This window comes from Notolepis coatsorum (genome assembly GCF_963971535.1).
Source record: "Notolepis coatsorum genome assembly, chromosome: 1".
Taxonomy (NCBI): Eukaryota; Metazoa; Chordata; class Actinopteri; order Aulopiformes; family Paralepididae; genus Notolepis; species Notolepis coatsorum.
In genome coordinates, this window is record NC_140165.1 from 10,728,140 (window position 1) to 10,858,131 (window position 129,992).

At 42.8% G+C, this 129,992-nt stretch overlaps 1 protein-coding gene across 1 annotated transcript; it reads left to right on the top strand.

Annotated features, from left to right (window-relative positions):
• Window positions 1-35,457: 35,457 nt before the first annotated feature.
• LOC311226394 (uncharacterized protein) lies at window positions 35,458-108,388 on the top strand (the record flags this gene model as incomplete). Its single annotated transcript, XM_084311824.1, has 9 exons — window positions 35,458-35,633; window positions 48,190-48,267; window positions 48,374-48,481; window positions 49,650-49,760; window positions 51,766-51,905; window positions 74,871-75,015; window positions 83,684-83,776; window positions 103,649-103,730; window positions 108,265-108,388. Exons 2-9 carry the CDS (start codon window positions 48,237-48,239, stop codon window positions 108,386-108,388), a joined length of 834 nt encoding a protein of 277 aa, XP_084167950.1. The 5' UTR covers window positions 35,458-35,633; window positions 48,190-48,236.
• Window positions 108,389-129,992: the final 21,604 nt, after the last annotated feature.

The window sequence follows — 129,992 nt, forward strand, 5'->3', positions numbered from 1 at the left end:
GGAGTATAAGGCTTCAGTCTATACTCTACGCAAGGCTGTCAAACTTGCTAAGAGGACATATGCTGACAAACTGGAGACACAAATGGCACAAAACGACACAAGAGGATTATGGCAGGGACTGAAGACAATAACTGACTATAAAGTCAGCGCCCCCTCAATGGGGAGCGACGACGCCTCCCTCGCGGACAAGCTCAACATCTTCTACGCTCGGTTTGGTGTAGACAGTGGCGCTGCCGGCTCTCCGGCTAGTGACGTCACTGGCGCGCCGGCTGTTGTGGAGGGGGGGGGCGGCAACCGCGGGGGGGCGGGGACGCTCTCTCGTTGTCGGAACACAGTGTGAGAAGAGCATTTATGCAGGTGAACACCAGGAAGGCTGCTGGCCCAGATGGCATAACAGGACGCATACTCAAGTCCTGTGCCAACCAGCTGGCCCCAGTGTTCACCGCCATATTTAATCAATCCCTGGCGGAGTCAGTGGTCCCTGCCTGCTTCAAGATGTCTACCATCATCCCTGTACCGAAGAAACCCTCCCCAACATGTCCAAATGACTACAGACCGGTGGCACTCACCTCTGTGGTCATGAAATGTTTCGAGAGGCTGGTCAAGGACCACATTTGTGCCTCCCTCCCCAGTGATATGGACCCTATGCAATTTGCATACAGGACAAACGGGTCCACCGACGACGCGGTCTCCCAGGTACTGCACAGCACCCTCTCGCACCTTGACCGTCAGAAGGGGGGCTATGTGAGACTGTTGTTCATTGACTACAGCTCAGCGTTCAACACCATAGTCCCCACCAGACTGGTGGACAAGCTGATCGAGCTAGGTCTGAGCTCCGCCCTGAGCGCCTGGGTACTGGACTTTCTGAGCGAAAGACCCCAGGCGGTCAGGGTGGGGGGTCAGACCTCCAACACCATCACCCTGAGCATCGGGTCCCCCCAGGGCTGTGTTCTGAGCCCCCTGCTGTACTCACTCTACACACACGACTGTGTGGCCAAGTTCAGCTCCAACTCCATAGTGAAGTTCGCAGACGACACATGGTGGTGGGGCTGATCTCGGACAACGACGAGAAGGCCTACCGGGAGGAGGTTGAGGTACTGGAACAGGACAACAGCCTGCTCCTGAACATTGGTAAAACCAAGGAGCTGATCGTGGATTATAGGAGAGGACAGCAGGAGACGCACACCACTGATGATTAACGGGGCTACCGTGGACAGGGTGAGCAGCTTTAAGTACCTGGGGGTCCACATCTCAGAGGACTTGACATGGTCAACACACATAGACACAGTAGTAAAGAAGGCGAAACAGCGCCTCTACCACCTGAGACAGTTAAGGAAGTTCAGAGTATCGGGGAAGATACTCCAGTCCTTCTACTCAGGAGCTGTAGAGAGCATCCTGACCGGAAACATCACTGCCTGGTATGGAAACAGCACGGCACAAGACAAGAAGGCCCTACAGAGAGTGGTGCGCTCAGCCGAGCGTACCACGGGTATTGCACTACCCCCCCTGCAGGTTCTATACAACAAGAGGTGCAAATCCAGAGCCTGCAGGATAATGAAAGACCCTCACCACCCCAATAACAGCCTGTTTCAGCTGCTGAGGTCAGGCAGACGCCTGCGAACCCCAGCTACTAGGACAGAGCGGCTTAGGCTCAGCTTCTTCCCCCAGGCCATCAGAGCCATGAACAATGAACATTGAGTGCTCAGAACATTGAACTATCCACACACAAGCACACATGAACACACACACGACACGCACACTGTGCACGCTCACACACGAGCAGCCACTTAACACTTTAACATGAGCGGGCACACACTCATGTCGCACACACGCACACTTATGGCCAAAGGAAAGGACACTTTAAATTAGAATAACGGGAACAGTGTATTGCACTACCAAAGCTAACTAGCATGTCCCATATGCTCTGTAAATAACTATGTACAGATACAGAGATGTCACTCCATGTTACCTGTTACCTGTTTACTGCACAATGTTGTTTTTTCATTTTGATTCTATTATATGTACCACTGTATTGCACATCGTTGCGGGCAAGAAGACCACCCGCATTTCATTGTATACCTGTATGCTGTGACAATTAAAACTCTTGACTTGACTTGACTTGACTATGATCGCCGGGGACGAGTTAAGACGTCATTCCTAGCCATGCTCATTCTGCCGAAGACGCCGTAACTCGTCTTTGATGTCAATATTTCAAAAATCTGTCATCGAAATCATATTTCCTTTCCGGAGCCCTGAGACACACTGCAAAGCTCCACTCAACTCTCTAGCGGTTCAAGAGCGCCATCTGGTGGCCGATCGGCAGATCGCCAACCGGAAATGAGCCTTTGAACCGGAAGTGCTCATCCATCTGTGGTCCGGGCACTCGCTATCGTTAGAGAGACTCCGTCTTGATACAGTGAACATCGATCGGTGCAAATAACTCGAAAAAACAACATGATTTGGACGTATATACTATTATACAACCTGGAAATGGATCGGGCATTTCTCCATCCCATAATAGAAAAAATTCTGGTCCACGCTCATCTGCCAGCGGCGCGAGGAAGCCACGGTAAGATTCAGCGTTATATTCTAACGTGTTCCATATAAACTGCTATGATGAACATATGACCCACTCTGGATGAATCATCTAACTCTGCCCACGGAATTATAAGCGATCCCCCGCCCATCCGGTCATCATCAGATGATACGCAGTAACTTCTAGAACCACGTCCAGTTGAAATTTTTTATCTCGCGCCGATTGCTATCAAACTGTATTTCATCATCAATATAATGCATTTGGAGCTATAAATCAAGTTCTGGAGAAAGCTGCAGAAAACGATAAAAACATACTTATACTTTAGACCATATTTTAGTATGAATATGTGAATGAAAAAGTTTAACGTTGCTACACCCTGAACAATACATATAGGACATTGAATGGGCCATAATAATGGCAATTTAGCAATAGAATTTAAAAAGTTATAGCCCTGCAAAGAAGGGGAACTTCTCCCTAGACAAATAGAGCTGGCGAGGGATGGTAAATTATGAATTTAACCCATGGCGATTAAAGTGTTAAGGTGAGTGTTTGTTTAAAGTGAGTGTGTACATGTGGATGTGTGTGCAGTGAGTGTAGATGATGGGTTGTTACATAGTGTCATTGAGCATCCTGATGGCCTGGGGATAGAAGCTCCTTCTGAGTCTCTCTACTGGCCATGAGACTCCGGTAGCACTTGCCTGACTGCAGCAGTTCAAAGAGGCAGTTGTTTGGGTGACTAGAGTCTTTGGTTATTCTCTTAGCCTTGGCCCTGCAACCCTGGAGAGTGGGAAGCCCACCTCCAATTGTGCGCTCCGCTGAACGTGCCACTCTCTGTAGTCTGCTGCGGTCTTGTGCGGTGCTATTCCCAAACCAGGAGGTGATGTTACCAGTTAGGATGCTCTCTATTGTGCATGAGTAGAAGTTCTTTAAGATCTTCTGACTTCCTCGATAGACGCCTACTATTTATATGAATGATATTGTCTCTGATATTGTCAGGATTGTCTATGCGGATGACACTATCGTCTACTGTGTTGTTGAATTTACAACTAATTTAATACTTTGCAGGATGCACAATCTTAAACTGGTACTCAAACCAAACAAAGTTCATGCTCTTCTCTAAAGGTACTGTCTGTGATAATTTGCTTATACTGTATATACTGTGAATGGGTCTATTATTGAGAACTCTTATCAACCGACGGTGATCGGGAATGACGGCATCGTCACTCTGTCAATCAAATTTCCGTCGCGCCTCCAGTTCTCGTCCAATCGACACCATTCCAACAGCTTTTTTCAAGCCAAGAACTGTACCTTTAATGTGGTAGTCTCGGATTTCAGGCAAACTTGACAATTGTGTTGCTGTTCCGCTGTGCCACACAGTCATGTGTGTACAGCGAGTAGAGGAGGGGGCTCAGAACACAGCCCTGGGGGGCCCCTGTGTTGAGAGTGATGGATGAGGAGGTGCAGTTGCCTGCTCTCACCACCTGGGGTCTTCCTGTCAGGAAGTCCAAGACCCACTGGCAGAGGTCATATTTCAAGCCCAGGTCCCTGAGCTTGGAGGGGACTATGGTATTGAATGCTGAGCTGTAGTTGATAAATAGCATTACCCTGCTGCTGTGTGCAGCACATGGGCTATGACGTCCTCCGTGGTGTGATATGCAAATAGCAGGGGGTCCAATGTGTTGGGGAGGGAGGAACAGATGTAGCCCTTCACTAGCTTCTCACATAGCTGTAGCTATGTAGCGGCATGGTGGTGTAGTGGTTAACACTGTCGCCTCACAGCAAGAAGGTCCAGGGTTCGATTCCCGCTTGGGGACCAGGTTTCCGCGATGCCAGTTACCCAGGTGGGGTATCTCCCGGGCCTTTCTGTGTGGAGTTTGCATGTTCTCCCCGTGCTCGCAAGGGTTCCCCCCCGATAAGAGAAACCCAATGGAAAAACATGCAAAAACAACAGATCGCTAACTCTGTCGCGTCCATGACGAAGACGGGCAGGCGCACTTGGATGGTCCCCGGGCGTGGCTCATGTCATCAAGATCCATTCTGGAGGAAAACTGAGAACCTTTTCCTTCTCCTCTGATGTTACCGGAAAAGGAAGCTTTATGACAACTTGGTAATAGATCTGACCAACTGTAGTCGATACAGATCAATCAAATGTAGCTAGTATCACCCTGATGGCGATATTGGGTATATGATCTGTGCATCCCTATACGGGCCTATTCGTTACTTTCCTGGCAAGAGTGTAGTGTTTGTTACTTTCAAAAGTAATGGTTACAACAAATTACATTTAACATACATTCTTCTTTCTAGACTCCCTTGCCTTACAACAGTTTATCTGTGAAGAGGAGGTTCCCCCTGAGCAGCAGGAGAGGAGCTCCAGTCTGGATGGCCAGCTCCTCTCTTCAGACTGTTTGGGAAATGAGACTGATGACAGTGATGTTGACAGTTCTGAAACTGACACCAATGGCGGCGATGAATGGAAGGAGAGTGGAGGACCAGGTTTGATGACTCTGAAACCAAAGAAGACCCAGAAAGTACAAAGTTTGTCTAACGGCAGTCCTGGGTTCAGAAAGAAGGGAGATCTGAAGATACACATAAATAAGCATATTGGAGAGAAACCATTTAGTTGTTCAGTTTGTGGAAAGGGGTTCATTATGAAACACATTCTGAAGACACACATGATAACTCATACAGGAGACAAACCATTTCTTTGTTCAGTTTGTGGAAAGGGGTTCAGTATGAAAAAAATTCTGAAGAGCCACATGATGACTCATACAGGAGACAAACCATTTCTTTGTTCAGTTTGTGGGAATGGGTTCTGTCAGATGGGAGAACTGAAGGTACATCTGAGAACTCATACAGGAGAGAAACCATTTAGTTGTTCAGTTTGTGGGAGAGGGTTCATTAGGAAGGGAGGTCTGAAGAGACACATGATGACTCATACAGAAGACAAACCATTTCTTTGTTCAGTTTGTGGAAAGGGGTTCAGTAGGAAGGCAGATCTGAAGAGCCACATGATAACTCATACAGGAGACAAACCATTTCTTTGTTCAGTTTGTGGGAATGGGTTCAGTAGGATGGGAGAACTGAAGATACATCTGAGAACTCATACAGGAGAGAAACCATTTAGTTGTTCAGTTTGTGGGAGAGGGTTCATTAGGACGGGAGATCTGAAGAAACACATGATGACTCATAAAGCAGACAAACCATTTAGTTGTTCATTTTGTGGGAAAGGGTTCAGTCAGAAAGAAAGTGTGAAGACACACATGAGAACTCATACAGGAGACAACCCATTTCTTTGTTCAGTTTGTGGGAAAGGGTTCATTAAATCGGATCATCTGAAGAGTCACATGATGACTCATACAGAAGAGAAACCATTTAGTTGTTCAGTTTGTGGGAAAGGGTTCAGTAGGAGGGGAGATCTGAAGAGACACATGAGAATTCATACAGGAGAGAAACCATTTAGTTGTTCAGTTTGTGGGAATGGGTTCTGTCAGATGGGAGAACTGAAGGTACATCTGAGAACTCATACAGGAGAGAAACCATTTAGTTGTTCGGTTTGTGGGAAAGGGTTCAGTGGGACGGGACATCTGAAGACACACATGAGAACTCATACAGGAGAGAAACCATTTAGTTGTTCAGTTTGTGGGAAAGGGTTCAGTGGGACGGGACATCTGAAGACACACATGAGAACTCATACAGGAGAGAAACCATTTAGTTGTTCAGTTTGTGGGAAAGGGTTCAGTCAGACGGGAGAACTGAAGGTACATCTGAGAACTCATACAGGAGAGAAACCATTTAGTTGTTCAGTTTGTGGGAAAGGGTTCATTATGATGGGACATCTGAAGAGCCACATGATAACTCATACAGGAGAGAAACCATTTAGTTGTTCGGTTTGTGGGAAAGTGTTCAGGAGGACGGGAGAACTGAAGTTACATCTGAGAACTCATACAGGAGAGAAACCATTTAGTTGTTCAATTTGTGGGAAAGGGTTCAGTCGGACAGGAAGTGTGAAGACACACATGATAACTCATACTGGGGAAAAGAACATTTAGTTCAGTTTAAGATGGGAGTCGACTGGAAAAGAAGAGAGAACAGGTCCCAAAACAGTTTGCACTTCACATAATAGTAACCCCATGTACCTATCCTAAGCAGTATACTAAACACTTTTAGTGCCATGGACGTGTTTTGTCGTTAGTTCATGCCGACTGTATTTTTTTTATTAGCAATTTGAATTCATATTTCAATCAATCGAGCCTCACGCTAGTGCTGCAGAACAGCGTGGAATACATATTTACAGTACCCGGCGCTGAATCAATAAACGCGATCGATATTTGGAATGGCGATCAGGAATTGGAATAATCTTTTTGGAGAACATCTGATCTGAGGTAAGCAATTTATTTTACCAGTCTTGGGGTAATCGGATCTATTTTCACATAGATATTGGCGTGTGCCCTGTGTGTGTGCGATCAGGAAATAAGAGAATATATTTTTTCGCTTCTCTAGCGTGCATAAGTACACATATACTATCGATAATCTAGCGTTTATTTGAAAACGATTCATAAATAGGCAGAAAAATCTGTGGTTCCTGGTTCTTAAACCAGGAGTCCTTCCGGTAGTTCCAGAGGGTCCCCAGAAAAATGGGGCCAATAGTCCAATGAGAGAATACAGTATATACTGATTATTCATTCATTAATTTTATTTTGTTTTGTACATGGGGGTACAGTTAATCTTTGCACAATATCACCAACATCTTTATTTTTTTAACATGATACACCCATGGCCAAAGAGCAGGATGAAGAAAACGTATGTTTCCTGCTCCCTTCCAAACTTCATATTTATTTTAACATAATGGTCAGCTCAACTGCACCTTACAGCTTCATACCATATAATATAATAATAATCATTACCATAACTATGATAACAATAATCATAGGTTTCACTTACTACTGTTATCTCAGCTATATAAGCTAATATCTGGACTAAATCACATCCAACAACAAAGATCTTCTCAGATGGAGGGTCCCTAAGAGAAAGTCTAATCAAATGACTTACTTTAATCGAGTGGTAGGTACAGGTTGAAAAAAATAACTCATCTCTGAACTAGGCAAAATCTGCACCTGGCTCGCTGATAACAAACTATCATTACACCTGGGTAAAACAGAGTCCATCCAAACTCAGCAAGACCGACGGCTTCTCAGTTACAGTGGGTGACAATATTGTCACAAGGAAAGATGAAATTACATACCTAGGTTCCATCCTAGAGGCAAATCTTTCCTTTGACAAAATGGCATCCAATGTAATAAAAGAAGTCAACCAACGAACTAGATTCTTGTACCGGATCTCCTCTCTGGTAAACAAGAATACCCTGAAGACTCTGGCAGGAGCACTCATTCAAGGGTACTATGCTTGCACCTCATGGTACCAAAGCACCTCAAAGGCGCTAAAAACAAAATGACAAACATCACAAAACAAACTGGTCAGACTACTGCTTGACCTTACTCCTAGAACCCACCTCACCCCTCTCCACTTTGACAACCTAGGATGGTTTAGAGTAGACGACAGAGTACAGCAACTTGCAATGATCCTGGTCTACAAGATACACTACACGACTAAGGTACCCATGTACATGTTGAAATACTTCCCAAAGGTTAGTGAATACCACGACCACAACACCAGAGGGAGCTCCACAAATCATGTTAAACCCAGATTCGGCTCAAACAAGGGACTAAACACGTTTCGCAATTATGCCACATTCAATCAATCAATCAAATTTATTTGTATAGCACGTTTAAACATGACGCTTGTCAACCAAAGTGCTTCACATAGCTAAGCTAAGTACAAAGAAAAGTATAAAATAAACAGAAAAATTAAATAAAATTAACGGATAGACGAAGGAAAAACAGAACATGTCAACAAGTACAGCAAGAGTCAAAGTGAGTCAGGGAAGGCCAGGCGATATAGGTGGGTTTTGATTTAAAAGACTCGATGGAGGGGGCAGATTTAATGGACATGGGGATGCTGTTCCAGAGGTCAGGGGCTGCGACCGCAAAAGCACGTCCCCCCCTAGACTTGAAGTTAGACCTACGAGTGGTTAGGAGACCCTTATCAGCCGATCTGAGGGCCCTGGCGTTGGTATAGGGGGTGAGGAGGTCTGCTAGGTAAGCAGGGGCTTTACCATTTAGGGCTTTATAAATCAATAAGAGGACCTTGAAGTCTATTCTAAAGCGCACCGGGAGCCAGTGGAGGGAGGCAAGTACAGGGGTGATGTGAGCTCTCTTCCGGGTACCTGTGAGCAGTCTAGCGGCAGCGTTTTGGGGGAGTTGTAGACGGGCTATGGTGGATTTATTTAGCCCCAGGTACAGGGAGTTACAGTAGTCTAAGTGTTCTGAAGGATCAGATTAAACCGAATATATATATTTATTTATATATATATATTTAATTGTATTTGTATATCCCCTGATATCCCTTGTATATTCCTTGTACAATATGCATTGAATATCCCTTCTAGTCTACTGAACATCCCATAATAGTCTCCATTCTACCATTGGACGAGACCTTGGTGCCAGGTCGCCATACCCCTCAGACCAGGTTCAATCGTACCGCTCAACATGTATGGACAAGTCCTAGTTCCGCGTAGGAATATGTCTACCGCACCACTAATGGTACTATTTGTTCATAGTGCGTATATATACTGCGCTATTAAAGTAGAGCTTTCTTTTAGTCCAGTTCCTTACCCTCCAACAGAGTGACAGACGCAAAAGCCTCCCCGCGAACCACGTGTGGGCAGTAAGGCCAATTCGGCCCAGTATCGGCATTGAGACATCGTGTATATTAATATTTGAATAGTCATATTTGGCACTATATCGTCGAGTTGGACGTATTCTATTAAGCTAATAATAGTCTATTCATATGTAGTGCCTCGTGCGGTAAGAGTTCTATAGTAATCAGCACCCCCATCGTTTCGGGCATCAGCTGGACGCTTATCCAGGGTGGTTGACCCCACGTGAAGCTGCACCCGAGGAGTTCCAGGCCAAAGAGCGAGTGGACCTGTATATTGGATTATTCTACCGACGACGGCTAGCCTTCCCCGGCTTGGATTATGCTTTGAGTACTTTGATTATTCTATGGATAAAGGCCAACATTGCGGTGTGTTGGAAATACCCCCCCCCGGAGAGGACGACAGGTGAGAAGACGCTCTACACGACGAGGTCGCCTCACGTCTCTCCATCGTGGACCGGAGGACGCCGGCCACAGAGAGTCCAACTGCTTTCATCTGTGGATCGAGGATCGCTGGGCACCGGGTCGCACGACTGTGGGCTCTCCCAGGATACCCTCGGCCAGACGGGATACAGCCAGACTCTACCCCCCCCCCTCCAGCTGTCCTACAAGCAGTCGGAACCTCCCCCTAGTGTATCCAGCTATATAATCATTCAAGTATCATTGCTATTGTTCCCTAAATATTCCAGGTTGTATATTTGCTTCCTGCGCAATCAGAGATTGGACATTCGATATTGATCTACCTACGAATACTCATTTTCCATAAAAGTGCATACTATTTCAAATCATAAATGTAATTAAGTGATCGTTGTACATACCCTTTGCTATGTATTATTATTAAACGCAGACTTTCGACTTGGTACATTTGTGTTGGATCCGTTTCATCAGGTGGGAGTGTTTATCATAATTATTTATACCTAGTACTGGGTGGCCAGAGTCTAAAGTACAAGAGGTAGTGGTAGTAAGTATCATATCTAACAATACAGTCAGGGAATTGTACCCCTCAGTTACACTAAGCGTGAGGATATGAAGGCGTGAATTACTCTTTCCAGGTCTGAGGGGGAGAGAATGGCCTTGATCTTGGCTATGGACCGGAGCTGGAAAAAGCACCCCTTCACCACCGAGTTTACCTGCCTATTGAAGGAAAACTCGGGGTCAAAGAGCACGCCCAGGTTTTTAACAAAGGGCTTGACTAGGGGAGACAGGTTACCCAGGCTGCTGGCAATGACACTGGTTTGGTTCGGAGGGCCGAAAAGGAGGATTTCACATTTTGACTGATTGAGCTGTAGAAAATTGTGTGCCATCCAGCATTTGATGTCGTCTAGGCAGGAACGAAGACTGTCAAGATTGTTTATATTGTTGGGTTTCATGGGGAGATAGACCTGAGTGTCGTCAGCATAAAAATGGAAAGAGATGTTGTGTTTTTTAATTATCAGACCAAGGGGCAGCATGTATAGGGAGAATAGGATAGGGCCAAGGATGGAGCCTTGTGGAACCCTGCAAGAGAGAGAGGCAGAGGGGGAGGAGCAGTTTCCGATGTTAACGGAGAAGCTTCTATCACAATGTGGAACGCCCTACCCACAGGAAAAGGAATGTGAATCACTACCCACTTTCAAGACCACTCTCAAAGAGCACCTACGGGAGACTGCAATTCGAAACTGGCCCCTGTAAATGTCCTAACCCAACCCCCTCCAATGTACAGTAAATGTCCTAACCCAATAATACACGAGACCCTCTTCTTGGGACCAAGTAAGGTTTTGTTGATAATCCAATGTACAGTTACCCCCCCGCCTACCCAACCAACCCCACCCACCCAACCGCCTCCAATGTACAGTTTCCCCACATACTCAACCCCCCTCCACCCCACCTACCCAACCTCCTCCAATGTACAGTTTCTTCGTCAAATGTATATACTCTCTTTTTTAAACTCTTTTTGTATCACAAACAGTACTGTATGTCATGTATGTCATATATGATGAATTGAAAATGGGGACCCTGATGTAAACAAGACGAAAGTCTTTCTCTGGTCTGCATCCCCTTAACAATTGTGTGTATTGAGCTGTACTGTATTGTACCCATTCTGCAATCTGTTAATAACATTTTCAATCAATCAATAGATCTGGTAGGTGGTTGGGTTGATACAATGTAGCCTACTGTTTTGTATAATGTGGAAATGTACAATAAAAATACCTTGATCAAAAACAAATAGTTGGCTACCTAACTAGCCACTTTTTGTTGTTTCTAAAATGTCTTTTCAATTTTGGCCTAAGCAATTGAATGTACTACAGTAGGCTGTGGGGAAATGTATTAAACACTTTTCACACTCTCATTCACGCAGTGGCGGACTCAGGCTGTTTGAAGGGCAGGGGCACCTAGCAATTGGTTGGCCAATTTAAATATTTAAGACACATTTTTGGTCAAATTAGTATTCTTGACCATGTTGGCACCGGATTCTCAGTGATAATCCAAATAATGGCTCTGCGAGCTAGTACATAGCTATCCGTGAGGATTTACAAATCCATACCTTTATCATTATCTCCTCCCTGACTGTTGTTGCTTTGGACCCAATCTTTCAAGGAGAAGCTGCCTCTCACAGCATTTTTCAGCTGCTTTTTAATGTTCTTCAGTTTTCTTTCTCTCCTTGGCATTCTGTAATCATAGTATATAGGCCAATGCTGATCCCCCTTTTACGTTTACTACCACTCTTAAGTTAGCTTTAAAAACCAATTCACACTGAACTTTAAAGTCCTATGGGTATATTTTGTGCTAATTATCCCTTAGAGAAGAATTTTTAGACTTCTGCCTTATTTCCAAATCGAGAACACGGGTTAGCATAGAATCAACTAAGCAAGGTAACTGTTTAGTTAGCTAGCTCCTTAGCTAGGCATCTACACTACTAGCCTAGGCTAAAACATGTGATACTGCTATCAATAAAAGCACTTGCAGTGTACATACATTAGTATTTAGTAGGGCTGACCCCTATTATTCGATTAGTCAACTAATCGGTCGAAAGGAGCCGTAGTCGACCAGCCAACCTCTTAGTCGGAAAAAAAATTATAATCTATTAAAAAAAAAAAAAAAATTATCATTCTTTCCAAAAGAAAAGAGGCCTAGAAGCGTGGCTAACGCTAATGGCACGCATACCAGCAGCTAACTGCTTACGAAAACAGGCACAGAGGCACTGAAAGAGGATTTCACCCATCTAATGAACACACTAGACTAGACAAATATCAAGATGTATCCATCAGTGGACCAATTGTATGCTTTTGCAGAGGACAAGAAGCATTCAGTCGACTCCTTCAGACATTAAGCACCCCCACAGCCCAAATGGAATGATACAAAAAAAATTAAATTAAATTAAAAGATTTAAAATATATATATATATATATATTTTTTTGTCTACCAATAGTTGACTGACGACGAAAGTGTACCTAACTATCTTTGTAACTACCTTCGTAAGAACAAACTTACGAAAGATCTCCGGAAAAGGTGTTCGTAAATGGCCATAAGTGTTCTCAGCTGTGCTTCCCTGAATGAAGAACCCCATTCATTCTTAAACTAAAAGTGCATTCTCGTACACCTGTAGTTGCATACAGATATCTCACCAGCTCCTTATAGGGAATGCAAGGACTGTGTGCAAACTGATTCAACAGGTAGTGCAAACGGAATTCGCGACTGATCAAAATTTGATTAGATAAAAATGTATTTAAGAATTACATCACGCGCAGGAGTGGTTTGTGACCAATAAACCATGCCTAGGGGTGGTCGTTAGGCCCGAGGCGCAGCCGAGGGTCGTTAGACCCCCCTAGGCATGGTTTATTGGTCACAAATCACGACTACAAGTGGTGTAAAGCTTTTATACAACTGCCAGATTCATCCAACCTTATTTCTATACAATAAACACACATTAATCGAAGATTTATTGAAAAAACCATCCGCCAGAAAAAGTAGTTCCCACAACTACAAAAAAGACAAGTTGCCTCCATGTGGAAGCAGCTTGAAGTGCATCCAACCAAACTAACACATCCAACTGTGTATTATTGGAATGATTGAGAGAAGTTGCCTCATGTGGAAGCAGCTTGAAGTGCATCCAACCAACTAACACATCCAACTGTGTATTATTGGAATGATTGATTGAAAATTTTATTACCAGATGCAGAATGGGTACAATACAGTACGGCTCAATACACACAATTGTTAAGGGAATGCAGACCTACTTTCCATAGAACTTCATTCTTAGATGCTTCTATATAAAGTAGGTAAAACAAATTAAAACGTTTTCTTTGCCCTATAGGAAAAAAACGTTTTCTTCGCCCTATTTTTTTATTTATTTCTTTTAGCCTAAACTTAACCAGTTGGAAACCAGGGGTACAGTAATAAAATTAGCAATCAACCAATCAATCAATTCAATAGACCATGCTCACTTAAAACAGCGCTGCTTCTCTCTCAGTCTGACTCCCCCGCTGTTGCAGACAGGAGTGTGTGTGTGTGTGTGTGTGTGTCACAGTGTGTGTGTGTGGGTGCGTGTGTGTGTGTGTGTGTATGTGTGTGTGTGTGTTTGTGGGTACGCCAGCGTCAGACAGTGTGAGAGTGAACGCTGGAGTCAGTGGGAAGGAAGTAGAAATTTAAATCAATCAATCCGCGATTTTTCTTTTGTTCTAGATTGACTCAAGACCCATCAATTACATCATCCAACATTGTTTAAAGGACTAACACATTCCCCTTGACAGAATCGCTTCATATTTAGTCGTCATGGTGCTATCAACATATCCATTTGTTGTCCGCGATCTTGTTTTCTCCCGGAGTGAGCCGGGGAGTGATATGTGATTCGGTTGTGGGCGGGTCCTGAGCCCAGGACCGTGGATTGTTGCCAATAAAGACGTGTAAATAGCCAATCAGAATCGAGAAATTTGCATGCCGTTGTATAATGTCATTATACAGCACAAGTACATTACAACAAAAATAAGTTTGGCATCTAACCAGAGTACATTTACATTTTGTCATTTAGCTTCATTTTTCTGTTTTGATTGGCTAGATGTATCTCCATGCCTGACTATAGAATATTTTTACATGGTTTTCTACGACAGATTTGACGTTAAAAACTGAATTATCGGAACAAGTACCATTCCTCTTTCAGTGCCACTCACGAGATTTCTCGTGTTTTTTTATAGGTGGTTGCTAGCCACTCACGAGATTTCTCGGATTTTTTTTTTTTTTTGCGATCTGAAAAATTATTGCATCACCCGAGCCTACCCGAGTATAGCCGAGGGGCGCCGACGATCACTGTGGAAAAAAGCGCCCCCTGTCTCCCAGATGACATAAGTGATTTTGGAATGGACTCAATGAAAATGAATGGGGAAAAAAATCCGGTACTCCACATTTTCCAGTTCACTGATCCAGCCGGGGTTACCAGAGTTCATTCTGGAGCCTCAGATCCCCGCGGATCATAGAGATCTACTGTGTCGCGTTGGATCCATACACGTATCGATTTTTTCGAATGGTGATCAGGAATTGGAATATACCAGTTGGATACCATCTGATGTCAGGTAAGGACTCTATGTTATCAGTGGTAGGATAATCGGAGTAAGTTTGATGAAGTTATAAGCTGTTTTGTGAAATGTCTTCTTTCGGTTTCACTGTAAAACTCCGTGAGGTAATCAACGGAGCGATTATCAGTGCGCGGCCGTAATGTGCGTGCACGTATAATATTGATCATCTAGCGTTTATTTGAAAACGATTCATAAAAAGCGACGAATATCAACGTTGTGGAATATTCCACTAAAAGACGATTTTCATAGAATGCTCCAGAATGAGCTGTTTTTTATATCAAAACGGGGGCTTTTCTAACTGCTCTGAAATGGAAACGACGCGATAAAAAAACAATCTGTCTTCACAGCACTGACTGGAAAATAGTCTTTGATAATGCGATGGGCAGATTAGACACATAGCCATAATTTAAAACATAGATTAGGCGATATTAACGTTAACATTGGCGCCGATGGTGGCATTCAAGCGGTAAAACGGAAAACCAGGCGTGGCACTGAAAGAGTTAAAAACTGAATTATCGGAACAAGTACCATTCCTGCCATCTAAAATAGCTACTGCTATACATGCAGTGACCTCAAACTTATCTCTAGTAAACCGCTCTTTGGGGAGTTGCATGTGTGTGGTTTCCTCAAAATATAAGTTTGTACAGTTTTATTTTATATCTCGTGCGTTTAGTGCTATATAGATCAACGGTGTGCTTCTGATCAAAACTCAATGTCAAAAGAAAGCTAAAGCTTTAATGTTTCATTAATCAAGCATCGCATGGAGAAATTGTGTACAACATACAATAATTTACAGGAAATGTATTGCTGGTTCTTCAAGTGTCCTTGTGGTTACCCAGAATGCTGTGCTAGAGGGTAGACGCACGCTCCCTGTGCTCCCGATGCCAATCTTATTATACTAACTTAAATGCTTGTCTAAATAGTTGACTAATGTCACTGTTAGACTGAAACCGCCCTGCCTGCTTGGACATTTCGTTTATTGTCGGATTTAATATAAATGTCATTTATTAAATGAGTAAAGGTCTACGAAGCCAAGGCCCTCCCGACACGCTTGCAGATATCCAGCCAAGACGACGGATACGTCACACGCCGCCAATAGTCATGACAGACTCAGCGGCATTAAATCTAGGTGATTTAATGAAGGCAATCAAAGACGGGACTGATGTCTCAAACAGAATTGCCTACCAAGTGGATAAAATTCAATCTGCCTTGACAGCCATGGATGGTAAGCTGACAGGTTTGACAACAAGAGTCGAGACAATTGAACAGCGGGTCAGTGACGTCGAGGACCACACCCAACAAGCTGACAGCCGACTTCAGAAACTCGAAAAAGAAGTCTTATATCTGACGGAGAAAAACACTGACCTGGAAAACCGCAGTAGAATGTTTAACCTCAAAATCCACGGTCTTCCCGAGGGGAGAGAAGGTCCCGATCCAATCGCCTTTTTTGAGACTTTCTTTTCGAATCTGTTCGGCTCCGACGCTCCGCTCCCGAGGCGCATCGAACTACAAGCAGCGCACCGGGCCCCAAACACGCGTCCAGCCGCAGGCCGTCCACCTCGCAATGTTTGGGTTCGCTTTCTTCGTCTCCAAGAGAAAAACAAGATCCAACAGCTGGCCAGAGAGAAGCGTTCCCTCACATTTGAAAACGCGAAAATCCAAATATTCCAAGACATTCCAGCGTCTATTCAAAAAAAGAGGAAAGAGATGTTTCTTGAGGCCAAAATCGCCCTACAAGACAATAACATTGTCTACAGAATGCGCTGGCCCTCGTCGTTACAGATCGACTTCAAAGGGAAACAAACAATGTGTCACTCAAAGGAGGACGCTGATGTATTTCTCAAAGAGAACAATCTCCTTCCAAAAGCGAATAAAAGCGTACCAGCAACTGTTGAAGACTAGGCCAGTCTTGCAGCGGACAAACGACGGATCAGCTAAGTGACTGTTCTATGAACTTGAACTGTTTCTTCTCCATTTAATTTTTTTTTCTCACCTATACTATAGGCTATGCCTACTACTAATATTGGAGGAGAAACTATCACTAAATAACTGTCAACAGCCAACTTGGTTGCGTTTGCCGTTTGATCAATATGCACATGCAGTGCAGCTGAATGGTTTCGTTCTATTTGTCAACACTGTCCTAATATAGGTTAATTAGCGGGCTTTGTTTTATTATTATTATTATTATTATTATTATTATTATTATTATTATTATTATTATCATTATCACTTGTTCTCTTTTTTTTTAAACTATTTGCATTACTATTGCAGCTTGTTATTATGCGTTTTCGCGTGACAATTAAATAAAGTATGCAAATTCTGAGATTCAAGTATAATAATAGTCTCAAAACGAGTATTGTAAAAACTGCAGTTTGTCACACTAATCTTTTTAGTTTCAAGGCTCATTTCATGCACATAGCCTGACGCCGTAATCTGAGGCCCGATGACCAGGCCTGACTGGGCCGCGCACACTGTCTAATATTGGTTTAGCAAAGATATTTGGCTTAGGTATTTAAAAACACTGTCACGAGCCCAGACTGTTGTTTTTGACTTTGTCTCACAGACCAAAACTCATTAAATGAACTAGTAGGGTTTAAATTCTGCACGTCAATCTGCCGAACATATGACTAAAACACACAGAAAGATACTCATACCCTGAAGACTCTGGCAGGAGCACTCATTCAAGGGTACTATGACTATGCGTGCACCTCATGGTACCAAAGCACCTCAAAGGCGCTTAAAACAAAATTACAAACATCACAAAACAAACTGGTCAGACTACTACTTGACCTGAACCCCAGAGCCCACCTCACCCCTGCCCACTTTGACAACCTAGGATGGCTTAGAGTAGACGACAGAGTACAGCAACTTGCAATGGGCCTGGTCTACAAGATACACTATACGACCGGGGTGCCCATGTACATGTCAAAATACTTCCCAAAGGTCAGTGAATACCACAACCACTACACCAGAGGAAGCTCAACAAATCATGTTAAACCCAGATTCGGCTCAAACAAGGGACTAAACACGTTTCGCAATTATGCCACAACAATGTGGAACGCCCTACCCAAAGCTGTAAAGGAATGTGAATCCCTGCCCACATTCAAAACCGCTCTTAAAGAGCACCTACGGGAGGCTGCAATTCGAAACTGGCCACCGTAAATGCCCAAAACCCCCACCACCTCCTAATAGACAGTCTCCTCCCCACCGCATGTATATATTCCCTCCCCGCCGTATGTATATTTCCCTCCCACCCACCCACCCCCTCCTAATGTACAGTCCCCTCCCCATCATATGTATATACTCTGTCAGGATCTAGGGGTAACAGTACTGTATATTTGAATACCGCTTATGTCACAAATGTATCAGTACTAAATACCTATATGTCCCTATGCCATAAATGTCATGTATGTTGTGTATGTCATAAATGTCTATATGAATTGAAAATGGGGGACCCTGATGGAAACAAGACAAACGTCTTTCTCAGGTCTGCATCCCCTTAACAATTGTATGTATTGAGCCGTACTGTATTGTACCCATTCTGCAATCTGTTAAATAAAGTTTTCATTCATTCATTCATTCATTCATTCATTCATTCATTCACTCTTTCTTGGATCTTGCGTTTGCATGCTTTTGTGGGTGTGTGCATTCATGCATACTTATTATTTCACCTAAAGCCTATGTGTGTGTGTGAGCACACATGCATATCTACTTCCTATTATTTAATCTAAAGCCTATTCGAGCATATACTGTGGACATGTACTTTATAGGCTACATGTGGCCATCATGTTATTGGCTCCAAGTACAGTATGCATGTTTTTTTTCTTGACAATTAGGGTGGTGTTAGGCTTGCAAATGCATGCACATGGCTGCATGAATGTGTGTGAGTGCACATGCATTCGTGCAGTGTGTGTGTGTGTGTGTGTGTGTGTGTGTGTGAATGCACAGTTTAAGCATGCACTTATTATTATTTCACCCATAAGCCCATTTACAACTTTGCAGCATGTATAGGAATGCATTTAATTTATTTAGCTTAAAGCCCCACTGCATTTGTAAGTGCAACATGAATACAGCATTTATTCTTTCATCTAAAGTATTTTTTTCTTTTCTTTCTGTATATATTTTTTTGCGTATATGCTTGGGCTGCAGGTGTAAGCATGCACTTATTATTACTTCACCCAAAAGCCCATTTACAGCGTATGTATGTGCAGCATGTAGGAATGCATTTAATTTATTTAGCTTCATTTTCATTTTCAAATCTTAATTCATAAACGTTTGTTACATGCAGATATATAGTGCTGCGGCAACCATACATTTATGACATACAGGAGAATACATACATTTGAGGGGGAGGAAACTGTACATTGGCAGGTACCCTCTGCTCTGAGTTTTAAGAGCGAACTTTAAGAAACAATAGACTAATAGTCAATGTTGCGCCCTCCCCAGTTTGCAGGATGTGCTGCCCATTTGTTATCATTCTGCTATCATGCAGTTGTAGGTGTGTGTGTGTATGTGCATATATGTTTATATATCTCTATCTTAACATTAACATTACTATTGATCCTGTTCTAGGACTCTTTGTTTAAACTTAATTAAACCACTACGGTTTAACAATAATGATAATAATTATTATTATTGATATTATTATTATTATTATTATTATTATTATTATTATTATTATTTTTTTTTCCTCTCTACCTTTTAGAGGCATTTAATTATACTTTTTTTTGTTACTGTTGTGGGAGCGTGGCGTGTAGCCACTGAGAAGGAAGTCTGCTTTTTACCTGGCTGTTTGCGTTTTAGTTTGCAGACGACCAGGTGGGATGCAGCTTAATCTCCGGATAGGAGAAGTTATAGTAGTGGGGGGGAGGGGGGAGGGAATGGGGGATTGTGTTTTTCTTTTCAGTCACTCTGTTTTATTTTTGTTTTCACGCTCACGCTCGGTACTCAATGGAACCTTAACAAGTGAATATGTATCTATTATAGTTTTCTACTCCAAACGAATTACATTCAATCAGACTGCATCCCTTTTTGAATATCCTGATCTGGAATACAGGGGGTCTCAATATACCACATAAACGCACAAGTGTACTAACGTGGCTAAAGAGGAAGCAAGTGGATCTGGCTTTGCTGAGTGAAACTCATCTTTTATTGGCGGATAATGCAAAATTGGCAAATACATTTTATCATAACATAAGTTCTTCTTCTTTTGGCACCAAGACCCGAGGGGTAGCCATAGTGGCGAAGAAAAATTTGAATATTAAACTGTTAGATGTGTGGTCTGATGCAAATGGTCGAATCACTATTGCTAAAATAGAATGCTCTAACCGGAAAATTGCGCTGATTTCTGCATACGCCCCTAATTTGTATGACGCTAACTTTTATGCTGTACTAACTTCAGCTATGTTGAAACTACCTGATTACTCTTTAATAGTAGGAGCTGATTTTAATGCAGTTTGGGATCCATTGATCGATAGATCCAATCACGCGGAAAACTCTGATCAGAAGCAAGCTACCACAGCCCTACAGGCCTGGTCTAAGGACACGGGTAATTGATATGTGGCGTTCGCTCAACCCATCTGCGAGGGATTACTCCTTCTCGTCGAGACATAAGACCTCTTCCAGAATTGATTATGTTTTTTCTTCCCCACATCTCTTTGATAGCTTTGATGTTGACTTAGTGCCCATAGCACTCTCAGACCACAAAGGTATCCTCCTCAAAGGTTCACTCAGTAAAATAACATCCCGTGCCCCTAGATGGCGTTTTAACTCAACACTTCTGAAAAACGGAGAGTTTAACTTGCAATTTAAAGAGAAGCTCACTGAATTCCTACAGTTTAATGTTGGCTCTGTACAGGACCCCAGAATCCTATGGAATTCGGTTAAGGGATTTATCAGAAGTAACACTACTCTCTTTGCATCTAATCTCCGCAAGGGACGTCTCTCCAAGCTAGAGGAACTGGAAAAGCTTCAAGCCATGTTGATCTCTTCCTTGCAGCACAACTACTCTAATCGACTGGAGCTTCAAATTAAGGTAGTGAAAAAAGAGATTAACTCTATTTTAAGACAACAATCTGAATTTCAGATGCACAGAACAAAGCACTACTACTTTCACGCCTCCAGGCCTAGTCACCTATTAGCTATGAAGATACGTGCCAGTGAGCAATTTGCGGATATCCCTTCCATTAAGAACCAACAGGGGGAGGTAACCACCAACCCAAAAAAGATTAATGATACATTTCGCTGTTTTTATTCCAATCTGTACAAGTCAGAGGTGGTCTTTGATCATACCAAGCTGGAGGATTTTCTTGATCAAATCAATCTACCACAGATCTCAGAAGATAGTGCTAGGTTGTTAGCTGCACCTATCACGCTGGTTGAACTTAGAGAGGCGATTGCGGATATGCAACGGGGCAAGGCTCCCGGATGGGACGGCATTCCACCGGAACTCTATCTTACATTCTGGGATGTACTCGGCCCCTTATTACTCTCAATGATCTTACACTCAATCAAAGAGGGCAATTTTTCTAGAGATGTCAATATGGCGCTTATATCTGTTTTACTCAAGAAGGATAAGGACCCCACCGAATGTGGCAGCTACAGGCCCCTAAGTCTCCTCGGAGCCGATCTTAAGCTATATGCCAAGGTTCTAGCCACCAGACTTCAAAAGCACATGACATCTCTAGTTCACCCTGATCAGATTGGCTTCATAAGAGGCCGCCTGGTTACTGACAACATCAGACGGTTACTGCACGTGATTAATGCCAGCAAGGATATTGCAGCCCCTACAGCGGTCATATCCTTGGACGCAATGAAGGCATTTGACAGATTGGAGTGGTCTTACTTATGGGCAGTTCTCAGAAGGATGGGGTTGGGTGAGGGTTTCATTCATATGATCAAAGTTCTATACACTGAGCCTTCGGCCATGATCTTAACGGGAAAGTTCTGTTCGCCACTCTTCTCTGTCTCGCGTTCTTCTAGACAGGGTTGTCCTCTTAGTCCCGGACTCTTCGCTTTATCCCTCGAACCCCTAGCTCAATACATAAGACAATCCCAAATGATGTCTCCTATTTCAATTCAGGGCACACATCATCATATTAGCTTATACGCAGATGATGTACTCCTGTTTATGCAAAATCCCTCCGTCTCTCTACCTCATCTGCTCGGCGTGATAGATGAATTCGGCAACCTGTCCGGCTTTAAGATCAACTGGCCAAAATCTGCTTTTCTTCCACTTAATGAGCCTGCGAAGGCTACCATCTTACCGGAAAACATGCTTATGGTGGAGCACTTTAAATGTCTCGGGATTGAAATATTCCCCACTATTGGCCAGACGGTAAGGTATAATTACTCCAGCTTGGGTGACAGGATTACGAATGACTTTAACAGATGGTCCAAATTAAAAAATTCATTACAGGCCTGTGCGTCAATAATTAAAATGAATATTTTACCCAGAATTAACTTTATCAGCTCCATGCTCCCTGTAACTGAGGGGTACAATTCCCTGACTGTATTGATAAGTATGGTATTATTAAACCACTACCGCTTGTACTTTAACTTCTGGCCATCCAGTACATGATATAGATATGATGAACACTTTCCCACCTGATGAAACGAAGTCCACACAAATGTATAAATCGAATATTTTATATAGCAAAGGGTATATACAACGTTCACTTAATGACATTTATGATTTGAAATGCACTTGTAAGGCAAATGAGTATTCGTAGGTAAATCAACATTGAATGTCCAATCTCTGGTTACGCAGGGAGCAAGTATACAACCTGGTTCTTTAGGGAACTATAGCGATGGTACTTAAATGATTATAGCTGGATACACTAAAGGGGGGGGGGGTCCCGCTGGTTGTAAGACAGTAGGGGGGGGGGGTTAGAAGAGCCGCTGGCGGTATCCCATCTGGCCGACGATTTCTTGGGAGAATTCAGAGTGCTGAACACGGTGCCCACAGAACCTCGGTCCACAGATGAATACAGCTGGACCCTCTGGTGGACGGTAGCTGCCGGTCCACAACGAAGAGACGTGAGGCGACCTCACTCGGGGTAGAGCGCCGTCTCACCTGGACTCCTCTCCGGGGGGTAGTTCCAACACTCAGCAGTGTTGGCCGTTATCCATGGAATAATCAAAGCACCCAAAGCATGTAGATAATCCAAGCCGTGGAAGGCTCGCCGTCGTCCGGGTAAAGTAATCCAATGTACAGGTCCACTCGTCCTGGCCCGGAGCTCCTCGGATGCAAGCACCACACGTGGTCTGCCCAGCCTGGTTAAGACTCCAGATAACGTCAGGAACGATGGGGGTACTGCTCACTTTATAACTCTAACCGAACGATGCACCATACATAATAGACTATTATTAACTTAATAGAAATACGTCCCACTCGACGGTATAGTGCCAAACTATGACAATTCAACTATTAATCCACACGATGTCTCAATGCCTATTCTGAGGCCAAGTAGGCCTTACTGCACCACACGTGCGTCGTGGGTGAGGCTTCGCGTCTGTTACTAGGTTGGAGGGTAAAGGACTAATGGACTAAAAGAAGTTCTACTTTACTTGCGCCATATATATATGCGCTGTGAACAAATAGTACCATTCGTATTTCGCCAGACGTATTCCTACGCGGAACCGGGCTTGCCACGACATGTTTGTCGGCACGATTGAACTTGAACCAAGGGGCATGGCTGCTGGCGCCAGGTTCTCGTCCAATGGTAGAATGAAACTATTATGGGCTGTTAGTAGACTAAAGGGATATTCAGTGCATATTGTACAAGGAATATACAGGGGATATCAAACGATATACAAATACTATTAAATATATATCCATAAATAAATATATATATTCGGTTTAATCTGATCCTTCACAACACTCCCGTTACCTCCTCCTGTTGGTTACTGGCAGAAATTGCACTCTGCCTCGTATAAATTCGTTTGGAACAATAAACGCCCGCGCTTGAAGAGATCAACTGCCCAAAGGAGTAAACTCGATGGGGGCTTAGCATTTCCAGACTTTAAATATTATTTTCAGGCTTTCTCTCTGAGACCTTTGATCACTTGGTTTGATGCTCAAGCAGCTGTATCTTGGCGACCATTGGAGGAGAAGTTGGTGTCCCCATATAGACTTCAGGATATTGTGTATACCAACATATCAATTAAACAATGTAAATTAAGATTTGGCCCTTTAATCACACATGTGATCCAAACTTGGCGTGACACTCAGAAAGTGGGTACAAACCGCCATCAATGGCACACGCATTCCCCTCTATTTAATAACAATCTTCTCCGTATTGAACAACAACCTATTAGGTACCCTAGATGGGAAAAGAAAGGTATCCACACATTGGGGGATATCTTTGATAACTCTGGCCTCCGATCTTTCCAGGATATATCCAACGGATATGATCTCCCCGGAACCTCCTTTTTCTTTTATTTACAAATAAGAGCAGCTCTGAAGGCTCATGGCGTGCCATGGGATGCTCCACTAGTGCATCACCGCTTTCACAAGTTATTTTATGACAAGGAGACATCGAGAGGCTTTGTCTCTGACTTTTATCGCCATTTACTCATGACCTCGTATAAAGAGCTCCCCCTGGATACGATTTGGAGAAAGGATGTTCCGGAGTTTGATGTAGATTTTGATTGGGATGCAGTCTGGGAAAATGTTCGGTTATCCTCACACAACCCAGATCACCAACAGATTCATCTAAATTGTATTCACAGGACTTATTTAACCCCTAGAGACGATTGAATTCAATGGGTCTCAGACCTGACTCTCTATGTACCTTGTGTCCAAATGGCGCCACAGGTACATTTATGCATATGTACTGGGAATGCCCTCCTGTTGTGATTTTTTGGGAAAATGTTACATATCAGCTCTCAGACATTTTCTCCCTAACCATACCTGTATCTCCTTCTGTATTATTACTGAATGATCTCTCTAAATTACCGACCTCTATACAGGTGAAAAAACTCATTTTGGCCGGCCTCACAGCCGCAAAAAAATTGATTGCCTCACGTTGGTTTCATCCAGATAGACTCTGTCCAAAGGTATGGTTTCTCACCTACCTTGACGTGATCTATTTGGAGATATCCACGGCACGTGTTATAGGGGTTAGGGAATCTGATATCGTAATTTGGTTGGCTACAGTGGCAAAGTTGAGGGAACGCATATAAGTTTGGAAATGTTTGTTTTGATTTTTGTTTTTTTTTGCCGAGTGATGTATTGTGATGTATTATGAGTGTGACTCGTGTTGAGGTCCTGGGGTGAGCGGGGGGAGGGGAGGGGGGAGAGAGAACGAGCGAGTGTCCATGTTAGGATGATCACTGTACAGTTGTATCAGTTGTTGTCTTGTCATGTGGTGTTGAGTTACTGTCTTGGGAAGTCTTTTTATGTATTGTTGTTGTTGTTGTATTGTGATATGTTTTGTTTCATGTTGGAAAGAAGAAAAGAAAAGAAAAATATTTGATAAAAAAAAAGGAAATGTATTGCTCATGAACAAGCATATAAAAAGACATTGTTTGAATTAGTGATTATAAAAAGACACATTTTGACAAAAGTCAAGGATTACAATTATGAGTCCATCATTTCTGCAGTGTCCTGTTTGTTGTGAGTCAGTCTGTGTGGTGCTGCCCTCTGTCTCTGAGCTGAAAGACTGCGGTTTTTGATTGATTGAAAACTTTATTAACAGATTGCAGAATGGGTACAGTACAGCTCAATACACACAATTGTTAAGGGGATGCAGACCAGAGAAAGACTTTCGTCTTGTTTACATCAGGGTCCCCCATTTTCAATTCATCAGGACATATATGACATACATGACATACAGATAGTCAGTACTGCTACATCTATACATTTATGACATACCAGATTTGCAAATACAGTACTGTTTGTGATACAGAAGGGAGTATATACATTTGACGTAGAAACTACATTGGAGGAGGTTGTGTGGGGGGGGGGGGGGGGGGGGGTACATTGGGATATTGACAAACATACTGGGTAATTTACATTGGAGGTGGTTGGGGGGGGGGGGGGGGGGGACACCAAGCAAAACTGTACATTGAGGGGGGGGGGAGGAGACACTGTACAAACAAGCAAAATTGTACATTGGACTATTGACAAAACCATACTAGGTAAATGACTGTACATTGGAGGGGGTTGGGTTAGGATATTTACAGGGGCCAGTTTTGAATTGCAGTCTCCCGTAGGTGTTGGTGGTGGTGGTGTCTTTTCCAGCCTCAATCTGATGCCGGGGAGCAGGTAACAGCCTCAGGATCCACTGGGTAGGAGCTTTTCCCATCCTCCTGCTTCTTCTCTGACTCCCAGCTTCCAGCCCACCTTCTCTGGGGAGAAGTCTTTAGTGTCCAGGTTCAGGGAAAAGCTCCAGTTTGTATGAGACTGGCTGGATGGCCACAGAGGCTGGGACATGCTCTATCTGCAGAACTCCACTGAGTGTGTCTGACTCTTAACCACCAAAACGTGCAGACTACAACGTATGACGTATATCATGCCACTTAGGGTACCTTGTGTATACTGTTTACTTTTACTCTTACTCAGAATATATTCAGATAAAAATTCTTAATTTCTTATATTTATTGTAACGTATAATATGACCGAAAGGGCATACAGACCTTCATCTACAGTTTTCTCGTATTTTTATATTCAGTTATTTCTATTGTTTACACTGTTTATTTGTTCTCATTTTATTGCCAATATTTATGTCTTTCTACCATTACCCTGCCCATACCTTCCCTCCCCCATGCTGCTATGACACCTGAATTTCCACAAGGGGATCAATAAAGGAATATCTTATCCTAGTTTGTGGAACTGCTGCATGTTTCTCTGCAGTCGATCCCGCTGGCAGAGAAGAGGTGGGACCTCTGGCCAGAGACTGCAACATTACAATTACATTTAGTCATTTAGCTGACGCTTTTATCCAAAGTGACTTACAAGTTGTGTACAGCAAGTCAGCAGGAAGGGTACAACTCGGGCAGCTAAGTAACATTGTTCATCAACTTGGGTGCTACAGTCTTGGGTGCATAGTAGTAGTATAGACAGATTAGCATAGTAGGTAGTAATATAGGCAATGTGGATGACTTCATAGCAAAGTGCATGATAGTAAGACAGTACGAAGTAATACAAAAATATATATATTTCAGATATTGATTGAAGAAGTGTGTCGGCGGTGGAAAACTGGCCGGGTTTTGTCAGTCCTGACTGGTGGGATGTTTGTTCAATTATTGTGGAGTGAGGACTGACAATAGCCTGCTTCTCTTTGATGACCCCCCCTGGAACTCGGGTGGGAGTGGGTCTGAGGCGGCCAGAAAATGTAGAGTGTAGGGGTCTTGGGGGTGTGTAATTAGAGATCATTGACCAGAGGTAGGAGGGAGCTGTTCCCTTCCTGCATGGTATGCCAGGTCAAGGACCTTGAAATGTATTTGCGGCAATGGGAAGCCAGTGCAGCTCTCTAAGAAATGGGGTAACATGGGCTGACTTTGGTAGGTTGGAGATCAGGTGGGCTGCTGCGTTCTATATGAGTTGAAGTGGCTTGGTGGCAGTATTCTGTAGACTACTCCTTCTCCTTCTGACGTTGCTCAGGAGGAATCCGCAGGTTCTGGTTGTTGCAGTGATGTGAGCAGAGAAGTTCAGCCGGTCGTCAAGGACGACGCCCAGGTTCTTGGTGGTCGGGGACGAAGCCACGGCTACATTCTCCACTGTGATGGAAACACTGCAACACTATATTATAAACATTTATCTATATCTGTATGAATATATCTGTATACCAGAAACACTGCAACACAGTATATACTATCTAGGGGTTTTAAAGTGGAGGGAGATTAATGCATATACAGACCTAAATGTTGATTGTACTGGCAGTAGAAAAGAGAAAAGCATGATTTGTTTGTATACAAGAATAACATTTTTACCTTCCATTCCTTTTAGAATGTACACTCACATGGGTGTAAAACCAAGTGTCTTTTCACCTTGTTAGCCAGGTTCCCTGGTCATTTTGTGCAACTATTTAACAATATCTGCCAAAAAAGATGACACAATTTCTGTAATCTTATATCAAAAGCCAATCACTTTTTCCCCTCTCTGCCTTGGTCCATTACTCTTCTCGCTATATATGCTGCCCCTCGGGGACATCATTCGAGACCACAATGTATGCTTCCATAGTTATGCTGATAATACACAACTATGTATCTCCGCAGAACCAAATAACACTACAGCCATACAGTCCATTACAAACTGTCTTTTAGCAATAAATAAGTGGATGAACAATAACTTCCTAAAATTAAACGAAAGCAAGACCGAAATCCTATTGATCGGCCCAAAAGCGAAAAGGGAAGTGCTGTGTGATTTGGGAGTCTGTCATCCTATGTAAAGGCTGAGGTTACAAGCCTAGGTGTCATCTTGGACTCAGACCTGACCTTTAAGTCTCATTAATAAGGCCATGAAAACGTCATTCTTTCACCTAAGAAACATAGCGAAAGTAAGACCATTCGTAAATAAAAAGGATGCCGAGACACTGATTCATGCTTTTATCTCAAACCGGCTTGACTATTGTAATGCACTGTTCACTGGTCTTCCCAAAGCAACCATTGGAAAGCTTCAGCTTATCCAAAACTCTGCAGCTCGATTACTAATTCGTACAAAGAGAAGAGAACATATCACTCCAGTCCTAGCCACACTGCACTGGCTGCCAATAACTCATAGAATTGATTTTAAGGTCCGTTTCCTGACATATAAAGCTCTTAATGAGCAAGGCCCAAAATACATAGCAAATTCCCTAGTCAGTTATCTGACCTCAAGAACGCTACGGTCATCCACTACAGGTTTATTAGACACACCCAGAAACCAAAAGAGGATCGGAAGTATGGCATTTGCCAACTATGCCCCAAAACTATGGAACACACTACCAACACACATCAGGAACGCCAGCTCCATACAATTTTTTTTTTTTTATTTATTTTTTTTAATATCCACTTTTTCTCCCATTTTTCTATTTTTCTCCCATTCCCAATTTCGTATCATCCAATTCAACCCTCCCCTGTCTCGAACGCTGTTTCATGCCTCCCACAAGCCGGCTGCAATGTGGACTAAGTCATACATTGCACGAGTCCTCTCCGATACTCGAGGTAACAGCAGTCGCATCTTTTCACCTGCGCGGCGCGATCTTTCAGCGTCAGGGGTCTGGGCTTTGGATGGGCCCCGCCCCCATCGCTTCCTGATTCTACTGCGCAGGCGCACCAACCGACCTGTAGGAGTCACTGTCCACAACGCCCGATCCCCACCCATCAGTTTCCCTCCCCTAATACTGCCAATGTGTATTAGTGCGGACGACCAGCTAAACTGAAAGCAATGTGGAGCGCTGGGTTCGAACAGGCGAACCCAGCGTCTCCAGTATTCGTGGTGAGCGCCTTGCCTACTGCACCACGTAGCCGCCCTCTCCATACACATTTTTAAAGGAAAATTAAAAACGCACCTATACAGTCTAGCTTACAAATAGTGTACTATGCTTTAGGGAAAGCGAGTATCTTATTGAAATGTTTTTATTATTATGTTTTTAATTTTAATTTAATTTTATGTATTGATCTTTTACTGAAATGTTATTTTACTGTGCTTTGCCTATTGCCATACTTTTATTACTGTTGTCTTATTAATGTGATGCTTTATATATGCGTATGTTTGTGTACAGCACTTTGAGCTGCATGACATGTATGAAAGGTGCTTTATAAATAAATACTTACTTACTTACTTACTCTAAAACAAAATATTGTCAGTTCTTACATAGGCTTGTACTACTTGCACATTCCAACCAATAATATGGCAACATGAAGTCACTTTTACTTACCATGGTGGTGTGTTGGTCTTGTCTCTCATCATGCAATACATTCCTGGCAATGTCACTCAAGTAATGTTTTGGGAAATTAGCTTACAGTCTTCTCCAGAGAGAGACAAGAAGATAGATTCCAGTTTCCTCTCTGTGCGTTCAGTAGAAAGCTATCTTGCTGCACGTTAGCCTAGCTTAGCACAATTAATGGAAGCGGACAGTGCCGGTTAGCCTAGGCACTGTCCAACTAAAACCTCTCCCGAAAGCATTGTCTGCTACCATTAATTGAGGATCTTTCATTAATTAATTGAGTTTTCTATTATCATTTGTGCATGACAGAGTGGTAGAAACCCTCTGGTCAATAGGAAGGAGGTTAATATGAAACACAGTTACCCATTTAGCTTCCATACAGCATATTTGCAGCTTACAAGCAGAATACATACAATTGCAGCACAAAACTGCACAAGCTATACATGATTTCTGATGCTGTAAAATGTTTATTTGCATGTACTTGCATTGTATAGGGCCAGAGACAGCTGCTGTCTGGTGAACGTCTTCATCTAAAACTCTACAACAGACATAAATTAAGCTTTGGACCCCTATTTGATTAGATTTAGTCTCAGGGACCCACCAAATACTTTGTTGTTGGATGTGACTTAGTCCAGAATTCTGTAGCTGAGATAACAGTAGTAAGTGAAACCTATGATCAGGATAATCAGTATATACTGTATTCTCTCATTGGGCTATTGGCTAAATTTTTCTGGGGATCCCCTGGAACCCCCGCAATGACCCATATGGGTCCCCAGACCCCTAGTTGAGAACCACTGGCGTAATACACAAAAGCCACTTTTTTCTTTTTTTTTTTATAATTTTTTCCTCCGATTTTCTCCCATCCCAATGTTAGTCGTTATGCCAAGTCCCAATCCCCTTCCTGGTCGCTGCGCACCTACCCCCCACAGTCGGTCTGGGAGAGTGGAGGCTATCGCGTGCTTCCTCCGACACATGTCTAGCCAATCAACCGCTTCTTTTCACCTGGCAGAGCGGACTCTCACTGAGAGGGTGTAACGTGTGGAAGGATCACACTACCCCCCTTAGATCCTATCCGCGCTGAGCAGGCGCCCCGACCGAACTGTAGGAGTCGCTGTTTACAACGACCCGGACCCACCCCGCCAGCTTTCCCACCCTCTAATACTGCCAATTGTATTAGTGTGAACGGCCAGCCAAGCTGGTGACAACACCGGGAGCTGGATTCGAACAGGCGTATCCAGCGTCTCCGGCGTTGGTGACGAACACAATCTCCGCTACGCCACCTGACCGCCCACAAAAGCCATTTTTGTGATATTAGCGAAGAGTCTGATTCTAGAGATAGCTACCAGCAATAGTGTGGAGTGACATAAAACAAAGTACATGGGGGTTCCTATTAAGTATACTGCTTAGTATAATTGTTTATATTGCAAAATGTGTTTTGGGATGGGTTCTCTTTCTTCAAGTATTTTATTTAACCTTTATTTAGCCAGATAAAACATTAACAGGTTTTTTATTTACAATGTTGATCTGGTCCAAGAGGCCCCAACAGGAGTACAAATATATATATTGTAACAAAAGCTAGCAGACGGGTAGGTGGAAGGTGCAATATGGTTGTACAAGTAATCAAACAGTCAAATAGCTTTAGCTCCCCACTGGGAAATGGCCAGGCGCATTTATTTAAGTAAAACAGAAAATGAAGCAAACAACAAAATCATACCGGCTCCCACTGGAGCACCTAACTGCCTTCACTGTAGTCCAGTCCCTAACTAGGCCGGGCCGCTGTCCGGCTTACCGGGGGTCAACTCACGGTTGTCTGTTTCTCCCAACAGCTCTCTCACTCTCCATTCCAAGACATGAGGCTCTGAGAGGTACGCTGATTGCTGATTGAGAGACAGCTGTGTGTGTGGGTCAGCATGTGTGAAGCTGTCAGTCCTCTTCTCTCCACTGGGAGGAGCCAACAGACAGGAACATAGCAGCCATCAATCACCATTCCCCTCAGTTAACTATAATAAACTTGATCCAAACAATCTGATGGCCCTTCCTAAACTCTGGGCCCTGGGTTGTCAGTTCCACTTCTACTCCCCTGGTTATAATCCACATACTATGGAGGGTAGCGCAGCGGACTAAGCGTCTGCCTATCACCGCAGAGACACTGGTATCGAATCCGGCTGTCAGCGGTACCTCCGGCTTGGTCGGTCGTAATACTGACACAATTGGCAGTGTCAGCGGGTGGGAAGCCGGTGGGTTGTATCCTGGTCGTTGTAAACAGCGACTCCTACAGGTCGGTCAGGGCGCCTGCACAGTGAGGGAGGGAACTGGGGAAGGTAGTGTGAGCCTCCCACGCGTTACACTTCCCCAGTGAGAGTCCTCGCTGTCAGGTGAAAAGAGGCTGCTGGCTGTCTCCACATGTATCGGAGGACGCATGTGATAGACTTCAGGGCTCCCTAGACCGGCAAGTGGGGGGGCAAATGCGCGCAACGACCAGGAAGGGGAGGGGGGAATTGGCATAACGACTAAATTGGGATGGGAGAAAATACAGAAAAAAACAGGATGAGAAAAAGTAGATCAAAAGAAAAATGCAATCACCACCAATGAATAGATGTTGGGTTTCATACCAAAACCTTTAGGCTATTCATTTTTTAGGTGAAAAATACTTTCTCCACACCAAAACATAATGTGCAGAGTTTCCCAAATGTTTCTTAGGGTCACAGTAGTCCTTCCTCATCTCCTCATCGTTAGTCCACTGCTGCCCCTCCTCCAGCTCCTGCAGGGCAACAAGCTACGATGAAGCAGCTGTCTGAGACAACCCACATCAACATACATCAGGGGTGTATGGAGTTTGGAGGTTAAAACTGTGGTTCTCAAACTCTTTTGGGTCAACGCCCCCCCCCATCTGACATCCATGTTCCATAACCCCCCTATCTGACGTCCATGTTCCATAACCCCCCCCCTATCTGACGTCCATGTTCCATAACACCCCCCCCCCCTATCTGACGTCCATGTTCCATAACACCCCCCTATCTGACGTCCATGTTCCATAACACCCCCCTATCTGACGTCCATGTTCCATAACACCCCCCCATCTGACGTCCATGTTCCATAACACCCCCCCTATCTGATGTCCATGTTCCATAACACCCCCCTATCTGACGACCATGTTCCATAACACCCCCCTATCTGACGTCCATGTTCCATAACACCCCCCTATCTGACGTCCATGTTCCATAACACCCCCCTATCTGACGTCCATGTTCACAGAATGTAGAGCTATTATTTTAAAATGTAGACCACTTATTTTAACTTATTTACCTTTAAGAGTAGTGGGTGGTGGGAGAGTTGTGTTGCTGTGAGGACCTCTTGTGTCTGCTGCTCTCTGCTGGTGGAGAGGTCACTGAGACCTACCCTCCTCCATGCCGTGACCTCTTGTGAGGGACAGCTCCTCCCTACTGCTGCATCGAACGTGTTCATAACCCTGAGGGGAACAACAGCAACACATAATGGACCTGGTTCATAACCCTGAGGGGAACAACAGCAACACATAATGGACCTGGTTCATAACCCTGAGGGGAACAACACCAACACACAATTCACCTGGTACATTACAATAAGATATCACACACATTTAGAGATATACACACCTGCCACAAAACCTCAATTAGCAGCCCAGGCTTTTATTTGCTTCAATCATTAAACACAACCGGCTTATATTTGGGACAGGCGTCTATATGGAACCGGCCTTTGCACGGAATGTTTATGGTTCTCTTTCTTCCAGGATGGCTGCCTGTAACATAGCAACCTTTATTTTGTGCATGAGACAAGGGGCTTTACTATGTGCAAAACAATGGTTGTTATGTGTTGATTTATGAGAAATATAAACAAAAACAATTCGAAGTCCTGCATTCCATATTGGATCTTGAAAATGATTCACAGTAGAAAAGCAATATTGTGGCAGAGAGGGGGATGAGAAGGAAGCTGGCTGCTATTCTGGAGAATCCCTCCCACCATGAGCTAGTCAAGATAAGAAGCACGTTCAGTCACAGACTCATACCCCCCTGACACTCAACTAACCGCCTCGGCCAGTCCTTCATACCAGCGGCCATCAGGCTCCACAACAGTGGGCAGGGACCGCTGCCAGACATCCAACTACTAGGAACCTCCATCACTGAGTGTGTCTGACTCCCAACTAAAAGGACAATATATAACGTATGATGTATATCACGGCATACTTACCTTACGCATACCGCACCTTGTGTATATACTGTATACTTCATCAGAGTATATATTTAAGCATTTTGCATTTTTAGATTATATGTTAGATTAGATTTATATCATTGGATTATATATATTGTAACTATATTTATTTATTGTAAGGCAAATATAACTGAGAGGGCGTACATACCCTCATCTTGCACCTTGTTGCCCATATGCGCATGTCCAGAGTAAATTATATTGTTATATTGCTTACACTGCCTTTTTTATTCTATTTTTATTTCTCCGCTGTACTATATTTCTATGACCTAGGCTGTACCATGTCTTCCACTACCTGTACCTCCCCTCCCCCATGCTGCTATGATGCCTGAATTTCCCCAAGGGGATCAATAAAGGAATATCTTATCTTATGCTTTTCCAGTGTTTTACCTACTCTACCACTGCACAGAAATTATGCATTTTATTTTGAAAGCTGTTACCAATGGTTACTGGCAGCCGTTCTGTAAGAAAGAGAACTACTACTATTCCTTTCACCCAAAACTCTTGCTCAGCAAAGATGCAAGATATTATCAAATTGTATATTTAAACCAGTATAAATAGTACCTGTATAGAAATGTGGCTATCAAAATCTCAATTACCATGTAGCAGCTCACTTTGTAGTGGAAAAACACCCCATTTCCTCTTAGATATCATATATTATAGGTACGGTGCAGCTCAATAAATTAGAATACCGTGGAAAAGTTATTTTATTTCAGTAATTCAATTCAAAAAGCAAAACTCTCATAGATTATATATTCATTAAACACAAAGTTAAATATTTCAAGCCTTTATTTGTTTTAATTTGGATGATTATGGCTTACAGCTCATGAAAGCCCAACATTCTGTATATCAAAATTACATAAAACCAATAATTTTTTTTTTAAATATTTATATAGAAATGTCGGCCTTCTGAAAGGTATGTTGGATGAATTAATGAAAACTTTATTTAACAGATTGCAGAATGGGTACAATACAGTACGGCTCAATACACACAATTGTTAAGGGGATGCAGACCAGAGAAAGACGTTTGTCTTGTTTACATCAGGGTCCCCCATTTTCAATTCATAGTGACATTTATGACATACACAACATACATGACATCATGATATAGGGACATACATGACATACAGGTATATAGTACTGTTACATTTGTGACATATACGATATGCAAATATACAGTACTGTTACCCAGAGATCCTAACAGAAAATATATACATATGATGGGGAGGAGACTGTAGTGTACATTAAGAGGGGGTGGGTGGGTGGGAGAAAATATATACACGGTGGGGAGGAGACTGTCATTATATACATTTACGGCTGCCAGTTTCAATCAATCACTTACTGCACTTCGAGCGCCATCTGCTGGCAACATTAGAGTTGGTCAGTCTTGAGGAAGTCCCGCCCCAGCGGAAGTACGTCACGGCCCGCGCTCTTTGTGTAGCTTCACCCCGCTGCAGCTGCTAATGTGCTATAATGCTAACCTCTAATACTGAACATATTAGAATGTAGAGATCGTGTAAAGAACGGACTAACTGCAGCTGCTGAACATATGTGAAGTATTTGAATGGACTAAGGAGCAGTATGAACTAGAGTAGAGTTTGGTCACCACCTTGAATGTTCTGATGTCTGAACGTGAGATGAAGAAACACAAAGCAGGTTTGTTAAATCACCAGAAGGCCTTTTGGACATTATTCTTACACCACTTATCAACAGGGATATGCTTTGACTTTGAGGTGACGTTATTTCACAGTTGTCTACCATTCAATGATCTATCCAACAGCTAGAGCAGCGCTGCGTCCTTGTGGAATTTGAACAGTGAATAAGAACAACAATAAGATGCCCGGTATGGTTCTGTAAACTATGATGAGTCGCTCGCAGTCAACCAGCTGCTTTCTAGACTCATGTTAGAGCTACTTGGGTAACGTTCCAGACCAGAGCCCAGTTATTATAACACTGGTCCACGATGGTAAGTCTAACATTATTGCACTGTGTGTGTAAAGTGACAACAACAAAGGCCGTCGGTCATCATATAAGATATGACAAATTTACGAGGTTAATTGAAAATGTCCGTTTCAGTTTAGAAAGTGATCTGTGATGATGAGTATATCAGAGTGTAGTGTGGGTTTAGATCATGGACCTTATTCAGGTAAACATCTGGAACAACCGCAACCACCTCCCTTTCTCACTTAACATCAAACCACTGTGTAACTCCTTCCAAGCACTGCAGATACAAGTGGTTTCCTTTCAACGGGTTTATTAAAGGCTTGGTCCTCCAATCCACCTCCAATCCACCGTGAAAACTTAAACAGAAACATAAGTCGCGTCAGCAACTTGCAATGGGCCTGGTCTACAAGATACACTACGCAACCAAGGTACCCATGTACATGTCAAAATACTTCCCAAAGGTCAGTGAATACCACGATCACAACACCAGAGGCAGAGGGAGCTCCACAAATCATGTAAAACCCAGATTCGGCTCAAACAAGGGACTAAACACGTTTCGCAATTATGCCACATCAATGTGGAACGCCCTGCCTAAAGCTGTAAAGGAATGTGAATCACTACCCACCTTCAAAAACACTCTCAAAAAACACCTACGTGAGACTGCAATTCGAAACTGGCCCCTACAAATGTCCTAACCTAGTCGTACAGTAAATGACCAAGTAAGGCTTTGTCAATATTCCAATGTACAGTGTAAAATGTGTGTGTGTCCCCTTCCCAACCCCCCCCCCCCCCCCCCCCACACCTCCAATGTACAGCCCTCACCCAACCCACCCCACCCAACCAACCTCCTCCAATGTACAGTTTCTATGCCAAATGTATATACACTCCTTTTCTGGACACTTTTGTATCACAAACAGTACTGTATTTGCAAATCTGATATGTCATAAATGTATAGATGTAGCAGTACTGTCTATCTGTATGTCATGTATGTCATATATGTTATGATGAATTGAAAATGGGGGACCCTGATGTAAACAAGACGAAAGTCTTTCTCTGGTCTGCATCCCCTTAACAATTGTATGTATTGAGCTGTACTGTACTGTACCCATTCTGCAATCTGTTAATAAACTTTTCAATCAATCAATCAATCAATCAATCAATCAATCAATCAAAGGTCAACACAAACAATAATATACACGTTATGAAAACAACGTCAGCAAAGCAAAATACAAACAAACATTAAATACCTCGTTGGCTGCATGCTACATAAAAAGGGGCCTTATTCTTCTGTTCTTGGTAACAGTCTTGAATAGTGGTACACATAGTGGTACACTCTTAGAATTAGGAGAGCCTGTACAACTCGTCTCCGACCATCCCTGCCGCTTGCTCGCAGGTGTCTTAATCAGTCCCAAAGGTAAAAACGCGACAGCAGCCTAACGGGACACCATATATGACCAGACGTCAAAATGAATATATTATAAATTGTAGCAAATTAAATAATAAAGAAAATAAGAAATGAAACATAAATACATTCTCAAATATTACACTTACAAACTGAAATAACATATAAATGATGAAACCATATAATGGCCACAGTTACACGGTAGTTTCTAGGTCAGTGCTCGCCCTAATTTACAGCCTGGAATTAACCAGGTTATGGATATTTAAGGAATTCATAATAATAGTTCCACAAGATTCTTTGTATTTGTAAATGTCACATGGACATTATTTTGATTATTGGTATATACAGTGGTGGAAGAAGTACACAGTTCCTTTACTTAAGTACAAGTAGGAATACCCAGATACAAGCCAGCTGGCGTGTAATTCATATCGATACTCTTATTTTGAAAATCCTGTGCGGGTCTCATTGCCGCGCCAAGCGCAGTTCCAGTCATAATATCTGGGCTCCGGCAGCTAGAAACTTTCCTTTCATATGATACTCTTATTTTGAAAAACCCTTAGCAACTCCGCGAGTCATATGATATCCGCCCACTCAGTGTTGTTTCTTGAAAACAGAGCAGCGTTGTAAACGGAGCAGCGTTAACACAGCAGTGCGCCTACAGACGCGAAATAAGTCTGTGATGTTTTTTTTCTTCTCACAACGAGTCCAATGCTTTGCACCGTTGCCATTCCTTTATGCCCACATCGCCCGAAATTAACGTTTATGTACCAATCACTACAACGTTAACGTCAGCTAACAAGCTAATCCTGATGATCAGACGAGGCAGAGCCACAGTGAACAGCACTGAGGAAAGGGAAATGGGGGGGGGGGGGAACTCTCCCCTTCCCTGTGTGTGTGCGTGCGTTTGGAAAGACGACGGAGTCACTAGTCAGTACTCAGGACAGGAGTATATTATAGTAAACTGAGGATTACTGAGGATGGACAGATAATGTTTACATTTACATTTACAAATATAAAAATGTTTGAGAGGAGTGGAAGTTTGAAGACAGACTACAATATGATGCGGGTGGTGAGTTGAAACACAGTGTGTGTGTGTGTCCCGACCCCACTTCTATGTTTCAATAAATTATTTGCATTTAAAACTATTAACGCTTACTCATTCCTTCAGTCCACTCAAAATTATGCTAATATTCCTTATGTTGTTTATGATATTAATTGAAAATAGCATATGAGAGTATTATATGTAATAATACCACATGGCGATATACTAAAAAGCTATTTATAATTATAAAAATCTGCCTGGCTGGTACTTTTAAAAATCTACCAGCCAAATGGCTGGTAAGTCAAAAAGTTAAGTTTGTTCCCTGTATGACATACATGACATAGACAGTCAGTAACTGCTACATCTATACATTTATGACATACCAGATCTACAAATACAGTACTGTTTGTTATACAAAAATTGTCTAAAAAAGAGAGTATTCTTTTGAAGGGCAAGAAACGGTACATTGGAGGTGGTTAGGTGGGGTGGGGGGGGGGAACTGTACATTGGAGGGGGTTGGGTTTGGACATTTACAGGGGCTAGTTTTGAATTGCAGTCTCCCGTGTGCTCTTTGAGAGTGGTTTTGAAAGTGGTAGTGATTCACATTCCTTTACAGCTGTGGGTAGGGCATTCAACATTGATGTGGCATAATTGCGAAATGTGTTTAGTCCCTTGTTTGAGCCGAATCTGGGTTTGGCATGATTTGTGGAGCTCCCTCTGGTGTTGTGGTCGTGGTATTCACTGACCTTTGGGAAGTATTTTGACATGTACATGGGTACCTTAATGGTGTAGTGCAGGGGTAGGCAACCCTAGGCACGCGTGCCTGCATAGGCACTTCATAGGCATTTTCATAGGCACAGGGGGCAGCATTTTGCTTTGAAATATTATAGTGAAATATTTTGCACTGTTGTCGCATTTATCTTGTTGAAATCCTCCCACAGGTTCTTTTTACTACCACATATTTAATTGAGACCCTTTATTTGTTTATTATTTCAATTTAGCTGGAAATACATTGCTACATCATTCAGTAACATTTGCAGAGCCTTATAACAAAAACATTATTACGGTCACCATTGTGACCAGTGGGATTAATCAACACATTTTATTATTTATTTTTCTATTTCATTGAACATTGCACATGTTAAAAGCCATTTTTTGTTACTCAAAATGTGAGTATTACCAAGTCAACTTGTGTTTTTAAAACAATGACAATAAACATAGTTTTATTAGGTTGAAATAATGTGGTTGTGTACAACTGAAAACCTTAATGCACAGTAACTGAACTCAATATTTTTAAGTTCTGGTAACTTATTATTATTATTTTTTTACAGTGTAGTCTTGCGATCAATCAAAACGTATTTACACGATATACCTCACATTCACATCCTCGTGTTCTTTTTTTTATATGTCTGTTTATTGTTTTTTTTCCAGTGCAACCAACATTTACAAATTATATGTACTTGAAAATGTTCTATTTGAAACACAAAAACAGAATACAATACAGTTTCAGAGAGAGATTATAGTGTCGGTAATAAGAAATATATAAAAGAAAAAGATATATATATATAATAATAATCATAATAAAGTAAAAAATTAAGTAAATAATAATAATTAAAAAATAAAAAGTAAATTAGTTATTTTTTAAATAAGGCGATACCTTTGAAAAAGTGAGTACAGCAATTCAACCAACTCTGGTGTTGATTTGGTGCATCAAAGGAGAAAGTTTGAAGGGGAGGGATGGGTGAGTAGTGTACCAAGGGTATTGTGTGAGTGAGTATCAGTCTGGGACTATGGGAAGGTGGGTCCTCTCAACATAGGAAAAGAAGGGAGCCCACATAGAAAAGAACTTGTCTGTAGATCCTCGGAGTGTGTGTCGGATTTTTTCTAGTTTAATACAGTTAAGAATAGATTTAATCCAAAAGGCATGGGAAGGGGGTGAGGAGGATTTCCACTGAAGTAGGATTAACCGTCTCGCTAACAAAGTAACAAAGGCCAAGACCTCTTTGTTAGTATTTGTCAGTTGTAATAAGGGTGAGGAAACGCCAAATAGTGCAGTCAAAGGATCTGGTTCCACCTGAGTACTGCATATTTCGGAGAGTGTATTGAATATGTTTTTCCAAAGGTCCACTAGGGATGGACAGCTCCAAAACATGTGCACATGGTTTGCTGGGGACCGATTACATCGTGGACAGTCTCATTGGAGTCCAGTGAGCTCTGTGGATGATTTTGCATTGGATGAGACCATGTCGAGCACAGATGGAAGAGGTGTGGACCTTTTTGAGTGCTTTTTCCCACATGTCGTCAGATATCGCATCCGCCAATTCCTCCTCCCATGAGGACTTAATAATATTTAAGGAGGTGGACTGTAATGAGCATAGCTGCCTATAAATTCTCGACAGGGAGCCCTTTAGAGTGGGAAGAGGGGTAAAAAAAAATGTCAAGTTGTGTTTCACCAGGAAGGATGGGGAACTGGGTATCTAAGCTGCGGACATAGCTCCGGATCTGTAAAAACCTAAAAAAATTACTTCTGGGGAGACCGTACTTAACCGATAATTGTTCAAACGTAGCAAAGGTATTGTCGATATAGAGATCTTTAAATGTTCTAATACCGAGACTAGTCCAGGTTGAGAAAGCGCCATCAATCGTAGATGGGGGGAAGGCCGGGTTTGAGGCCACCGGGGCAGCAAAAGATGTTGCGTGAAAGCCAAAGTGGCGTCTAGATTGGTTCCAAATTTTCATTGTTGATTTGACACATACATTTTTTGTAAAGGGGATATAAGGGCCTAAACTAGTGGCGTGGGCGAGAGAGGTCAGTGATGCCGGTACGGACGAGGCTGCCTCCATCTCCAGCCAAACTGGAGGAGAGGACATCCCACTACACTGTAGCCAAAACTGAACGGTCCTAAAGTTGGCAGCCCAGTAGTAGAACCTAAGATCCGGTAGTCCGAGGCCTCCATCTTATTTGGGCCTCTGTAAGAGCTGCTTTCTTATCCTGGGAGGCTTCTTGTCCCATATATAAGACAAAATCAGGACATCAATTTTCTTAAAAAATGCATTGGGGAGAAAAATAGGTAGGCATTGAAATAGATACAAAAATCTTGGGAGGGTGTTCATTTTAACAGAGTTAATTCTTGCAGCTAGAGAGAGATGTAGTATAGACCAGCGTTCAAAATCATCCTTAGTACGAGTTAGGAGGGGGGCAAAGTTGGCCTGAAAGAGTTTGTTGAATTTGTCTGTAACATGTACCCCAAGATAAGTGAAGCCATCATGGGCAATCCTAAATGGCAGATTGTGTAGAGGAGACTTTTTTGCGGCTATATTAAGTGGCATCAGTTCGCTCTTGTTAAGGTTCAGTTTATAGCCTGACAGGCTACCAAAGGATTCGATATTGATAAGGGCAGCGGGGACAGAAACAGAAAGATCAGATGTATACAATAATAAATCGTCCGCATCAGGGAGCGAAATTAACTTTTTGACTCACCGGCCAGTGGCGGGTAGATGGGAAGAATCTACCCGCCAAGCATATTTCTTACCCGCCAACTTTTTTTTGATAAAACATTTTTTTATTATTATTTTATATAATTTTTTTTTAATAAAATATATATATTATATAATCATACTTGTGATTGTGTTATCTGCGAGACATCGCCACCTCGCTGTCTGCAAACAGCTCCACTGTCTGTGTGTATACTCGAGTGGCCTCCAGCTCCAGCAAGGATTCTCCGGGGGTGCAGCTGGACCCTAAACGCTACATTCAGCATGCAAAAGAATTCTCCGGCGCTGCACCTGGACCCTAGTCAGCAGCCCTCATGCGATGTAAACCAGGGACTCGAATACGCATGTTGTTGTTGTAGCCACATTGATGCCAGGAGCTTTCTGTAGCTACTGCTGGATGGCGTTGGGACAACGCCTCAGTGAACTATTTAGTTTACTGCGACATTTCGTATTGACTAGTTACCTAGCCAACAGAGGTATTATGCACTGGATTATTGCTGATGGATTTGTTGATGTCGGGAGCTATCCGTAGCTAGCCGGCTGGATAACGTTACACAATGCCTCAAAGTCATGTATTAAACTAAGTGAATAGTTGACTGGGTCATTTTGTAACGGTAGCTAACGTTATCTCACGAAGGTCCCACACTGACTAGACTAACGTCACGGTGAGGCAATAGCCTCTGTTTACATGCAACAGGTGAGGAGGGGGTAGCAGCAGCAGCAGCAGTGCGCGGTGCGCGCTTCATGTCGGCTGAGACAGCGAGTGAGAACTCCGCTAAAGAATTGGATCATGATTTTCGATTTTCACATGACTATTTGATTGAGCGCCACACGGCGCTCAGACGTCTCAGTGGGAGGCGCCAAACGTAAAAACTGAGCGCAAATGGCGGGTGGCGCTCTCTAGTTTCGGTCCCTGGTCCGCATACAACGATACCTTATGTTCATGGCCGTATCTAACTATACCTTTGATGAGAGGGTTAAGGCGGAGTGCTATTGCAAGAGGTTCTATGGCAAGGGCAAATAATAAAGGACTTAAAGGGCAACCTTGACGTGTTGAGCGCTGTAGGGGAAACCAACTGGATTGTGTGTCATTAGTCCTGACTGAGACTTGAGGGGATGCATACAAAAGTCGTATCCAAGTAGTGAATTTAGAGCCAAAGCTGAATTTATTTAGGGTGTAGAAAAGGTATTTCCATTCCACCCTGTCGAATGCCTTCTCTGCGTCTAGGGATATGACAGCCTCAGTCAGAAGTATTGGTCATAGAGGGGTTATGTATGATGTTAACTAAACGTCTGAGATTAAAGAATGAGTGTCTATTTTTTATAAATCCTGTTTGATCAGGTGAGATAATTGACGGAAGGACTGATTCTAAACGTATTGCTAGGAGCTTGGCTAAGATTTTATAGTCTACATTTAGTAGGCTGATTGGACGATATGAAGCACATTCCAGAGGGTCTTTGTTTTTTTTAAGTATTAGAGAGATCGTGGCTAAGGTAAGAGTCTGTGGGAGAGTGCCATTTACGAATGCTTCATTGTACATTTCATTTAGGATAGGGGCTATCTTAGGAAGAAACTTCTTGTAGAACTCGGCTGAGTAGCCGTCCGGTCCTGGACTTTTCCCGGATTGAAGAGATTTTACGGCCATAGATAGTTCTTCAGTAGTAAGTGGCTGTTCTAATTTTCCTACCAGGTCTTGGCTAATTAAAGGAATATCGAGGGTGTGGAAGAAGTCATCTAATTCTGAGATATCTGGTTCGTTTTCAGATGTATATAAAGATTGGTAGAAACGCTTAAATTCGTTATTCATCTCTTTGGGGTCTAAGGATATCCCAGACGATGTGCGGACTTTAGGAATCTGGTGTGAAGATGAGACCTGTCGCAGCTTGTGAGCTAGTAATTTATTGGCTTTATCTCCTTGTTCGTAATAAGTGCTTCTAGATTTGATAAGCAGTTCAGTAACCTGATCTGTCAGTAGTGTATCATGTTCTGCTTGCAAAGCTAGACGCTCCTTATAAGCATCTGGAGATGGTGATACAGCATATATATTGTCTAATTGAGCGATACTGCGCTTCAGTACAGATAGTCTGGTATTTTTCTGTTTCCTCTCATATGCAGCATATGAAATTATTTCGCCTCTGAGATAGGCTTTCAAAGTTTCCCAGAGAGTCGATGCAGAGATGTTTGGGGTTCTATTTGTACTTAAGAAAAAATCTATTTGGTTTGACACAAAATTTACAAAGTCATCTTTACTGAGCAGGTGGGTGTTCAGGCGCCAGGGTGGTCGTAGATTGGTGTCAGCCTGAAAGACTACTACTAGGGTAACAGGGGCATGATCAGAGATAATTATTGGATTATACAAGCATGAAGATACGGAATGAAGTCTGTCGTCTACAAGGAAGTAGTCTATACGTGTAAAAGTGTGGTGGACTGGTGAGAAGAAGGAGTATACTTTACCAGATGGGTTAGATAATCTCCAAGGGTCAGAAACCGCATAATCAGACATAAAGGTCCCGACTACCCTAGCTGAGGTTGTCAAAGTGGTAGGTTTAGTGGCCCCCTGGCCTTACTCTGAAATGAGGAGTGAAACACTTGACCCACCCATCTGCTTCTAAGACTGGAATGTTGTGAGGTTTTAAGATGAGTCTCCTGCAGAAAAATAATGTGAGCCTTTAATTGGTGAAGGTGGTGGAGAACCTTACTACGTTTAACTGGGTTATTAATGTCTCTGCAATTCCAAGTAATAAGATTAAGACAATTTCCTCCTATCGAGCTGGCTATACCTGGCTGGGTCATGTCTTGGGAAAGAGAAGATGTGTAAAGAACAGGGTACCATGTAGACCAGAGATTTTGGTTGACCTTGAATGTGTAAAATCAAAGAACAAAAACGAGTTATACAGTACAGAAAACACAAAAACTAGAACCAAGAACACATAATACAGTACAGAAAACACAAACATACAAAACAAGAACAAATAATACAGTACAAAACACACAAAGAACACAGAAAACACCCCTTCCCTTGCCGAAGCATCTGTGAGATGCAAGCAAAACCCTAAATACCAAAATAGCCTAGAGAAAAACGTGGTAACTAACCTTTACTCTATGCTACCTGAGATGTGTGACCATTGGTACAAGATAAATCAAACATGAACATCAAACATAAATCAGGTGTTGACAACTAAACATTGGCACTACAATGCAAGTGGCTTATGTCCACAGAGAATAATAAACTACTAATGATACACTTTTTAGAGAGCTGTATTCTTACTAGGGCTGGGCAATAATCTGAAAAAAATAAAAATAAAAAAAGAATAACATCCTGGTGTTCTCCTGGTGTTCTCCATTAGGCCTGTAGGTGGAGCTATGACAGCACACGTACAGATGTGTCCAAAAATAAATGGGCAAATGTGAGTGAAATGGTCGCACTGTATGCAGCTGTTTGTCTGCATTGCATTCCCCCCCCAACTCAGATTTAGGGTTGATACAACCATCATAATAATATTGTTAATAATAACAATAACAATAATGATGTAGTAATGTAAAAATTATCATTAAAAATACCTAAAAAATGTTACGATGCATGGAATATTGTTGAGGCACACTAGTTACAACTATATTTCAAACAGGCACTCCATGTCAAAAAGGTTGCTGACCCACTGTAGTGTATCTTGTAGACCAGGGCCCTATTCCCCGTACCTGGCTAACTGAGTTAGCCGGATAATTTTCAGCATAGCTTGACTTAAGCCAGACATTTCCGTTCCCTGATGTCGGATTGTCTAAATCGCCATGGTAACAGATCAGAAAGTTTGAACCTGCTCCGGAGCAGGGTTAAGTTCAGTTAGCTGGATAACCTGCGTTATTTTTTTTCCTAGCCGCATTTCTCAGAGACGCTCTCTGATTGGCCGACGCCTGTTTCTACACTGGTTAGGCTTAGGCACTCTTTCGAAGTAGGTTAAGGTTAGAGTTTGTCTTAGAGCGTGACGGCAAGTTATTTCGACGGTTAAGCTTAGGCACTCTTTCGAAGTTGGTTAGAGTTTGTCTTAGAGCATGGCGATAGAACGCCAGGTAGTTTGCAGGCTGTTCGACGCGGAAATGGGCAAAGACACAGCTCGTCACGCGATTGGGCAAACATGTCAGTGGCCAATCAGAGAGCGTCTCCGAGAAATGCGGCTAGGAAAAAAAATTACGCGGATAACCTGCATGGCCACACCCTCGCAAAGAAATCCCAGCTCGCTTCCTGAAATATTTCTCACAGTCTAGATACCATTCTGAATTATGTTTTTGTGCTTCGTTTGAAATGTAAAATAATAGGTCTACCTAAAATGCTGATAATAAATCATATTCAGCCTATGAATTTACTTTGTCCTATATAATGCATGTCATATTTATACGGCGCTCGAGACACACAGTTATTTTAATAACGGCTAAACGGATCATTGCAAATGTGAATCCCGCAGGGATATTTTTTATGAATGAAACCTATCGGGCGTTTGGCTCTGATTAGTTTAATATTCTTCGCTGTGTATTTGCTTATTAAACGGAGCGCCCGGATTGTGTTTCATTCAAGCATATGAAGCGTCTATGCGCGGATTGTGGATATGAATTATGAGGAATCTGAATCTGTGGAGTGTTTAATTGTATCACTGTCACTGTGACAGTGTCACACGTTATTGTGATATTGTAACTGGGATTAAAATGTATGAGGAGATGCGCTGTTTGATGGATTTGATGACGTGACGTGACTTGATAAATTGAATGAGCCTTTGACGTTTTTGATGAATGAATTTGAGAAAATGCATTTATCTTTTCAAGCACTGTTATCTGATGATGAACATGAGGTGTCACTGGTATAAACCAAAGGGTAATCAATTCAATGAATGTATGGATTAGGTCCGAAACAGATTAAAACCTGATTAATAGTGAAACTGTAGCCTCCCTCCAAGCCTCTCTTTGGGTTTATATAGTACATAATACCTAAGCACATACAGTACAGATATCCTCATAATATAATTTGTATCAATTAGATATACTATTTGGGCTTGTTTTTATCCTTATTCTGAAAGAGTTGAACTAATTATTTTCGCTAGCAAGATCTCATTTGATTATTCATTCCATTAAGCCTACTGCCAGCAGGCACATTTAAAGAAATATAATCTGATTGATTGGGGTAATGAGGGATTTAAAATTAGCCTATAGATTATGCATTTAACTTGTCGGCGAGGCTATTGAGCCGTACTGTATTGTACCCATTCTGCAATCTGTTAATAAAGTTTTAAATCAATCAATCAATCAATCAATGCCGTTAGAAAATCAGGATTTCTGCGATCGACACCTGCTGTCTTTTCAGCTGAGGCGGCCGCGCGCACTTATCCTGAGTATCAAGTCTGGTTCGAATTAACGAGACTGAATCAGCGTTCGAGGAACAGGGAAATCCTGGATTCAATCGGGTTAATTGAATCTGGATAATGGGACTTTTGATCGACTTAGTTGAACCAGGTACGGGGAATAGGGCCCAGGCCCATTGCAAGTTGCTGTACTCTGTCGTCTACTCTAAGCCATCCTAGGTTGTCAAAGTGGGCAGGGGTGAGGTGGGTTCTAGGAGTAAGGTCAAGCAGTAGTCTGACCAGTTTGTTTTGGGATGTTTGTAATTTTGTTTTTAGCACTTTTGAGGTGCTTTGGTACCATGAAGTGCAAGCATAGTCGTAGTACCCTTGAATGAGTGCTCCTGCCAGTCTTCAGGGTATTCTTGTTTAGGCCTAACAAAATTAATAGTTGGTTTCCGGTTGCCGACCGACCCTGCGGATTTAGGTGCGACCCAATATATTTTATGAGTTTAAATTTTTTATTTTATTTTTTTTATAGAATAAAGTTTCATAGAAATCTTAGTCAAACATTTAGCATTATGGATATTAAACATGCTGGCAGAGTACATGCATCCATGTTGTTGTGAACATTTTAATTAAATAAAGAAATTCCCTATCCATAGTCGCTGTGGGAAAGAATAAAAAAAAAAAAAAATTCCCTACCTACCCATGGCCAAACTGACAACCAACAGGAAACCAACAATATATTTTACTTTGCCTTACCAGAGAGGAGATCCGGTACAAGAATCTAGTTCTTTGGTTGACTTTTTTTATTACATTGGATGCCATTTTGTCACAGGAAAGATTTGCCTCTAGGATGGAACCCAGGTATGTAATTTCATCTTTCCTTGTGACAATATTGTCACCCACTGTAACTGAGAAGCCGTCGGTCTTGCTGAGTTTGTTATTGTTACTTGGATCTACACTACAGGGCTCTCTGTGACCATCTGCATTTATCCTTGTAGCAAAATTCCAGTTCCAGTAGAAGACGTCCAAGAGCACACCTACTAGAATGAAGGAGGAATCAGACCAGCAGGACCTCTGTAAGTCAGAACAAGACTTCCTACTGAAGATACTTTAGTTTACTCTCCAGACCCAGAAGTAAATAAAGACTAGTAGTATGTTGAGTTGTGTGTCCCTCTGTCCCAGATCCACCCAGAGACCTACTGATTGTTAAAAAAGAAGATCAGGACACGCTAGAGCCACCCAAGGATACTTCCTTTGAGATGGAGGAGCTCACAGACCACCAGGATATCAGTATGTTGTTTCTTTCTCTTATCTGGATTTAGTCTTCTCCTTCCTCTGCTCCAGCATGTTTGTATGTCTCAGTATTTGTCGCTGTAGGTGCCTAAATGCCTAGTCTGGTAATTAAGAGTAATTTCAGTTAATAGCAGTTAATAGAAAAGCATTTTGGCCTTGTATTTCATAGGATAAATAGATGGATATTATTATTACAGAAGTAATATCTAAGACAATCCATGTCTATCAGTAAGAATGTTTTCTTTGTTGTTAGTTTGTTTCTTACAGGATATTTGGCTGATAGGCTGAGGGACTTTTAGTTTGACAGGATAACGGTGAGGTCATTGATTGCTGTCAGCTGCGGCAAGGTCACAGCTTTTGGTTTAGAAAGAAAACAACGCATATTTTACCGGTGGTCAGGCCAAGTGATGAGAGAGTGGAGCCAGACAGTTTTTAGACCTCTCTCTGGATAAACTTTGTTAATCTCGCTGCTCTATATATAATTAGGAAACAAGAACGTGTAAACCCGAGTTGGACATTAAATAGTTGATACTACTTCGTGGTCGGTGCTTTTCTTGTGCGTGGATATGGAACGGGAGGATTCAAAGACTGAGAGCGTCTGAAGCTTACGGCATCAACAAGTTTCGGATACTATAGTCGCCATTGCTTTCTCTCCTCTCATTCTTTAATTTGATCAAACTCTTGTTCACATTCAGCCTAACTCTTTGGAGCACTTTATTCTGGTATCTCTTTTATAAATGGAACACCTTTTGTCCTGGTTCCCCTGCTGGATTGAATAGCAACCAGGAGAACTAAGTTGATAGAAGGGATCCCAACTGTGATGTATTATTAAGCCTTAGCTAAAGGGGTCAGTGGTCTTGTTTAACTTAAATAAATGTAATGGAGGAAAAGGAAGTATGTTTGATTTTAAATAAAGTTCAGTATATAAATATAATAATTTGTCAAATAATACTGGAGTATTTCCTTAGTTGCTGTCTCCCTCTGCCCCAGATCTACCTCCAACTTTCTATCAATCATGAAAGAAGAGGCTCAGGACTCAATTACATCCTGTTTTAGATTTTGTATAAAGATTAAAAATAAATCTGTAATTACAGAAGAAATCAGAGAGTGGGCAAATACTTTTTCATGCCACTGTAAATACCTTTTCTGTCTCCCTCTGTTCCAGATCCACCCAGTGACCTACTGATGATTAAAATAGAGGAGGTTCAGGACACGCTAGACCCACCCACGGATATGTCCACTGGGCTGAAGGAGGAGCCCACAGACCAGGAGACCAGTATGTTACTTTTCTTTTCCTTGTCTTTCTTTTCTCTTGTTGTCCATCCTCTGTTGCAGCATCGTTGTATGTCTCTGTGTCCACAGCTTTCCCTCCTCTTTCTTTCTATGAAGCCTCAATCTATTTGTTTTACCATAACAAAGTGTGGTATTTTCAAATGCTCATTCTTGTTCTATGGAGAGGACTTTGAAAATCAAATTACTCAAAGTACGCAGTAAAAGTAGTTCATATTATTTGTGCAAGTTGTCTAAGAAGTACTACGTACAAACATGGCAGTTTCATAAACTACTTATGGAAGAAATGCTTTTTATCCCACATCAAAGTTAGTCGAAAATGCTCATTCTTGTTCTATGGAGAGGACTTTGAAAATCAAATGACTCAAAGTACACAGTAAAAGTAGTTCATATTATTTGTGCAAGTAGTCTTAAGAAGTATTAAGTACAAACATGGCAGTGTCATAAAATACTTATGGAAGAAATGTTTTTTATCCAACATCAAATGCTCCTTCTCTGGAGGGAATTTTGCCATTCTCAAAAAGTACACAGTAAAAGTAGTTCATAGTATTTGTGCAACAAGTTTATGAAGCAATAAGTCCTAACATTATTCTCATAAATTACCCTGTTCCTCAATCGCAAATAATAGAAATGAACCACATGCCATCCTTTACTTTGAAATCCTCACCCGAAGTGTTCCTCTGTGGGATTTCCTGTAGCTTTAGTGGTCGAATATATAATACTGCACACACGAAACGTCCTATTGATTCGATGTTCAATAATACTGCACACACGAAACGTCCTATTGATTCGATGTTCAATAATACGGCACATACGAAACGTCCTATTGATTCGATGTTCAATAATACTGCACACATGAAACGTCATTGATGCGATGTTCATTCAGTTCATTACCGGGAATAATTAAAGTATTTATGTAAGATCAACTTGTGAGACTGTATTCTAAAGTCACTTCGGTAATTACAACAGCTTCCCAGGGTTGTTTTATTGCATTACCGTAAAACTGTAACTAATCGCGCACTTGAAATTACAGGGGCGGCTGGTTTGACCACGCAAAAGTGAAAGACGGCTGGCTTGACCGCAGTGTGGGGCAGAGTAGTAGACGAGGAGTGAAGATAAGAGACCTGTGTGTTGGAGCTACAGAGCTAACGAGATAAATATACTCACAACAAATGCAGAGGACTCGCGTAGTTATACTTGTGGAATAACACGACCACCAGTACACCCTCCTCTATATTATGGCCAGTCCTGTCTCACACTACCAGACATCTTACACTACCCTTCAGTGTAATGCAGCGCACGTTGGGCTAATGCTTGGTACGGTATAATTAGGTATTTAGCTAACATTAGTTGTAATATTAGATGGCTGGCTAACATCAATGTTTTGTAGCCAGGGGAGCAGCAAGCTAATGCCAAAAGCGGATGTTTTCTGACTGACTCTGCTTACATTTCAGGGTCACGTTAGATCAGGTCAGGAGGATACTAAAATGACGTAAAATTAGACAAATACACTGCCAACAAAGCAAAGATGAAGATGCTTATTAGTCAATACAGGGCTCCAGACTAACTTTTTACATATTAGTCAATAAAATACTGAAAACAAAACATGCAGACAGACAAGCAGCTCTAATGAGGCAGCGCTAGAAAGCAGTAGTTTGTTTACAAAGATGTGAGCATACAAATGTATTCTAGGAATCCCTAGAAAGGGAACAGGAGAGACAGCAAACTGAAATGACCAGAATGTAGAAACATATCAGGAAAGTAAAGATGAAAATGCCCCCCCCCCCCCACCTACAGAATCAAAACAAATATGTGGAAAAGACGAGCAAAAGACAGAAAGAGAGCAGAGAAACTTTGAAAACTTTGTTTACAGACTTTATGAAATTACATTACTACATTTGTAGTGTACAATTGCTATAACCATACAGCCTAACCTAAATGAACATTTTCATCTGCTTTAAATTATGATTTAGTCTGTATGGACTTTACAGAGCTGTGTCCACTGAAGATGTCCCAGGGAAAGAATGACCTCAGTGACGACCCCAACGAACATGTCAGAGCTGTTTCACCGGCTGCAGACAAGAAAGATGACCACATAGCCGGTCCTAGCCAACACCATATGCTCCCTGAGGTAGTATTATGCTTCAGTTGACATTCAGTTAGGGTTGGGCTATATGAACAAAATCTCATATCATTATCACCAGATATTTCTTAGGTTTGACTAGTGGATGAACAAAATATCACATCACCATATCTTTCTTAGGTTTGACTAGTAGAGGTACAAAATCTCATATCACCATATCTTTCTTAGGTTTGACTAGTAAAGGAACAAAATCTCACATCACCATATCTTACTTAGGCTTGACTAGTGGATGCAGGACTTCTTGGCCATTTTGGCGACAGAGCTGCATCTGACTTGATCATTAATTCGTTATCCACACAAAAAAGGATCATGGTAGTTTGAACTTTGATGGTATTTTCAGTTTTACTATGTTACTGGTCATGGTAAAAGTCATGTATCGCCCTGGTACCACTTTTGTACTTAATGCTACCATGGCATGGTGGCATCCAATTTGGATCATGATACAGATGGTAATACATGGTATTTCCACCATTCTTTGGTCACTATACCATGATCACTTTTTATAAAGGTTGGAAAGGGCTTCGAAACACTTTCGATTCAGGGGTGAAGAAGTTGCAACATGGTTGCATTTTTCATTTGGTTCGGTTAGCTTTTACACTTTGTCAACCAAACCTTCTAAACAAAGCCATGTGATCATGCAGGGCAGCCTTTTATTGGACATAATCCCATACCTGCCAACTTTATGCTGTGAAAAAGGGGATTCAAACTTCAAACTGACAGGATGAGCAGGAATGATCAAACATAATGTATGAAGGGGATACAATGGTTCATCAATATAATCTGGCAACATTAGAGTTTTCTGATCTTTTCCTGCCTTTGGTCCTTGTTTGGTCCACACCAGGGCCCTCATTTATCAATGGTGCGTACGCACAGATATGTCCGTAACCCGTGCGTACGATCATTTCTAAGCAAAGTGTGGGACTTATCAATTTGAACGTGTGCTTGACTTTGTGCGTATATCTACGCACAGCTCAGAGCATGCGTACCTGGCGCCCAGCGGTAGAATATGAAGACTACAACGCGGAAATAAGCTTCCGTGCATTAGTTTCAACACTGGCGTGTTCTGTATGACCCGTAATTCATTATAGTTAATTGTAAAATAGCGACGGTAGTGTAACATGTCAGTGAGATTCATTGTTCTTGTACTCTCGTATTATTGTTATAGTATAGGCTATTGTCAAGAAGGAAGTACATTATTTTCAATTGTGGCTTTAATTCGTATGGCCGAGAAGCAGTCTCATTAATCAGCTTCATTAATCCCGACCCATCTCAGCCACAGCATAACTGAGACCGGCTATGGAAACTAATCATAAATAGACTACTGTAAATAAAATAGCATATAACATTATAAAGGATAGGCTATAGCAGGGGTTCCGTTTCTTCCCCCGAGCCCCACGATTCCTTGGAGACATATAGGAATATGATTATAGGCTATACATGGGTCCGTCAGCGAGGAGATTTGGCCATTTGAGTATAGGCTATTATGGCCAAACGAGGGCATAAGCCTATAAATATTATTAAATGTTTTCATAAGCGTAAAGATACAAGGACAACAGTTATATTAACGATCAAGTTAGTTTACTGTATGCATGCTTCGCGGGGCTCCGTGTGACATGTCTGTGCCATGCTGCGTTATGCGCAAATTACTGTTGCATAATGTAGGCTAATGCTATGCATATATAATTTATATAGGCTATACCTAATACCGACATAAAAATAGATTGTATGCCTCTACAAATCATATTAAACCATGCAGGTAGAAAATTGACGGAAAATCCGTAGCGATTTGGAATCAAATTGACGGAGAACTTTAATCCCTGGGTAATCGAACTTTAAAAGAACGAAACGAAAAAGGGCATTCATATTCCAGCATGGTTATTATTAATGACACCAACGCCAAACAGTGGTTCATGGTTTTTATTAGTGTTTGCGCTGCCCAGGCAGCAATGGTCTTTAAGTTAATAGATATCATATCCGACATCACCGTAGCGTGTACACGTCTGTCAGCCTGTCGCGTATTTCCCCCACGCGTTCGCTCGGTTTAGTCCACTTTTCCACATTTCATGGGGGTGTTTCATTACCGTATATGGTTAATTATCGGCGGTTCTATATGCAAATACTTAAAATCGTGCACAAGCGCGTAGGGCTGGGCGATATGGCCAAAAACGTTATCGCGATAAAATAATATAATTTTCATATCGCTCGATATTGATCATTATCGTCGATATACATGAAATAATCATTTCTGTCATGTTTAATTAACCTCTTATGCCCGGCACCGGCGGGCTATTAATAGATGGACTCACTTTTTTTGCTGCGGTAGAACGAAGACGTCACTACGAGACGAGTTGGAGAGCCGTCGCGTGTCGAGCCAACCCTTTGAGAAGCTTTGTGGTCCCGGCTTGAATTCTCCATGAATGTGTCCATATAAATCCATTTAGTTAGATCCAACTGTACTGTCTGAATGAATGTTTCTTGTGATTATGGGTGATTTCCGACCGCCAAAACAACTGAATGTCTCGTCTCGAGTTGATGTCGTCATCAGTCCGCGCACCTTCTTCTAACGCAGTAACCGCCCGGGCCCAGTGCATAGATTATTATATTCGACCAGGGGGCAACCTACCGCCACTGGATCATATGCATTATAAGAATGGAACTAACACAGTTAGCCAGAGCAAGCGGTGTATCCCACGACAATGTACTAACTATCACCCTAAAATACTCCGTTCCGCCCCAATACATTGCAACGACGTCCACCGCATACCCCACACTACTCTAACCGTTACCCTCAGAATTCACGCCACACACCCACTCCGCACGTAAACTATAAAATAGCGGCGTCCAAGCTAATGATCCTAGCCAGCCTTGTTTCCAATGTACTAACTATCACCATAAAATACTCCGTTCCGCCCCATTACATTGCAACGACGTCCACCGCATACCCCACACTACTCTAACCGTGGCCTCAGAATTCACGCCACACACCCACTCCGCACGTAAACTATAAAATAGCGGCGTGCAAGCTAATGATCCTAGCCAGCCTTGTTTACTACCCAGAGGTGCACCGCGGGTCTCCTTCGCTGTCGGCCATCTCCTTCACTGATTGGTTGTTAGTGTGTGTGCTCATATCCAAGCTTGGAAAATCGATATATCGAAACTTTGCGACCACGTTTCATGTTTATTTTCGAGGAAATAATTTATCGCGATAGTTATCATTTTATCGCCCAGCCCTACTGCTAACGCTATAAACTACTGCTAACGCTAATCACTGGGGACGCTCACTCAGAGGCATAGTGAGGGAAGGAGGGGCTGAGAATCTCTGTCTCTCTCCGTCTATCTGTGTGTGTGTGTCTCGCTCTCTCTCCCTCTTCCTCTCTACATCTCTCCTGAACCTATTTAATTCAAAAGGAAGATATTGATGGAGAGTAGCTATAGTATATGTAACGGTTGTGACAACGTCACCTCAAACTTCGATGCCCAGAGTGGGAGTTGAACCCTGGTCTCCCACGCCGCAGGCAGCAACACAGACCGCTATACCAAGAGGTGAATCCACTTCTAAGTACTGGGTCTATGCGTCTTTTGAGGATGTGAGAGTGAGTTTAACCCATAGCACCGCTACTCACCCCAGCCCTTCTTGACTGCGCTTCACGATACCATCCGTTACATATATAGCTCAGTAGCTGTAACAGAATAATTGTATTAATTACTATTGATTAACTATTATTCAATAGCGTTTAAATTATAATGAATTAAATAATTGTATAAATAATTTTCCATGTTCTGTCATCTAATAATATATTCCATTACCTTTCCTATCTGTATCAAATCAAAATGTTGGTATTGTGACAACAGTACAACATACAAAAGCAGCTTGACAACCGATATCCTTTGCGTCTAGTAGGCATGGGCCAATGTGTGATTTTGGTGGTATGTGCTATTGCACAGATGTTGACCCTTAGTATGCACACGCACAGTATAATATGCATGTAATAAATAGTTTGTTAATAAACTCTGTTACTTGAAAAATGTTCACTGTGCTCCTAAATTTCTTTGTGTGCTCCTAATTTTTTTTTAATTTAGGAGCACATGTGCTCCCTGGGAAAAAGGTTAGCGTAGAGCCCTGTATATAGTAATAATAATAACACATGGCCATATACTAAAAAGCTATTTCAAATTTTTGGCTGGTAAAAATCTCCTTGGCTGGTCGTTTTTTTATCTACCAGCCACCTTGGCTGGTAAACCAAAAAGTTAATTTTGTTCCCTGTTTCTACGCATTGTTGATAAATGAGGGCCCAGAATTCTAATGAGCTTTCACACCACCCAAAACCAACCGGATTAGGAAACGAACCAGGGTTAAATTAAGAGTTTAGGTGTGAAAGTGACCTTAGAGGAGTTCAGGAATTTTGGGTAGACTCTTTGCTAATTTTGACATTATTATGGGTATTGAGCTTTCCAATACCAGTTACAATGTGATATGCAGTGATGGGAATAACGGCGTTACTTTTTTCACTAACGATTAATCTAACAGATTACTCTTCCAATCTTAACGCCGCTACTGCCAAAAATGCGGTGTGTTACTTTAATTGAAGCTGTTTTTTTTTCATCAGACCTGACCAACTAGATCTCTGAGCCGAGAGGCAAATACTTTTTTTTAACTGTTCTTCATTGGTTAGTGGGCAGTGCACGAGACAAGCGCATAAATGCTGACGATTGCCTGAGGTTTAGTAAAATATTATACAACGAGAGACGGGTATGGCGAGCTCAAATAATCAAAAATGTAATGCAACAGAGGAATAGTCCGCCTATACTTTTACACTATAGTAATATAAAATCACGGGAGACTTGATGGGTGATCATCAACTAAACAGGTTTTCCTTTATTTCTCTCGTCCACTCCAAAAACACAACAACTGATTTCTCACAGGCGCGCAGACAAGCCACTTCTGACGGGCGCGCGCCCCCACTCTTCCCCAAGACAAAAACCCAGAGAGGGCTCCCCACTCCACCTAATAATATCCGCCTCAATATTAATATTGAACACATTAAATAGCTTACATACCTCCCCCCCTCTAAAAAGAAACGTCCTTGTTTCATGACACAGATAACGGCATAAACACAACAACCCAATATTTCAAATACCTCAATGACAACCCAACCAAAACGTGGTGAGATTATGGAAACACCTGAAAACAAACAAATCCTAACATACATGGCATTTGATTGGAGGCTAGTCTCACTTTGTCCCACAGCAACATTAACACTTTCGGGGCCATTTGGATCCGTCTAAAATCACTCTAAACGGCCAGCATTTCTAAACAGACTTGCATAGTCTGTGGGGCTGTTTGTAGAGCTAAATCTATACTTTATAGCAGGGGTCAGCAACCTTTTTGACATGGAGTGCCTGTTTGAAATATAGTTGTAACTAGTGTGCCTCAACAATATTCCATGCATCGTAAATGTTTTTTCCTCATAATCAGGTATTTTTAATGATAATTTTTACATTATTACATCATTATTGTTATTGTTATTATTAACAATATTATTATGATGGTTGTATCAACCCTAAATCTGAGTTGGGGGGGGGGAATGCAATGCAGACAAACAGCTGCATACAGTGCGACCATTTCACTCACATTTGCCCATTCATTTTTGGACACATCACACACCATCGGTGTGTGTACTGTACGTGTGCTGTCATAGCTCCACCTACAGGCCTAATGGAGAACACCAGGATGTGAATGGAGGGTGAATGTGAGGTATATCGTGTAAATACGTTTTGATTGATCGCAAGACTACACTGTAAAAAAAAATAATAATAATAAGTTACCAGAACAAAAAAATATTGAGTTCAGTTACTGTGCATTAAGGTTTTCAGTTTTCAATCTATAATAAGTTAACAGAAAAATAAGTACACAACCACATTATTTCAACCTAATAAAACTATGTTTATTGTCATTGTTTTAAGAACACAAGTTGACTTGGTAATACTCACACATTTTGAGTAAAGAAAATGGCTTTTAACATGTGCAATGTTCAATGAAATAGAAAAATAAATAATACAAATTGTTGATTAATCCCACTGGTCACAATGGTGACTGTAATACTGTTTTTGTTATAAGGCTCTGCAAATGTTACTGAATGATGTAGCAATGTATTTCCAGCTAAATTGAAATAATAAACAAATAAAGGGTCTCAATTATATATATGGTAGTAAAAAGAACCTTTTGTGCCTATGAAAATGCCCCTGCGTGCCTATGCAGGCACGCGTGCCTAGGGTTGCCTACCCCTGCTTTATAGTATTGCTATCTGTCCATTCTCATTGTCAATTGACACCATAAACCGTCCCTTTAAAATGGCTTAAAGAAATAATTTTTTCATCAATATATATTATAAGGGATTTCGGCTGGGATATTTCCTGGAAGGCGAGATACAGGCCGCTAAGCTATATATCTATCTATCTAAGTCGTCCTCGGACGGGCCCTCCATCGGTGCTTCCAGTCATCCCGATCCTCCATGCATCTGGCTAGCTCGCCGGTGCATTCTGTTCCCGCATCTCTCCTGAGTACGTCCACATAGGTTACTGTGGGACGTCCTCGTGATCGATGCCCGTGTGTTGGCTCCCACAGCACAAGTTTGCTGGTTGGCAGCTCATGGTGTCTCTGGCAGTGACCTGCCAGCCTCATTCTCCTAACTGCCACTTTATCGCTCACCTTTAGCACCCCCCCATACAAGTTTGCATTAGTGACATGCTCATCCCTGTTGATGTTGAGCACCACACGCATCATTCTGGTGTAGCACCCATCCAAGGACTTCTGCAGGGTGGGCTTCAAGGTCCAGCATTCACTGCCATACAAAAGGACAGACTCAACTGTTGCATGAAAGTAGTTGAGCTTGATTTGACGGGGGAGGTTGGATTTCCACACACTGGTCATGCCGTTCAGAGCCCTCCACGCAAGCGCCTTCCTCACTTTAAGGTCTTGCTCGGACGAGTTGACCCACGAGCCCAGGTATTTGAAATCACCGACTTCCTTTAGAGCAGAGCCTCCTGTTGTCCTACTAACGTTAAATCCAATGGCATTTCGGATATACAGAAGCTACAGTTAAAACTCAAACTGCATATGATCGGTATTCATGGTCCACCATGAATGCATGAAAGGGAGGGGGGGGAACGTCGTTTCTGATTATTGATTACCAATAACCGCGCTAGCCTCAGTAGCCACATTCGTTGATCGGGTGGATTGCTATCATAACAAGCCCTGATCAGCATGTAATTTACTTGAAAAATATCTTACCGTGGGCCGGTTGGATCCCCCAAAGCATTTCCCAGTTATCGATTGCCATCTGGTAGATCGATATGTCCATTGGCTGATGATATATTCCTTTACTGCACACTGAAATCCGTGTCCCAAAACGTATTCCAATCTACTAGGCTGCACATCCAGAATCCAGCTAACTGGAAACTACATTGAAAGTAAAAAAAAAAATAGTGCACCGTTCTGACACAGGGCACACTGCATTATCGAGACAGCGCCCCTAAGAGGATCTGGCCGGTAATGCACTTTTCAGAATTCGAAGAGGAGGGTAGATCTGCAGTGCAACTCGGTGACATCGAATAAAAGCCAAAACAACCTTGCCACGGACATGTCAACCGTTGGATTCGAAACACGGATTTATCCGTGGTCGGGCGGGATTGTGTTAAAATAGTTTAGATTTGTGTACATTGTTTATGTTAATAATGTATTGTATTAAGTGTCCATTTCATTATAATATTCAGATTTATCATAAATAATTGAACATGCACATGTATTTTATGTTCTGTTAAAGAGGGGTGGAGGTGGGGTCACATTTGAGCATTTAAAAATGTATTTGAAAGTAACGCAATAGTTACTTTCTGAAGTAACTAGTTACTTTTATAATTTGTAACTGAGTAACTAATTTAGTTACTTTTTGGAAGAAGTAACTAGTAACTAACTAATTACTTTTTTAAAGTTACTTGCCCAACACTGGTGATATGACATCTTTTTGATATCTGTGTAACGGTTGTGACATCGTCACCTCAAACTTCGATACCCGAGGGAGTTTCGAACCCGGGTCTCCCATGGCAACAGCACAGTCGAATGCACTGCTTTGCAATGTGTCCATCTGTCTTATGAGGATGAGAGTGAGTTTAACCCATAACACCGCTACTCACCCAGCCCTTCGTGACTGCACTTTGTAGTACCATCCGTTACATCTGTATCAAAATAGATCCTAAATCATTTTCCAAATGTATGAATATCTGGTTGATTTCAAATAAGTGGTTAGCTGGCAAACCAGTTATCTGTGCACACACCCCTTTATTACAATCCAAACAAAGTGTATACTCTTCAATACATTGGTTGAGCATAAGTGAATATGTTATGAACAAATTCTAAGTTTTACCCAGTGAACGATTGTCTTCCAGATGTATTGATTAGGGATGGGTTAGAACAGTGGTGCCCAAGGCGGTTAGGTGGCCGAGCGGAGATTGCGTTCGTCACCAGCCCCGGAGCTGAGCTGGATTTGCCTGTTCGAATCCAGCTCACAGCTCCGGGGTTGTCACCAGCTTGGCTGGCCGTCTGCACTGATACAATTGGCTGTATCAGAGGGTGGGAGAAGCTGGCGGGGTGGGTCCGGGTCGTTGTAAACAGCGACTCCTACAGTTCGGTCGGGGCGCCTGCTAAGCGCGGATTGGACGTGAGGGGGATAGTGTGGTCCTCCCACACGCTACGCCCTCTCAATGAGAATCCGCGCTGCCAGGTGAAAAGAAGCGGTGATTGGCTGGACGTGTGTCGGAGGAAGCACGTGGTAGCCTCCACTCTCCCAGATGATCTGACTGTGGGGGGTAAGTGCGCAGCGACCAGGAAGGGACTGGGAATTGGCATACGACTAACATTGGGATGGGAGAAAATCGGAGGAAAAATGGAGGGGGAAAAAGACCAAAAAAAAAAAAGAACAGTGGTGCCCAACCAGTCGATCGCGATCGACAGGTAGATCGCGGGCTGATTTCAAGTAGATCTCGATTAATAAAATTAGATTATTAAAAAGAAAATTGCCAAATCAACTCTGCCTCTCATTGTTAACTACAACAAGCAATGCTGTTTGTTATTTAAGATGAGGTCGGACTCGGCACTGACAGATTTGTGTTCATTATGCTGCTTTTATAAAGCCTCAAATGACAATATTGTCAAATGACAATACAATATACAATTTTGGCTGGTAGCTCTCGGCTAGGTGGTAAATTAAAAAGTAGATCTTGGTTCAAAAAAGGTTGGGGACCCCTGGGTTAGAATATTAGAATTTTCGAATAGTCGTGCCAGTCTCCACATTTGATTTTCATGTTCGAGTTGAAGAAATATTTTTTATATAATAAAAAAATATATATATTTTTTTTTTAAGTGAAGCAAACCATTCTTATTTAATTCATTTTTATATTTAGAGGCAGCCTAATTTTCATAGCCTAATTGATCTAAAAGATGCACATGCTACTGTTTCTGTTTGTTTATTAACACATTGACTGCCGTTCACGTAGAGCTACGTTTCTGTTTCGTTATTTCTTTTATTCGCTATTGCCATTCATAATCCATCGAGGCACCTTGTGCATGCTGTCCTGAATGTGTCTGAGATTGCAGACGGCCAATACCGCCACCTAACTCATTGTGGCCGCTATTGCACTCCATTTGAAACGATGTGGTTTGTTTTCTCTGCCGAGCTGTGGCGTGGGGCAGAGAAAACACTCCGGCAAGACAAGTGGTCACCACGGTTGCCTCGACTAGGGTCCCCGCCCGCCCGTTCATGTGCAATGCTGGATAACGTCGGACAAACGATCGCAATGAATATTTGGAATGGCAATCAGATAATTGGATTATTCTTTTTGCAGTACATCAGAGACAAGGTAAGGACTATATTACCAATCTTGGGTTGATCCGATATATTTTTTTTCCGCGATCGAAGCATGTGTGTGTGTTGTGTCCCGTTGATAGTAATCACAGCACGGAGGTGCGCTCCGCTCCAACCCCCCTTTCATGCGTGCATGATGAAAGATAATACCGATAATCTAGCGTTGATTTCAGATTGATTGTTTATCCAAGCGAGGAATGGCAACGTGTTTAGTGAATTCCAATAAAACGCTGTTTTCGCGTCTTTTCCTGGGATTACTCAGAATCACTCAAACTATACTCATATTCACCACGGTATAAAACGGAATTGTATGGATGAAAAAATTATCTGTTTTTTGCATGTTGACTGGAAGAAACTCGACAATCGACAACGTTATTAGATCCATAGCTATAATATTTAATATAGTTTTTAGCACTGAAAACACGGCATTCTCCCCATGAACATAGCACTGGCACTGATGGCCCACAGTGCCCCCTGCTGACTGGCACTTGATGTGTTAAAGGGGAACTATTTTGCTATTTCTTTCACTATTTGGGAAATTTTACACAATTCCTGTGAGTCTATGGAACACATCAGCTTTATTTCTACTGGGCAGTCCAGTAGGGAGAGACAGAGGAGGAATGGGAGACAGAGTGGGGGGAAGACATTCGGCAAATAACGATGGGTTCGGGAGTCGAACCCGACAGTCACCCACCCGCACTGGTGCAGAATACATTTACATTTAGTCATTTAGCTGACGCTTTTATCCAAAGCGACTTAGGATAAAAAGGGCACAACTCTATCAGCTGAGTAACAATGTACATCAAAGTGTTGAGTGCTACAGTGTAGGTTAGTTTATTAGGACAAGTGCATGACAGTAAGGTTAGTTAGGGTTAGATATATTTTTCTTTTTTTTCTTTTTTATTTCAGATAATGGCTGGAAGAAGTGCGTCTTTAGTCGGCGGCGAAAGATTGGACGGGTTTCGGCTGTCCTAACTGGGGTGGGTAGTTCATTCCACCATTGTGGGGCAAGGACTGAGAAAAGGCAGGTTCTCCTTGATGACCCTCCCGGAGCTCGGATAGGAGTGTGTCTGAGACGGCCAGAAGATTCAGAGCGTAGGGGTCTTGAGGGTGTGTAGTTAAAGACCATTGACCGGAGGTAGGCGTTCAGTGGGGGATGATCTTGTCGCCTATGAACTGGACGAATGCACAAAAATTAGAATCTGAGAGACAGTGTTGATACAACCCCACATTGCTAGAAAACAATGCTAAACACTGGAAAAGGCAATTTATAAGATGGTTCCCCTTTAACACTTTGAGTGCCAGCGACGAGATTTCTCGTTAGTTCATGCCAACCGTTGAGTGCCAGCGACGAGAGATCTTGTTTTTTTTTTATTATCGATTTCCAATCTAGCCTCACGTTACCAGTGGGGATCTGTCTGAACTCGAACAGGGAAAATACTGCCCCCTATTGTCTTTCCGGATGGTACTGCACCCCTTTGGATTGGATTGAATGAAACGCATGGAGAAAAAAAAAGTCCTGCTTCCACATTTTACTTGTCAGACAAGTAACCGGAGACGATCCAAGTAATCGCCCACCACCAGAACAGCGGAGAATGTGTGTTTCCAGTACCCAGCGTTGGATCAATAAACACGACCGATATTTGGAATGGCGATCAGGAATTGGAATAATCTTTTTGGAGAACATCTGATCTGAGGTAAGGAATCTATTTTACCAGTCTTGGGATAATCAGAGCTATTTTCACCTATATATCACTGTGTGCCGTATGTGTGTGTGTGTGTGATCAGGAAATAAGATAATAGATTTTTCAGGCCGCTTCTATAGCGTGCATAAGTACACATATACTATCGATAATCTAGCGTTTATTTGAAAACGATTCATAAATAGGCCGAAAAATTTCAGTGTTTTGTGTATTCCAGTGTATTCCAGTAAAGGGCGTTTATCACAGAATCTTTATTTTCTTCTGGAACTTTAAAAAAACAAGCGTTTTTCAAAATGGTATAAAACGGAAATGAACAGATAAAAAAAAAAAAAAAAAAATCCGTTTCGACTGTTGACTGCAAACAAGTCATTGATAAGCGACGGCCATATTAGACACATAGCCATAATTTAAGATATAGTTTATGCGTTTGCAAATATGAGAGCTCTGTCATTGAAGTGCGTGGTGGCACGCAACAGGGTTCCGTGGCACCGGAGGCGTGGCACTGACAGTGTTAAAACCGGTTGATAGGCCAATGCAATGCTGTTATTATAGGCTGTGATGGTGAATGGTGTCATTTTGATTTATTGTCAGTCAGCTGAGGTGATCAACGTTCTGAACTACAGATTCTGAAGTGCCTATTTATGTGCAATACCCTTTGATTTTAATGATCCATTCTATTAAAAAGAATAACAGGAGCGGTTAGGTGGCGTAGCGGTGATTGCGTTCGTCACCAACCCCGGAGCTGTGAGCTGGATTCGCCTGTTCGAATCCAGATCACAGCTCCGGGGTTGTCACCAGCTTGGCTGGCCGTTCACACCAATACAATTGGCTGTATTAGAGGGTGGGAGAAGCTGGCGGGGTGGGTCCGGGTCGTTGTAAACAGCGACTCCTACAGTTCGGTCGGGGCGCCTGCTAAGCGCGGATAGGACCTGAGTGGGATAGTGTGATCCTTCCACACGCTACGCCCTCTCGGGGAGGATCCGCGCTGCCAGGTGAAAAGAAGCGGTTGATTGGCTGGACGTGTGTCGGAGGAAGCACGTGGTAGCCTCCACTCTCCCAGATGATCTGACTGTGGGGGGTAAGTGCGCAGCGACCAGGAAGGGATTGGGAATTGGCATACGACTAACATTGGGATGGGAGAAAATCGGAGGAAAATGGAGGGGGAAAAAGATCATAAAAAAAAAAAGAAAGAATAACAGAATCTTCGAATATTCGGTCTTAACTCTTTAATTGCCAATGATGAGTGTACTCGTTATAGCCCGCCAATCGTTTGACGCCAACAACGAGTATACTCGTTATTATGATCGTTATTTCTTTTATTCGATATTTCCATTCATAAACATGCAGGCAGCTGTGTGTTATCACTGGGGATGGGTCTGAGATTGCAAAAGTCCATTGCGGCCGCTATTGCACTCCATTTTAAACTGTGGCTTGGTGTCTGGGCCGATCTGCGGCCAGTGGGCGTGGTCTAACTACTCGGGCAGGGCAAGCGCTTATATCGCATGCATCGACGAGGGTCGGGCCCCCCGGGTTCATGTTCATTGCTGGATTATGTTGGAAACACGATCGCAATCAGTACTTGGAATGGCGATCAGATAATTGGAATATTCTTTTCGGGACAGATCCTGGACAAGGTAAGGGCTAAATGGTATCAATATTGTGTTGATCCAAAAATTCCTTCATGCGATCGGGAGCACGTGTGTGTGTGTGGCGTGTTCCGTTGGTAGCGATCAAAGCACTGAATGAGTTAAGAACAGTAGACTATTCGAAAATGATTTGTCAGTCATGCACATCCCTAGTATTGATAGTATAGTATTAGCCATGCCAGGCTAAAATAGGGTAACAGGATTGGGTGGGATTTCCCCAATGCTCAAATCTAACGCCAAGAGAGCATGTGATTTGATTAAACTCCAAGCAGCATAATACCCTATTTGGCATGTGGGGAAACTTGGCATGGCCAAACACTTGTCTGACTTGTGAGTTAAAGGGATAGTTTGGATTTTTGGACAGTAAGTGGTATGAAATACTTGCTAGTACTAGTAGTATAGTTGATGCGATGCCATTAGCTTAACTCAGAGTACCGTGGTCATAGTTCTGGCCTGGTTCTGAATGAACCGGGAAGCTTCAGACAGGCAGCAAATGAGGTCATGAGACAAAAACGTTATTCCACACAATAACCTGCAGGCAAAAGTTTTAATCATCCACAGCAGAAAACATGTCCTCTGCTTCAGAGTGACATGCAATGTTCCCTAAAAAATTTTTTCAGTCTGAGCAAACACTCAAACCTCCTGAGTAGACATCAGCAACTAGTACTGAGCAACATACGTCACCTGCCGATTAACCGGTTAGTTGAAATCTATACATTTAGCTGATACACAGAAATAATACAAAAAGGCATATTATATTCCTTAATCAAATATTTATTTGACCATTGATTGATGATACAGAGCAAAGTCCTTACTTTGGCTGGGTTGGCGGCGGCGGTGTGAGTCATGTCACTAACTTTTGTCTTTAAGTGAATTAGCATGCGGGTGACCATATTGTGACTTTTTTTTAAAAAGAGGACACTTTTAATGATACTCGAAGTTTACTCAAAGATGTCTTATCATTTTTATATATTTAAAGTATGCCTCTTATTATTGTTTATATTATTTTATATAACAAAATAATATCTCAATAACCAATGTGGAATCCACAGCCTTGGTTGACACGTGCATGCGCTTCTCCGTGAGAAAACAGCGGAGATGAATTTGTTTGGTTTATAGAAAAGGGTATTTATTGTCATTTACTTGAAGCTTTGTTTAGCATGGATGGGTTCTTACCAGACGACGTGGAGGTGTGCTGGCTTATTCCCGTTGCATGATGTCCTGTTTCCAATTTCTAAAGTTCCAAATCCATAGCGTTTGCGATGGTCGAAAACCGTCTGGGCTGCGTGCCTTGCATTCCAGTGTCATGTTTTACTAGCGCACCAGTTCCATTGATAAAGTGAGTTCACACACTCAGGTGCTGTAATCACCGGTTCAAAATGGGCTGGACCAGATACGCCTCCACGTTGTCGAAGCAACACGCATCCAAATCATAACAAATAAAAGATGTTACCATCAAGTTAATTTCCAATAATTTTCCAAACAATATTGCTTCATATATTTAACTGAATAAATAATGACTGAATCTGGCTCCAACAACCAAAGTTACTCAACATGCTGTATTATGCCTAAAGTAATCTATCTGACAAATCTCAAGAAAATAACTAAATCAACCTATGACAAAATAATATATATTTTCAAGTCTTACTGGACAAAATAAATAACAAGAAAAATATGAAGTAATGTTCTAAATAATACCTCTTCTGTATTAGAAAATCCAGCTTTAAAAAATATATCTTTGTATCTTTTCAATGTAATGTAACGTATATAACAGTAACCTCAGTTCAGTTCAGTTATTTATTCTTTCAGGCTTTGGATACATAATAACGGTCATTCCATAAATCACCAACGTTTTACCAGCTGCTATTGCACCATTGTCCAATTGTCCGAAAAGGGCTAGGGAGAAGCACTAGGCTTGTCGGGCCCTACCCCTGAAGACTTATGTTTCATTTTTTTATTTTTATTTACATACATACATAGTACACACATATAGTACACATTACAGTACACACATATAGTACACATTACAGTATAGTATACCTGCAGTATATAATAGTATATAGTACATAATAGTGTATACAGCACATATAATGAGATATAGTACATGATATATACAATATAATATAGTACCATAATATAATAGTATATACTGCAAATATAGTTCGATATAATATACAAATGTATTATAATTTGATTATATAATGTAATATGATATAATGTACAACCTCACAAAGATACTAATTTAAAAGTGCACTATGCAGTTTCGGATTTGTTTACATTGGCATAACTTGCAATTAGTGTACAAAACAAATTTATTACACACATAATCCTTAGAATGATTGTATCATGATCATAACACAACATGATGCCATCATAACACAACATGATGACATCATGGACTTCCGGTTCCGGGTCGAGTATGTAGGTCGCACTCTGTAAAGCTGCTTCTCCCTCTTTTTATACCCCCAATTCGGTTAAACCTGTACGTATATATCACCTTAGGTTTCCAACTAACTATATTGACTGAAAGAACCACAATGGCACCGAAGAAAGCAAGCGAGCCAAAGAGAGATGACTCTTCAACCGATACGGATTACATTACTTAGCTAATCGAAGAGCTAACGCAATCCCAGATCAAGCTCACGCAATCCCATCTTAAGCTTGAACGCACCATAACGATAATAGAGAGCACCATAACGGAAGGTTTACGCTCCCTAACCAACCAGGTTACCTCTAGCAAAGAATCTATCGAATCCAAAATCGATAAGCTTTGGGAAACGGTTGGTGTACAGACCGATCGTCTAGACTAAATGGAAACCGGCTTGAGTACTTGCACTGCTAGATGCGTGGATATAGAAGGAATCAACGATAAGCTAATGGCTAATATAGCCGACTTCGAATACCGACTCCGCCGACCTAACATTCGCATAATAGGACTGGATGAATCCGTGAGTTGTGACCAACCCAATATCTTGTTTGCAAAAGTACTGGTTGAAATTCTGGGACCGGAGATCCTCACTACGACACCCGAAGTGGATCAGTGTTACAGAATTGGTGCTAAAGCTGTAAATAACTCCAAGCCTAGAGTGGTTATTGCTAGCTTACGTCAAATTGGAATAAAAGAAAGAATTGTTCGAGAGGCACGGAAGAGAAGTGGTAAACTGGCATACGGAGGGCACACAGTCTACTTCAATGAAGATTACTGCCCTGAAGTTGTGGAGCAGCGTTCCCGTTACAAGACAGTCATGCCCTTACTCTACAATCAAGGTTTCAGACCGTCCCTCCAGTACCCTGCGAAGCTGATCATCGTCACCAAAGACGGATTGAGGAGGCTGCATGTTTCCTCACCTGAGGAAGCTAAAACCTACTTGAAGAGCCAAGAGGACACCACGTCATAGGCTACAGTATATTGTTTTCGTGCAGTTAGCACTTCGTTATGGCTTAAACGCCAAACGGCGTCATATAAATTTGTATAACTTTGTTTATAAATAGGTTAACTGTGACGCTGGATATCGTCTAGATACTTTATTTGAATGTTTCGATACATCTGATATAAGGGGGGTTTGGTCGGTTTTATTTTCATATCCATTGAACGTCCACTAAGGCTGGGTAGATTAACGTTAGCTCTGTTTAAATGATCTATGATTTTTATGCAAGTCATCGTGTTGAGCCGTGACTTGGCTTAATACCTCCGGAGGTTCATGAAGTTTTTTTCTCTTCTTCCTTTTCTTTTTTTATCTATTATTTTGATGTTTTCTTCGTGTGTGTACATGTTTGTATTGGACTTCGAGATCCATTGACGTTTCGGGCACGTTCTGCCGGCCACTCACTCGACATATAGTGATTTCCACCGCCGGCTTCGTCATTTGCTGTTGCTGTTGTTGACATATTGGAGGCTTCTGCCAGACATAATGGAACAGTACAGAAGATGCTAGAATGTCAGACGAGCTGTTGCACAGCGCCCTCTCCTGATACGATGGACTATGTGCACTTTTACTAAATGAAATGGAATATTCTGTAACTTTTACATGCGTTCTGTTGACCACACACACGGCATAGGTCACCATCGGAGGAAACGACAGCCTTCACAGCGGAATATCGCCCTCCCCTGGCCTGGTGGACGTACTGCATACACGTATTTAACCCCTCCTTCTTTTCTTTTGCAATAATTCCAATACCTTTTCTTTCTATTTCTTCTGCGTGTTTAACCTTAGCCAAGTTCTTATAAGGTTTAAGTGAATGTACTCTACTTTCTGAGGGATCTTTTATTTTTTCATCTCCTTTTTATTTTTAACGGGAGAGTGGCTAGCAGCCACTGAGAGAATAATCTACTAATGGTAGATTTGATAGTTTTAGACCCTATGGCCATTTGCATAGGGGAGTTATGGGTGATTTGCTCGATATGGGGATACTGGTTAAGTATTTTAAAGGGTGGGAGGGGGGTGGGAATAGGGGATTATATGTCTTTATTTTATATGTTTGTTGTTATGCTCAGGCTCGGATCTCAACAGGACCTTAACAGTTGGATATATATCTATTATGAAATGCTACTCCAGACAAATTACACACAGGAATACTGCAACCTGTTTAGACTATGGCTAATTTAAATATCTTGATTTGGAATACAGGGGGTCTTAATATACATAATAAATGCAAAAGCGTGTTTACATGGATGAAAAGACAACCGGTTGATGTGGCTCTTTTAAGTGAAACGCATCTTTTATTGGCTGACAATGTAAAGCTGGCGGATAAAGTATATCAAAACATAAGCTACTCCTCCTTTGGCACTAAATCCTGTGGTGTAGCTATAGTAGTGAAACAGAAGTTGAATATTAAATTGTTGGACGTATGGTCTGATGCAGATGGTCGAGTAACTATTGCCAAGATAGATTACTCGAACAGGAAAATTGCTTTGGTAGCGGCTTATGCCCCTAATGTTTATGACGCTAAATTCTACGACTCACTCACTAGAGCGATGTTAGATCTCCCTGAGTATTCATTTATAATTGGTGCAGATTTTAATGCCATCTGGGATCCCTCGATTGATAAATCTAGTCTCACCACATCCTATGACCAGAGACAGGCCTCTAAGGCACTACAGGCCTGGTCCAAGGGCTCAATCCAACGGCGCGAGAGTATTCCTTTTTCTCAGCAAGACACAGGACATTTTCTAGAATAGATTATGTTTTTGCATCCCCTAGACTATTTGATAGCTTTGACATTGAATTGGGGCCCATTGCACTGTCAGACCACAATTATTTACTCCTAAAGGGCTCATTCAGTAGAATGACATCCCGAGCCCCAAGATGGCGCTTTAACTCGACACTGTTGAAAAACAATGAATTCAACTTGCAATTCAAAAATAAACTGTACCTCTCATGTTGGGATGTAATTGGACCCCTATTACTTGATATGATTCTACACTCAGTCAAAGAGGGGAACTTCTCCAGGGATGTCAATATGGCACTCATATCTGTCCTACAATGCGGTAGTTATAGACCCTTAAGCCTCCTCGGAACCGATCTCAAGCTGTACGCTAAGGTACTAGCCATCCGACTCCAAAAGCATATCTTTAGTTCACCCTGATCAGACAGGCTTCATAAGAGGCCGCCTGATCACGGATAATATTAGACGGTTACTACATGTGATAGATTCCAGCAAGGATGCCGCGCCTCCTACAGCTGTATTATCCTTGGATGCGATGAAGGCCTTTGACAGGTTGGAATGGTCTTATTTATGGGCAGTACTTAGAAGGATGGGGTTAGGAGATGGGTTCATTAATATGATCAAAGTACTATATACAGATCCATCGGCCATGATTTTAACAGGTAAATTCTGCTCCCCACACTTCCCTCGTCCAGACAGGGTTGTCCTTAGTCCCGGACTATTTGCTCTATCCCTAGAACCTTTAGCACAGTATATAAGACAATCCCAGTCCATAGCGCCGATCTCAATTAAGGGCACACAGCATCACATTAGCTTATATGCAGACGATGTAATATTGTTCATGCAAAACCCTACCACCTCCCTACCTCATCTTCTCAAAGTAATATATGATTTATGGCAATCTATCAGGATTTAAGATAAACTGGCCAAAATCGGCCTTCCTTCCACTTAATGTGACTGCGAAGGCTACCACCCTCCCAGCAAATATACCCATGGTAGAACACTTTAGATGTCTTGGAGTTGAAATATTCCCCACTATAAGCCAAACGGTGAAGTATAATTATTCCGGATTGCTAGATAGGATCACAAATGACTTCGGCAGATGGTCAAAATAAAAAAACTCATTACAGGCCAGAGCGTCGATAGTTAAGATGCATGTTTTACCCAGAGTTAACTTCTTCAGCTCGATGTTGCCGTTACCCCCCCTGTTGGTTACTGGCAAAAATTACACTCCTCTGCATATACATTTATTTGGAACAACAAACGACCACGAATAAAAAGATCCACTGCACAGAGAAATAAAGCCGACGGGGGTTTAGCCTTTCCAGACTTCAACTATTACTTTAAGGCGTTCTCTTTAAGACCACTGATCACCTGGTTTGATTCTCAAGCATCGGTATCCTGGAGGCCTGTTCCTTAATGATAAGCAAGCAGTGCAAGAATGCGGAAGCATTCTACCGTAGTGGCGTGCGGTAATGCGCCTTTCATTTTCCGCCGCCCAGCGCCCAGGTGCGTGCACCGGCGGCGGCGTGCTCGCTCAGGTGCGTGCGTGCGCCGGCGTGCTCGCGCATGCGCATGAGATCCCGCCTTGGTTCGACACGAGCGGAGCTCAATATATATAAGTCACCGCCCCTTATTCAGTATCGAGAAATAGCTCAATTGGCAACACTGCATGGCTGTGGATCCTACAGCTCGTTTGCTGGCGAGTTCGAATCCCATAAAATATATTTTTTTTAACGTGATTTTTTTTTTAACGTGTATTCTTTCGCCGGTTAAGGTTAGGCATGGTTAAGGTTAAGGTTAAGGTTAGGCATTGTTTCGGAGTTGGTTAAGGTTAGAACGGTTACGTTTAGGCGCTGTTAAGGAGCTGGTTAAGGTTAGAGTTTGTCAAAGAGAATGGCAATATTCTTTCTATGGTTAAGGTTAGGCAAGGTTAAGGTTAGGCATTGTTTCGGAGTTGGTTAAGGTTAGAACGGTTAAGTTTAGGCGCTGTTAAGGAGCTGGTTAAGGTTAGAGTTTGTCAAAGAGAATGGCAATAGACAGCCTATTTCCGCGCGACAGCTCCCAAAGCGGGCCTGAAAAGAAAGGCGCTTTACCGTAGTGGCGTGCGGTGACGAATGCTTCCGCATTTTTGCACTGCTTGCTTATCATTAAGGTAGACGCATCCTGGAGACCATTAGAGGAGAACATAGTGGCACCACATAGACTGCAGGATATAGTGTATACCAACTTATCAATTAAGCAATGCAACTTGAGATATGGCCCTCTTATTGCACATGTGATCCGGATATGGCGTGACGCACAGAAAATATTTACTAACCACCATAAATGGCACAGTCATTCTCCCCTATTTAATAACAATTTACTCCTTATTGCACAACAACCTATCAGATTTCCTAGATGGGAAAAGAAAGGCATACACACATTGGGGGATATCTTCGATGACTATGGTTTCTGCAGTTATCAAGATATATTTAACAAATTTAACCTCACCAGTTCCACTCATTTTTTCTATCTACAATTAAGAGCAGCTTTGAGAACTCACGGAGTCCCATTAAATATTCCACTTGAGCACCACAGATTTCACAAATTCTTTTATGACAAGAAGACATCGAGAGGCTTCGTCTCTGACTTTTATCGCCACTTACTTACGTCCTCATATGAGGTCCTTCCCCTAGACTCGGTTTGGAGGAAGGATATCCCAAACTTGGAAGTAGATTTTGATTGGGATGCAGTCTGGGAAAACGTTCGGCTATCATCACGCAACCCAGCCCAGTCACCAACAGATTAATCTCAATTTTGTTCATAGGACTTACCTGACTCCTAGACGTTTGCACCTAATGGGTCTCAGACAAGACTCTCGATGCTCCTTGTGTTCAAACGGTGCTCTTGGTACATATATGCATATGTATTGCGAATGCCCTCCTGTTAAGATTTTCTGGGGAAAAGTAACCACTCAATTATCAGAATTTTTATCTCTGACCATACCTACACTGCCTTCTGTATCGTTGTTGAATGATTTTTCTCAGTTATCGACCTCTGTACATGTAAAGAGACTAATTTTGGCCGGTCTTACGGCTGCCAAAAAGTTGATAGCGTCACGCTGGATTAAACCGGATAAAATGTGCCGGAAGGTATGTGTTCTTACCTATCTCGATGTGATTTATCTAGAGATATCCACTGCACAAATGTTTGGTGTTAATGAAGCCAGCATAGCAGTCTGCGTAGCTGTGGTGGAGAAGATAAAGGGAAGCATATAAACTTGTAATTTTCTGATGTTAAATGAAATAGTGGATGTATAGTCCCAAGTGGGGGTCCTGAGGGGGGGTGGGGGGGAGGGAAGGGGAAGGAAAGAGCGGGGAAGAGCGAGCAAGAGCACATGGCACAAGAGTATTTATTATTTTATGTCTTTTAATCTACATTTATTTTGATTTAATTACTGGATTGTCATTATTGTTATTATTATTTCTGTCATTGTCCTGTGATTTATCATTGATTATTACTGTTACTGTATTGTTTGTCTAGTTCATGTTAAAAAAGGAAAAATAAAAAATAAAAATTCAAAAAGAAATGTGATTGTATCATAAGCATCTTATCAAACCAAAACATAATTTTGAGGCATCAAAATAGTTTTAAATTATTTTCTTTCTCTCTCTGTATAGCTGCATACTTCAATCAATTCGGTTAACTTTGCCATCAAACTCTCGCCTCGCACAGCTTTATTTGTAATGTTTTTCTGTGTCCATGTGAGCTTTGAGATCGCCAGCACCTTTATTAGACACAGAAACATATGGTCAAGCTTTGCACGCGTTGCACTCCGCTTCCAATTAGTCTCAACCGGGACTGTAAATTGGGAATTTTCTCTGCAGTTAATCTGTAATGTACATTTTCCCTTTGGCATTGTGAGCAGAATCTTCGTCATCTGTTGTGTGTGTGAGCGCAGTAGCGACGCCCACAAAGCACTGAAAGCGGGCTTCTCTGGGTAACGTCACACGCAACAGGGTACCGTAGTATTCGGTGCAACGCGCCAGTCAATTGAACTACATGGATTTTTTACACAAACGTTTCTGTGCGCGACAGATTTCAGATGTGCGTGGGAGCGTTTTGCCATGTGTGTGCACGGGTGCACGTTAGAGGGAACATTGGTGACATGATGTGTTGGAACTAGTCTCAGTGTGACGTAGTCACTATATGCTGGGTCTTGAAGAATAGAAAATGAGGCACACGGTTTTCTGCTGTGGGTGATTAAAACTTCTGCCAGGTCAACTCCGACCACGAGACTCTGTGTGTAAACTGAGGGCACTGCATCAACTATACTACTATAGTATTTCATACCACTTGATGTCCAAAACTCTGAACTATCGCTTTAAGGTGACACTCTCATCAAGTACCAGTGACAAGACATGTCTAACATCAAAAAACAATACTCAGCCAAATATGTCAATCTACAATGACTGGGGAGAGTGAACGTTGTACATTGCAAGACTCTTATTGTCGCTGTTTTTTATCTGGTATTTTTAGGCCACAGCCCCATTGATATCCAGTACAGTGGAGGAGATGGCGTCTTGCAGTCACGTCTCTCAGTTGGGAGTAAAGGAGCTGTTTGTCTACTTGGTGGACTGCATTAAAACACCAGGACTTAAAGGAACTGTGAATGAAGGAGGAGGTAAGGCTCTAAAGCGTAAATCCATCTTCAGCGTTCATACAGATGCTTGAAATAAATGTTTTTCCATGATTTTCATTACCATAGTTTTCAAGATGACATAATACTGTGATGCATCTGAAGAAAATCTCCATATTCCAATAAATCTAACTTTATTTAAACCTCTCATGAAATGCACAAATAAATCTATAAGATCACCAAAAGAAATGGCCCATCAGTCATTTCCAGCCATTTCAATTTCCAGCCATTTCCAATTCCCCATTACTACTAAATGGACCTGTGTCTCATTAAAACATAAGAAAAAAAATATATGTTACAAAAAATCTATGTCCCATGATGCTTCAATGAAAAGAGAAATTCAGGATATATATACAGTAATGTAAACTACTATGCTAAATCCTGATTAACACAATGGAGGCCAAACCTGAGATAAGTCGGGTTAACTCGCCAGCGGTTGGGCGCCAGACCCGAGATTTCTCTGGTTTTGGTCGTTATTTCTTTTATTCGATATTTCCATTCATAATCCATCAAGGGAGCCTGTGTTATCATTGGGAATTAGTCTGAGACCTTGCGGCCGGTATTGCACATCCTTTGAAACTCTCTGTCTTGGGCTGTGCGTCTATCTAAAGTGTCTGGGCGGAGTTTTCCTTGTCGGGCAGGACAAGCGTTTATAACGCATGGATTGAGGAGAATCAAGCACTCCTGGTTCATGTTCTTTGGTGGATTATGTTGGCAACACGATCGACATCAATACTTGGGAATGGCGATCAGATAATTGGAATATTCTTTTTGGAGTTCATCCTAGTCAAGGTAAGGGCTATATGGTATCAATCTTGCGTTGATCCAAGAATTCCTTTCCCTCTGGCGCTGAATGAGTTAAAAGAATAAAGAACACACCAAATAGGCTGTTTTATATAATTTTTTTTTAATGTACATACTTTATAAAACATATACCCATCCTTTTTTTTATCCACTTTTTCTCCCATTTTCTATTTTTCTCCCATCCCAATTTTCATATCATCCAATTCAACCCTCCCCTGTCTTTGAACGTTGTTTCTTGCCTCCCACAAGCCGGCTGCAATGTGGACTAAGTGATACATAGCACGAGTCCCCTCCGATACTCGAGGTAACAGCCGTCGCATCTTTTCACCTGCGCGGCTCGATCTTTCAGCGTCGGGGGTCTGGGCTTTGGAGGGGCCCCGCCCGCGTCGCTTCTTGATTCTACTGCGCAGGCGCACCAACCGACCTGTAGGAGTCGCTGTCCACAACGCCCAATCCCCACCCTTCAGTTTCCCTCCCCGTAATACGGCCAATGTGTATTACTGTGGACTACCAGCTAAACTGAAAGCAATGTGGAGAGCGGGGCTCAACATATACCCATCCTTAAATATTTTTTTTATAATTCAACCTTTATTTAAAAATGTATTCTCATTGAGGTCAAGAGCGCCCTGGCCAAGACTGGCAACAGCACAATTAACAGGGTTGCAGATATTTCATTTCAACCTTTATTTAAAAATTTACCTCATTTACAGAAACTACGATTGTACAAATGTAAACGGTACATTAGGGCTGGGCGATATGGAAAAAAATCATATCGCGATAACGATATGATAATTTTATTTTATTTCTCGATATCGATAATTATCGAATTGTTATAAGTAAAAAAAAAAATCTTTTTTAACAACAGATGTATGTTTATTTTGCAGCAATTCTTTGTCATTGCCGCCATCTTTAGTGTTACATCCCCTCACACTCCAGTTCTCAGGCTGCAGCTGGTTTAAAAGCTAAAGTAAACCGGCTTCTCTGCTGGCTGTGGTTCCAGAGGAGTTGAACAGTTCTGGCTCTGCTAGTTTATTTTCGATCTTTTGGCGCTTTTTTGGTGGACAAACCACCGCACATGTGCACTGTGACTCGTGACTGGAGTCTAGTTCTGCTAGCACACATAGCCTACTGTGTACAGACGGTTTCAAAATGTATTTTAAATTAGAAAGCAAACAAAATAAATGGACAAGAGAAAAAGAAATCTGAATTTGGTCAGTATTGTCATTTGGACAAGCAAAGCCATTACTTTAAGTTGCAGGCAAGAAAGACAAGTCTGTCCACTGTCTCTGGTTTTAAAACTGCCCTGTTGCAGGTGAAAAAAAAATCGATTTTTTTTTATTTCGATTTTCGATATCGATTATTAAAATATATCGCAATATTTATCGTTATATCGCCCAGCCCTACGGTACATAATAGAAAGCAATAAAAGCATAGGGGTGGGACGATGCATCGATCCAGATCGATACATCGATGTAATTATCAACAAACCAATAGGATCGATGCAACGTAAAAAGATCGGTTCATATCGATACTTATTTTGAAAATCCCGTGGCGAGCATATCTGCCCAACAACAGTGTGTGTAGACGTTACAGCCAGATTATAAGGCTCTAGTTCAGGGGTGGCCAACCCGCGGCTCGCGAGCCGCATGCGGCTCTTTGCCCGTCAATGTGCGGCTCTTCCATCCATACATTTTTTTTTTTACTTTTTTTTTTTTTTTTTTTTTTACTTTTTTTTTTTTTTATGTCACTCATTCCATAAGGACGTAGAATAAACATTTACAATTTTTTTTTAAATGGTCCATTTGCATGTTCTTGGTATCTGAATCTAGGGACATATATGGATCAGTGTCAGAAATAGTGTGTCTGTTACTAGGCTTGAGTAAATTGTAATGAACCAAAGGAGAATATCAATTCTATTTAAAAAAAAAATTATCTTTGACTGTAAATAACACCATGCTAAAATTGACCAGACCTGAAAAATCTAAGCAAATGAATAAAGGGAAGATGATTAAACAGAAGGTTTTGTAGATACAGTACTGAATTCTGCCATCTTTTTTATAATGTAAATTTCTCCACCATTCTTCATCATATTGCAACACCGTTTTTTGCAAGACGTTCACAGAAAGGTAGAGAAACTAACTGCGTTCTGTTTTAGGGCAATAACGTTCAGGTTTGTGGGAGATAATCCCAAAAAATAAGAGAAATTAAAAAGTAAATCCAGAAGTCAGATGATTGACAGGGGCTGGTGTGAGCTGGGTAGGGTAGTTTTTCGAAATTTGAAAGCCCTGAGTCTCTTCCTTCAAAAGACTGCACTCACTTTTGGCTGTGCCACTTCCTCCTGTCAATATGCGCCGGTTTCCGACTCAATGCCCTGAGATTTCTATAATCTTATATTTCACTAATAACAGTTAAAATAATTGGTAAACAAACATAATGCTGAAAATATACACTTTTACTGTATATCTCGGGCTTAAGAGGTTAACCCTGTGAGGCCCAAATTAAAAAGAAATTAGCAACTTCAGAGGCCAGAGGGTGGGACATATAAACACATTTACTATCAAATAGCATTGTGAGGCTGAACAACAGGACCAATTGACTATACGTGTGCTTAAAGGGGAACTATCTTATAAATGGCTTTTTTCAGTGTTTACCATTGTTTCTTAGCTATGTGGACTTATATTAATAGGATATATCTCTAATTCTCATATTGGCGAATTCTTCCAATTCTCCTCTCACAATATTCACCCTCACTGAACTGAGTCATCTGAAAATGTGCATATCTGTGATGTCAGAGATTTCTCAGCTGCATAATAATGTGGCAGTTGATGTGGCAGTTGGCACCAGGCCACACAGTGGTTGGAGCCCAGCCTCAAAACGGCTTAAGATCTTGAGGTAGAAAAATGCGGTTTTTAGTACTTGATTAGAAATACAAAACAATGCATTTAAAAAAAAAAAAAAACTAGGTGTTCCATAGACTCACAGGAATTGTGTAAAAGTGCCCAAATAGTGAAAGAAATAGTAAAATAGTTCCCCTTTAACATTTTTTAAATAAACATTATTTTTTTAAATGGCTAAAAGTGATTTTGTAATTTTGCAACCGTGGGTCTCACAGGGTACTTTTAACCCTGTGAGGCCCAAATAAAAAAGACATTAGCAACTTCAGAGGCCAGAGGGTGAGACCTATAAACACATGAAGGGTGCCGTGACTGAAAAAAAAGGTTGAGAAACGCTGGTATATGGTGTGGCTCTTTGTGGTACCACAGTAATTTTTTTGTGGCTCTTAGTCTCTGACTGGTTGGCCACCCCTGCTCTAGTTACAGCATAGCTCCAGAGTCCGCCTATTTGGCGACCCAAAATAAGTCCCTGCTTTTTTTCTCACAACGGGTAAAATACATCTAACATGCTTTGCATCCTCGCCATTCCTTTATGCCCACGTCATGTTAATTAAAGACCTAACCTAATGTTAGCTGCTTACGCTAACTAAGCTAAGCTAACCCTGATCAGAGACAGAGAACAGCAGAGTTCCATTAGTGGGGAGGGGGCATTCTTCCTTTCTGTGTGTGTGTGTGCACATTCATGTCCCATCTCTGGTCTTTGGAAAGATAATTTATATTCATATTTAAACATAAAAAATATAATACATAATAAATGTATACATGACAACAATAGATTGTTTTTCATTTAAATGTCTGGAAGAGTTCAAAAATATAAATGTCAAATGATATTTTAGTTGTCTTTTTCTAAATGTTACTGATTGTGTTAAATGGGTATATGATATCGTCTCATATCGATCGCAGGCACCTGAATCGAATCGTATCGTGGCAGACTTTGTGATATCGGCAAATATCGTATCGTTGTCCAAAGAATCGTTATCGTATTGTATCGTGATGAAACTGGTGATTCCCACCCCTAACCCAAACATGCAAAGAGCCATGGTGAGTAAGGAGGAACTACAATATGCCTCGTTGGTAGAGTCAGGGTGCGATTTCCCGGCTCCGCGAGACACCCTGCTCGTACGGTTGACGAGACCAGGGTTGACAACGCACAGCGGGAGGGACCGGGCCACCTATCTACGGTTCCTGGCGAACCAGCGCCAGTTGGCTGCGGGGGCGCTTTGGGATTATCACCACGTATGGTTACGGAAGTGCCATATGTCGGCGTGGATGGAGAGAATGCTAATGGTGGGGCTTGTGTTGCAGTTTGCACACCACCACCCTCCGTTTTCGGGTTTGGTACAGACTCTATTGTCGGGGTCCGCGGCAATGACAGCCCTGGCCGAGGAGATTCGTTATCTGGTGGTGAAGCAGGCCGTTGTCGTGGTCCCAAGGGAGGACGCGATGAGTGGCGTTTACTCCCGGTGTTTATTGGTGCCCAAGAAATCGGGAGGTGTCAGACCCATACTGGACCTGTCTGCGTTCAATCGGCTGATTGTGGCGAGGAGGTTCAGAATGTTGACCGTCAAACACCTGTTAAGCGCCGTCAGAGTGGGAGACTGGTTCACCTCCATAGACTTGAATGATGCGTATTTTCACATCCCGATCTTCCCTCCTCACAGGAAATTCCTGTCCGCTGTCCGTGATGCGCCTGCTCGGTATGATGGCATCTGCTCAACCTGTGGTCCCTCTTGGCCTCCTCTTCATGAGGAGGATACAGAGGTGGTTTTTCAGTATGAAAATAGACCCTGTGAGAGACAAGGGGAAGCGGCTGAAGGTTCCTGTGTCTGTACTGGGGGATCTCAACCACTGGGGGTGGCCTGGGGTCCTCGCCAGCGGGGTCCCCATGGGCAGCAGGCTATCACACGTCACGGTCTTCACCGACGCCTCCCTCACGGGATGGGGGGGACGTGTCGGTCCGACTGCCCGGTCTGCACTACATATCAATGTGTTGGAATTGAAGGCAGTCCTTCTGGTTGGCGAGCATGTTTTGATCAGGACGCTCCCCCCATCTGCACCGGGCGGCGGTCGAACTCTGGCTATGGGCGTCTCTCAATCTGCGCAGCCTGAGGGCTCTCCACATCCCCGGCAGGGAGAATGTGGGTGCAGATGTGATCTCGCGTGGCGGTCCTCACCCGGACCAGTGGGGACTACGTCCAGACATAGTCAGACAGGTCTGGGACCGATTCGGTGAGGCCTCGTGGACCCGTTTGCGAGCAGACAGTGCCCCTTGTGGTTCTTGATCAGTCGGAAGGACAACCCCTCTCTGGGAGTGGATGCCTTCTCGGTGTATCCGTGGCCGCCCGGGATTCTGTACGCATTCCCCCCATACACCTGATGGCTCAGCTGTTGGAGCGGGTACGTCGGGAGCGCAGGACTTTGATCCTGGTCGCGCCGGCCCAGGGCTCAGCTGTGTGGTTCCAGGCCCTGATTCAGCTCTTGGTGGCCCCGCCGTGGCCTGTTCCGTGGTCACCGCGGGCCCTCTCTCAGGCATGCGGAACTCTGTTTCTGCCTCCTGTTCTGAGGCAGCCTTTGATGGTTTGGCTGCTGAAAGGGTGAATCTGGAGGGGATGCGTCTTAACCCTACTGTGGTTAACACCATCCAGAACATGCATGCTCTGTCCACTACCGCGGTTTACGCAGGAAAGTGGCGTATGTTTCAAGAGTGGTGTGAGGTTGGGGGCCTGGACCCGGTGTCATGCCCCCTGGACTCTGTTCTTTCCTTCCTCCAGTCTATCCTCCAGTCTATCCTGAATAGGCTGTCGGCCTCGACAGTGAAGGTGTATGCCGCAGCTATATCTTCTTGTCATCTGGGCTTTGAGGGCAGACCGTTGTTCAGCCACCCTCTCGTGAGATGTTTCCTGGCTGGTGCACGGCGTCTCAAGCCTGTGGAACGTTCTCTGTCTCCGATTGGGACCTCCAACTGGTCCTAGGATGGTTGTCGGAGGCCCCGTTTGAGCCTCTTGAGCAGGCGCTGTCTTTTAAGACCGCGTTCCTTTTGGCCATCACCTCCACTAAGCGCGTGGGTGAGCTGTGTGCTCTCTCGGTGCGGTCTGAGTGCCTGTCTATTCGGGCCGATAGCAGTGCGACTCTGAGGCCTAATCCGGTCTTCATGCCAAAGAATATCCGGAGCTCTTATAGCTCCAGGGATATTGTGCTTCAGGCTTTTCACCCGCCTCCTCACGTTAGTGATTTAGAGGCGAGCCTTCACCTGTCGTGTCCTGTAAAACTGAAGGTTTACCTTAGTTTGTTTGTTACGGTGGCTCTCGCGCTGGTAAGGCGCTGTCCAAGCAACGCCTGTCACATTGGTTGTGCGAGGGCATTGCCCTTTGCTACACGTTGGCTGGACAGGTTGGGCGTCTGGGCACACTCCACTCGTGGTGTGGCGGCCTCCAGTGCCCTGTTGGGAGGGGCCTCGGTGGAGGACATCTGCGCTGCGGCCTCCTGGTCCTCCCCGGGGCCTTTTGTTAGGTTTTACCTCATCGACATGACTGGGGGTTCTGTCTCCCAGGCAGTCCTGAGGTCCGGGACCTCTCCCTGGCGGGGGCTTACGGGCCCTCAGGGGGTGCATTTGACGTGGCCACGCGTCCGCTCTGCCCCTTTTGATCTCATAATGGTAGAGCGAGACGTGATGGGCAGTATGATAATATAACGAAGGTTATCCTATAACCCTAGTTATATGAATACTGGCTGAGCGTCTCGCTCTTCAGCGCCCTGAGGTCCCTTGGATGTTTTCCACGTATGGAATTCGAACTTGGAAGGGCGTGGACGTGACCACTTCCTGTGTCTTGTAGAGGCACGCACGGGAGTAGGTGTGGTCACGTGCAAGTGAGGTGCATGTAAAAAATGTCCACGGGCACAGTAGGTGCTGGAGAGATGGTATCTCATAATGGCAGTGCGAGACGCTCAGCCAGTATTCATATAACTAGGGTTATAGGATAACCTTCGTTTTTCACATGATCTAGCATCCCAATAGGCCTCTCTGTTTACGGTTTCATTCAGTAATACAAATAATAAAATAGAATAGACAGTAAAAAAGTGCGGTTTAATTTAGTTTAAAAATAGGCTAAAAATAATCAAATAGAACGGACAGTAAAAAGTGTGATAAAATAGTTAAATAAAAATATAACAGAGCAGTGCATCGCTCTTAACACTGAGTTTCTTTACAAAGTTCTAACATACAACAGAGCAGTGCATTGCTCCTAACTTGGAGTTTCTTTACAAAGTTCAGTTTTGAATTACAACAGAGCAGAGCTCTTAAAATTACAGTGCATAGGAGGTAGACCAATGGATACTCAAGTAGTGTGTCGGGAGCACAGAAGCTAAATGCAGATTTTCCTAATTCAATGCAAACTCTGGGGACCTTATGTGGTTTTATAGTAGAAACAGCAACAGCATGTCTATAAACTGTGTCCATAATCCAAAACAAAAATAGCTTCAACAACCCTCCTTCTGCTAAGTATAGGAAAATAGGGTTTGTTTCTGTACAAAAAGCCAACCTTATGTTGCAGATTATTTGCAAGGCATTTAATGGCATTTAAATGTAAATTTCTCATCAAGCCAGATGCCAAGGTATTTATATTCTTTTAACCTATTGTCCCACATCTGAACCTTCCTGAACTTGACCTTCATGGGTTTGTGATGGATTATTTCTTAGTGGGTGTTTCAAAGTACCTCATATTTGGTACCATTTTGAAGCTAACAACTAGGGCTTTCCAATGATAAATAATAAGTAACCAAAATAAAACGATGCCTCACTCACGCAGTCGGCCTATCCAGTTCACTTTGGATTTGTCCTGGAGGTATTGCTCCATCTCTTTTTTTCTAGATCCGCCGCCTTCCTCCGTCTCCTCCTCCTCTTCATCCCTCGACTGAAGCAACATTTCAATTTCATGTTTTTTTTTTTTTTTTTGCAGGGGTCCAGCGGCTCCCGCCGGGTCATCAGTCTCCTCTCCCTCTTCCTCGCTTGCACCGGCGTCTTCCACGGTTGCGTCACGCTGTTGCAAGTGGTCAGCAAGCAGAACAACCTGGAAATAAAATATTGTATTAATAATTAAAATCGGAGACGATGTTGTGCTGCCTTGTGCAGGCTACAATGTGGCATGATAAGATAGTTGTGTGAATAATGAATATCGGTCAGACTCAGAGTAGTTTAATTAATAATTGAATATATTAGTCAATAGTCTAACCTGGATATATACGTTGTCCTTCATCTCAGCATCGATGAATTTGAGATGTTTGAACCCGGGGTCCAGAGCAGCAGAAAGGAGATAGATACTGGCAGGTTCCAGGTGTTGCAGCTCCCATCTGGTGTCAATCTCGTGGACCAGGGACTTTTTCAGATCCCTTATCGCAGGGCTGTCCGACTCATCTGGTGACAAGTGCCGTTTTTTAAGATTAGTTAACATGGGCACGGTTGCCGACAAGGATACATTGTCCTCTTGGGAGAAGAGCTCTGAGTGTCTCCAGAGGGTGGAGCACATCCGCGACATCACCTGCCAGGGTCCACTGGTCCAAACTGAGGTCCAGTAATCGATCCGCCTTTTTGGAGACTGTGGCGTCGGACAACACAGCTGTGGAGTTCCAACGAGTGGCAACGTCTGGGATTAATTTGTGGGCTATGACGTTCTGCTGTTCTTGTTTTGCTTTCAGAGCAGCTGTAGCTTTTGCGCTCTTTCTAAAATGCGCTACCAGATTCCTGCCCGCTGCAACAGTGCGATGCACCGTGCTCTGTTTGAGAGAGGAGTTTATGCACAGCTGTAAAGTGTGTCCCGAGCAGCAGACCCCCTGGACCTTGCCCCAATTTTCTGGGTCCTGTGTAAGTGTCTCGGTACACAGCTTCATGTTGCTGGCATTGTCGTGCACAACAGCCACTCTTTTGTAGTTGGGTATGCCATACGCGCCAGCCACTTCACCCAGGCGGTGCGCGATGTTTACTCCCGAATGCTTTATCTCCAGCTATTTCGTTTCCAATACATAACCCCGTAGTTCCCACTCGTCAGAAATAAAATGACAGGTGACTGCCATGTACGCCTCCATCGCCACCGATGTCCACGGCCCCGTACCTCAGGGTTAGGTTGTTTGAAACGGTGGATCTTTTGGGGATGGTGTAACCTGGCGCCATCAGATTAACCATTCTCCTGAATCCCTCACCCTCTACTACATTTATGGGCCTCATGTCCAAAGCAATAAAGTCCACAATGGAGTCCAATAACTCGTTCTTTCTCTTCTCGCTTATTGGTTTTGCATCAAATTGCAGTAGTGTCTGCATGGTTGAGGAGGTGGGCCCGCCGTCCAGATCCAGTTTATGTACCTAAAATAATGAATTTGTTATTATTATTAGCATATATCATTTTGTTCTTATTATATTTATTTGAGGCCAGGCCAACAGCATCACGCTTTCGCGCAGCAGGCTGCCAGGCGCCGGCCAGGCAACTAGGCCTTAGTAGGCCGCAGCCTGCACGTGGCGAATGGCGATACTTCTAATTACTAATTAGGGCCTAATACTTACATTTTTTATATGAGCAGCCAGGTTGGATGTGCCACCGTGGAATGCCAACTGCTTGTCGCAGATTTGACACACAGCCTTTGCCTTGTCGTCAGTTAATTTGAAGTGTTTCCACACAGGTGACGTCTTCCCACTTGTAGCTGCCATGATTGAATAATTAGCCGAGCGCCGCGGGGACGCGCATCTTCACCTCGACTCAACCCTGCGCGCCGCCGCGGGGACGCGCCTCTTCACATCGCCTCAACCCGCGCCTCCTTTTTTTTTTTTTTTTCCTGAACGTCCCAATCCATTAATTAAAGTCTGAATGCCAGCGGAACGAATTAACGTTAGAACGTTCGGGCTCAGCCTTAATGGGCTATGACGTCCTCCGTGGGGCGATATACAAATAGCAGGGGGTCCAATGTGTTGGGGAGGGAGGAACAGATGTAGCCTTTCACTAGCTTCTCACATAGCTGTAGCTATGTAGCGGCATGGTGGTGTAGTGGTCAACACTGTCGCCTCACAGCAAGAAGGTCTAGGGTTCGATTCCCGCTTGGGGACCAGGTTTCCACGATGCCAGTTACCCAGGTGGGGTATCTCCCGGGCCTTTCTGTGTGGAGTTTGCATGTTCTCCCCGTGCTCGCAAGGGTTCCCCCCCGATAAGAGAAACCCAATGGAAAAACATGCAAAAACAACAGATCACTAACGCTGTCGCGTCCATGACGAAGACGGGCAGGCGCACTTGGATGGTCCCCGGGGGCGTGGCTCATGTCATCAAGATCCATTCTGGAGGAAAACTGAGAACCTTTTCCTTCTCCTCTGATGTTACCGGAAAAGGAAGCTTTATGACTACTTGGTAATAGATCTGACCAACTGTAGTCGATACAGATCAATCAAATGTAGCTAGTATCACCCTGATGGCGATATTGGGTATATGATCTGTGCATCCCTATACAGGCCTATTCGTTACTTTCCTGGCAAGAGTGTAGTGTTTGTTACTTTCAAAAGTAATGGTTACAACAAATTACATTTAACATACATTCTTCTTTCTAGACTCCCTTGCCTTACAACAGTTTATCTGTGAAGAGGAGGTTCCCCCTGAGCAGCAGGAGAGGAGCCCCAGTCTGGATGGCCAGCTCCTCTCTTCAGACTGTTTGGGAAATGAGACTGATGACAGTGATGATGACAGTTCTGAAACTGACACCAATGGCGGCGATGAATGGAAGGAGAGTGGAGGACCAGGTTTGATGACTCTGAAACCAAAGAAGACCCAGAAAGTACAAAGTTTGTCTAACAGCAGTCCTGGGTTCAGAAAGAAGGGAGATCTGAAGATACACATTAATAAGCATATTGGAGAGAAACCATTTAGTTGTTCAGTTTGTGGAAAGGGGTTCAGTATGAAACACATTCTGAAGACACACATGATAACTCATACAGGAGACAAACCATTTCTTTGTTCAGTTTGTGGAAAGGGGTTCAGTATGAAACAAATTATGAAGAGCCACATGATGACTCATACAGGAGACAAACCATTTCTTTGTTCAGTTTGTGGGAAAGGGTTCAGTTGGAAGGGAGATCTGAAGAGACACATGATGACTCATACAGGAGACAAACCATTTAGTTGTTCAGTTTGTGGGAATGGGTTCTGTCGGATGGGAGAACTGAAGGTACATCTGAGAACTCATACAGGAGAGAAACCATTTAGTTGTTCAGTTTGTGGGAAAGGGTTCAGTACGATGGCAGAACTGAAGACACACATGATAACTCATACAGGAGACAAACCATTTCTTTGTTCAGTTTGTGGAAAGGGGTTCAGTATGAAACAAATTCTGAAGAGCCACATGATGACTCATACAGGAGACAAACCATTTCTTTGTTCAGTTTGTGGGAAAGGGTTCACTAGGAACGACAGTCTTAAGACACACATGAGAACTCATACAGGAGAGAGACCATTTAGTTGTTCAGTTTGTGGGAAAGGGTTCAGTATGAAGAGAGAACTGAAGAGACACATGATAAATCATACAGGAGAGAAACCATTTCTTTGTTCAGTTTGTGGGAAAGGGTTCAGTAGTACGGCAGATCTGAAGAGACACATGAGAACTCATACAGGAGAGAAACCATTTAGTTGTTCAATTTGTGGGAAAGGGTTCAGTCAGACAGGAAGTGTGAAGACACACATGAGAACTCATACTGGGGAAAAAAACATTTAGTTCAGTTTAAGATGGGAGTCGACTGGAAAAGAAGAGAGAACAGGTCCCAAAACAGTTTGAATTCATATTTCATCAATCGAGCCTCATGCTAGTGCTGCAGAACAGCGTGGAATACATATTTACAGTACCCGGCGCTGAATCAATAAACGCGATCGATATTTGGAATGGCGATTAGGAATTGGAATAATCTTTTTGGAGAACATCTGATCTGAGGTAAGCAATTTATTTTACCAGTCTTGGGGTAATCGGATCTATTTTCACAGAGATATCGGCGTGTGCCCTGTGTGTGTGTGTGCAATCAGGAAATAAGAGAATATATTTTTCAGCTCGCTTCTCTAGCGTGCATAAGTACACATATACTATCGATAATCTAGCGTTTATTTGAAAACGATTCATAAATAGGCAGAAAAATCACTGTTTTTGTGTATGCCAGAATATTCCAGTAAATGCCGTTTATCACGGAAATCTATATATTTTCCTGAAACTTTCAAGAAAACGAGGGCTTTTCAAAATGCTATAAAACGGAAATGAACCGATTAAAAAAATAAAAAATAAAAATAAAAAAAATCCGTTTTGACAATGTTGACAATGTCATTGATAAGCGACGGGCAGATTAGACACATAAGACAGAGATTATGTGTTCACAAATATGAGAACGCTATCATTGAAGTGGGTGGTGGCATTCAACCATGTTTTACCATGTTAACCAATGGCAACCAAAGTGTTAATAGGATCCCCACATACTCATACTAAACCGTATACTCAATAGGATCCCCATGTACTTTGTTTTATGTCGCTCCACGCCATTGTGGGGTACAGGATGATTATGAGGTAACTATCACCAGAGCCAGACTCTGAGGATTTGGAGTAGCTGTTGTGTATTAAGCCAGTGGTTCTTAAACCAGGAGTCCTTCCGGTAGTTCCAGAGGGTCCCCAGAAAAATGGGGCCAATAGTCCAAGGGTCTGTTTTCAGATTTTATGCAATTTGGCAACCTTTCTTGACATTTGTCGGAAAAATTTAAGCAGAGAATGTAACCCTGTACTGTATGCGTGTGTTTCTCCTCAGCAATGGTGTAAATTACTTACTTTAATCGAGTGGTAGGTACAGGTTGAAAAAAAAAACTCATCTCTGAACTAGGCAAAATCTGCACCTGGCTCGCTGATAACAAACTATCATTACACCTGGGTAAAACAGAGTCCATCCAAACTCAGCAAGACCGAAGGCTTCTCAGTTACAGTGGGTGACAATCAGTGTTGTGCTAGTTACTGAAAAATAGTAACTCAGTTACTTTACTAGTTACTCATTTCAAAAGTAACTCCGTTACGTTACTAGTTACTTACACCCAAAAGTAATGCGTTACTGTGAAAAGTAACTATTTAGTTACTTGAAGAAGAAAAAAATTGCTCCCATGCAGCCAGATACAGATACTCAAAATCGGTTGATCAACTTGACAGTTTCCATTCACATCACTGAACTCTGCTAAGCAATGTGGTCTAGAATATACAAACACAAATCTGACACAAACACAAATGTCCCGACGTAATAAGAAATGCACCGTGCCTAATTGCTCTGGGAGGTTGAGCGCAGGCACGCTTAGGTTGCGCGCATGCACGTTTAGGTTGCGCGCATGCACGTTTAGGTTGAGCGCATGCACGTTTAGGTTCTAGGTTGAAAATAAGTGCTTGAGGAACAGCATTGATATCTGTCGCCGGAGCGTTTCATTATAACAGTCTTGCAACGTTGTTTAAGATATCAATCGTGCATTGCAACGTTAGAATAGTTAGGATATCAATTGTGCATGAAAGGACTATATTTATATTGTTTGATTAGTATTGATGAGATTCCCTGGCAGATCAAATGCGTTGATCAACTTGAGTTTCCATTCATTTACATTCACATCACTGCACTCACCAGCAGTGATGCCGGTAACGCGTTACTAAGTAACGCGTTATTGTAATCTGATTACTTTTCCCAGAAAATAGTAATCTAACGCGTTAATCTTTAAAAGCCAGTAATCTGATTGCAGTTACTTGTCCAAGTGGCTGTGCGTTACTATTTCGTTACTATCTCATCATAAATTCATAATGCAGGCGGAATGCAGTATTTTATTTCGTTTTCGACAGTCAAAAATACATTTTGAGCTGTTTTTCTTATTATTATTATGGAGTGACGTGGTGTGGCAGTGAAAGGGTTACACAAGAATGTGTCCCGCGGTGTGACTGGACTCTCTGTCTGTGAGTGACTCTGCTTTGGCCCAATCACATTCCCCATCCACAGTCTGCGAATCAGAGGCAGAGTAGGGCGGGTCTTCACAGCACGTCATGTGACATATGCGCCAATCGTGTGACAGCAGGGCTCCGTTGTTATGTTCGTCTGAGAATTCCACCCCAAAACGCTTGTCTAAACGAAGTGAAACCGCAAGAAGACTTTTGTGGTTTCTGTTCAGACTTCCACCCCAAAACGCTCGTTTAAACGTAGCCTCAGTCAAAATACTGTCTACCGCTAAAAACAGCACATCCAATTGCATTGAAAGCATCTGGAATCACAACACTAGCCGACGCTTCGACTAGGTACAGGAGGACTCGGAGGCCAGCCAAACGGCAAAAGAGAGAGATTGTTTCTTTCCCTATTGATTAATGTATATTTGATGGTGGCAGAGCAAAAGCTCTTATTTGCCAGATTTACAGTTAATTTACATGTTAAAGAGAGACTGATTGTATGTTTATAGAGAGACATTTATAAAAACAATTTAATAGTTACAGTTGATATAATTGAATAGTTCAGCCTGCATTTGTTAGATGTGAATAGATACACTGGTTTTGTACAACCACTGGCTGGCTGCTCTAATGCTGTGAGCATCATAGACTGTTGCTTTACCATACTTGATGGTACAGAAGCTGAAGCACTAGTTTAACAATTTACGTTATGTGCAGAGAAACAAGTTAAAAACAATTTATGCACTTTCAATAAAGCGTTTAAGAAAAACTGTTGGGGGAACGACGAAGACTTCGTAACCTAGTTACTTTCAAAGTAACTAAGTTACTCTGATAATCAAGTAATCAGTAAAGTAACTTGGATTACTTTTTAAAGGAGTAATCAGTAATCAGTAATCGGATTACTTTTACAAGTAATCTGTGGCATCACTGCTCACCAGTGTCTGTCGAGATGTAAAGTTAGTCCAGCAGCCCCTTAAACATTTTCTTTGTTTCATTTCCATGTTGTACTGTATATTCTCTCTCCAAGTAGTTGGAAAAAGTTTTCCGTCCCATTTGCTGTGTGTCGCCTCGTATCATTCTACGCGGGTGGCGAGTGGATTTGGATGAGTCCTCGTAGTTAACGTTATACTCCAGTATCTTTGAGCCAAAACACAAATGACATAACTAAAACGTTATTTTCTTTTCGCTCGACAAAAGAGAAATACGCAGTAGCTGCCTGGGCGCTGCCATTATCAGTCAGGAATCTCAGGAATAGTAAACAAAACACGCCCCCAGCATAGCGTTCCCCGCAGCCAGGCAGACAGGATATGAGGATAATAATAATAATAATCACTACCGCTTGCTATCAATCTACGCCGTATATAACGCAAATAACGCAGTGACGAACCATTCAGTAACGTAAGTAGCGTTACTGAATTTCAAAAGTAATGCGTTAGAGTACTAGTTATCGCCAAAAGTAACTTCGTTACTGTAACGCGTTACTTTGTAACGCGTTAGTCCCAACACTGGTGACAATATTGTCACAAGGAAAGATGAAATTACATACCTAGGTTCCATCCTAGAGGCAAATCTTTCCTTTGACAAAATGGCATCCAATGTAATAAAAGAAGTCAACCAACGAACTAGATTCTTGTACCGGATCTCCTCTCTGGTAAACAAGAATACCCTGAAGTCTCTGGCAGGAGCACTCATTCAAGGGTACTATGCTTGCACCTCATGGTACCAAAGCACCTCAAAGGCGCTAAAAACAAAATGACAAACATCACAAAACAAACTGGTCAGACTACTGCTTGACCTTACTCCTAGAACCCACCTCACCCCTGCCCACTTTGACAACCTAGGATGGTTTAGAGTAGACGACAGAGTACAGCAACTTGCAATGGTCCTGGTCTACAAGATACACTACACGACTAAGGTACCCATGTACATGTCGAAATACTTCCCAAAGGTCAGTGAATACCACGACCACAACACCAGAGGGAGCTCCACAAATCATGTTAAACCCAGATTCGGCTCAAACAAGGGACTAAACACGTTTTGCAATTATGCCACATTAATGTGGAACGCCCTACCCACAGCTGTAAAGGAATGTGAATCACTACCCACTTTCAAGACCACTCTCAAAGAGCACCTACGGGAGACTGCAATTCGAAACTGGCCCCTGTAAATGTCCTAACCCAACCCCCTCCAATGTACAGTAAATGTCCTAACCCAATAATACACGAGACCCTCTTCTTGGGACCAAGTAAGGTTTCGTCGATAATCCAATGTACAGTTACCCCCCCGCCTACCCAACCCACTCCACCCACCCAACCACCTCCAATGTACAGTTTCCCCACATACCCAACCCCCCTCCACCCCACCTACCCAACCTCCAATGTACAGTTTCTTCGTCAAATGTATATACTCTCTTTTTTAAACAATTTTTGTATCACAAACAGTACTGTCTATCTGTATGTCATGTATGTCATATATGATGAATTGAAAATGGGGACCCTGATGTAAACAAGACGAAAGTCTTTCTCTGGTCTGCATCCCCTTAACAATTGTGTGTATTGAGCTGTACTGTATTGTACCCATTCTGAAATCTGTTAATAACATTTTCAATCAATAGATCTGGTAGGTGGTTGGGTTGATACAATGTAGCCTACTGTTTTGTATAATGTGGAAATGTACAATAAAAATACCTTGATCAAAAACAAATAGTTGGCTACCTAACTAGCCACTTTTTGTTGTTTCTAAAGTGTCTTTTCAATTTTGGCCTAAGCAATTGAATGTACTACAGTAGGCTGTGGGGAAATGTATTAAAAAACACTTTTCACACTCTCATTCACGCAGTGGCGGACTCAGGCTGTTTGAAGGGCAGGGGCACCTAGCAATTGGTTGGCCAATTTAAATATTTAAGACACATTTTCGGTCAAATGAGTATTCTTGACCATGTTGGCACCGGATTCTCAGTGATGATCCAAACAATGGCTCTGCGAGCTAGTACATAGCTATCAGTGAGGATTTACAAATCCATACCTTTATCATTATCTCCTCCCTGACTGTTGTTGCTTTGGACCCAATCTTTCAAGGAGAAGCTGCCTCTCACAGCATTTTTCAGCTGCTTTTTAATGTTCTTCAGTTTTCTTTCTCTCCTTGGCATTCTGTAATCATAGTATATAGGCCAATGCTGGTCAGATGAACTCAATGGTACACTGGTTGAAGAAACTTGGCTTGGCTTCAAAACCAAATTTTCATCAATACTAAACAAAATGGCCCCCCTAAGAACCACCAGGGTAAAAAATCGCGCTGAGCCATGGATGCACACTGAAATACTGACCGCTATGAAAGCCAGAGACAAAAAAATGCTCTGAGTTTCGTAAAAGTCAGTCAAAGCTTACCAAAAGCACGAGCAGTGAACTCCAAGACCACGTGACTGAACTCAAACTAGAAAGAAACAGACTAAGAAATGACGTAAACTCCATGATCAAAACTGCTAAAAAAAATTTCATCAATGACAAAACCGAGGAAAACAAAAATAAACCACGTGAACTTTGGAAATTACTCAACAATCAACTAGGCTGCAGTAAAAAACTCAAAACCAGGTTCTCAAACATAAACATAAAGACGGACAACACGCTCATCACAGACAAGCTGGATGTAGCCAATTACTTAAACACTTTCTTCACAAACATAGCCACAACACTGGTAAACAAACTACCCTCCCACTCAGGGCAGTATGGGGTAGAACACATAGTAGCATACTACATGAACCTAGGCGTCCACAAAGACGACTTCAAACTGGAAATAGTAACTACAGATGAGGTACTCAAAAAACTGAGCGCCCTCCAACCAAACAAGGCCACTGGCCATGACAACATCCCCTCCAAATTCCTCAGAGACTCAGCAGCAGCCATCACCCCAGTCATCACACACATAATAAACCTCTCCATAAAACAGGGACACGTCCCCAAGGACTTCAAAATTGCGAGAGTAACACCCCTGCACAAAAAGGGCAGCAAATTAGACCCGGGTAACTACCGCCCTGTTTCTATCCTTACATCCATCTCGAAAGTCATGGAAAAAATAGTATACGAACAGATCGAAAAGTACCTCGCGGAAAAAAATCTAATCTACGAATTCCAATCTGGCTTCAGAACATCCCACTCCACTGACACATGCCTTCTCTACTTGAACGACCACATCAAACAAGAGGTGGACGCGGGCAAATACTGCGGCATGGTCATGCTGGACCTACAAAAGGCCTTCGACACTGTCAATCACACCATTCTGATTGACAAGCTAAAAGCAATTGGTTTTGATAGTTTATCAGTGAGCTGGATACAATCCTACCTGGAGGGGAGGGAACAGATGGTGGAAGTAAACGGTACCCTATCCCCCCCCCTCACAGTGAGCTGTGGTGTTCCACAAGGAAGCATACTAGGACCGCTACTATTCCTAATTTATGCAAATGACATGTCGTCAGCTTGTGACTGCAACTTGTTCCTGTTTGCGGACGACTCAGCCCTGCTGGTCTCTGACAAGAACAAGTTACAGGTTGAAAAAGCCCTCAGCTCGGAACTAGGCAAAATCTGCATATGGCTCGCCGACAACAAACTATCATTACACATGGGCAAAACAGAGTCCATTCTCTTCGGTTCAAATAACAAACTCAGCAAGACCGACGGCTTCTCGGTTACAGTGGGTGACAATATTATCACAAGGAAAGATGAAATTACCTACCTGGGTTCCATCCTAGAGGCTAATCTTTCCTGTGACAAAATGGCATCCAATGTAATAAAAAAAGTCAACCAACGAACGCGATTCTTGTACCGGATCTCCTCTCTGGTAAACAAGAATACCCTGAAGACTCTAGCAGGAGCACTCATTCAAGGGTACTACGACTATGCTTGCACCTCATGGTACCAAAGCACCTCAAAGGCACTAAAAAACAAATTACAAACATCTCAAAACAAGCTAGTCAGACTACTACTTGACCTGACTCCAGTGGCGGACTGGGACACAAATTCAGCCCGGGACATTCAGACGCACCAGCCCACGCACCGGCCCCGAAACCGGCCCACACAACGGCCGCTATGAAACACTTGCCCACTATTAAACAACCCAAGGCTGTGGCTAAGGAGTCAAAATCAGGGAGACCAAATCTACACACCGCCCCTAGATGTGCACTCATGCACAGTGCACACACACACACACACACACAGACACACACATACATATACCGTTACTTCCTGTCATAGGCATATGTTTTTTTTTTACTAACATCTTAGTGCCTCATTAGCCTAGGGATTAAGGATACATGAAGTATTAACTACACCATAATAATATTGAGGTTTTGATCCATAGAAAGTAGGGATGTCCGATATTATCTGCCTACCGATATTATCGGCCGATATCGGCATTAAAATGTGATATCGGAAAATATCGGTATCGGTTTTAAACATTTCTATAACCTTTATTTACCCAGGCAAGCAAGTAAGAACAAATTCTGATTTTATTTATTGTCAAAAGTATGCATAATGTTGTGTTAATTCCACAACAAGAGATATGTAATGTTAATTACCTGAAATTATTCCATTTTTTGGGGCGGGAAACCCTGCATATATCGGTATCGGTTGATATCGGTTGATATCGGTATCGGAAATTAAGAGTTGGACAATATCGGTATATCGGTATCGATAAAAAAGCCAATATCGAGCATCCCTAATAGAAAGGTCTGTGCTAGACAATTTCAGTTAGATTGGATTTATTGTCCTTTAATTTGGCACTCATGACATTAGTTGCTTGCCGTTTAATCAACATCGAAAGACCCCCCACTTCCTCCCAGACACCCATTCCAAGAGCCTGTTTTCTCTCTCTCTCTCTCTCTCTCTCTCTCTCTCTCTCTCTCTCTCTGTGTATGTGTCTCTCTGTGTGTGTGTCTCTCTCTCTGTGTCATTCCCTCTCTCTGTGTGTCTCTCTCTGTCTCTCTCTCTGTGTCTCTCTCTCTGTCTCTCTCTCTGTGTGTCTGTCTGTCTGTCTGGACTGGGCTCTCTCTCTCCCCTCAGGGTCAGCTGTGCTGGACTGGGCACTCTCTCTCCCCTCAGGGTCAGTTGTGCTGGACTGGGCGCTCTCTCTTTCCTCAGAGTCAACTGCATAAGAAGAACATCAGCAATCAATAATAATGGCTTGAATTCATACAGCGTTTTTCAGCCTTTTGAAAACACCCAAAGTAGTAGTAGTAGTAGTAGTAGTAGTAGTAGTAGTAGTAGTAGTAGTAGTAGTAGTAGTAGTAGTTTATTCAGTCATCATCTCACACAATACAATATACACCATCATTTAACAATATTTGATTTTACAGTGACTGAAAAAGTACAGACTGAAGCATAATTCTTATATATGCATGTCCTATATTCTTAACAAAAATTAAAAAAATGAAGACGCCAAAACAGTATTCTAAAAGAAAATAGAAAAAAAAACAGTATTATTGAGCCTTGTAGTTTTCAAAAATAGCTTTACAAACCATTTTCTTAAAAACCAAAAGCGAATTACTCATTCTTAACTGTATCAGCATTGTTCCACAAAGCGCTTCACAGAAACCATCAAGCATTCACACTCACACAGTCATACGCTACTGGTGGTCGTGAGCAGCATCAGCAAACACAGCTGCCCTGTGGCAGACTGACAGAATCATGTCTGCTAATCAGCGCCAACCACCATCAACAACCTTCATAAATACATTCAACATGAATGGAATAGGCTAACTACCAACTTAGCTGTAGCAGTTAGCTGTTATATGCAATCACATTTGTTTAACTACGGGTAGTAGTTGACCTAGTTGTTAGCTTAAGCTAGTTAACTGTGGTTATTTACAAACATGTAGATGAGACTAATCATATACAGATCGAGAACATGGCTAACAGTTGGGAATTCTAAGGTACATCTTATTTAAGCATGTAAAATGGCAACTAATCAATTCAATCAATTAGATTACCAATATTATATCAACATGAAAATTTGGAAGGGAACATAATAGTATTTTATTTGAGTATTTACTATTATAATATTAGTAGCCGATTAATTTGCAGCCCGTCCTAGGTTCTGATTGGCTCTCTAGGTTAGCACTTTAGCTTCTGATGCTGTGGTGGGCACTAGTCCTAACATTGCTAACTAAACTTTTAGTCAGAGAAAAAACGTCACGAGTCACGACTATTTAAGTCCACGTGCTGTAAGGAATCAGGAATACGGAAAGCACATTGTCTTGTAATAGAATGACTGAAATCACTGCAAGAGCTAGTATAGGCTAGCTAGCCCTCATGAACCGGCAGATACCAACAGTAGAATATGCACTAGGCTACTGCACGCACCTGTCATGTTACTGTTGGTTCCTTCCACTTGAACTTCATCATCATTAGCAGCAGCAGCTACTATAACGCCAGCCCTTCCTCTACTAAACATGTCTGTAATTTTAGAACATTGTTCTGCGTCTTTTACTACCAATTTTAGTTTTTTAATTCTAGCTTTTTCAGCTCCACCCTTTCTTTTTTAGCATTCTCCATTTCTGCGCCTCTAGGCCTACTCGCGGTTGGGAGGAAACGTGAATCTCATTCACTGATGTCTCATGTCTCATTCAAGACTGGCTAACAAAAGCATGTCTTTCACTTAACACCAAGAAAACAGTGTGTATGATGTTCACAAAGTCACCAGTAGAGGTCACTCACTCTAATGTGTTTCTGGGAGAGGCGGAGCTGGACATTGTACATTAATTCAAGTATTTTGGGGTCACATTGGACTCTACATTGACCTTCAAAAAGTCATGTGAAGAAAGTGACAAACACAGTCAAGTTTAACATCGAAAACTTCAGGCAGATCAGGCCCTGCCTGCCAGTTAAAGGCCAACCTTCACGTTGTATTTTTGTTCAATAAACAATGTGGACTAGGCCAACGGTGAGTTTCATGAAGAAGGAAAAAAAAGTATTGAAATTGACCCAGTTTTAGCGTTTTTATCAAACATTTTGTCTGCCCAACACAATCACCACGCACGTGGATATTTTAATCAATGGTTCATAACGTGCGTGTGTAATCGAAATGATCGTCACAACAGGTGCAGGGCACCAGGGGGCGCTGAGAGTCACACACAGCTAGTGGCAGGCACTGCAGGCAGAGAGCCTTGCTACCATAGATATATGCTTGCTACTACTAGCCGAATGAAAATGTATCTGTTTCACCTAACACTATTGCTCCGTGATTATAGCCACCCATCTCTAAAGCCACAACCACGTTACCATATTTGTAATAATGTAAATCATTGTGTCGTTGTACACATATTGTGTTTATAACGTTAGTAGCTAACATAGCTTAGCTTGGTAGCTATTGTGCTAACAAAATATCCCGACATCCGGCTCGCTGGCCGGCATGAACGGCCGACCCAAAATGGTTCTCTCCTCTCTGTACACCCCGTCCCCACGGGTACCCTGCCGGGGGGCCCATGGACGCGACAACGGCGACAATGGTGGCAGCCTGTAGGGTGCTCGAGCCCGTAAAGGCTAGTGGTACACGATAGCTATGAGCTAACAACGGCCGCCGCTGTTGTCGCGTCCACAAGCTCCTCCGCAGGACACCCGCAAGGACGGGGGCACACAAAGAGGAGAGAACCATAGGCTAACGTCAGTGTAGTGGTCCCGACTGTAGCAGGGACGGCGGAGCTATATAGGCTAACTGTGATGCACCGAGTGGGCCACCATTGATCTAGTACTATGACCCGGACGGGCAAGGCATTTCCTGAAGTGACGTCACGGCCGTGCTAGCGTCTGATAAGCTTTTAGATTCGGCTCATTAATATGCACCTGTAGTGACGTCGGCGTTTGATAAGCTTTTTTGATTCGCACGTGCATGTTATTCGAGCGTGGACCTTTTTAACTCTTTCAGAGTGGCATTTCCGGTGTCAAATGGAAAAAAATAAATAATGAAATTATATACCAATGATGTAAACTACCCATAATTGATCAGTAGGGTTTAACCTGGAGGTTGGGCTTTAATGCTGCAAGGTCAAGGATGTTTCTGCATTCAATGATTTTATCACACATCGAGTACTGTTTTATCAACTGGTCTCTTTCATATGTCACTACTCTTACACCAATAGAATTACTCTACAAAAAAGCCATAAAAGTATTTGATAGGAAACCAATTTCATTTCATCACTGTAATGTTTTAGAAAAACATAACATGCTAAGTTTCGAGAATTTCCAAGTTTTCAAATATACTTGCTTCATGTACAAGGTTCTGCATGGACTTGCCCCTCCCCCATTGAATGAGTTCATCCAACAGAAAGCAGACACTGGCATTACCACCAGGGCCATCAGTAGAGGGGACTGTAAGGTGCCTTTTCGGTATACTACCATTGCAAAAACTGTGTTCTCTGTTAAAAGTGGTAACTACTGGAATAGCCTACCAGTTGTGATTAGAGAGTGCCCTACATACTCCATGTTCAAGACCCATCTTAAACTGCATCTTAAGGCAAACCAGAACTGTGATAATTTTTTATCTGATTTAGTTTATGCAACTTGTTTATTGTTTTATTGCCGGCCCACACACTGGCCCACACACCGGCCCACATAATGGCCCACACACCGGCCCACATACGGCCCACACACTGGCCCACACACTGGCCCACACACCGGCCCACACACCGGCCCACATACTGGCCCACACACTGGCCCACACACCGGCCCACACACCGGCCCACATACTGGCCCACACACCGGCCCACACACCGGCCCACAGACTGGCCCACATACTGGCCCACACACCGGCCCACACACTGGCCCACATTAGTGGCCCACACACCGACTCACACACTGGCCCACACACCGGCCCACACACTGGCCCACATTAGTGGCCCACACACCGACTCACACACTGGCCCACACACTGGCCCACACACTGGCCCACACACCGGCCCACATTAGTGGCCCCCACACTGGCCCACACACTGGCCCACACACTGGCCAACAAAAAAAAGATTAAAAAAAAAAAAGTTGAAAAAAAAAATAAAAAAAAATTGGACCAGCCCACTTTGGTTCCGGGCCTCCGGCCCATCGGGATTCGTCCCGAACGTCCCGATGGCCAGTCCGCCACTGCCTGACTCCTAGAACCCACCTCACCCCTGCCCACTTTGACAACCTAGGATGGCTTAGAGTAGACGACAGAGTACAGCAACTTGCAATGGGCCTGGTCTACAAGATACACTACGCGACCAAGGTACCCATGTACATGTCAAAATACTTCCCAAAGGTCAGTGAATACCACGATCACAACACCAGAGGGAGCTCCACAAATCATGTAAAACCCAGATTCGGCTCAAACAAGGGACTAAACACGTTTCGCAATTATGCCACATCAATGTGGAACGCCCTGCCTAAAGCTGTAAAGGAATGTGAATCACTACCCACCTTCAAAAACACTCTCAAAAAACACCTACGTGAGACTGCAATTCGAAACTGGCCCCTACAAATGTCCTAACCTAGTTGTACAGTAAATGACCAAGTAAGGCTTTGTCAATATTCCAATGTACAGTGTAAAATGTGTGTGTGTCCCCTACCCAACCCCCCCCCCCCCCACCTCCAATGTACAGCCCTCACCCAACCCCACCCCACCAACCTCCTCCAATGTACAGTTTCTACGCCAAATGTATATACACTCCTTTTCTGGACACTTTTGTATCACAAACAGTACTGTATTTGCAAATCTGATATGTCATAAATGTATAGATGTAGCAGTACTGTCTATCTGTATGTCATGTATGTCATATATGTTATGATGAATTGAAAATGGGGGACCCTGGTGGAAACAAGACGAAAGTCTTTCTCTGGTCTGCATCCCCTTAACAATTGTATGTATTGAGATGTACTGTACTGTACCCATTCTGCAATCTGTTAATAAACTTTTCAATCAATCAATCAATCCCTTTTACGTTTTCACTCTTAAGTTAGCTTTAAAAACCAATTCACACTGAACTTTAAAGTCCTATGGGTATATTTTGTGCTAATTATCCCTTAGAGAAGAATTTTTAGAATTCTGCCGTATTTCCAAATTGAGAACACGGGTTAGCATAGAATCAACTAAGCAAGGTAACTGTTTAGTTAGCTAGCTCCTTAGCTAGGCATCTACACTACTAGCCTAGGCTAAAACATGTGATACTGCTATCAATAAAAGCACTTGGAGTGTACATACATTAGTATTTAGTAGGGCTGACCCCTATTATTCGATTAGTCGACTAATCAGTCGAAAGGAGCCGTAGTCGACCAGCCAACCTCTTAGTTGAATTAAAAAAAAAATATATATATATAATATATTTAAAAAAAAAATATCATTCTTTCCAAAAGAAGAGACCTAGAAGCGTGGCTAACGCTAATGGCACGCATACCAGAAGCTAACTGCCTACGAAAACAGGCACAGAGGCACTGAAAGAGGATTTCACCCATCTAATGAACACACTAGACCAGGGCTATTCAACTGGCGGCCCGCGGGCCAGATCCGGCCCGCGGGATGATTCTGACCGGATCATTACAGATAATTACAGAAGATTACATGATAATAATATTTTTTTTTTTTTTAACTTTTTTCTTTTCATGTCAACGTTAACACGCACAATTGAGCCAAAAGTCACTCAATTAATGACAGATTTCATTGATAAATTGAGGGAAAACTTTGCAAGTCGATTTGATGAATTTGACATGTCCAGAGAATTGATGCATTTTGTGAGCAACCCATTTGCCAATGTAGCTGCTATTTCCACAAAAGGACAAGAGTTCCTTGCATCACTTCACATTGATGAAGGTCTCCTGCAACTTGAAATAATTGACATGCAAGCATCATTGCTCTGAAGCAGGCACTTGAGAATGAATCCACCACAACATTTTGGATAAAGTGTATTCATGTCAAGACATTCCTCAAAATAAAAATGCGGGCAATATCTGTGCTAACAATGTTTGGCTCAACCTACACCTGTGAATCCAGTTTCTCTCACATGAATGCCATTAAAACAAGCAACCATGCCTCCTTGACAAATGAGCATTTGCATCACTGTTTGCGGGTAGCCCTCACTTCCTATGAACCCTCTTTCTCTGCCATTGCCCAGTCAAAGAAGTGCAATCGCTCTCATTAGATGTGTGTATGTAGGCTAGGCCTGTCTGCCCCCCACCCCCCTGATGTTTGAGAGTTAAGAGTCGACAATAAGTCGACAATAAGTGCTATCTTATAAATGGCCTTTTTCAGTGTTTAGCATTGTTTCCTAGCTATGTGGACTTATATTAATATGATCTATGTCTCTAATTCTCATATTGGCGCATTCTTCCAATTATACTCTCACAATATTCACCCTCACTGAACTGAGTCATCTGAAAATGTGCTGATTTGTGATGTCAGAGAGACACCGCTGCATGATAATCAGCTGAGTTTCCACACAGTTCCCACTGTGGTTGGAGCCCAGGCTCAAAACGGCTTAAGATCTTGAGGTAGAAAAATGCTGTTTTTGAGTACTTGATTAGAAATACAAAACAATGAATTACAGAGGTGTTCCATAAACACACAGGAATTGTGTAAAAGTGCCCAAATAGTGAAAGAAATTGTAAAATAGTTCCCCTTTAAATAAAAGTTGTGAAAATGTGGTTGTGTCAAGTGTACATATATTCATAGCACGGGGAGGCGCCGTGGCAGTCCGGCCCCTGGCCCCTTGGGTTTCTGACAATGTGGCCCCCTGAACAATTTAGTTGAATAGCCCTGCACTAGACTAGACAAATATCAAGATGTATCCATCAGTGGACCAATTTCATGCTTTTGCAGAGGACAAGAAGCCTTCAGTCGACTCCTTCAGACATTAAGCACCCCCACAGCCCAAATGGAATGATAAAAAAAAAAAAAAAAATTAAATTAAAAGATTTAAAATATTATTTTTTTTTTATTTTTTTATTTTAGTCTACCAATAGTCGACTAACGGCAAATTTTGGCCAATCATAGTCGACCATCCAAATCCTTAGTTGGGGACAGCCCTAGTATTTAGTAATGCATCATTAGTAAATCTCAATGGACCTCATGATCGAAAGTGTACGTAACTATTTTTGTAACTACCTTCGTAAGAACAAACTTACGAAAGATCTCCGGAAAAGGTGTTCGTAAATGGCCATAAGTGTTCTCAGCTGTGCTTCCCTGAATGAAGAACCCCATTCATTCTTAAATTAAAAGTGCGTTCTCGTACACCTGTAGTTGCATACAGATATCTCACCAGCTCCTTATAGGGAATGCAAGGACTGTGTGCAAACTGATTCAACAGGTAGCGCAAACGCAATTTGCGACTGATAAAAATTTGATTAGATAAAAATGTATTGTCATTATACAGCACAAGTACATTACAACAAAAATAAGTTTGGCATCTAACCAGAGTACATTTACATTTTGTCATTTAGCTTAATTTTTCTGTTTTGATTGGCTAGATGTATCTCCATGCCTGACTATAGAATATTTTTACATGGTTTTCTACAACAGATTTGACGTTAAAAACTGAATTATCGGAACAAGTACCATTCCTGCCATCTAAAATAGCTACTGCTATACATGCAGTGACCTCAAACTTATCTCTAGTAAACCGCTCTTTGGGGAGTTGCATGTGTGTGGTTTCCTCAAAATATAAGTTTGTACAGTTTTATTTTATATCTCGTGGGTTTAGTTCTATATAGATCAACGGTGTGCTTCTGATCAAAACTCTGTCAAAAGAAAGCTAAAGCTTTAATGTTTCATTAATCAAGCATCGCATGGAGAAATTGTGTACAACATACAATAATTTACAGGAAATGTATTGCTCATGAACAAGCATATAAAAAGACATTGTTTGAATTAGTGATTATAAAAAGACACATTTTGACAAAAGTCAAGGATTACAATTATGAGTCCATCATTTCTGCAGTGTCCTGTTTGTTGTGAGTCAGTCTGTGTGGTGCTGCCCTCTGTCTCTGAGCTGAAAGACTGCGGTGGTGTCTTCTCCAGGCTCCATCTGATGCCGGGGAGCAGGTAACAGCCTCAGGATCCACTGGGTAGGAGCTTTTCCCATCCTCCTGCTTCTTCTCTGACTCCCAGCTTCCAGCCCACCTGCCTGACAGACCGTTCCTCTGGGGAGAAGTCTTTAGTGTCCAGGTTCAGGGAAAAGCTCCAGTTTGTATGAGACTGGCTGGATGGCCACAGAGGCTGGGACAGTGGGACACGCTCTATCTGCAGAACTCCACTGAGTGTGTCTGACTCTTAACCACCAAAACGTGCAGACTACAACATATGACGTATATCATGCCAGTTAGAGTACCTTGTGTATACTGTTTACTTTTACTCTTACTCAGAGTATATATTCAGATTAAAATTCTTAATTTCTTATATTTATTGTAACGTATAATATGACCGAAAGGGCATACAGACCTTCATCTACAGTTTATTTTTCCTCGTATTTTTATATTCAGTTATTTCTATTGTTTACACTGTTTATTTGTTCTCATTTTATTGCCAATATTTATGTCTTTACCATTACCCTGCCCATACCTCCCCTCCCCCATGCTGCTATGACACCTGAATTTCCACAAGGGGATCAATAAAGGAATATCTTATCCTAGTTTGTGGAACTGCTGCATGTTTCTCTGCAGTCGATCCCGCTGGCAGAGAAGAGGTGGGACCTATGGCCAGAGACTGCAACATTACAATTACATTTAGTCATTTAGCTGACGCTTTTATCCAAAGTGACTTACAAGTTGTGTACAGCAAGTCAGCAGGAAGGGTACAACTCTGGCAGCTAAGTAACATTGTTCATCAACTTTGGTGCCACAGTCTTGGGTGCATAGTAGTGTAGACAGATTAGCATAGTAGGTAGTAATATAGGCAAGGTGGATGACTTCATAACAAAGTGCATGTTAGTAAGACAGTACGAAGGTTAGTAAGTAATACAAAAAAATATATATTTCAGATATTGATTGAAGAAGTGTCGGCGGTGGAAAACTGGCCGGGTTTTGTCAGTCCTGAATGGTGGGATTCAGATTCAGACAACTTTATTGGTCCCGCGTGGGGCAATTCATATTTCCAGCTTACAAGCAACAAAGACAAACACAACAAAACATCTCAACGACAGCACGGCAAATAAAAAGAGAAACACTCCATGTGATACAATCCAGCAATAAAAGTAAAAACAGACAACCAAGTGCAAAAGGCTACTTAAAATGACTACTGTCTGTGTTTAAAAGTCTGATAGCCGAGGGGACAAAAGATTTGGCGTAGCGGTTGGTCCTACTTGGTGGGACGTCATAACGGCGGCCAGAAGGCAACAGTGAAAACCGCTGAGACAGAGCATGGAGGGGTTGATTTGTGATGCTTGTCCCCTTCTTGACCACCTGGTCCGTCCAGAGAGAACATAGGTCTCTCTGTTTTACTCCAATTATTTTGGAGCACACTTTCACAATATACTGTAGGCTGTTCCTATCTTTGATGGACAGGCCACTGAACCAGCAGATAAAAGAAAAAGTTAGGAGGCTTTCAATAAAAGAACTATAAAAAGTGCTCAGGATCTTTGCACTAACATTAAAAGAGTTCAGCTTTCTCAGTAGGTAGATCCTCTGCTGACCTTTTTTAACAATAGACTCTGTATTTAGGTTGAATTTCAGTTTACAATCAAACACAGTTCCCAGGTATTTGTACGATTCAACAGTCTGGACTTCCTCATCGTGGATTACACTGGCTTGATGATCGGGGTTGTGTCTGAAGTCAAATTATCATGTCCTTAGTCTTAGAGACATTGAGGTCCAAGTAATTCTCATCACACCAATTCACAAAGTCGTGAAGTACAGGTCCATGATCAGTTTCGGAGCGCTGCAGTAGGGATACCAGGACAGTGTCATCTGAGAACTTAACCAGATGCCTTTGGTCATGAAGCGATCTGCAGCTGTCCGTGTACATAATAAATAAAAGGGGAGACAAAACGCAACCTTGGGGGGAGCCAGTGTTGGAAATCGACATGTTGGACATCTGCCCATTGACAAAGACCTGCTGGACCCTCTCAGTGAGGAAATTTAAAATCAGCATGAGAAGCTGGTGTGGGAGACTAAAATGAGAGTCAAGCCTCTCAATTAAAATGTGAGGCTGCATGTTTGTTCCATCATTGTGGAGCGAGGACTGAGAATAGCCTGCTTCTCTTTGATGACCCCCCTGGAACTCGGGTGGGACTGGGTCTGAGGCGGCCAGAACATTTAGAGTGTAGGGGTCTTGGGGGTGTGTAATTAGAAATCATTGACCAGAGGTATGCCAGGTCAAGGACCTTGAAGCGTATTTGTGCGGCAATGGGAAGCCAGTGCAGCTCTCTAAGAAATGGGGTAACACGGACGACTACGGGGGGCGACAGTGGCTTGGTAGGTAGAGCAGTCGTCTGGTTATCTGGAGGTTCCCGGTTCGATTCCCGCTCCTCCCGGCAGTGTGTTGAAGTGTCCTTGAGCAAGACACTTAACCCCTAATTGCTCCCGATGAGTAGGTTGGCACCTTGCATGGTTGCCTCCGCCATTGGTGTGTGAGTGAATGGGTCAAATGTGAGGAACAAATTGTAAAGCGCTTTGGATAAAAGCGCTATATAAATGCAGCCATTTACCATTTATGGGCTGACTTTGGTAGGTTGGAGATCAGGTGGGCTGCTGCGTTTTATATGAGTTGAAGTGGCTTGGTGGCAGTAGTCGGTAGACTACTCCTTCTCCTTCTGACGTTGCTCAGGAGGAATCTGCAGGTTCTGGTTGTTGCAGTGATGTGAGCAGAGAAGTTCAGCCGGTCGTCAAGGACGACACCCAGGTTCTTGGTGGTCGGGGACGAAGCCACGGCTACATTCTCCACTGTGATGGAAACACTGCAACACTATATATTATAAACATTTATCTATATCTGTATGAATATATCTGTATACCAGAAACACTGCAACACAGTATATACTATCTAGGGGTTTTAAAGTGGAGGGAGATTAATGCATATACAGACCTAATTGTTGATTGTACTGGCAGTAGAAAAGAGAAAAGCATGATTTGTTTGTATACAAGAATAAATATTTTACCTTGCATTCCTTTTAGAATGTACACTCACATGGGTGTAAAACCCATGTTTTCACCTTGTTAGCCAGGTTCCCTGGTCATTTTGTGCAACTATTTAACAATATCTGCCAAAAAAGATGACACGATTTCTGTAATCTTATATCAAAAGCCAATCACTTTTCCCCCTCTAAAACAAAATATTGTCAGTTCTTACATAGGCTTGTACTACTCGCACATTCCAACCAATAATATGGCAACATGAAGCCACTTTTACTTACCATGGTGGTGTGTTGGTCTTGTCTCTCATCATGCAATACATTCCTGGCAATGTCACTCAAGTAATGTTAGGAAAAAGATGATTTTGTCTTTAGTGGCCAGAAGCTTCCCTCCACTAAATGAGCCTCACTGCTCACTCATGGCAATACATGTGTGTGTGTGTAGCAGGGTGGATTATCCCTGCTTAGTGGGAACGGTTGTGCACAGCCACTGGGTAGCGGGACGCAGTAGAGCTCTGTCTGACTGCACCCTCGTCTTTGGGCCTGGAGCGTCAAACTGGAGGCCGGCAGTGGGAGTGGATGGGGCCGGGATTTACCAACCTGGCTTGGTACTCTGGTCTTCCTCGCCTCTCCGGGGCGGTCAGTAGTATTCCCCAACTCGCTCTCACTTCCCCCAATACCTCCGTTAGCCCTCCCACACCCAATGACTGATAGATGACTAAATTGGTTCGTTCCTCCCGCAAGCAGTACCCTCCCTCAATGACACTAGAGACCTTAATAACTGAAAGGGGAAGGTGGGTAGGAAAGGGTTAAATGTAACAAGATTACCCGCATAGAAAGGGTTAGGCTCAGTAATGGACACACACACACAATTCCCGTCTTAGTTCTTTTAGTGATACTTATACTGGGCAGGGACAAGTATTACTGGCAGTGAGTCAAATGGCATATAATATTAATTATTACTAAAGTCGTACCTCAATACCTTGCGGACACCTGATATTGTACACCCAAATATAGCAGACTCTTTACCCACTGGTGTGCTAGTACCAATAATAATACCTTTCTCTAAGGCTTTACATATACGACAGCGTTAATGTACCTCAGGAAGAAAAGGGTTAACTAGACGGGAAATCAATAGGAATGACGCGCGTGAAATCAATAGGGTTGGCGCGCGTGCTAATCTGAAGGCTACCTTAACTGAAGCTACTCTGTGGGTCTGAGAAGGCCCTCCTGCTAACGAACATGCAGCCAGCGCACAGTGCCTCTAACCACCAGCTCTCTTCAGGCGACGCTTGCCGTGGGTACCTCGCTGGAGGGGATACAGTTAGCATTAGCCACTTCAATATACAGCTTACTTCTAGTATAACCCGCTGTATCACTAGGGTTGTTCCGTTCGGATGTTCAACACGCTACTAACGCTTATATTTCTATCATAACACGAAATATACTTGAGTCCAATTACATTCACCCGTGTGCTCCACGACGGGGTTCCTCAACGATACGTCCTCTCAGGTCCACGTTCAACGCCGAAGAGACTGTTTCTCTCCACTTCCGTTCAGGTGACTTGCTTCTCCTCGACGCCTTCCTCCTGCCCTCCGCCTGCCACCGCCGCCCCCTGCTGGCCACCGCCAACTAGTCCCACAGGAAGAACTGGGTGAATGTGAATATGATTCAGTTAGTGTTTATAATCCATATTCCAGCCGGTGAGAGAAGGAGAAACTTGCGTCATTGTTCAGGAGAATATCAAGAGAAACTGGTTAACATGTCTTTGTGCACAAAGGGGAGATAAAAGGTTAAGTCAGCACTTCTGAATAATAGTCGAATATTCAGGATGCTACATGTGGTTCGAGGCTTGTGGTTAAAGGAACACGCCAACATTTTGGGAAATTAGCTTACAGTCTTCTCCAGAGAGAGACAAGAAGATAGATTCCAGTTTCCTCTCTGTGCATTCAGTGGAAAGCTATCTGGCTGCACGTTAGCCGAGCTTAGCACAATTAATGGAAGCGGACCGTGCCGGTTAGCCTAGGCATTGTCCAACTAACACCTCTCCCGAAAGCTAAACGGCATTGTCCACTTCCATTAATTGAGGATCTTTAATTAATTAATTGAGTTTTCTATTATCATTTGTGCATGACAGAGTGGTAGAAACCCTCTGGTCAATAGGAAGGAGGTTAATATGAAACACAGTTACCCATTTAGCTTCCATACAGCATATTTGCAGCTTACAAGCAGAATACATACAAAACTGCACAAGCTATACATGATTTCTGATGCTGTAAGACTTCAGGGCTCCCTAGACCGGCAAGTGGGGGGAAAATGCACGCAACGACCAGGAAGGGGAGGGGGGAATTGGCATAACGACTAAATTGGGATGGGAGAAAATACAGAAAAAAACAGGAGGAGAAAAAGTAGATCAAGAGAAAAATGCAATCACCACAAATGAATAGATGTTGGGTTTCATACCAAAACCTTTAGGCTATTAATTTTTTAGGTGAAAAATACTTTCTCCACACCAAAACATAATGTGCAGAGTTTCCCAAATGTTTCTTAGGGTCACAGTAGTCCTTCCTCATCTCCTCATCGTTAGTCCACTGCTGCCCCTCCTCCAGCTCCTGCAGGGCAACAAGCTACGATGGGCTTTGAAGCAGCTGATGAGACAACCCACATCAACATACATCAGGGGTGTATGGAGTTTGGAGGTTAAAACTGTGGTTCTCAAACTCTTTTGGGTCAACACCCCCCCCCCCCCCCCCCCCCATCTGACATCCATGTTCCATAACACCCCCCTATCTGACGTCCATGTTCCACAACACCCCCCTATCTGACGTCCATGTTCCATAACCCCCCCCCTATCTGACGTCCATGTTCCATAACACCCCCCTATCTGACGCCCATGTTCCATAACACCCCCCCCCCCTATCTGACGTCCATGTTCCATAACACCCCCCCCCTATCTGACGTCCATGTTCCATAACACCCCCCTATCTGACATCCATGTTCCATAACACCCCCCCCCCCCTATCTGACGTCCATGTTCCATAACACCCCCCTATCTGACGTCCATGTTCCATAACACCCCCCCTATCTAATGTCCATGTTCCATAACACCCCCCTATCTGATGTCCATGTTCCATAACACCCCCCTATCTGATGTCCATGTTCCATAACACACACACACCCCCTATCTGACGTCCATGTTCCATAACACCCCCCTATCTGATGTCCATGTTCCATAACACCCCCCTATCTGACGTCCATGTTCCATAACACCCGCCTATCTGACGTCCATGTTCACAGAATGTAGAGCTATTATTTTAAAATGTAGACTGCTTATTTTAACTTATTTACCTTTAAGAGTAGTGGGTGATGGGAGAGTTGTGTTGCTGTGAGGACCTCTTGTGTCTGCTGCTCTCTGCTGGTGGAGAGGTCACTGAGACCTACCCTCCTCCATGCCGTGACCTCTTGTGAGGGACAGCTCCTCCCTACTGCTGCATCGCACGTGTTCATAACCCTGAGGGGAACAACAGCAACACATAATGGACCTGGTTCATAACCCTGAGGGGAACAACACCAACACATAATGCACCTGGTACATTACAATAAGATATACACACCTGCCATAAAACCTCAATTAGCAGCCCAGGCTTTTATTTGCTTCAATCATTAAACACAACTGGCTTATATTTGGGACAGGCGTCTATATGGAACCGGCCTTTGCACGGAATGTTTATAGTTCTCTTTCTTCCAGGATGGCTGCCTGTAACATAGCAACCTTTATTCTGTGCATGAGACAAGGGTTACTTACTATGTGCAAAACAATGGTGTTGATTTATGAGAAATATAAACAAAAACATAATTCGAAGTCCTGCATTCCATACTGGATCTTGAAAATGATTCACAGTAGAATAGCAATATTGTGGCAGAGAGGTGGATGAGAAGGAAGCTGGCTGTTATCCTGGAGAATCCCTCCCACCATGAGCTAGTCAAGATGAGAAGCACGTTCAGTCACAGACTCATACCCCCCCGACACTCAACTAACCGCCTCGGCCAGTCCTTCAACCAGCGGCCATCAGGCTCCACAACAGTGGGCTGGGACCGCTGCCAGACATCCAACTACTAGGAACCTCCATCACTGAGTGTGTCTGACTCCCAACTAAAAGGACAATATATAACGTATGATGTATATCACGGCATACTTACTTTACGCATACCGCACCTTGTGTGTATACTGTATACTTCATCAGAGCATATTTAGCATTTTTAGATTATATGTTAGATTAGATTTAGATCATTGGATTATATATATTGTAACTAGGGATGCTCGATATTGGCTTTTTTACCGATACCGATATACCGATATTGTCAAACTCTTAATTTCCGATACCGATATCAACCGATACCGATATATGCAAGGTTTCCCCACCCAAAAAATGGAATAATTTCAGGTAATTAACATTACATATCTCTTGTTGTGGAATTAACACAACATTATGCATACTTTTGACAATAAATAAAATCAGAATTTGTTCTTACTTGCTTGCCTGGGTAAATAAAGGTTATAGAAATGTAAAAAAAAACAAAAAAATTGAAAACCGATACAGATATTTTCCGATATTACATTTTAATGCCGATATCAGCCGATAATATCGGTAGGCCGATAATATCGGACATCCCTAATTGTAACTATATTTATTTATTGTAAGGTAAATATAACTGAGAGGGCATACATACCCTCATCTTGCACCTTGTTGCCCATATATGCATGTCCCGAGTTAATTATATTGTTATATTGCTTACACTGGCTTTTTTTATTCTATTTTTATTTCTCCACTGTACTATAAATCTATGTACCATGTCTTCCACTACCTCCCCTCCCCCTCCCCCATGCTGCTATGATGCCTGAATTTCCCCAAGGGGATCAATAAAGGAATATCTTATCTTATGCTTTTCCAGTGTTTTACCTACTCTACCATTTTATTTATTTTTATTTTGAAAGTGGTTACCAATGGTTACAGACAGCCGTTCTGTAAGAAAGAGAACTACTACTATTCCTTTCACCCAAAACTCTTGCTCAGCAAAGATGGGAGATATTATCAAATTTTATATTTAAACCAGTATAAATAGTACCTGTATAGAAATGTGGCTATCAATCTCAATTACCATGTAGCAGCTAACTTTGTAGTGGAAAAACACCCTATTTCCGCTTAGATATCATATATTATAGGTATACGGTGCAGCTCAATAAATTAGAATATCGTGGAAAAGTTATTTTATTTCAGTAATTCAATTCAAAAAGCAAAACTCTCATAGATTATATATTCATTAAACACAAAGTTAAATATTTCAAGACTTTATTTGTTTTAATTTGGATGATTATGGCTTACAGCTCATGAAAGCCCAAAATTCTGTATCTCAAAATTACATAAGACCAATACAAAAATGTAAAATATTTATATAGAAATGTCGGCCTTCTGAAAGGTATGTTGAATGAATGAATGAAAACTTTATTTAACAGATTGCAGAATGGGTACAATACAGTACGGCTCAATACACACAATTGTTAAGGGGGTGCAGACCAGAGAAAGACTGACGTTTGTCTTATTTACATCAGGGTACCCCATTTATGACATACACAACATACATGACATCATGATATAGGGACATACATGACATACAGGTACTGTATATAGTACTGTTACATTTGTGACATACGATATGCAAATATACAGTACTGTTACCCAGAGATCCTAACAGAAAATATATACATCTGATGGGGAGGAGACTGTACATTAAGAGGGGGGTGGGTGGGTGCAGACCCGGCGCCATGGGCGGGCATTAGGCGGCCGGGCCCGCCCACAGAGTCAGCTGTGCCCACCCTGGTAAATTTGTTTTATTTTATTTTTTCCCTTTTCTTTTTTGTCAATCAAAGTCAACTATCCAAATCCTTAGTCGGGGACAGCCCTAGTGGGCACTGATGTCAACAACAACAACACTACTGAAGCTAGCACGGCACTCTGTGAGAATTCGTTTTCTACCCTCAAGAACGTCTTTACAGAACATCGCCTTAGTATGCTTCATCGACGCAAGGCCAATTTAATTCAGTTGGCATTTGAGAAGGACTTAACAAAAAAGTTCAGGAATGAGTGGAGGGACAGTGTTTTAAGAAGATTTCACTCTGTCCCCAAACGCCGCTTGCCGCTCTACTAATGATGGTGAGTAGCCTGTGGAGGAATTTTGTTTGCTTTTTTATGCACCTTATTTTTGTCAGTTCAGTTCAGTTTTCAGTGAATTCAGAAGTGTTGAATAAATGGAGACTTTTCAAAGATATAGAATAGAATAGAAATGTATTATCCTGAGGGAAATTTGACACTGCAAATCACTCAACATTAAACATTTAGACAGAACAAGTCACAAATAAGAATAACAAAACAAATGGCCTAAGAATAGAATAAAATGAAATAGAATAAAAGATACAGTAAATAAATGAAGTAAAAATATACTGAAGTCTAATATTGCACAGTGCTGTTTAAAAAGTAAGAGTCCAGGAAGATGGTAACTGTCACTCTGTGCTCAGTGATGCAGTGAGGCACAGTGATGCATTGTATAGTCTGATGGCTGTCGGAATGAAGGACTTCCTGTGCCGTTCAGTGCTGCATTTAGGTAGTGTGAGCCTATAACATGCTCCTCCTGTCAGCCAAGTCTGTGTATAGTGGGTGGGAGGGGTTTTCCCTGATGGCCTGGAGCTTAGCAAGGCTCCTCCTCTCCGCCACCCTCGCTAAAGTCCAGCTCCACCCCAACCACGCTACTGGCCTTCCTGACCATCTTATCCAGCCTGTTTGTGTCCCCTGCTCTCAGTCCGCTGCCCCAGCAGGTCTGTTATATATATCCGTTCAGTCTGTTTTTGTATAAGTGAATGTTCTTAAGATAGAGAGAAATTAGATTTTTCAATTGCCTCTCTGATGTTTAGTTCAGCACCGTGGGCAGCGCCAAGCAAGCCACAGCGCTTGTTATGGTTTGTAACCGACCCCAATCGCACAACACAAGACAGGTATGAGAGTAAGCCAAAACAGGGCATTTATTTATTACATAACAAAAAACGGCACAGTCCCTTTAAGGGAGAACACAAAAACACTAGAGTCAAAGAAATATGGAAAATGCGGCACTGTGCCTTTAAGAGGCGAACAGGCTAAGGGACTAAGGCTAAGGGACAGGGCCAGGGCTAAATGTCAAGGACCAGGACCAGGGGCACTGGAGAGGGGGACAGGGACAGAGGCCCGGAGAGGCGGGCTGGAGACAGGGACAGAGAACAGGGTTAAGGCCTTGGACAGGGCGAGGGCCAGAGCTGCTTACAGGGATGAGGACAGGGTTCCGACGGCGGAGGCCTGGCACGGGAACAGGGGCCCGACGGCGGAGGCCTGGCACGGGAACAGGGGCCCGACGGCGGGGGCCTGGTACGGAGACAGGGGCCCGACAGCGGAGGCCTGACACGGAGATCCTCCTCCTCCTCTTCGGATGCTGCAGACGGGCAGCGCAGAACAAAGGGGGTCCCAGGGGACCGGGATGGGAACACGCCGTCCTCCCGTGGAATACTAGGGAGCGACGACGAGCCTCACCCCAGGAACGAGGATCACGAAGAGACGCCTTCCTCCCGTGGAATCGGGAGCGATGGCGTGCCACCTTGACGTCTGGAGTGGGAACACTGGAAAACCTCCTGTAGAGAATTAGAGAGCGAAGACGGTGTCCCACTCCAGGCAAACGGCGACAGGTGATGATGGCTGGACCGTCGTCTCACGCCGGAGACGCGGCAGGTGATGGTGACGTACAGAATGGTAACGTACAGAACTCCATGAACACAGATACAGAGTCCAGAACACAGAACGACCCGACCAGGACTGGAGGGGAGTCTGCAACCTATGTACTCTCCCGAGGTGATTGCAAACTCCCAACAGGTGCGTGAAGGTAGAGGATCAAGGATGTCCAAGGGTGGGGGCTGGTGAAGAGTAGAGGAGAGTAAATCATCGCAAGGGTGGGGGCTGTTGAGGAGAGTAGACAGGGAAAACACAGGAAAAAGGTCCAGGGACAGGCGAAATGTATAAAAGGGAACCTGTGTTGAAAAACCATTGTGCCCCCCCGAGAACATTTTATGCCCCCCCCCCCCACTAATTTGTTTCTGCAGCCTGGTCTGGGTGGGTGGGAGAAAATATACATACGGTGGGAGGAGAGGAGACTGTCTATGTTCCGTTGGACATTTACGGTTGCCAGTTTCAATCAATCACTTAATGCACTTCGAGCAACTTGTTCCTGTTTGCGGACGACTCAGCCCTGCTGGTCTCTGACAAGAACAAGTTACAGGTTGAAAAAACCCTCAGCTCGGAACTAGGCAAAATCTGCATATGGCTCGCGGATAACAAACTATCATTACACATGGGCAAAACAGAGTCCATTCTCTTCGGTTCAAATAACAAACTCAGCAAGACCGACGACTTCTCAGTTACAGTGGGTGACAATATTGTCACAAGGAAAGATGAAATTACCTACCTGGGTTCCATCCTAGAGGCTAATCTCTCCTGTGACAAAATGGCATCCAGTGTAATAAAAAAAGTCAACCAACGAACTCGATTCTTGTACCGGATCTCCTCTCTGGTAAACAAGAATACCCTGAAGACTCTGGCAGGAGCACTCATTCAAGGGTACTACGACTATGCTTGCATCTCATGGTACCAAAGCACCTCAAAGGCGCTAAAAACAAAATTACAAACATCTCAAAACAAACTGGTCAGACTACTGCTTGACCTTACTCCTAGAACCCACCTCACCCCTGCCCACTTTGACAACCTAGGATGGCTTAGAGTAGACGACAGAGTACAGCAACTTGCAATGGGCCTGGTCTACAAGATACACTACACGACCAAGGTACCCATGTACATGTCAAAATACTTCCCAAAGGTCAGTGAATACCACGATCACAACACCAGAGGGAGCGCCACAAATCATGTTAAACCCAGATTCGGCTCAAATAAGGGACTAAACACGTTTCGCAATTATGCCACATCAATGTGGAACGCTCTACCCAAAGCTGTAAAGGAATGTGGATCACTACCCACTTTCAAAATCACTCTCAAGGGACACCTACGGGAGACTGCAATTCAAAACTGGCCCCTGTAAATGTCCTAACCCAACCCCCTCCAATGTACAGTCATTTACCTAGTATGGTTTTGTCAATAGTCCAATGTACAATTTTGCTTGTTTGTACAGTGTCTCCCCCCCCCCCTCAATGTACAGTTTTGCTTGTTTATACAGTGTTTCTCCCCCCCCCCCCCCAACCACCTCCAATGTAAATTACCCAGTATGGTTGACAATATCCCAATGTACCCAACCCCCCCCCACACAACCCCACCCAACCTCCTCCAATGTACAGTTTCTACGTCAAATGTATATACTCCCTTTTCTTGACTCCTTCTGTATCACAAACAGTACTGTATTTGCAAATCTGGTATGTCATAAATGTATAGATGTAGCAGTACTGAATATCTGTATGTCATGTATGTCATATATGTCCTGATGAATTGAAAATGGGGGACCCTGATGTAAACAAGACGAAAGTCTTTCTCTGGTCTGCATCCCCTTAACAATTGTGTGTATTGAGCTGTACTGTATTGTACCCATTCTGCAATCTGTTAATAAAGTTTTCAATCAATCAATCAATCAATCAATCAAGCGCCATCTGCTGGCAACATTAGAGTTGGTCCGTCTTGAGGAAGTCCCGCCCCAGCGGAAACACGTCACGGCCCGCGCTCTTTGTGTAGCTTCACCTCGCTGTAGCTGCTAATGTGCTATAATGCTAACATCTAATACTGAACATATTAGAATGTAGAGATCGTGTAAAGAACGGACTAACTGCAGCTGCTGAAGATACGTGAAGTATTTGAATGGACTAAGGAGCAGTATGAACTAGAGTAGAGTTTGGTCACCACCTTGAATGTTCTGATGTCTGAACGTGAGATGAAGAAACACAAAGCAGGTTTGTTAAATCACCAGAAGGCCTTTTGGACATTATTCTTACACCACTTATCAACAGGGATATGCTTTGAGGTGACGTTATTTCACAGTTGTCTACCATTCAATGGTCTATCCAACAGCTAGAGCAGCGTTGCGTCATTGTGGACTTTGAACAGTGAACAAGAACAACAATAAGATGCCCGGTATGGTTCTGTAAACTATGATGAGTCGCTCGCAGTCAACCAGCTGCTTTCTAGACTCATGTTAGAGCTACTTGGGTAACGTTCCAGACCAGAGCCCAGTTATTATAACACTGTGGGCCACGATGGTAAGTCTAACATTATTGCACTGTGTGTGTAAATTGACAACAACAAAGACCGTCGGTCATCATATAAGATATCTGACAAATTTACGAGGTTAATTGAAAATGTCCGTTTAAGTTTTGAAAGTGATCTGTGATGATTGATTGATTGATTGAAAACTGTATTAACAGATTGCAGAATGGGTACAATACAGTACAGCTCAATACATACAATTGTTAAGGGGATGCAGACCAGAGAAAGACTTTCGTCTTGTTTACATCAGGGTCCCCCATTTTCAATTCATCAGGACATATATGACATACATGACATACAGATAGACAGTACTGCTACATCTATGACATACCAGATTTGCAAATACAGTACTGTTTGTGATACAAAGAGAGTCCAGAAAAGGGAGTGTATATACATTTGACGTAAAAACACTGTACAACTGTATAAGCAAAACTGTATTACTAGGTAATTTACATTGGAGGGGGTTGGGGGGGGGGGGGGGGAACACTGTACAAACAAGCACAACTGTACATTGGGGGGGGGGGCACTGTACAAACAGGCAAAACTGTACATTGGAATATTGACAACCATACTAGGTAAATTACTGTACATTGGAGGGGGTTGGGTTAGGACATTTACAGGGGCCAGTTTCGAATTGCAGTCTCCCGTAGGTGTTCCTTGAGAGTGGTTTTGAAAGTGGGTAGTAGTGATTCACATTCCTTTACAGCTTTGGGTAGGGCGTTCCACATTGATGTGGCATAATTGCGAAACGTGTTTAGTCCCTTGTTTGAGCCGAATCTGGGTTTAACATGATTTGTGGAGCTCCCTCTGGTGTTGTGGTCGTGGTATTCACTGACCTTTGGGAAGTATTTTGACATACATGGGTACCCCTTGGTCGTGTAGTGTATCTTGTAGACCAGGCCCATTGCAAGTTGCTGTATTCTGTCGTCTACTCTAGCCATCCTAGGTTGTCAAAGTGGGCAGGGGTGATGTGGGTTCTAGGAGTAAGGTCAAGCAGTAGTCTGACCAGTTTGTTTTGAGATGTTTGTAATTAGGCCTGCCACGATAACACATTTTGCTGGGCGATTAATTGCCCCCGAAAATATCGCGATAAGCGATATTATTGCGACCGGTTAGAGAATTTTTTTTTTAGACATTTATTTCCCCAAACTTTTATTTTGAAGCCCACCGCTCCGTCTTTTCCGGTGTTTTAGACTTTTCCCCGGCGCTGCACCTGGACCCTAGTCAGCAGCCCTCACTCATGCGATGTAAACCAGGGACTCGAATACGCATGTTGTTGTTGTTGTTGTAGGATATTGATGCCAAGAGCTATCTGTAGCTACTGCTGGATGGCGTTGGGACAACGCCTCAGTGAACTATTTAGTTTACTGCGACATTTCGTAGTGACTAGTTACCTAGCCAACGGAGGTATTATGCACTGGACTATTGCTGGAGGATTTGTTGATGTCGGGAGCTATCCGTAGCTAGCCGGCTGGATAACGTTACATAATGCCTCGTGTATTAAACTAAGTGAATAGTTGACTGGGTCATTTTGTAACGGTAGCTAACGTTATCTCACGAAGGTCCCACACTGACTAGACTAACGTCACGGTGAGGCAATAGCCTCTGTTTACATGCAGGCATTAGCAGCAGCAGCAGTGCTAACTAACGTTACATAGTTACAGAAACAGAAACAGGTGGGGAGGGGGTAGCAGCAGCAGCAGCAGTGCGCGGTGCGCGCTGCATGTCTGTGCTGAGACAGCGAGTGAGAACTCCGCTAAAGAATTGGATCATGATTTTCGGTTTTCACATGACTATTTGATAGCCCGTCACACGGCGCTCAGACGTCTCAGTGGGAGGCGCCAAACGTAAAAACTGAGCAGGAGCAACACTATTGAGAAATGTAGTTAAGCTATGTGGCGTTGCCCCACGGAGCTGCTGTGCTCTGTAGTAAAGCCAGCGGCCCGCCTCCCAACACGGACAGTGACTGACAAGGGGCACTGGTTCCGCCTCATTAAAACAAACGCGCAAATAGCAATTAATCGCGCCCGTCAAAATCATTGCATTAATTTTAATTATCGCGGCAATTAATCGATTTATTGCTTATCGCGGCAGGCCTATTTGTAATTTTGTTTTTAGCGCCTTTGAGGTGCTTTGGTACCATGATGAGTGTATCAGAGTGTAGTGTGGGTTTAGATCATGGGCCTTATTCAGGTAAACATCTGGGACAACCCCAACCACCTCCCTTTCTCACTTAACATCAAACCCTAGTTTCTAGGTCAGTGCTCACTGCTCACTGCTCACCCTAATTTACAGCCTGGGATTAACCAGGTTATGGATATTTAAGGAATTCATAATAATAGTTCCACAAGATTCTTTGTATTTGTAAATGTCACATGGACATTATTTTGATTATTACGTATATACAGTGGTGGAAGAAGTACACAGTTCCTTTACTTAAGTACAAGTAGGAATACCCAGATGAAATAGTATTTGATATTGAATGTACTTAAGTATCAAATGTAAAAGTATGCATTCTACATTATGTTACAATTTTATTTAACAGATTGCAGAATGGGTACAATATAGTACAGCTCAATACACACAATTGTTAAGGGGATGCAGACCAGAGAAAGACTTTCGTCTTGTTTACATCAGGGTCCCCCATTTTCAATTCATCATAACATATATGACATACATGACATAGACAGTAAGTAACTGCTACATCTATACATTTATGAGTTTTATGACACACCAGATCTACAAATACTAGGGATGCCCCGATCGATCGGCCACCGATCGTTATCGGCCGATAATCAGTATAAATATGCGATCGGTGATCGGTGATAATGCTTTATTTTCGCTGATCGTCAAAACCGATCTCATTCGCTGTCGCTGAGTTCTGTCTCAGACACCGGGTGGTGCGGCGTCTGCTCATCCCTCCAGCCCCTCCCGCACGCATGTAAACACGGGTCTAGTCTAGTGAGACGGGACACGGGAGGACGGCGTCTCCCTGAGCTAACGTTAGCTTAGCTACCGTTACAAAATGACCCAGTCAACTATTCACTTTTAGTTTAAAGGGGCTATGCACTGCTATTCCTAGCACTATTTGGGCAACTTTACACAATTCCTGTTAGTCTATTGAAGACATTTGTAAGGTTTTTTTCAAAAAAATTCATTGTTTTATATTTCTTTTTTTTTTGATCCACTTTTTCTCCCATTTTTCTATATTTTCTCCCATCCCAATTTCGTATCATCCAATTCAACCCTCCCCTGTCACGAACGCTGTTTCTTGCCTCCCACAAGCCGGCTGCAATGTGGACTAAGTCATACATAGCACAAGTCCCCTCCGGTACTTGAGGTAACAGCAGTCGCATCTTTTCACCTGCGCAGCTCGATCTCTCAGTGTCGAGGAGTAACGCGTGGGAGGCTCACGCTGCCCCCGACACTTCCTGATTCTACTGCGCAGGCGCACCAACCGACTTGTAGGAGTCGCTTGTTCACAACGTTCGATCCCCACCCTTCATTTTCCCCTCCCCGTAATACGGCCAATGTGTATTACTGCGGACGACCAGCTAAACTGAAAACAAGGTGGAGAGCTGGATTCGAACACGCGAATCCTAGCGTCTCCACACTGGTGGCGAGTGCCTTGCCCACTACACCACCTAGCCGCCATTGTTTTATATTTCTAATCAAGTACTCGAAACCATCATTTTTCAGCCTCAAGAAATCAGGCTGTTATGGCCTGGCTCCGCCCATAAGCACTTTGAGTGACAGTCGGACCACAGTCTGCACTGGTAGAGGGAGGGAGGGAGGGGGGGGAAGAGAGAGAGAGTTCAGTTCAGTTCAGAGTTTTTATTTGCCACATGGAATAATACAATCATAGTTTCTTCATTAAAAAATCATAAATAGTCATTCCATGGACAAAAGGAGCAGGAAGAAGAATAAATCTTATAGTTACCTGCCCCTTATTCCTAAACTAACATGTATTTTCTTAATGGTCGGCGTATAACCTTATTTACACAAATAATCATTTATACCATGAGAGAGAGAGAGAGAGAGAGAGAGGCTCTCTCTTCCTTTCTCTCCCTCCAAAGCGCACGGCCCCGCAGCTCCACTCGCTGATGAGACGGGGCAGCTTTTTTCTTTCTTTCAATCTCCCGTGTGGCGCGCGGCCGGCAGGTACCCCCCCCAAGTGCCCCCTCTCTCTCCCTCCCTCCTTCTCTCTTCCTTTCTCTCCTTTCTCTCCCACTCGGCTCGCGCTGATGAGACGGGGCAGCTTTTTTCTTTCTTTCAATCTCCCGTGTGGCGCGCGGCCGGCAGGTACCCCCCCCCCCCCCAAGTGCCCCCTCTCTCTCCCTCCCTCCTTCTCTCTTCCTTTCTCTCCTTTCTCTCCCACTCGGCTCTCGCTGATGAGACGGGGCAGCTTTTTTCTTTCTTTCAATCTCCCGTGTGGCGCGCGGCCGGCAGGTACCCCCCCCCCCAAGTGCCCCCTCTCTCTCCCTCCCTCCTTCTCTCTTCCTTTCTCTCCCACTCGGCTCTCGCTGATGAGACGGGGCAACTTTTTTATTTTATTTCTTTCAATCTCCCGTGTGGCGCGCGGCCGGCAGGTACCCCCCCCCCCCAAGTGCCCCCTCTCTCCCTCCCTCTCTCTTCCTTTCTCTCCTCTCTCTCCCTCTCGGCTCTCTCTTCCTTTCTCTCCCTCCAAAGCGCACGGCCCCGCAGCTCCACTCGCTGTCTAGTCTAGGTAGAATGGGGGCGGGCATTAGCTCCAACCACAGAGCCAATCGCATCACTGTGCGCCGAATGACGTGACTCAGGACTTCAAATCAAAATGACCCGATTTACTAGAGGACGAGAGGGGCTGGGCTGAATCGGAGCAATCCGCCAATATGGTATTTAGACCCTAAAACACATTGATACGAACTCCTATTACTATAATACAATGCTAGAGACTGAAAAATGACATTTATAATGCATAGCCCCTTTAATACATGATGAGGCATTGTCTAACCGAACGGTATCTAGCCGGCCAGCTACCGATAGCTCCTGACATCAACAAACGCTCCAGCAAGTATAGTAGAGACGTGTATGATACCTGTTAGTGCAAGTTAGTTCACTGTTCAAAACGAAATGTCCCATTGAACTAAATAATTCACTGAGGCGTTGTATTTACGTTATATATCCGGCTAGCAATTAGCTACAGATAGCTCCTGATATCAATGTCTTATAACACTGATTCGATGCATATTCGAGCTGAGGGCTTGCTGAGCACAGTTAAGTAACGTTATACCAATAGGGTCCAGGTGCAGCGCAGGAGAATCCTGGCCGTAGCTCGAGGCTACTCGAGTATAGGTCCAGCTGCAGCTCCGGAGAATCCTGGCCGTAGCTGGAGGCTACTAGAGTACACACAGACAGTGGAGCTTGTTGCGTGGTGGCGATGTCTCGCAGTCTATTCAAGTACAAGTCTAATTATATAATATATAAATAAAAAATAAAAAAAATTATATAAAATAAAATTTAATTTCTTTTAATCAAAAACGATCAGTATCGGATCGGTATCGGCCGATATGGCTCACGACGATCGGTGATCGGTATCTGTGGCAAAAAACGTGATCGGGGCATCCCTAACAAATACAGTACTGTTTGTTATACAAAAATAGTCTAAAAAGGAGAGTATTCTTTTGAGGGGGAAGAAACTGTACATTGGAGGTGGTTAGGGGGGAACTGTACATTGGAGGGGGTTGGGTTTGGACATTTACAGGGGCTAGTCTCCCGTAGGTGCTCTTTGAGAGTGGTTTTGAAAGTGGGTAGTGATTCACATTCCTTTACAGCTGTGGGTAGGGCATTCCACATTGATGTGGCATAATTGCGAAATGTGTTTAGTCCCTTGTTTGAGCCGAATCTGGGTATGACATGATTTGTGGAGCTCCCTCTGGTGTCGTGGTATTCACTGACCTTTGGGAAGTATTTTGACATGTACATGGGTACCTTAATGGTGTAGTGTATCTTGTAGACCAGGGCCCTATCTATTCCCCGTACCTGGCTAACTGAGTTAGCCGGATAATTTTTAGCATAGCTTGACTTAGGGCTGGGCGATATAACGATAACGATAAATATCGCGATATATTTTAATAATCGATATCGAATATCGAAATAAAAAATAAAATCGATTTTTTTTTTTTTTTTTTTTTGGCCTGCAACAGGGCAGTTTTAAACCCAGAGACAGTGGACAGACTTGTCTTTCTTGCCTGCAACTTAAAGTAATGGCTTTGCTTGTCCAAATGACAATACTGACCAAATTCAGATTTCTTTTTCTCTTGTCCATTTATTTTGTTTGCTTTCTAATTTAAAATACATTTTGAAACCGTCTGTACACAGTAGGCTATGTGTGCTAGCAGAACTAGACTCCAGTCACAGTGCACATGTGCGGTGGTTTGTCCACCAAAAAAGCGCCAAAAGATCGAAAATAAACTAGCAGAGCCAGAACTGTTCAACTCCTCTGGAGCCACAGCCAGCAGAGAAGCCGGTTTACTTTAGCTTTTAAACCAGCTGCAGCCTGAGAACTGGAGTGTGAGGGGATGTAACACTAAAGATGGCGGCAATGACAAAGAATTGCTGCAAAATAAACATACATCTGTTGTTAAAAAAAAAAAAAATAATTTTTTTTTTTTTTTTAATTTTTTTTATACTTATAACAATTCGATAATTATCGATATCGAGAAATAAAAGAAAATTATCATATCGTTATCGCGATATGATTTTTTTCCATATCGCCCAGCCCTAGCTTGACTTAAGCCAGACATTTCCGTTCCCTGATGTCGGATTGTCTAAATCGCCATGGTAACAGATCAGAAAGTTTGAACCTGCTCCGGAGCAGGGTTAAGTTCAGTTAGCTGGATAACCTGCGTTATTTTTTTCCTAGCCGCATTTCTCGGAGACGCTCTCTGATTGGCCGACACCTGTTTCTACACTGGTTAAGCTTAGGCACTCTTTCGAAGTTGGTTAAGGTTAGAGTTTGTCTTAGAGCGTGACGGCAAGTTCTTTCGACGGTTAAGCTTAGGCACTCTTTCGAAGTTGGTTAAGGTTAGAGTTTGTCTTAGAGCGTGACGGCAAGTTCTTTCGACGGTTAAGCTTAGGCACTCTTTCGAAGTTGGTTAAGGTTAGAGTTTGTCTTAGAGCATGGCGATAGAACGCTAGGTAGTTTGCAGGCTGTTCGACGCGGAAATGGGCAAAGACACAGCTCGTCACGCGATTGGGCAAACATGTCAGTGGCCAATCAGAGAGCGTCAGTCAGTGGCCAATCAGAGAGCGTCTCCGAGAAATGCGGTTAGAAAAAAAAATAACGCGGATAACCTGCATGGCCACACCCTCGCAAAGAAATCCCAGCTCGCTTCCTGAAATATTTCTCAGTCTAGATCCCATTATACCATTCTGAATTATGTTTTTGTGCTTCGTTTGAAATGTAAAATAATAGGTCTACCTAAAATGCTGATAATAAATCATATTCAGCCTATGAATTTACTTTGTCCTATATAATGCATGTCATATTTATACGGATACGGCACTCGCGACTAGAGCTGCCGCGATTACCGCATTACCGCGGTATCGCTGTTACATCACGGCCACCGCAGAGTAGGCTGAATACCGCATCACTGCTGTTTTTTATAATAATAATAAAGTACCCTCCTCTCGTTGGGCTTGCGGCTCTGCAGATATACCCTACTCCTCTATCGAGGTTCCAAGCGACCCTATTGGGTACCAGAAAAGTCACGTGAAACATTGCAGACCACTGATTGGTCAGAAGAGAGACGCGTCACACGTTGTTGGAGCGTCCTGCAGTTTTTTACGTCCTGAATGTCAGCCATTGATCAGAGCTCATCACAATACGGCTAATAACGTTAGCTTTAGCTCCCCGCCGGAGTGGACTACCATCGCTCCTCAGGAGTACTAAACGAGACATAATGATTTTACTGTCTGCAACGAATGTTATAATAAAAGCCCTTCGTTCTATACACTTGTCTGATTGAAAACTTTATTAACAGACCGCAGAATGGGACAACTCAGCACGCTCTGAGCAAAGAAAGGAACTGAGATATGCCTTGCTATGGTCCGGTAAATACGCTGATGTTATTGAACGTATAACTATATAATGTTAATGCCACAAAACGAATGCCTTTATTATAAAGTAGTAACTTTATAGTAATAATAATAAGAAAGGGTCGGGGGGGTAACCACCCCTGCCCGTGACACCGAGTGAACGGCGCACGACCAGAGGGGAAACTTCGAATCCGTGTTTCACTTTCAATTAGAGCTGCCGCGGTATTGATATTTTCCTTACCGCACAAATTTGCGAAATATTTCCTACCGCCGCGGTTATTACCGCACAGTGCGCACACAAAAAAAAAAAACTCTGTTTGTCTCCGTGTGGGGATGCAGGCGGGGCCGCTTGTGTACACTGAAAGCTCCGTGGGCATGTCCGAGGGCTTGCAGCAAGCCAGAGTTTAACACAGTTTCAATCAATCAATAACAACATTAACCAGACTCTCGTTGTGTCTATTGTGCTAAAGCTAACGTTACCTCATTGTGTCTATTAGGGCTGCAACTAATGACTAATTTGGTAGTCGACTAATCTGCCGATTATTTTTTCGATTAGTCGACTAATCGAATGTAAACAAAAAAAAAAAAAAAAAGGATTTTTTTTTTTTAATTACCTATCTTTGTGAAAGTGGCTTCTCAGCTCTGGTCCAGCTGAAGACAGAGCAGAGGAACAGATTGGACATTGAGCATGACCTCAGAGTTGCTTGTCTACCATCACCCCAGACTTTGAGACTCTTGTCAGGACCAAACAACAACATCATAACATGATGATCCCATAGCAAATTAAAATAATGACTCATGAAACATTTTAATTTGGATCTTTAAGCCACTTTAAATGAAAATGTATTTGAAGAACAATACAGCAATCACTCATAACAAGATAAATAAATTAAATAATACAAATGAAAGTGGAAGTGTACTTTAAATAACTTTTGTTTGCTGTGTGTGAGAGGAGTCCGTGTGTGTGTGTATGTGTGTGTGTCTTACTCTGATCGCTGTGTGAGTGAGAGGAGTGTGTGTACTGTGTAATTTGTGTGTGTGTCTTACTCTGTTTGCTGTGTGAGTGAGAGGTGTGTACTGTGTAATTTGTGTATGTGTGTGTGTCTTACTCTGATCGCTGTGTGTGAGTGAGAGGAATGTGAATGTGTGTGTGTCTTACTCTGATCGCTGTGTGTGAGTGAGAGGAGTGTGAATGTGTGTGTGTCTTACTCTGATCGCTGTGTGTGAGAGAGAGGAGTGTGAATGTGTGTGTGCAGGGACCAAAACTAAAGCCCGCCGCCCGCCAGGGGCGGTCTGTTTTTACCTTTGGCGCATGACACTTAGAGGGCTGCCCGCCGTGTGGCGTGTAGATGTGTAGTTCATAAGCAGGCCCCTAAAAATATTTGTATGCGAACGGTAAAAATCAATTACGCGCACGCTGTGCGAATACAGATTATAGCCTCTCTCGTCTTTTTTTTCCTCCGCTGCGAGATCGTTAAAAAACTACAAGTCCCACATTGCACTCAAGCCAACGGTCCAATCACAGTAGAGTGAAGTGACTGGTTTCATGGGAAATAAAGCAAATGACCAATCGGAAGCTCTCATTTTTCTTGTTTACTTCCTGAAACTCCGCGATCAGGGCTCTCGTTTTCCGAGACACCAACTTATTATAGTCTCTCTTACCAATAGCAATAGATTTTAGAACACCTAGATTTATCGATAGCAATAGTAATATAACGTTAATGCAACAAAACGAATGCCTTGCTTTGTTAATCATAACGTTGATGCAGTAGCGTATGTCGGTGTGTTGGCTGTAACGGACATGACAATAACATAACGTGTACACATTAAAATTGCGATAATCTATTCTAACATTTTCAAATCGATGCAGTTGAATTTCCCCCTTAGGATCGATGCATTGTTACACCCCTACACCAAAGTCACTGGCCCACTGTGTATCTGTGTGTATAATAACTTGGCTAGCGTTATCAACAGCAGAGGTGGGCAATGGGTCCAGCTGCAGCACCGGAGTGCAAGCGATGTGATGTAATTGGCAGACTCGACTGTCAATCAATGGTCTACCTGACACGCAAACTCAAACAATGTTTCTGTACTGGAGGTGTGATTGATTGATTGATTGAAAACTTTATTAACAGATTGCAGAATGGGTACAATACAGTACAGCTCAATACACACAATTGTTAAGGGGATGCAGACCAGAGAAAGACTTTCGTCTTGTTTACATCAGGGTCCCCCATTTCAATTAATCAGGAAAGTGTACAGTAGGAAAGTGTACAGTATTTCAATAGGCAACCCTGAAAGGATTATTTTTCTAGAAGAGCAACACAGCCAAAACAGACAGTGGAGCTGTTTGCAGATAGCAAGCATTTTGACTTATTGCGTGGTGGCGATGTCTCGCAGATAATACAACTACAAGTATGATTATATAATATATATTTTATTTAAAAAAAAAATGTATATATAAAATATATATTGGCAGGTAAGAAATATGCTTGGCGGGTAGACTCTTCCCATCTACCCGCCACTGGCCGGTGAGTCAAAAAGTTAATTTCGCTCCCTGTGTGTGTGTCTTACTCTGATCGCTGTGTGTGAGTGAGAGGAGTGTGTATGTGTGTGTGTCTTACTCTGATCGCTGTGTGTGAGTGAGAGGAGTGTGTATGTGTGTGTCTTACTCTGATCGCTGTGTGTGAGTGAGAGGAGTGCGTGTGTAATGTATTGTGTGTCTAGTCTGATCATCATCTCCTGCAGGGGAACAATGTTTTCAATGTCCAACATTTGCTATGGGATCATCATGTTATGATGTTGTCTGGAACCCTGAGAAGCCACTCTCACAAAGATAGGTAGTGCACAAAAAAAAAAAAAAAAGGTTAAATAATTTTTTTTTTTTTTTAATGACTAATCGACGCAACAATTTCTCGTCGACGATTTTTTATAATCGACGTTGTCGATTATGTCGACTAATCGTTGCAGCCCTAGTGTCTATTCTACCAAGCAACCCGGTTTTAACGTTACCTCTCGTGTATATCTGCTGACGTTAGTATTAGGCTAATAACAACAAACTTAACACATCAGCGATCTTGTTGTGACACTAAACTTTCCGCTCTGTGGTAAATTGGGTTGATGTCGGTTTTGTTTCATCAATAAATGAGGCCGAATACACAGTGAATCCATCCTTTTCTGTTTATTACACTTGGTGCTGTCGCAAACAAATCCTGAATGAAATACATCCTTAGCGAGGCAGTAAAGATGGCGGCTTTCTGTTTTTGTTCAGAGACTCCAATGCGTGACGCGTCTCTCTTCTGACCAATCAGTGGTCTGCAATGTTTCACATGACTTTTCTGGTACCACTTCTACCCAATAGGGTCGCTTGGAACCGAGTAGGGTATATCTGCAGAGCCGCAAGTCCAACGTCTGGGCGCTACTTTATTAGTATTAAAAAAATCAGCGTGATGCGGTATTCAGCCCAACTCTGCGGTGGGCGTGATGCAACAGCGATACCGCGGTAATGCGGTTATCGCGGCAGCTCTACTTTCAATAACTAATGCGTGCTTGCCGAATCCCAAACAATATTCATGCTGCAAAGTCATCCTCTAAAGATAGACATTTAGACTAGAGGCAGGCTATATGCTATAAAGCAGGGCTATTCAACTGGCGGCCCGCGGGCCAGATCCGGCCCGCGGGATGATTCTGACCGGCCCGCCAAAGATTACATGATAAAAAAAAAAAAAAAAAAAATTAATACCTTTTTTTTTTTTTTTTTTTTTTTTTTTTACTTTTTTCTTTTCATGTCAACGTTAACACGCACAATTGAGCCAAAAGTCACTCAATTAATGACAGATTTCATTGATAAATTGAGGGAAAACTTTGCAAGTCGATTTGATGAATTTGACATGTCCAGAGAATTGATGCATTTTGTGAGCAACCCATTTGCCAATGTAGCTGCTATTTCCACAAAAGGACAAGAGTTCCTTGCATCACTTCACATTGATGAAGGTCTCCTGCAACTTGAAATAATTGACATGCAAGCATCATCTGCTCTGAAGCAGGCACTTGAGAATGAATCCACCACAACATTTTGGATAAAGTGTATTCATGTCAAGACATTCCCCAAAATAAAAACGCTGGCAATATCTGTGCTAACAATGTTTGGCTCAACATACACCTGTGAATCCAGTTTCTCTCACATGAATGCCATTAAAACAAGCAACCATGCCTCCTTGACAAATGAGCATTTGCATCACTGTTTGCGGGTAGCCCTCACTTCCTATGAACCCTCTTTCTCTGCCATTGCCCAGTCAAAGAAGTGCAATCGCTCTCATTAGATGTGTGTATGTAGGCTAGGCCTGTCTGCCCCCCACCCCCCTGATGTTTGAGAGTTAAGAGTGGACAATAAGTGCTAATAAGATGCTGTGATTTGCTGTTGTTGCACAGACATGAAGCACTTTTTCATAAGCTCAGCTGCACTATAAATGTGTTTTTTTGTTCAAGTGTTGATGTTAGAATGTTCAGATGCACATCATGCACTTGTTTGTTTTTTATTTTATTTTTATATTGAAATGTTGAAAAGGAGATGTTGCAGTTGTTGCACAGTCATAAATGAAGCACTTTTTGCAGGAGATGTTGCAGATGTGGCACATAAATGAAGCACTTTTTTTGAAAAGTATACTACTTTTGCAATGTAGTTAAAGGGGAACTATCTTATAAATGGCCTTTTTCAGTGTTTAGCATTGTTTCCTAGCTATGTGGAAAAAAAGTTAACGTACAGCCCTGGTTTAATTGTATCACTGTCACTGTGACAGTGTCACACGTTATTGTGATATTGTAACT